This window comes from Peromyscus eremicus, chromosome 5 (genome assembly GCF_949786415.1).
Source record: "Peromyscus eremicus chromosome 5, PerEre_H2_v1, whole genome shotgun sequence".
NCBI classification, from domain to species: domain Eukaryota; kingdom Metazoa; phylum Chordata; class Mammalia; order Rodentia; family Cricetidae; genus Peromyscus; species Peromyscus eremicus.
Genome location: NC_081420.1, coordinates 64,401,752 through 64,545,930, shown reverse-complemented (window position 1 = coordinate 64,545,930; position 144,179 = coordinate 64,401,752). Strand labels below are relative to the sequence as shown.

At 38.5% G+C, this 144,179-nt stretch overlaps 1 protein-coding gene across 7 annotated transcripts; it reads left to right on the top strand.

Moving 5' to 3' along the window:
* Positions 1 to 69,400: 69,400 nt before the first annotated feature.
* On the top strand, positions 69,401 to 141,048 carry Mindy3 (MINDY lysine 48 deubiquitinase 3). 7 transcript variants are annotated; one of them, XR_009379382.1, is made up of 16 exons: positions 69,401 to 69,687; positions 78,798 to 78,877; positions 82,532 to 82,592; positions 84,347 to 84,517; positions 87,703 to 87,754; positions 88,591 to 88,705; positions 91,225 to 91,298; positions 92,454 to 92,533; positions 99,907 to 99,977; positions 105,278 to 105,358; positions 122,711 to 122,783; positions 131,874 to 131,946; positions 133,538 to 133,625; positions 137,352 to 137,423; positions 138,520 to 138,655; positions 140,104 to 140,218. XR_009379382.1 is itself a non-coding variant. In XM_059263597.1 (15 exons), the coding sequence occupies exons 1-15, from the start codon at positions 69,594 to 69,596 to the stop codon at positions 140,251 to 140,253; spliced, it is 1,335 nt and encodes a 444-aa protein (XP_059119580.1). In that variant the 5' UTR covers positions 69,401 to 69,593; the 3' UTR covers positions 140,254 to 141,048. The 7 variants fall into 7 exon arrangements, 6 of the variants coding, with proteins under 6 accessions (XP_059119580.1, XP_059119582.1, XP_059119583.1 ...); XM_059263597.1 differs by lacking the exon at positions 138,520 to 138,655 and having other exon boundaries at positions 140,104 to 141,048; XM_059263598.1 differs by lacking the exons at positions 69,401 to 69,687; positions 138,520 to 138,655 and adding an exon at positions 72,091 to 72,287 and having other exon boundaries at positions 140,104 to 141,048.
* The last annotated feature ends 3,131 nt before the right edge of the window (positions 141,049 to 144,179 follow it).

Here is a 144,179-nt window from a genome sequence, read left to right as displayed (position 1 = left end):
TTACACCATGCAAAAAAAAATGCATTAAATGCTCTTCAACTGGACTCATAGCAAAAATAAAGGTAATTTAAGAGCTTACACCATTTATATGCTAAATGCCAGCATTTGTTATTATTAGCAAGGAAATACTTTTACCTTTGCACTAATGGAAAAGATATCAATATGTTTCCACCATTAATTGGAAATAATGTAACTAATTGTGTAATCCAAACCTTCTAAAGTATTTCTATCCATCCTTTTATATCCTGAAATATTCACATGTCTCTTTTCAGTCATATTCACACAAGCATAATTTAGGTTTTACAGTATAATTCTTACTTCTTTGGTTCTGTGCTCTTTGGGAGTGGGTTTGCATATAAGCTAAATATTAAAACCTTTGAGGTTCAGGAACTAGATTTATAAATAAGTAGGAATAGTTTATCAGCCAACCCTCTCCCCATAGATGTAGTTAATATTGTATCATAATCATGATGAATCCAGCAAAACCTCTATCCAATTCTGGGTACTTTAAATTGTTCTGAAATTGTCTTCAATTCTTTTGCCTATTACCAAGCTAGATTTATGTAAAAATCAAAGGCACTGAAAATAAATATACAGATAATAAATTTTTAAAAGATTGTGGCCTGCTAAGTAAATGGAAAGCAGGGGGAAGAGTATTAGAATCCGATTCTCATAATTAAGGCAACATGCATATTCTGCAATAAGGACCAAGGGAAATGCACAGAGTCAACTTTCATGCTTCTCACATGTTACAAGACCCATATCGTCAGCTTTCCAAGTAAAAATAAACTTTGACTTCCCAATAAATATTTACCTGGGAAGAAGCCAAGCATATATTTAAAACATCTACCAAATGCAAGACAACATAGTGAGTCAGTTCAGCTCCTAAGACTTAGGAAGATGGGGATGCAGATAACAGCCTCTAAACCAAGTCAGAAAGCAAAGGGCAAAGCGGGAAGCCCTCAATCACATCTGTTTGTTGTTGGTAGAATGAGAAGCAAGGAAAGAGAAGGAAGCCCAGATATCTTGAGCGGGCAGTGACATCAGCAGGTCAGAACCACTAGTCCTACCTCAGAAAACAGAAGCCCCAGCAGGACACTGTAGAGGAGTTGTGAGAGTTGACAGAGTGTCTTAAAACAGCATGCAAATGTGAGGAGGAAATGTGATCTCCTTTTTCTCCAGGAAACCACTAAGGGCCTTTCCACATTCCTCCTCCTCAAACAATCCCAACTACATAAAAGCAAATGCCACCTCCCCACACAGGACCACCCACAGGAAACAAAGAAAATAACAAAGATACCAGGACATGCTGACATCGTGGATAGACTGTCAGCCCTGTGTACAGAGCTGTGAGCTGGTGTGTTAATATCTCCTCAACCATTTCCTTATTCATTCATGGGAAATAAACATCCACAGTTACGAAGTGAGAAGGGACTTTACAGTTGAACACTTACATATATAATGCCGAACTCTTACGTATATAATGAATAGGAAGATGCCTACCACAAGCATTTTAAAAATGAATATAGAATTAGAAATGGCTTTTATCAGCCTTTTTTTGTCTTAAGTTGGAGATCCAGGAAACACAAGGAACTAAACAGCATGTGCAGAGACTGTGAGATCACATTCTAGTCTTGATTCTGTCACATGTTAAAGCAGGATAAACACAAATGACTTAACTTTTCAATACCGTTTTCTCCTACTTTTTTTTTTTTTTTTTTTGGTTTTTCGAGAGACAGGGTTTCTCTGTGTAGCTTTGCGCCTTTCCTGGAACTCACTTGGTAGTCCAGGCTGGCCTCGAACTCACAGAGATCCGCCTGGCTCTGCCGCCCGAGTGCTGGGATTAAAGGCGTGCGCTACCACTGCCCCGTTTTCTCCTACTTTTAACACGTGAAAGTAAAACATACATTCCGTGTCTCATGACAAGAACATTAATCTTCCCAGATATCTTCTGTAGAAGTGATGGAAGTTCCATAACCAGAAAAACCCTGATGTACACACTAGGAACTAGGAAGGAGCACTTTCTGAATCCAAGAACAAAAACCCAGGATTCCTCACAGGTTTCAGAGCACATCAGTCTAGATTAATGAGAACTTTCCCAATGCATAAATAGAGCCCTCCGTCAACAGGGGACATTAGAACCCTGAGGAAAGGGCTTCCACAGGGAATCTCTGTAAGGACTTAAAGACCACTAGATTCAGACAAGGTTCCATCTTGTTATGATGGTAGTCCTGGGCACAGGTCTTACAACCAAGAATTGTCTAGGTAGCACAGGACCTCAGGGTATATAAGCAGCATGCTCAGTATTCATACCTGCCAGGGAAAGAACAATGCCAAGTGGTTTCTCACTTGCATAGTAGCATCATACATAACATTTGTGCTCAACGTTTTAAAGGAATATATATATATACACATATGTATGCATACACACACACACACACACACACACACACACACACACATAGATGTGTGTGTGTGTGGAGAGAGAGAGAGAGAGAGAGAGAGAGAGAGAGAGAGAGAGAGAGAGAGAGAGAGAGAGAATTTTTTCCTGGCTCCAATTTTTAGAGAAACGTGTTCATATATACTTATAAACAAAGGAGACAACAGAGATACACAAATCACATAGAAGAAAGATGAAGTAGAATAAAGAAAAGGATACTAGGCATTCACTAAGTTTAGTTCACTGTAGCAAAAGCTAAATCTGACTGCTTAAGAAAGGGAAAGGAGTTTCCAGAATGGTAGCTGAGAGCTCACAGGATGCAAGGAATGTCTGATGCACCTTGTGAAGACAGACAAGACCAGGTCATGGCAAAAGGTCTCAGAGACCAGCGCTGTCATTCCTACCTAGACCCTGCCTGAGAAGTCCAAGGAAGCTGCAGCATTGCTCCTCATCCCTGGAGTGAGCAGCACAGGTTCAAAAACCCCAAGTGAACACCTGACCTAAATAGAGAAAGTGTCTTCTGGCTGCACCCAGGGAACCCAGGCAGGACACATCTGAATCTGCTGGGTGAGCCGGTGCGTAAATGGAGCCTCATGGGAAGGCTGCATATCTCATGGTGAAAACATTTCTCAAGAGAAAACCCAGATACTAAGTGCAGAGAGAGCCCCTGAGTGCTCAAGAAAGGACAAAAGTCTATAGGAATTTCTAAGTATGAACAGAATATGAGGAGGTTAGGATATGGAGATGGACACAGATGACCATCCTGGGTAGTGTTTGTCAACTTGACACAAGCTGGAGTTATCTGGGAAGAGGAACCTTGATTGAGGAAATGCCTCCACCAGAACGGCCTGCAGGCAGGTCTATAAGGCTTGGTAAGCAGTCCGTAAGGGGTGGTGCTTCCCCTGGACAGGTGGTACTGGATCATATAAAAGCAGGTTGAGCATGCCATAGATGGTAAGCCAGTACGTGGCATGGATGTGGTGGTCAGAAGACAGCTTTCAGGAGGAGGGTCTTTCCTTCCACTGTTTATCAGGCTGCCAAGTGCTCACTAGCTGAGCCATCTGCTGGCCCAGTAAATATATCTTCTAGGAGTGATCTTAAGGAACTTCCAGTCTTCAGAGGGGAGACAAAACATGGCCTCTGCTTCAGTTCCTGAACCCAGGTTCCTGCATTGAGTCCCCACCTTGATCCCCCTCACTCATCCACTGTGATTTGACATGCAAGCAGAAGAAATCCTCTCCTCCTCGAGTTGCTTTTGGTCACAGTATTTATCACAGCAATACAAAGCAAACTAAGACGACAATATATCTGCATCTAGAGTCAAACTATAGGACATGATCAGGTGCTTGCATATATTCACAGACACTTAAGGGAAAATCAGTCGTTGTCAGCTCACGGCAATCATACAAGACTGGGGTCCCAAAGAAATTCCAAAGCTGGGTATGGTGGTGCACACTTTTAATCCAAGCACCCAGGAGGCAGAGACAGGTGGATCTCTGTGAGTTCAAGGCTTGCCTGGTCTACAGAGTGAGCAGCCAGAGCTACAAAGAGAGATCCTGTCCCAAAAAAGACAGGAAAGGAGAGGAGAGGAGAGGAGAGGAGAGGAGAGGAGAGGAGAGGAGAGGAGAGGAAAGGAAAGGAACAGAAATTCCAAAAGCATAAGACAACATTGCCAATCCAACTATAGCATGTGTAATCCAGCTATACCACTCTTGGGCATATACCCAAGGAATGCTCAACCACACCACAAGAGCACTTGTTCAGCTATGTTCATATCAGCGTTGTTTGTAATAGCCAGAACATGGAAACAACCTAGATGCCCTTCAACTGAAGAATGGATAAACAAAATGTGGTACATATACACAATGGAATACTACTCAGCAGAGAAAAACAATGACATCATGAGGTTTGCAGACAAATGGATGGATCTAGAAAAAATCATCCTGAGTGAGGTATCCCAGACTCAGAAAGACAAACATGGTATGTACTCACTCATAACAGGATACTAGATGTGGAACAAGGATGACTGGACTGCTACTCACATCACCAGGCAGGCTACCTGGAAAACAGGACCCCAAGAAAGACACAGGGATCGCCCAATGACAGAGAAATGGAATGAGATCTACATGAACAGCCTGGACAGGAGTGGGGGTAGTGAAGGGCGAGGGTCGAGGGAAAGAGAGCTTGGGTGAGTGGGAGATCCCAGCTGGATCAAAAACAGAGAGGGAGAACAAGGAATAGGAGACCATGGTAAATGAAGACCACATGAGAATAGGAAGAAACAAAGTGCTAGAGAGGCCCACAGAAATCCACAAAGATACCCCCACAACAGACTGCTGGCAATGGTCGAGCGACAATCCGAACTGACCTACTCTGGTGATGGGATGGCCAAACACCCTAATTGTCGTGCTAGAAACCTCATCCAACTACTGATGGACCTGGAGGCAGAGATCCATGACTAGGCCCCAGGTGGATCTCTGGGAGTCCAATTAGCGAGAATGAGGAGGGTTTATATGAGAGAGAATTGTTGAGACCAAGGTCGGATAAAGCACAGAGACAAATAGCCAAACAAACGGAAACACATGAAATATGAACCAATGGCTGAGGGGTCACCAACTGGATCAGGCCCTCTGAGTGGGTGAGACAGTTGATTGGCCTGATCTGTTTGGGAGGCATCCAGGCAGTGGGACCGGGTCCTGTGCTCATTGCATGAGTTGGCTGTTTGAAACCTGGGGCCTATGCAGGGTCCCTTGGCTCAGCATGGGAGGAGGGGACTGGACCTACCTGGACTGAGTCCACCAGGTTGATCTCAGTCTGTGGGGAAGGCTTTGCCCTGGAGGAGATTGGAATGGGGGGCGGGCTGGGGGGAAGGTGAGGGGGGCGTAAAAAATTAGAAAGAATAAAATTAAAAAAGAAGAAAAAAAAAAAAAAAAAAAAAAGAAAAACCTCAAGGTATTTTTAAAATGAGCTGTCTTGTGTATTCTGACAAAGTGTTGAAAGACAACAAATAATGTAGTACAGTATACAAAATAATCCATTTCTGTAAAATAACATACAAGAGGTAGATACAAAATACCCATCTACACAAATGTAGTCATTTTATCACTGGGATGAGAAAGGGTTTTGAAAGCTAGGAAAAAGATAAATGAACTTTTTCTTTGTCTCTTTTGGACTCCAATCTTTTAAATAAATATGTCTAATAGTTTTATGTAAAATTTGGTAATTAAAAAATGCTAACAGTTTTTCTAGTAATTATGCTTCTAAGAAATTATTGTAAAAAATATTGAGTTATAGGAAAATATATATATATTTAGTGATTTTGTCCCACTATTGTTGATAAAATACAGGATTTGGTTAAATTAAGTATAGATTATCTGTAAAATTGATCAGGTAAAATTGTCCCAAAAAACTGTAGCTATGAAAGCATTTAAAATTGCTTTGTAAAATTATACTCTCAAATATGAGAACGTAAAAACATTTTTTAAAGTACCCAGCAACATAGATGTGTACATGTTTAAACAAGATGCTCCAGCATGTTCACTTGCTGACAAGATTATGGGTGATTTTAATTTTCTCCTTCATACAATCTCATATTACCCAGATTTTCTACAAGGGAATGTATTACTTTGTCAAAAAAAAGAGTCACTTAAAAGGCCTACTAAAATATTAACTAGAAAATTATTTTTTAATGCATAGAATTTAAAACTTTTATTTTTACAACTCAATACTGAATTAAGTTATGATTTCTTTTATTGAATTTATTTGAAGGCTTAAATCTCTGCCAAAGAAACTTCCACCCTCCTTGCTGTTATTTTATATACTGACACTTAATATTTTAAAGAGGATCCGTATAAAAACCTAAGAAACCAAGGAACCTCTGGAAAATACAAGGATGGTTATTTTTAAGGCAAACAATAATAGCATGATCCAGATTTAAAACAAATTAGGCCAGTCAGAGAGTCTTGTTCCTGTGTCAAGTCGGAAATACAGATGGATTCAAAGAGTCATAAAGTGTGTGCCAGTTTGTTAGTTTAAAATGTAAAAGACATCTTGGGGTGGAATTCAATTCTTACATCCTGTTTCCTTTATTTAGTGATGTTTTACATGGTGTGGGACCAAAGCAATGAAAGAAAAAATAAATACAACAACACCAAAATGTAAAGCTTTTGTATTCCAGGGAACACCATCAAAATCATAAAAATATAACTGGCAGAACTAGGAAAAGTTTTAGATCTCATATATCTGAAAAGAAACTCAAAAGAGCCCACCATGAATCCTCATTGCACACCCAAAGAGTAGGAACCCACCACAGATTCTCACTGCACACCCAACTAAGTAAGAACCCACCACATATTCTCACTGCACATCCAATCAGTAAGAACCCACCATGGATTCTCACTGCACACCACCTGAGTAAGAACCCACCACAGATTCTCACTGCACATCCAATCAGTAAGAACCCACCACAGATTCACATCGCTCACCCAATCAATAAAAACCCATCATGGATTCTCACTGTACACCCAACTAAGTGGCTAAAATACAATTTTTAAGATAATAAGAAATCTCCATACTGATTTTTATAATGTCTATACTAGTTTGCATTTCCATGAAATGATGAAATCAGTTACTTTATATGCTCCCCCCAGGCAAAACAAAAACGAAAACAAAAATAACCTGAAAATACAATGAGAGTTGAATAGAACAACATATAAAGGGGTCAGAACTCTAACACTACTGATGGGGTCTCAAAGTGGTGCAGTAGCTTTGACAAATAGCCCAGGATTTTGTCAGAAAACTTTTCATGAAGATATTATATATTTCAGTAATTCAACTGCTGGGAATTAACCCAAGAAAAATTAAAAACTGCACACACAAAAACTATGAACACTCACCGTAGTGAAATTCCTAAAACCTAAATGTCCATCAGTTGATGAATGGATGTGGTATATCCAGACAACAGAATAATGGTAAGCAACAAAAAAGAAACAAATTACTGATATTGCTAAAACCTGGACGCATATGGAGACAATTATTCTAGTTGCATGATGTGTCTGGTGCCTCTAATTCTAGCACTCAAAAGGAAGAAGCAGGAAGATCAACTGTCAACTCAAGACTAGTGCATGTTTTAAAATGATAAAATCAAATTAATAAAAAATAAAACTAAGCAAAAAGTCTTGTGCTGAGTGAAAGAAGCCGGACAAAGGGCACATATATTATGGGATTGCATGCTTATGAAGTATCTACTAGATGAGTCTAGAGAAACAAAACATAGGGTAGTGATTTCCTGGAGTTGTCTGGATAGGCATACCATTTCAATTCAGTTAGGAGGAGAGATTTAAATAAATAGTGTTGATAAAAAAATCTTCACCTGACCTTTTTACAAGGCAGGAGTCCTACATATCTGTATTAAAACATGCAAGTTGATGAAATATCTAAAGATAAAGATATAAGGCCAATATGTAAATATTTCTGTAATTGTATAGCAACAAAAAAAAACTTTGCAAAAAAGAAACAGAACCTAAAATCCATAGAGAAAAAAAACATTGAAACAATTTATTACATAAAAATTTTTATGGCAAATAGAGCATAAACTCCTGCCAAGGTCAGATAACTGATGAAGAGAAGCAAGTTTTATACAGAATTAGCGGTAAATAGAGAAAGCACAATGACAACCCAGCCAGGCCTGATGGTGAACTCTTGTTATGTCCTGATAATAAGCTGAAGCAAGAGGATCCCAGACCTTCCCATGCTACAGAGTGAGCTCAACGTAGACCTGGGAAACTTCGTAAAACTCAAAATACCAAGTCTGAAAACAAAACCAAAAAGCCGAGTTCTCAGTGGTGGAATGCTCATCTAGCATGTGTGAGGTCCTGGGTTCAACTCCTAGGACTGGAAAACAGAGTGACAAGCTCTGGTAGGGTATTAAGCAAGAGAAAGAGACAGTCATGCAAAAATAAATGCAAAATTAAATGTAAAAGTTAAAAGACATAAATGAATAAACTTGGAAAGAGCAGATGGAAGCCAACAGAGCTAGTAAGAGTGACGTAGCTTCAACCCCTGAAGATGAAGCAGGGCTTTAAAGTCTCATTTATTTCTCCACTGTAGCAGGAATCTTAAAATTATTATTAATTTTATAGGTCTTATTAATAGAATCAAGCCTGAGGCCAGTTATTGGGGTGAATGCTGGAAGATCAGAGAAACAGAAGAAGTCATAGCTACCTCACCTCGCCAATTCCTCAGCTGATCCTGATTCCTCAGACTGGAAGCTTCTGTGTTCTCTTCCAAATGGATCTCAGCTGAACTGTGCTGCTCAGAGGCCTGAATGCTTAACCAGCCAAAAGCTTCTAGTTTCTGGTCCTCACGTCTTATATACCTTTCTGCTTTCTGCCATTACTCCCTGGGATTAAAGGCTCACTTCTTGGGATTAAAGGCATGTGTCACCATGCTTGGCTGTATCCTTGAACATACAGAGATCCGTAGATCTCCACCTCTGGAATGCTAGGATTAAAGGCGTGTGCTACCACTGCCTATCCTCTATGTTTAATATTGTGGCTGTTCTGTTCTGTGACCCCAGATAAGTTTATTAGCGTGCACAATATTTTAGGGAACACAATGCCACCACACTCCACAGTCTGTTCCAGCCCTGGAAATCCAGAGATCAAATTAAGGTTATCCCCAATATCAATGCCATATTTTTGAAACAAGATGCATAACAGATATAAATCTTTAACTTCAGAATAATATTAAACCCATTCCACATTGATGGTGGCTGCAAATAAGCAGATCTGGCTGGTATTTAAGATTTGCTAGCACCATGTTCAAATCAGACAATTGGAGTTTTTTAAGGTGTGTGTGTGTGTGTGTGTGTGTGTGTGTGTGTGTGTCTGTCTGTCTGTCTGTCTGTCTGTCTGTCTGTCTGTGTCTGTACCTATCTGTGTCTGTGTGTGTCAGTGTCTATGTCTACCTGTGTCTGTGTCTGTGTGCGGGTTATATGAACAAGATGCAATGCCTTTATAGGTCAGAAGAGGGCGGAACAGATCCCCTGGAGCTGGAGATATAGGCAGCTGTGAGCTACCAAGCATGGGTGCTGAGAACTGAACTCCAGTCCTCTGTAAAAGTGGGGATGGAGAGATGGCTCAGTGGTTAAGGCACCAACTGCTCTTCCAGAAGACCTGGGTTCAATTCCCAGCACCCACATGGCAGCTCACAACTGTTTGTAACTCTGGTTTCAGGGGGTCTGACATCCAAAACACCAATGCACATAAAATAAAAAGATAAGTTTTAAAAAAAGAGTGGTACACTCTCTTAATCACTGAACCATATCTCCAGTCCCAGTTGGGGATTTTGTTATTGGTTTAATGTACATGGCCTAATCAAAGAAACTTTTAAGAGGAAAATAATCTGTTTTGATGAAGTTACGTTTTAACAAATTTACTTAAGTAGGGATTGGAACTTAAAAGTGCTATGACACATGTGTAGACTTCAGAAGAATCTGTGGGAGTCACTTCTCTCCTTCATCATATGGGTACTGGGAATTGAACTTGGGCTGTCAGCTTGGTGGCAAGTGCCCTTATCCCTCTGAGTCACATTGTCTGCCTTAATATAAGTATTTCCTAACATTCTTGAGGCATCTGGAATTGGGTGGGAACTTCAGTGCTAAATTAGGCAATACTACTCGGCCCTATGGCGGAAGTAAGCTTAATAATTTCCAGTGATAAATAGAGGTCATTACTGTCCTAAAGACAAATTCAGATAGAAATTAGCCTATTGACTTTTAAGATAGCTTTAGTGGAATTTAAAACATCAAAGAATATGCCTTCTAGATACCTAATAAAAATAACACTGAGGATGTGGCTTTGTAGTTTACATGAAATTATTTTTTTTTAAAAAGGCTTTGTTAAAATACTTAATGTAAGAGTGTAATACAGATTAAATTGGAAGGATCACACAATTTCTATCAAATGTGTCACACTTAACATTAAAGTCTTATGTTCCCCTAATGTTATATTATTTTATATATCTAAAAAATTGGTGAAATAGTTAATGATATAGTTTGTTGGTTCATTGGTGGAGTGTTTACCTAGCATACAAAAAAATGGGCTTGATTCCCAGCACCAAAAATTAATTAATAAATACATACCAGTGAGGAAATAGCAGATATAAGGAGGATGGCCACAGAAGATCACTGCCTGAGGTGTTCACATATGCACACCTGCACACACATACACATACACACAGGTCATTTCACATAGCATTTTTTACTCTAAGGTCCTAACTGGGGCTCTTCGGGTTCCCTTTGACTTCCTTAGAATTCCCAATGTACTACTGAAGTCTCTGCTTAGGCAATGCCTGGGGTTCCAGACAGAGATCACCTGCCAAGCATGCTTATAGTTACAGGAAATTCAGCTACAGTTCAAGCACCTTGCAGAACTAGACACATTTCTCCAATTCTTCTGAGAGATGAAATTATGATTCCATCTCAGGCCAAGAAAATAATTTCTCACTTGTATGAAATAAAGTCTGGGCCTGTACATTCAATGAAGTGATGTTAGGAAAAACATCAGCCAATATGCTTAATAATAGAAATATGTACCATGGATGAAAAATCAGGGATCGATTTGAGAAGCTTAACATTTTAATCATGGGCTAGGAGAACAGAGTAGTGGGTAACACACTTGATGAATTCGGATCTACAGCACTCATGTAGAAGCCAGGTGGGTGTGGCTGCCAACCTGTATTCCCAGAGTTCAGGAGGTAGAGATGGGGGCAGGGGAGTGGGGGGGTGGGGACATGTCACAGGGCAAGCTGATGAGCTACATATGCTGAATGGGTATGCTCTGCTTTCAGTTTAGGATCCCTGCCTCAAGATATAAAACAGGAAGCAGAGTCATCAAGGAAGACAACAGATGTTGACCTCTGACCCTTCCACGCATACATACACGCACATTTACACTTAGGTACGCATGTGCCCAAACACAAGAGCACTCATATACAAGTTCACACACCACACACATAAACATGCAAACAAATTTTGGAGTCATGTATTTGTCTTTTTGTTGCAGGAAAAGGAACTTTTTTTTGAGACAGGCTTTCTCTGTGTGGCTTTGGAGCCTCTTCTGTAACTCACTCTGTAGACTAGGCTGGCCTCAAACTCATAGAGATCCACCTGCCTCTGCCTCCCAAGTGCTGGGATTAAAGGCCTGTGCCACCACTGCCCTGTGGGAAAGGACTTCCTTGAGAAGATTCACTGTCAAAATATCATCAAAAGACTGAAAACATAGGGCTTGGGTTTTGCAGCTGCTCCTGTGGAAGAGGTCACAGAGAGCGACAGAAACTTTTCATTTCCATTTTATTTATTTTATTTAATTTTTTAAAGTTCAATGCCATAAAAGAAATTTACTACCCAAGTGTCCTTTGGTCCTCTTTAATGAAATGCAATATAAATCTTATTTTTAGCTGTACTGAAATTGTTCTATATCCTTGTGGAAGATCGTTAAATCCTAATTAACTTTCAGGTTATTTTTTAAAGCACAGAATAAAGAAATAACATTTTAGTTATATAAACATACATTGAGTTCCCTACAACACTTTTAAAATCAAGTATATATACAATAAAACATACATCATTTATTCAGGAAAAAATTTATTCCATAAAATTAAGATATATATATATATATAAATATATATATATATGAAAGTTCAGAATTCACTCTATTTACAATAAAAATGATGGCAAGTTAGTTCCCTTAGAACACAATTAATCCCCTTTCAATCAGCAGAAAATACAATCTGTAAAGATAAGAAAATATCAGAATACAAACACAGGTAACTGCCCCCAAGTAAGCACTGGACATTAACATCGTGTATAATTTCAAAAATGATTTGTGTGGGCAGAGAAAATCTTTTCATTTAAATTAGCAGGGATAAAAATGATAAGACTCATTACTGGCAAACAAGTGAGGAATTCAAGACTTTTATGATCAACGGGTTGTTTAATCTTAATTTAATGTCACATCAAAACTATACCTACTTGGGAGGTACCATGTGACATTTCAATACATGTATAAATTATAGGATGTTCAAATCAAGGTAGGCATATCTGTCTCCTCAGACACTGATCACTTATTTGTAGTGAAAGTACTCAAAAATGTTTGCTGTTAGTTTTCACAGAATAACACCATTGCCTTTATCAACAATCACCTTACTGTGGAGAACATTTTTCTAAGTGTAATTCAGTGCCCAGTGACCAAATGTTCTAACAGGTTACCTTGAGCTATCAAAGCTAACTCTGCAGTTGGTGAGCACACTGGCTCTCAAACACATATGCTTCCCAAAAAATGTGAAATAGATTAACTGCATTTGTTCTGTGTGTTGTCTTCAAAAATTACTGTTGTCATTAGAGTTTTCTTCTGTTTCATCAAAACGATCTTGTCTTACCAAAATCATCTTTAAGAAGAGTTTAAATGTCTGGCATAGAAAGAACTGAAAATATTTGACAGACGGATGAGAGGGAAGGAAGACAAGAGGAGGGGTGAGAACGAGGCAGGAAAAGGAAAAGGAGGGAGAGGAGGAGGAGGAAGAGAAGGATGACTGGGAGGAAGAATGGGTGAGTAGATGACCATCTGGATAGATGAAAAGACAAAGGTGGAAAGATGAGCGGCTGATGGGTGGATAGATAAATAAATAATTGGATGAGATATATACAAATAACTGAATAGTCACATGTGGTTCTTTAAAATCACCACACTCATTTCCTCACGCAAAGTTAATGTCTTTTGATTCTGGAATCATAGATGAGGACAAATTCTGATTTTAAAAGGCAACACTAGAAGTTAGGGGTAAAATATTAACATAACTTTATTGTAGAAGCATTCTAACAGTTCCTTTATCTGAAAGTAGATAAAAAGATAATATTTTAAAAATAAAATTGGTAACAGCAGTACTTTGCTTTGCACATTAAAAAATCTTGCATGGTTGGAAAATTGCAAATATCTTCAACTTTTGGATTTTATTTATTTAAGTAGGATCCTAAGTGGATTTACATATTAATAAATATCTAAATCAATTTGTATCTCAGTTCACAATGTACTTAAACATAATAGGGCAGGTTTTGAGAATTCTGATGACTTTTCATATATTAAGAGAATTTCAAGTTTGCTCTAGAAGAAACAGTCAATAATCTCTAAAATAAACCATAAAAATGCAGTGAACCTTTGGATACTCATGGGCATACTTTATTTGACCTTGAAAAAATATAGCCAATGTACCTTTCAAGATGATTTATTAGATGTTATTGTTACAGTGTTCAATATTGTTCAGTACTGAGCTAGTCTGGCGATTACCACTCTCCACTCTGTTAGTTCTATCATGTGCTTTTATTTACCTCCTGAGGCAAAAACATTTTAATTGGTTTAGAGAAGCTTGAACTCTCTTTTATCAATGACAGATTTCCTCAAACTGAAGCTACCCCAGGAGCTGCAGTCCCAGAAGAGAAAAAAATCATGATCTGCTTGGGGTTTCTAAGATTTGAGACTTAGAAACCAACAGTATAAAAGGCAAATAAATCTCAATGAGCTGAGATTTTTATCTACATATATACACATTCACTATCTTAAAAGTCCCTAAAATGAATGTGTGGACACACACGTTCCATGTCTATATTTACACACTGTATCTGTATGAATACGCAGCTGTCCACCAGTAGAGTGGGTTATTGGCTCCAGGAACCCCATCATAACCAGTCTATAGAAACTTAACTTCCTTGTATAATGATTAGAGAGATAGTTCAGCAGTTAAGAGTGCAAACTGCTCTTGCAGAGGATCAGAGTTCAGCTCCTAAAACCACCATCAGAAAGCTCACAACAACTTCTAACTCTTGCTACAAGGATATAACTCCTTCTTCTGGTCTCTGTGGGCACTGCACTTACATGCTTTAACCTCCCCCCCATATATCTAAAAATGAAAATGAAAATAAAAATTTTAATGTACCCTGCCCTGATGTACTGGGGATGCAAATCCCTAGCTAACCAACTCATCTACCATCCAGGCTCAGATCTGGCACTTTGACTGGGTCCACCCCAACATCTACCCCACCTATGTAGGAGCTGATGGATCTCATGAAGTAATTGGTCCTATAGAACAAAAGCTGCAGGATCTCCATGACTCTGGGCAATAGCAAGATATCTGAGAGGAGTCTCAGTGATGGTCCAGTATTGATGGTGTGTCAGAGACCAGAAACCTTGAATGAGACCAAGGCCTTGTTGCAATGAACATTTGCATATAAAACTGTTTGGGCCAAAAAATGTACTGTGTGGCACACTCCAGCTTCTAATGCCACTATTACAAACTAGTATATAATGGAGAGGTGGGAAAGATGGAGGAACAGGCAAGTACATGCACAGTGGAGAGAGAACTAGAGACCTGGCAGCTATGACAGGTGTGAGAGAAGGCGGCAGTTGATGGAGGAATAGTCCTTACCCAGTAGGGTCGGCAGGGTGATGTGCAGAAGCCTGGAGCCTGGGCAGACTCAGCCCCTAAACAAGCTGCCCAGCCCCACAATCGCCGTGGCTCTGAGCAATGGCAGGATGCTCAAAATGAAGAATGGTTCATTTACTGGATTGGACCTCCACAAAACTCCTCCATGGTCCGTACTTCTCCCAGAGGCCATGCTGATCCATGGCTTGTGCTTCCACAGAGGGCCGTGTTGATGTCTTCCAAGTGATGCTGACACAGTAGACCAAGTGGAGGTCCTTGGCACATGCTGATACTGGAGACCATATGGATGTTCCCGGTCCACGCTGATGCCAGAAACCAAGCAGAAGACCAGGATTCATGCTCCCGCTGACAGTAAAGGGCAAGGAAGCTACTTTTGTAGTGGAACTGATGATTGTAGACACACAGTCGAGAAAGAGGAACATAAAAGGTTTCTGTGACAACTCCTCCTCCCACCCCAACCCCCACCCCAAAAGTAACAGCCACAAAAGGAAGCCAACAAAGAGAACTCTTAAAATTGTGATAAGGATGCTGAAGTATAGCTCTCCAGCTCTGTACAACTAATGGCCTCAGGCAGGGTGCAGGTGGGGAAGGACTTGGTTTTCTTTAGGGGGCTGGCCACTGGGAGTTTGATCGTACTCCAGCGACAACACAAATGGAACTGGTTTCTTGGTTGTTTATTCTTTTTTCTGTTTTCTTTCTTTCTTCTTTTTTTTTTTTGGCGGGGGGTGGGGGGCGGGTAGGTCACAAGGATTGGGGAAGGGACATGGGAGGACTTGAAAGTGAGTATGTTCTGGGTGCATGATGTGAAATTCCCAAATAATCAATGAAAATACTATGTTGGAAAAAAATTAGAGCATTTTCCTTTAACCTAGACACATATCCCCATATACTTTGAATATGCTGGAGCACATAAAATATCTATACAATTTAAATAAACTGTAAGTAGTAAATACTAAAACTTTTAAGAATAATGACAAGAAGGAAATATCTATATATGGTCAGTACAGAAGCAATTTAAAAAAATTTTTTTTCAATCCACATTTGTTAAATTTCTGTTTGTGCCACCAACACAGAAGGCCAACTATATACTCATATGCACCAAGTCCATAAAGATGTGTATAGAACTCAAATATAATTTTGAAGAAATGTTAATGTGTATGAAGTAGATCAGAAAGTGTAGAAAATGTGTAACATAGTTTAGCTATGTATTTTTTAATCCTAACTTAGGGAAAGTAAACAAATCTGCTCTGTATTTCTCTTGTTTTGCTAATAGGCTCCTTGCCCAATTATCCATACATTAAATTTATGGAACATTGAAGTCAATTTTGAAATGATTTACAGCTATGGCAAATCTTGCTAACTGCATAAACTTAGGCTAATGGTACATTATTTTAATGGGACTATATTTCTTTAAGTATTCATTTTACAGTGTTATATTATTTATGAATAATATACATGAAATAATTTACTATGTCACAGAAATTGTGTTTACTTAATATGTTTTAAGTTTCATACAGATATCACCATTTCAAAACTGGAACCTAAACTGTGTAGTCCTTTTTCCCCAAAAAGCCAAATATCCCTTGTCATATATATATATATATATATATATATATATATATATATATATATGTGTGTGTGTGTGTGTGTGTGTGTATGTATATACATATATATACATATATATTGACAGACACCCACTTTGTAAGTTTCTTTTTAAGTTTTATTTAATTAGACTAAGAATAACTGGCATGGGATCTACTCTCTCAACAAACATTCAGATGCACAAAGCAATATTATAAGAGAAATAGCAAGTGCTGTGGAGGGCGTTGAGAGCTATTGTGCGCTTGATGTTGGTGGGGTTGCCATGTGATTCAGATGCCATGAAAAACACTGTGGAGTTTCCTCAAGCACTTGAGAACAGGACTGCCATGTGACCCAGAAATCTCATCTTCTCATTGTCTAGAGGACTGAAACGGAGATCTTGAAACATTGAGCACTACTCACAATAGCCAAGACGTGAGAACAAGCTAAACGTCCCAGGACAGATGATTGGCTATCATTGCCAAGCAATCTGACACAAATTGTACCCACAAAAAGCAATACAGACAAAGCCACACTGCTCCAACAATCCTGCTTCAAAGGGACACAGCTTTCTCTTATTGTGAATTCAAATGAGACAAGCGATGTATAAATTTGGTGGGCATGTAGCACATAGAGAAGGTGAAGTGAGTTGTTAAAAGTGAATAGAAGTTACCCTCTTCCAATAAATCCTCAACCTAGGATCAGTGACAGTCCTTCACAGTCTTAAATTGTGGACAACATTTCATTGCTCTTTCCAATATGGGCTTGTTCTTATTTTAATCTCTTTTTTAAATCTCGAACTGAGCAAAAGCTCCCAAGAGCCACAGATGTTGACCTTCACATCTCTCCCCAAAAGGCAGAGGCCTTTTCAACACAGGAGGTTCATCCTAAAGACAAAAAAAGACATTTCATCTAGTCTTGTTACAAATAACACTGCATTTTGTTCAGTGAGTTGGTAAAAGAAATCATTCCCTTTCTAAACTGCATGTAGGTAGAAAGGTAAGGTCATTCCTGCAATCTAACATGAGTGATACAGGTAACGGACCCTCATAATAGTTACTGAGTATGTTCATATATCCATTGTATTCAGCTAGCACTCCAATGCATTAAATACATGTGTACATTTCACAAACACACACACACAGAGAGAGAGAGAGAGAGAGAGAGAGAGAGAGAGAGAGAGAGAGAGAGAGATCACCATATACGAAGATACATTTTTAGTTGCTAAACCAATCATATATTTACAAAATGCCTACTCTGTGCTCACCTGTGTACCCAGGCATTATGAAACATACATTTCTGCTCCTAAGCAGCACTAAGTAACACAGTTTAAAAGAAAAGATCAACCTGTGAAACTATACCAAAAAAAATAAAAAATGAAAAGAACATTTTTACTTGAAATCCTATCTCTCATAGTCACAACCAGGGAACCAGTATGGTTGTCCTTTCCCATTGCATCAAACCTGGACCTTGCATATGCTAAGCAAGAGCTTTGAAATTGAGCTACATCCCCAACATTTATGGTCAGCAAACCTTTTCTGCAAACGGGTAGATAATAAAGATTTTAGGTTTTGTATAATATAGAGTCCCTGCCAATGCTACTCAATTTTACTTCTGTGCAAAAGTAGCCTTAGATAATTCTAAATGAAAGAATACGTCTGCTTCAATGAAATTTTATTTATAAAAACAGGGCAGTGGGCTGGGAATGAGCTGAAAAGATAGTTGACAGTCATGAGGTCTATTTTGTATGTTTTCTCAATATTTTAATGATATTACTGGGCAAGAACTTGTCTGATTAAATTCTGCTATGGGTGGCAAGGTGACTCAGAAGGTAAAGGTGCCTGCAGCCAAGCCTAATAACCGGAGTTTGATGCCTGGGATCCAGGTGGCTTTTTAATTTCACAATGTCTCATTTGTTGATAAGTAGCTTTATTCCCTGAGCTACTAGAGTCCAACTCAGAAATTTCTTCCCTATGCTTCTATCCTGACATGTTTTCACTACCTTTTCATCTAGAATTTTCAGTTTTGGGTCTTACATTGAGGTTTTTGATCCATTTGGAGTTGGGTTTTGTGGAATGTGAGAGATAAAGATCTAGTTTCATTTTTTTACACGTGAATATCCCTGAGGAAATTTTCTTCTTTTTATCTATTCTTTGAGAATTTAATATGTGTGTAAAAGTATTTTGAGCATATCTATCTTTTCCTCCTGGATATCCAGTTTTACCAGGACCATCTATTACAAAAGCTATCTTTTCTCCAGTGAATGTTTTCAGCATCTTTATGAAAACCCAACTGCTAGTGCTGCATATGTTTATGTCTTGGTTTTCTGCTCTGGTTCCTGGATCTACATGCCTATTTTTGTGACTGTGACATACTGTTTTTAGTTACTGTGGCTCTGTAGTGTTACTTGAAATCAGGTATGGTGATAACTCCAGCATTACTCATTTGCTCAAGGTTTGGATAGCTAAGGTTTTCTGTGCTTCTAACAAATTTTAAAGATTGTTTCTTCGTCTTTCAAGAATGGTGTTAGAGCTTTGATAGGGACTGCATTGACTCTGCAGACTGCTGTTGGTAATATGGCCATTTTCACAAAATTGATTCCTCCAATCCAAGAATGAGAGAGGTCCTTCCATCTTGTAGTGTTTTAATTTAATTTAATTTCTCTCTTGAGTGTTTTAAAGTTTTCTTTATAGAGGCCACTTGCTTCCTTGTCTAAGTTATTCCGATATATTTTTAAGGCAATTTTGAATGATATTGTTTCCACGCCTTCTTCTGCAACATGTTTCTTCTCGGTATATAGGAAGGCTACAGAATTTTCTAAGTTAATTTTATATCCTCCTACTTTGTTGAAAAGGTTTAGTGAAGGCCTTTCTATTGGCAAAAGAAAAATGTGCTGTTTAAGAATAATGTAATGGCACGGTCACTGACTGTTCAGCAAAACATAGAACCAGTTAAAATTCCACGGCTCCATGATAATAATTTTTAAAAATGAAACATCTGGAGATAGCCTCAGCAACATCTTTAATGCTGAATTACCAACCAATTTTCATGGAAACTAGAGGAAAACTAAACACATGGATCTCTATCTGTCCATGGGAACTGCCTTTCACAGTAACCAAATGATGCCGGTTCATGATGGAATGCTTCCAGTTAATCCCAATGACAGGAAGAATTAATTAAAAAGGAATCATTATTTTGTAATAGCTAATGAAATTATATATTCAGGCAACAATTACAAATTGGTTTTAGGGCCATGACATGAGTGGTTGATTGGCAATTGTATACACGATGCCAAAGGATACCACATGTATCATCTCATGCTTGTAAAGGGAAATGTTAATGCACGGTGAGGGAAGAAGGCTATTTCTAACACTCAGGCCAATGTTTGAGTGCTTTTCATAGGGCAAATGGAACATTTCCTGATATTATGACTGTGGCATCCACATCATTTTTCATGCAGTCTACTACGGTGTTTATTTAGTATAATCAAGATTTTAGGACCAAATTCCAGGGAACAGAAAATGCAAGGCATTGAGTTATAAGTTAAAAGATGCTGTAAGAAAGAAATGTGACAATATCCTAGGAAGATGAATATTCCTCAAAACAATTACCTAAGCTTCTGTGTTATGAAGTGACTTTTGACCAAATGAGAGTTTTGTGAGCTATGACAACCAGATGAACTGTCTGACCCTGGGTTTGATAATGATAATTGTAGCCAGCTATATATAGGACGTGTAGTGAACAAGTGAGGGAAATTTAACTATGAAATTACCATTAGGTCCAATTTAAAATAACATAAAGTTCATTAAGCATGCTTCTAATAGACCTTTTAAAATAACTAGTCTTGGAAGTCATACTGCTGGGCAATATGTTGGCAGTTTCTCACTAGCTTTTCCGTAGAAGACATCTTTGAAGTCACCTAACAGGTTTAAAAAGCTGTGTAGTAAATGTTATGTCTCCCTATCTTCTAACAGAAATGGCCTGTTTTCTAAGTCTCCTGGTCCACCAAGGGAAAGTAGCAGTTTGCTATCTTCCAGTTCTCTGGAGAAAGGAGATGTTTTCTATCATTATAATTAAGTGAAGAGTTAATTATTCTCAATCAGTAACTTCTCATCCATATTTCTCTAGATTCACAAAATATAGAACATCTCAGTGAACTACAGATAAAAGGAGCCCGTGCCTCAGAAAGTCTGACTACAATACACATTTGTGACACCCTTGACGCCCACCTGAATGATTACATTTTCTTACAAATCCCTGCACAGCCTTTGTGTCCGTAACACCTGGGAAAGACGGGCTAATCCCAGCTGGTCTGTAGTCTTCAATTTGCTAGATTTCCAAACAAGTGTTCACTGCTGGCCCAGCTACTTGTCCTTGAATCATTGACTTTGAATGGGCAAGCAGTAAGCCTAGGGTCATGGTTTCAATCAATTTCGTTAAAACTCTTTACAATTATGAGACTTTTTAAAATACTGTATCTTCATTCCATGTAGCTCACACTTTGCCGTACTCCTATAATAATTCCATTCTTGAGTACGTTGTATTGTTTTCTCCAAGGCAGTTTTTAACTAACTGAAAATATTCAAATTGTTTGTTGCTGTGTTGTTCATTGGTTTCTCATCTTCCTCACTCAGGAATAGGATCGTTTGTCATGTTCACAAGTGTATTCTTATGCCTTGATAACATGCATTGTACAGAATAGATGCTTTGTAAAATGTTAATTTTCAAAATACATACACTTTCATATACATATATATGGTGATATTTTATTTGTATTAAAATGTTATTTGTATGTTAATAAATAAAGTTGCCCGGGGATCAGAGCTATTAGCAAGCCATAGGAAAGCAGGGCAGTGGTGGCGTACACTTGTAATCCCAGCACTTGGTAGGCAGAGCTAGGTAAGTCTCTGTGTGTTCAGGGATACAGCCAGTATTGGACACACATGCCTTTAATTTCAATACCAATCATAGAAAACCTGGAGGCCTATAAAGACAGGCCATGAAGAGGCAGTCATGTGGTTGGGTTTACAACCAATGAGAAGGCAGAACAGGAACTCTATATAAAGACTTTAACACAGGGGTAGCTCTGGTTCGGAGAGGTAGGACCACCAAAGGAGGAAGGGTAAGGTTTTAGCTCTTAGCTCTGACCTCTTGGCTTTCTTCTTTGCATTGGTTCTGTGTTTCTTATTTAATAAGAAGGTTGGTTACATCTACATATATACTTACACTAAACCACATTTCATATTGTATTCATGAAAATTTTGCATGGAAAAATCTGCTTTTCTTAGTTAGACATATGGCTTCCTGTGGAAATGTGTTGACAAAAATTGGGAAGGGGATGCTTTCCATTTTCCATATGAATGCAGCTTACATGGTGTACTGTCAGTTAACAACGAGGGGAAGAAAAGGGAGAAAGAAGGGACTCTAATTCACTGTGATTTAAAATCACATGTGAGCAGCCCGCTGTGCGCAGCTGGAAGACATCCCTGTGAAGTTCAGAGAGCTGAGTCCTACAGCACCTGTTTCTGAGCTATAACCTGTTTACACTTTTCATAATAAGATGAAACTCGATGTTTTCAGAAAGCCAGTACATGAACGTTCTAAACATATCCTGTTGGAATTAAATCTTCAGTCCTAAAAATAAAGCTTGCTGTGTTCCAATGAAAGAAAATTAAAACATTTTATTTTAAAAAATGTGACACTGGAAATCATAATCCAAAGGAGCTATACCAGCATGAATAAAAACATCTTCTCCATCTACAGGAGGCATATATTATATGAAGATCAGATTTAACTATGTAGACTACAGAGGCTCTGGTTCAAGGAATACAAGTAGCAGTTTTTTTGTCAAATATAGAGACTATATCCCCCAATTAATACAGTCATGTTTAGTATTTCATTAGTTGGCATTGAAATTTTCATCTTAAATAATAAAGGCCATTCAAAGAAGCCCCTAAGGTGATGTGACTAATAGCTGTGTGTCTTTTGGATCCTTCAATATTTCTTTTTTTTTCTTATAAAGATTTATTTATTTATTATGCATATAGTGTTGTGTTTGCATGCATCCCTGCAGGCCAGAAGAGGGAGCCAGATCTCATTACAGATGGTTGTGAGCCACCATATGGGTGCTGGGAATTGAACTCAGGACCTCTGGAAGAACAGCCAGTGTTCTTAACCTCTGAGCCATCTCTCCAGCCCCCCCAATATTTCTTTTCGTAGAGGCTGGGGTGGTGTCGGTTCACCAATATACACCAAAGCTGTGCTGTATGTATGGAGGAGGTCAGAGGACAACTGTATGCAGTCTGTGCTCTCCTTACACTTTCACATGGGTTGTAGGCAGCAAATTCATTTCAGTTGGCTAGGCAGCAAGCACTTTTATCCACTGTGCCATGTTGCCAACCAAGTACTTTCTATGCTGTTCAAAACATGAGGAATAAGGAGCAAGTAACAGGCTACCTGATACTAGGTAGTTATGCTGTGGACAAGGAGCCAATTTTCTACAACCAGAATTCTTCTCTATTTGGGTTTTACTTGTTGTTCTTAAGCCTAGTTGTCTAAGAAATATAGAATCATATTCAAGGGAAAACCTACCCACTATTAAAAGGGGAAAAAATCTATCTTTTACAGTAGCTGCATCTAATCAACAGATATAAAGTGAGAGTCAGTGAGATGACTCAAGGCTTAAGGTGCTTGCCAGCAAACCAATGCCATCACTTTGATCTCCAGGACCCACATGGTGGAATGAGAGAATCAGTATCAATTCCTGCAAATTGTCCTCTGAAAATCACACCCACAAGTACACAAGCACACACACATACACACACACACACAGAGAGAGAGAGAGAGAGAGAGAGAGAGAGAGAGAGAGAGAGAGAGAGAGAGAATAAATAAATAAATGAAATATATACAGAAAAATTTTACTAGCCATCCCATTTTAAAGTACTAAGAAGTTTGAAAGTAAGATGGTCTTTATCCTTCAAGGCTCTGGATTTGTGTGTGTGTGTGTGTGTGTGTGTGTGTGTGTGTGTGTGTATGTGTATGTGTGTGTGTTGGGCCTTTCCCTACTCCCAGGATATACCACAACAGAAGTTCCATGAGAGGAGCAAAATATATTACAATGTTATATTGAATATTAATATGTGTATTATTAATACTAATGAATACTATTTAATATTAATATAATTTAAGGAGCACAAGGTAATCTGTTAAATAACCCATTAAACTTTGCATTTTGCCTGGACACTTAAGTAGCAAGGTGAACAAAAGTATTTACTGAAATTATAGTTCCTAACAAAAGTAATAAAATATGACTAGAAAGAGTCACCATCCCATTCATTATTATCAATGTAATACACTGTTAGGGGCTGGAAAGATGGTCAGTGGTTAAGAGCACATGCTGTGCTTCTAAGAGACCTGAGTTTTGTTCCTAGCATCCAAGTCAGGTGACTCACAACCACCTGTAACTCCAGCTCCAGGGGATTACATGCCTTCTTCTGTTCTCTATTGGCACCTGCAGGCACATGATTCACACAAACACACACACGCACGCACGCACGCGCGCGCGCGCACACACACACACATCAAAATAAATCTTCAAAAGAATTGGACACTTTTGGAAAACTTACCTAAAATATGCAAATGGCACAAGGACAAATTCAAGCAATTAAAACACCAAAACTAAAGAAGATTTGTTTTAAGAATACAGGGAGACCTTAATTTAATGTATTATTTTCAGTTATATGTTTGTTGAGACCACATTACCCATTTGGCATAGAAATATATTTTCTTGACCTACTAAAGAACATAACGATGCAATACTAAAGTCTATGAATTTTCCCTATAATGTTTTCTACATGAACAACAGTACCTGTTTTCTAACTTTATCATGAAAATTAGATAAATTAATATTTACATGGTATGTATAATAGTTATTGTTATACTAAGTTCTTTTAATTTTTTAAACTTGAAAAAAGTATAAAAAATAAATATAAAAACATTCTTACTCTATTACAAACAAAAAAGAATTTTCATTAAAATTAGGACACAATTCTGAGAAGACTGAAGAGCAAGAAGCCCTAGAAACTGCCATCTCTATTAGATGACAATGGCAGGGGCAGACAGGTCTCACTGATGAGACCACTTTGAATCTCTGGAATCCACTGAAGGTGGCAACTTCTGGGAAACATCTTAGAGAATGAGCTGAGGTAAGTTTTGTCACGTCAGCTCTTGGCTCGGTAGTAGCTACTCTACCCCTAGCACCAAGAAAGAAACCTCTGCCTGCATTGCTAGAGCAATCTGTACCAAGCTTGTGGCTGCAAACATGGTCCCAATTGCAAATACAGGGGACCTGGGATTGCACTATCAATTACGCTTCTGATGACGGAGCAGACAAACGGGCAGGCAGGCGGCCACTGTGGTTAGAGCTCCCACGGTATTGTAAGCCACTTGTCTGACTATTGATTTCCAGGGGATTTAAAGGGCTGGCTCCCATCTCCCCCACCTTAACTGCTTTCTTCTTTTGCAGAAGCTATATATTAAACACAAGGACAGTCCAAGGCAACAATATATAAGGAGAAAATTAGAAAGCAACTACATATACCCACGGAAAGAGGATCGATTGATTTTACACAAGATTATATATCATTTCAAAGTTGCCAAGAACAGAATAATTGTCACTCCACAAAAAAATTAATCTGAGTTGAATCATAGATGTAAAATCTGAAACTATAAAGTCCTACTTTATATAATATTTTTGTATTTATAAAACAATATATTCACAGCCAATAATAGAAAATATTTTTGAAATATTAAAAGCATTAATGACAAAAATAACCTAAGTACAATTTAAAATTTAAAATATCTATTCATCAAAAGGCATTAAGAAATCAGGAAACTGTACATTAAAAAACTGAATAGAGAATCCTTTGGCTGTAAAACACAGTTTTAGTGCATATATCTGAATAAAACTGATAACCAGGAATTACTAAAGAATTCCAACAAATAAACTAGAAAAAAAAATGTGATCCATATGGATTTAAAAGGAACAAAAAATTTGAAAATGTCACAAAAATATGCCAATAATCAATAAGCAAAGAAAAGTTTCTGAGAATCATTAGTCATGAGTGAAAGGAATATTAAAAACAATGACATCCCCATTCTTAGCCTCAAAATGTAGAAGCTTTGAAGAAACAGCCAAAATTGAAGACTGCCAATACCCTATGGTATGAAGGAAAGTAAAATACATTATTCATAGGCAGGAGGACAGCTCAGCTGGAAAAATGCTTGCTTTCCTGGGTGCAGGAAGTTCACGGCATTATATACCTGTAATCCCAATGCTGCAGAGACGGAGATAGGTGTATCTTTGGGGCTGGAAGACGAGCTAGCTCAACCTACTTATTGAGCTCCAGGCTGGTGAGAGATTCTGTCTGGAGCTGGGGATTGGGAGAGTGCGGGGGTAGATAGCTCCGGAGGAACAACACCTGAAACTGTCCTCTGGCCCCCATAAGTGTGGCACCAGTAACCACACACACATCATACCGAAAAATAAAAGCTGACACTCATGCACTGGAAATGTAAGACAGAGCAACCCTTTGGCAATTTCACATAAAGTTAAACTTCCTTGCTACTTTTCAACCATTTTATCTTTGGGTATTTAAGCACAAAAATAGCAGTGGTAAAGTCAATCCTAAAAGCCCAAATCTAGAAGCAACAGCATGGGGGAACATATTATGGTATGTTAGTGTCAGGGGAAGCTATTCAACATTGAAAAAATAAACTACTTATAATGTAACCACATGGATGAAACTCAAACAATTGTGATTAAAGAGCAGACACTCATCATTCCATTGATGTTGGTGCTGGAACAGCTGCGTCAACTTTTGCAGGTAGGGATCAGAACAGCGGTTGCTTGCCAGGCTCTAGATCAGAGAAAAATAACCTGAGTTTTTATCTGGGCTAGCCCATTTTTGCTGCGATGAGAGAACAGACTGGGTAATGTATAAACAATAGAATTTTGTTTCTTACCCATCTGGAGGCATCAGCAGATACAGTGTTTGATGAAAGATGTTTCTTTCTGTCTTCAAATGCTGAATTCTCACATGAAAGAAGATACCAACACTGTGTTCACACTGGGAGCAAAGGCGCTCCCTTCAGCGCAGTTTAAAGGGGTGTTTACCCCACTCATGCAACAGAGTCACCATGACTTCATCTCTTCCCAGGGCCCCTCCTCGTAATAGCCAAACAGTGGCGTTTAGGAATCAATCAATGTTAGAGAGAAGTGTTCAGATCACAGCAAAGTCTGAAACTAAACCAAAAGCACTGGGCACGATCCCCTTCCTCCTCTGCTTGTGTGGATCTCAGCTCACTTGACGTTCATCACAGGGTTTGCAGAGATACCTAATCTATTCCCTGTGCTGGTTGCTCAATGGAGCAAGGGACATGGTTTACTGTTCCTTCAAGAGCTTCAGAATAATGCAAACCTTCTGCTTCCTTCAATGTGTAGGATCATCTTTCTGGGATCCCATGACCCGGTTTCCACAGGTGCTCTGGCTTCTTCAGGATCAGGAATTTGCCTTGCATGTCCCTTTCTTACTCTGTCCTCTTTGCTCCCCTCTGTCCTTCCTCCTCCTCCACCTGGGTTCCAAGCACACTTCTCCCCTGGAAAGAACAATGACTCTGTAATGGTCATGCGGAGGACAGACCATACCTGAACAGCCCAGCTGGACAAAGGGAGGAGGAGCAAGTACAGACAGACAGACTGGACAAAAGCACTTCAGTGGAAGGGAGTACTGGGGAGAAAGGACTTGCTTTTCTTTGGAACTTTTGTGTCAAGAGTAAGGGTGAGATGCAGACAGGAGGACCCTGCCAGGAAATCCAGCCTACCTTGAGAGTATGTTACACTCTGAAATTTGTCTGGAATGATCTCTGATGGCAGAGCTCCCAGAGAATGAGCAAAGCCCACCCAGAGCACTTTTGGGGGCTGGAGAGATGGCCAGGTAAATGAAAATGCCCACCACACAAGCCTGGTGACCTGAGTGTGATCTCCACATGAACATGTAGCACATGAATACCTGCACTACACACACACACACACACACACACACACACACACACACACACACTAATAATAATAATAACATCAAAAATAAATAAATAAATAAATAAATAAATAAATAAATAAATAAATAAATAAATAAGGCCCTCTATGGAGGAAGATGATATCTTATTCTCTATATTGTTTCTGAAAACAATCCTGTGATTTCTGATACCCAGCCACTAAATAATATCTAAGATCCAATGGAGGCATAGCACGTGCAAAAATGCAAGCAGAAGCTTACAGAACAAAAACAGGCCCCAAAGAGCTCCATATATTACTGTGAACAGACAAATAGTTTCAGTAAAAATAATCAAACAAGCAAATCTTATTTCCATTCATAAAACTGTGCATAAGAAGTTGACTAGAAGGGACCCTAATAAAAATGGGAAGTAAGGCAGTGACTTGGAGATGCCTTGTCTTCAGGTCCTGTTCTACCACTAAGGGGCTATCCCATCAAGAACTTGGTAAGGTCCAGTCATTTCAGAGGGAATAGAGAAGGAAGGACTGGCATGCAGAATCTCACATTGCCCACACTTTTTAGGTAACACATCTGTCATGTGCCCTGGTGCCTTTTGTTTTTCTCTACACAATTCAGAAATATTGACCCAGAGTTTTATACTTTATATGACTCTCTAAGAATAAGACAGGGCCAGGCGGTGGTGGCACACGCCTTTAATCCCAGCATTCGGGAGGCAGAGCCAGGCAGATCTCTGTGAGTTCGAGGCCAGCCTGGTCTACAGAGCGAGATTCAGGACAGGTGCCAAAACTACACAGAGAAACTCTGTCTCAAGAAAGAAAGAAAGAAAGAAAGAAAGAAAGAAAGAAAGAAAGAAAGAAAGAAAGAAAGAAAGAAAGAAAGAAAGAAAGAAGAAAAGAAAAAAAGAAAAAAAAAGAAAAAAGAAAAAGACAGGCATGATTAGCAATTTGGAAAGATATAAGACAGTCTTAGAGCTTGATTTGTTCATAGAGATTGACCATTTATGACATTCAAACCCAACTGTATTACCATAGAGCCTGCCTTGGAGGATCATCCTTGTCTGCCTGACCTAAAGCTTTACTGTAGCTGCTACGTGGTCTCTGTTTGTATGTTTCTTATCAATAGTTATCACAGTACTTAATATTGACTAGAGAGTCAATAAACAGTTATTGCACGAATATATTCATTAAACTTTCAGATTTAGGTGAAACACTGAACAAATTTTTGTGTTAAAAAATATTCTAGTATTAAATAAGCTACATAGTCACATAAGTCAGTAATATAGTGGCATCCAATTTAAATTAATAATAGATAATGGAGCATTACAACATACTACGTACTATTTAAGAGTATACAGATAGACTTTGAAAGTTCTATTTGACCTTGATTTGAAGTTATTTGAGAATATCCCTCCCACAAATAAGAGCACTGAAGCACAGGGATGCTTAGTGGTCTTTGGCTCCTGTGACCGACTACCCAGAATATAGAATTGGGATTCAGACATGCGAAACCAGAGGCCAGTTAGATGGCTCAGAGGCTAAAGACACCTGCCAACAAGCTTGATGACCTGACTTGGATCCCTGGAAGGCACATGGCAGAAGGAGAGAACTGATCCCACAGATGCAGGAGATCAGATTCCATAGCCCAAGATTTTGGCCTCCACCTCTAAGTGGGAAACTGTGGACGCAGTCTTTAACTTCCTCTTTTCAGAATGGTTCATTAGGACACAGTGCATTCTTAAACACACCCAACTGGTGTGCTGACTTGAATAAGTCTTACTCTCTCTCTGAAAAGGTCTACTCTTTTAATTTTTAAATTAGTTTCCATAACTACTTAGTTAAAACATTTAGTGTTCTGTTTACTTTTTTTAACATTACTTGGTTTTACTAATGAATTTATGGAAATCGCATAAAATAAGAATGATTAATTAGTACATTTAATAGTACAATTGTAAGACCCATTTTTTATTTTATTTTACAATACAATTCAGTTCTACATATCAGCCACGGATTCCCTTGTTCTCCCCCCTCCCGCCTCCTCCCCTTCCCCCTAAGCAACCCCCCTTTTTCCAAGTGACTTGCTCTGTTTACTTTTTAACCATATAAAAGTAGTGACGTTCTGAGTAAAGTATATTGATACTAAATGAGTTTCTTTTTAGTGAAATCTAGTCAGTCCTATCTGTAACAAAATTTCACCCACCAGTGGCACAAATGACTGAAATGACAATATGCTTTTTCACTGAAAGGTATTCATTTATTCACATAAAACACATATCATGCTAATATTTTCCATACAACTCTACATTTTCAAGTTTAATATTCTATACTATGTAAAGGTGTGACATGTTCATTAGGATACCATAATAGTTGAGCTGTATCATTTTTGTACATGGTCTGTTACATTTTAGGGTTTTTTTTTTTCATGTCTTATGAGTGTTTTGCCTGTGTATATGTGCACTGTGTGCATGCCTGGTTCGCTCACAGGCCAGCAGAGGGTGCTTGATCCCCCCAGAACTGGAATTGGAGTTACAGAGGATTATGAGCTGCCCTTTGTATGCTGGAAACAGAATCCCGGTCCCCTGGAAGAGCAGCCAGGGCTCTTAAACTGATGAGCCATCTCTTTAGCCTTGGGTCACCTGATTTTAAGCTATTGGTTTCAGTCAATGGCCCACTGACTAGACTTTCCTGTTTGATGGCTATGGTGTCTTTGTCAGAAAACAAAGCTATTTCTATTCTATACACACATATTTTTTACAGCATTCATTTGCTATGCCAGTGTGCCAATTTTAGGAATCAAAAGTATACTTCAAATCTGTGGTGTGATAACATCAATGTATATAAAATCTCCTATTCTCAGATTTATTTAGACATCAATATTCTCTTTAGCCAGAAATGTGAAAGTTGTTATCTACTTAAGTCCAATACGGACGATGAAGAGAATTTCCATAGAACTAAAGCACAATTTACTCAAATTTAAATTGAAGATGATAGACTAAGATGCTATAGCATTTGAAAAAGCATTGCACATTGCAGACAAGCAAGCCACAATGAACTCAGTTGGAGCGTTCTCTCCACATTATTAAAAAAAAAAACTGATGCAAGAAGATTTTACTGCATTGAGAAATGTATTCCCTTATAAGATGAACTATCCCTATCTCCACCCCTCCCAATGGCTCTGGGGTGATCAAATTCCTTCTATTATCGCCTCCTTCCCTTCCTCTCTCTCTCCCTCCCCCCTCCTACTATGAATATCTGTATTCCTTGGCACCATCTTTTATATGGTCCTTTATGAAATAGGGTTTCATATGGATTTCATTATGGGTTAATATGCCATCAGAATTGTTATAAAGCTGAAAGATACTCAGACCTGTCACAATTTAGATGGAGGGAGGGAGTTCCTAGAAGAGATGCTAATGTATAAAGTCAAACCAACATAAAGGTGTCAGGAAGATCATCTGATCACACCTATACCCTCAGAACTGGGGGTATGAGGCAGAGGGATTGGGAGTTCAGAGCCAACCTGAGCTACATATTGAGTCTGCTTCCTAAAAATTAAAGTGGCACAAACCAATTGTTTATCTTATATAAAAAATAAGGAATACCTTTTGTTTAGTTGGATTATGCATATAGAGTATTTTAAATTATTAAAATAAGTTCAGGGGCTGCAAGCCAGAAGGACTCCATCTCCACCTGAGGATTTATTATCACTCAGCCATCTGTGACCAGCAGTCCCTACAGAATTGTTCCCAATTTATTCTTCCAAGTTAAATCTATGAAAGAAGGAATCTGGCACCTTTTCAGCAGGTGAACATCTGGGTTCATTTTGAACAGGTAGAAACCAGATACCTGTTATTTTAAATATTTAATGATCACAAGGAATAATGTTGAAATACATTATCCTATTGTAATAAAGTACAAAGAATCAGTTACATAAATTGGAAGAACATGGAAAGTGTTGGAAGGCCCAAAGGTCTACAAAATTGCACATGTTTAAGAAAAAAAAATAGTAGCCATGGTGGGATGTTCAATTTTGGATCATTGTTCCTAATTTTGTTTACAGTGAAATTTTATTCATTTAAAATTACTTTCTTGAAAGTGCACATTTCAATATCTTTAAGTTAAATAATATACACAAGATATGGTTAAGAAATGGGTAGGATGGACCTCATTCTCTGAGAGCAAAATATATCTATTTTAAAAACTGTGGTAAGTCAGATGGTGGTGGTGCACCTTTAATCCCAGCACTCAGGAGGCAGAGGCAGATGGATCTCTGTGAGTTTGAGGCCAGCCTGTTCTACAGAGTGAGTTCCAGGACAGCCAGAAATCTTGTACAGAGAAGCCCTGTCTCGAAAAACAAAGAAGCAAACAAGAACAAACCTGAGGTAATTAACCTCCTCAGCCCATCCAAGTAGGAAGGGGGGATAACAGAAGCACTGTGTTGTCCCTGTCGTTTGTAGCCATTCTGAAGCCGTTGACATGCCTCACAGAGGCTCCTTTTCTCATGGGCCCTTAGTTCTTTCTCTGGATCCACCTCTAGGGGTGGTATAGACAGAAACGGTACTTTGTAGCCTCTAAACTTTCCATCTACCTCAGCTCTTACTTGGAAACAGGGTGGAGGAGAGGAGTCTTTCTTGCCAGGCTACACTCACACAATAAACACAGGCCTCCTCCTCAGAGGACTATGGGCCCATGAGACCATTTGCAGAAGAGGGCCAGGTATGGTGGAAGACACAGGTCTCAACCAGCTAAAACAACTGTCACCAAGGTATTTTCTAGAATGGGTGTGCCAATAGTCTATGAAGTACCACCAACATCAAGTAAGTTCCTTACAGTTTCCAATTTTTTTTATTTTTTTATTTTATAATTTAATTTAATTTTACATATCAGCCACGGATTCCCTTGTTCTCCCCCTTCCCGCCCGCTCTTGCCCCCAGCCCACCCCTCATTCCCATCTCCTCCAGGGCAAAGACTCCCCTGAGGATTGAGTTCAACCTGGTAGATTCAGTCCAGGCAGTTCCAGTCCCCTCCTCCCAGGCTGAGCCAAGTGTCCCTGTATAAGCCCCAGGTTCCAAACAGCCAGCTAATGCACTGAGGACAGGTCCCAGTCCCACTGCCTGGATGCCTCCCAAACAGATCAAGCTAATCAACTGTCTCACTTTTCCAGAGGGCCAAATTCATATCTAACTGAGGGAGAAAAAAAACCTACATATTGGTATAAATTGTATTTCTTTGTCAAAATTGAGGTCCATATTATCTTCCAATTAGAGTCACTTACAATTTTATGTGTGTGTTGTCCACTGTAGGCTGTTGTTCTTTTCTTTGTATTTATTTATTTTAATTGAAAAATTAGTGAGGGGGGAACACGTGTGATTATGGGTGCCTACAGAGGCAGAAGAGAACATCCCCCAGATTTGAAGTTACATGCAGTTACAAGCCATGTCCAGTGTGCTGAGAACCAAGCACCGGTCCTCTGGAATAGCAACAGGCACTCCTGACCACTGAGTTCCAGATATTTAAAAATAAGTACATGGGATGTGTTTATTCAAACGGGGCAGTACTTTGGCAATGTTTTCCTCTTACTTCCACTTGTGCCAAAGTAACAGAATAAACTCATTATTCTTAACAACAAATAGTATTGGTAGCGTCTTTTTATAATTTTTGTCTTAATTTCATACATGGCACATCTTTTAAAACCAAACTTTTTTTTCTTATAGAGGATTCGTAATCATTTTGCAAAAGAATTTTCTTAACTTGCATAATGTTTCTTAACAACTCAGAGAGATATTTCAAGGCACTTAAATATCTTTTGATGTTCCCTCCAATTTTTATATTTAAATCCTTAAATTTTTACTTGGTACACAATGCTTTCTTTCTTACAAGGATTTTCTTGTAAAAAAAAAAGGATTTTTAGAATAAATACAAATTCACTGCCAACACATTAATGCAATATTAATGCTAATGATTCAAAAGAGGATACTGCATTCAAAAATGACTTAGTCCCATGTCACAACTGGACCCTTGGATTTATTCAGCAACCACAATGAACTGACACAGCATTCTGTGATCACGAATATGAACAAGACAAGACTCCAAAGTCAACGTGCTTATAATCCATTATCAGGTTTATCAAAGATGCAAATGTCCAGTCAAATATGAATTCTAAGTAAACAAAAGTTCACATAAGCATGTCTCAAATATTTCAAGGTATATACCTGTACTAAAAAAGAATTGCTCAATTGGAATTCTATATTTCATCTGGAACTTCCGATGAAATATCTAATAGAATATTGAAATCCATTTATTCTTTCAATGAATGTATGATAGCAGTAGTGTTGAGCAACGAAACTAAGCATGCAGTATAGAAGGTCAGAAGAGCAGAGGATCTCAAGCAAACAAGGAGGATAACATTCAGACAGATGGTAGTAGTCACAGGTGATCTTAGAGAGGTGGACGGGTAAAGCAAAGGGAGAGGCCAGCAAAGGGCCACGCATAACCTGTAATGCAATCCATTGAGCTGGAGAAGTAACTCACACAATGAAGTTTAGAACAAAGAACATAGACCATTTATTAATCCTCAAGTTTAAATTATGAAAGAAAATACACAACATTACACTTCCTGTGTATTAATTACAAGTTCAACGGTATGATGGTGTTAGATGTGACGTTATTTCTGGTCGAAGAAAAGAGCTATTTATAGTCAGAGTTATTACTCCCTCTAGTGGTAAAAAGGAGGAAACACCTCCATTGATATGAAATGATAAAAAAGACTTAACATTTCATTATAAAACATTCCCTATTATTCCATTTTTCTGGGCATACATAATTTTAATCTGTATAAGTGTTAGTTTTCATGGGGGCTGTAATTCAGAAATTAATTAGTGAAAGAAAATACACGATCAATGGGAGGATACGTTTAAAGCCCTCACATGTTACCTGTCAAGTTGCCTAAAGGAAGCTCATTAGAGTCCAGGATTTCCTCGCCAAGGCTGGATCCTCCCCCCTCCCATATAATCCAACTGAAATTCCCCGGAGAGAAAGTGCAAAATCTGTTATTGAGTACATTTTCTAACTACCTAGAATAGAGCTATGTATACATAAATAAGACTCCTCCTGTGAGCTTGAAAAAAATAATAACGTTTCTGATCTCAAAGCAGGAAACCATAAGCACCACAAGAGGGGCTTCGCAATCTTCAGTTGCTGCAGTGGCCCCTGAGCGACTGTTATCAAGCCCACTGGGAGCTTCTCCAACGCAAGCCTCCTTAGTAAATTAAAACTTCTTAGCTGCCAACTTGTTGCTGAGCAGTTGATTGACTCCTAAGTACCCGCAATTCATTAGCACCACCTGTTTGACAAATGGAAACTGTTCCCCATTGTCTATTAGATCAACTCTAAAACCTCTCTCTGCTGGAATTTTATTCTCTCCACCAGATGGGCTTTTTTCTCAGATTACATCCCTACACAGGGTCCTGATTTCAAAATGCATCCCTCTCACTGCCGCCTTCTCTGTCACGTGTCTCCTTGCTGAAAAAAATATGATGTCATCTTTTCCAAGGTCTGCCTCATGTTTCAACACCTACCATACTAACTTCTCTGGCTGGCCACCACCATAACTTGCTAGATCCCACGTGTTCTTTGTGGTTTGGTCTTGTTCCTATAAGCTCTATAGTACTTACTTGATTCTAGTCCGTTTATAGACTGATGTGTGCACATAGCTGGAGGGCTTATTTTTGGCCACCCTTCTAATCATACTGGTTCACTGTTACTTCGACACCTATGGGTAAGACAGGTTGACAAAGTACAAAGGCCATAGAGCGAAGCCACTACTTCACAATTACTAAAACTTTCCTACTACATTCCCCCTGATGCCAACTCTACAATGTGGCATGTCCTGTAAAAAGCTCATCCTCCATTTCTGATCAATAAACTACATAAAACTGTTCATTGCAGCCATACAACATGCACACCCTTAGTAAAGTTGTAGTAAAAGTGTCTTCTTGGTCTTGCCTTTTGATTGATGTTTAGCTCAACCTATACCTGGTTACAGCACAGTTGTCTGTCTAGCCTACTTCATGGTCAGATCTCCACATATTAGTAGATCTTAGCTCTCACCTAGAATCCATACATATTCTAACCTTCAACACATCCCCTGGTCTCTCACAAGTCACTGTGCAACAAGGCTCTTGAGTACTTAGTGAGTTCACCACCATCACAAACAGCCACTGTCATAGTTTGCCTGTAAATCTAGTTTGTTGTAGTACATTAGTTAAAGATGTGTTACATTTGTTTCTGCTGTGGAACATTTGTTTAATGATGTGAAGATGCATTGCATTTTTTTTATATTGCATTTGTTTAACTCTGTGAAGCTGTGTTACTTTGTCTGTCTAGAACATTTGATTGGTCTAATAAAGAGCTGAATGGCCAATAGCAAGGCAGGAGAAAGGATAGGCGGGGCTGGCAGGCAGAGAGAATAAATAGGAGAAATTTGGGAGGGAGATTGAGGAGCAAGAAAAGATGGGGCCAGCCACACAGCCACACAGCCAGACACAGAATAAGAAAGAAAAGATACAAAGAAATAGAGAAAGGTAAAAACCCAGAGGCAAAAGATAGATGGGATAATTTAAATTAGGAAAAGCTAGCAAGAAACAAGCCAAGCTAAGGCTGGGCATTCATAAGTAATAATAAGCCTCCATGTATTTATTTGGGACCTGGGTGGCAGGCCCCCAAAAGAAACAAAAGAGTAAGAAAACAACCAACAACACTAGTTCAGAGGTTTTAAAAGTGATGTAGGCTCAGCCTTTTAATCACATTGCATTTAGGTTACCAACATGCTGGTATTTAATCCCTTTCAAAAACATATAATCACTTCAGTAAAAACATGCCTTATTAATGTTTTCTTAGAAAATCAGATGCTACAAAATTCATAATAGTTATATTTCTTATCTTATGATTGGCTAGTTAACCTAATAATCGAAGCATAAAGACATTAAAAAAGATAAATAAAAGTTAGCAAACATTCTTTCGAATGTAACAAATAGAATTTGTATGTACAGAAGAGAAAAAATTAAAAAGTTTTAAAAATTTGAAAGTTGGGACATATTTAATAAAAAATCAAGCAGAATATTAATTTAGAATGCACATACCTTCCCCTACAAATTTAGGGCATTCCAACTTTAAAGCTGTCATGTTCATCTTTAACATATATTCATTTCTGTCCCTATATCTCTGCTATTATAAGACACACCAAGGTCTGAATGTCAGCCTGGACCCAGCACAGAGTCTGAGACATGAACTGTAAACAGCAACAATTTGGAAATGACTAAATGTGCTAACCTGGTTAACAAGCATCAATCTGACTTAGGAGCAATTGTAAACTAAAGAGACAAGTAAATTGTCAAAAGGAGAGCAAGCCCTGTTCATGGAACTTATTTAACGCAATGGCAGAATGACTGTAGAAACGGCCCATTGTTGTAAAGCGAGTTACTACAAACTCAGCATCTTCAAACACTTTAAATGCTCATTTGTTTTGTCACAGATGGTGGGATCAAAAGTCTGGAGTGACAAGACTGAGGCGCTTCACGTCTCTGAAGACTGAAATCAAGGTGTCAGCAGCTCTGTTTGGTACTTGGAGGCTCTGGAAGGCTCCATGCTCGAATCTATGCAGGTGGGTGGAAAATCCCACTACAGGAGTTAACAGGGTTTGTTTTTCTGGTTGTCAAGGGACAATCCTGACTCTGGTGGCATCCTTACTAGGCAGAAAACCACCGGAGGAGCCTCCGCTCCCACCTCTTCGACTTTTCTTCTCGGACTGTTTCTCACCAGCTAGCCTTTGCTTACACAGTGCTTCTCTGCAAGGTCACACCCACCCAGGCAATTTTCCTTGTTAACACAAAATAACCTATAGTTATGACTTTATCCTTGAAATGGGGGTGACATCCATGTAGAGACTCCCCCATACTCAAAGAGAACCAAATGGCACAAAGATGAAAGTCAGTGAAATCTTCCATAGAATTTTACATGTTGCACACGTCAAGCAGATTATTTAGTTGGCAGTTATGGTTTGTTTTAAAGGCAGAGCATGCATTTATTAATTTAACAACTCCAGCTATGTACACATGCTATTTTTGGAAACACTGGCAAATCATAGTCACTCAGATGGGGATTGGTATAATACCTATACATAAACACAATAGTGGCATAAGGAGGGAGACACGTGTTTGAATCTTAACATAGGAGCTAGGTGAGCAGAAGCAAGAGACAGTGAGATCCAAATGGCAATGGCCTTGCATGCCATGCTGTGTTTTTACTTTACTCTGTAATTGATCACGCAGTGATCGTTCATTATTCAGCAAGAAAAAAGACACAAGATTTCTGCAAACATCAGAAAGCTAGATTTAGCATCGTGAGTAGCAACAAACAGTGCAATGCCACCTACAACGTTTGCAGACGATTAGGGGTCCTGTATCAGGAGGTGAGAATTTGATAAACCTTGTGGCCAAACATGTTAATACAATTTTACCTTCCCAAAGGCGCCAGGAAATCTGACTCAGCCTGGCATCTCTTCCATCAGTCCTCTGTGACAAATTTCTAATTTATCATAATCTACTGTGTCACACTTCCAAAAGTTTGAGCTTCCCACCCACCCTCTGCCAGACTTTTCAACTACTCACAAAGAATTTCCTTTATAGATCAGAGTCGAAGCTTTGCACACATTAAAAAAAATAAAATAAAAACCCTGCACCTTTTATGCCTGCTGTTGCTTCCTGAGAAAAGGTTACAGGAATCGCAAGTAAATTTTAATGAGTAAGTTTCTAAGGTCTCGGAACTGATTTATGTGAGGAAGCATTTGCAATTTTGTAGTAAGTGCATGGTTGACATGAATTATCATGTAGATGTACACCAGTCTACATACATAGTCCTCTTGCTTTAAAGAGTTAGCTCAGAATAATCTTTAAATGTCAATGCTGGATCTGTGCTAACTACCAGTGCTAAGCATTTAGAAAATCAAATCTATGTGTCCTAGAAGTGACTCATCATGAAGCCACTTTTTATCAGGGGAATATATTGTTTTAAAGTGTAAACATGTGGAGGAAGAATTATTTCCCAATTAAGGTGAGAAGATCAAATGACTCTTTCCATTCCTTTCTCTACGTTGTGTATCCATCCTGTTCCTTCTGCTCCCAGACTCATGAGTGACTCATGAGAGTCTATTTGAAGTTTTACCTCAACTCATCTCCTCACAGAATGGAGTTTTCTGTCAAAATCCATTAGAGAGGAAAAGAAGAAGTCTGAACTTTCAAAGTTCCTGACTGCTGAGAAGACAGGCCAATTTTTCTATATACGATGGAGCAATGATAAAAATATGGTTAATAACTTAAGATGCACAGCTTTACCCCTCTGAATGACACTGCCAGATAGTGGAAAATTTTACACCTATTGATTAATTCATAGAACATCTGAATTTCTCAAAAAGAACTTTGTTTTGAGTGCCTACTTACGACGTGTATAAACTGTAGTGGACCTGGGTGATAGGGTGGCGAGAAAGGCACCTTCATAGACCCCACTTCAAGCCTGGAGTGTGTTGGGAAGCCACACCTTCTCCAGTCTTCAAATACAACTCCAGTCCCCATGTGGGAACTTTAGTAATCTCCCAACCAGATGTTATGATGTCTTATGGTGAGTAATCAAATTTAGTTTTTGTCTCTTTTGAACCCATTTGCCCTTTTTTCTTTATATTCAAATTGTTTAGGGCAATTGTCCTTTTCTGTCACCACTGTTGTCCCAACACTGTTTACTACACCTTAACATTCCAACTTTACAGACTCGAAAGCCTTCCAGATAAAGACTGTTCCTGTAGCTTCTAGTGCACAGATGTTTTCAGACTTGTGAAAGGGTGCTTGTCAATCTGAAATGTTTCTGTCAATTACATTTGACTGTTTATAAGTCCTAAGTACAGTGAAGACCCCAAGTGCACGATGTGGGGGAAGAGGCAAGCTATCTAGGCACTTTGCTGAGTCTCACACACATACTCCCGCGATCTTGGAGAGTCACAGTGAATCTACTCCTTCCCCTTTTCCAAAATCACCTAAAAATATAAAGCCCATTGGATTGTATAAAAACAAAATGCTATTTTTCTGATATAATATTATAAAATGGATTTTCTACAATTTAAGGGCTAATTTACTTGTTCCAAGAATGCCTCTCAGTCAGTTGGCATTCACAAATGCCAAGCCAATTTCTGTGCAATAAAACCCTGTGTGCAAGTTTTCTAGTTGAAAAGTTGACTTCTTATCTTAAAAATACAATAATTAGATCATTTTGATCAACATGCATAAAATATTGAAGTCTAAATTTCCCAATAACAGCAAAGATTTTGGATCTGTTGGAAAATTAGGCTAATTAATCAATAAAATGCTTTCTGGAGCTTTGAAGAATTAAATAATAGTCTTCAAGATTAAAAATCAATTCATTTAGTCTACCAACAAAGTCCAAGTTTATACAGTTGACTTTGGTGGAGGCTCTACACTACAGGTCAAGCAGCTTCTGCTTTTTCTATGAGGAACCATGTGAGCTGGCTTGTGAATGCTTTTCTTGGTTATACGACCTGATCTTGCATTTTGCACATGAAATTTGGACATACTGAAAGTATCCTTTGTGTATATATTATGGATTCCAGTTTTGTATTCTTATGGGATTGCTGTATATATGAACATGTGTGTCTCTGCATCTGTATATGTTTCTTGTACTTTTTCATTGGCTCTTTTTCTTCTGTTTGTTTTGTCCTATTCTGTTTGTTTTTATCTTATCTTATTATTATTCTCTAGATAAATATTTATTTTCTACTAAGAGAGAGTAAAGATGTGGATTCTGATGGGAGGGGAGGGGGGAAGATTTCAGAGGAATTGGGGGAGGGGAAACTGTTATCAGAACATATTGCTAAAACATCTATTTTTAATAAAAAAAGAAAACACATATAAATTACCATGGCCAATCACACTATATCAGAGCTCTCATTAGGTCAATAAGTTTCTTAACCATGTTTTGTTTTTACTTCATTCCCTTATTTTAGAAGAAAAGTTACAGAGCACTCTCAAACAAAAACTTTATTCACTAATGCCTAGCAGCTGATGCTTTCTCATGGAAAAGAAGGTGAACTATATGTCCTAAAGCTCTAACAGGATGGTATCATAACAGCCAGCTAGAGTCAAGAGTAGAAAAATTAGAGCAAGGAAGATTGGCTCCATAATTAATGCACTTGCGCAAATTTGAGGACACGAGGCGTCCAGATTTCCAGAGCCTGCATAAAGGCAAGGTGAACATGGTAACTTACCTATAATTCTAAACAGAGACATGGAATCCCCAGAACAAGGTGGCTAATGAGGCTAGCCATGTTAGCAAGCTCTCCTTATACTGAGCCGCTGACTCCATGAATGCAGTCGGAAGAGTGAGAGAGGATGATCCCCCATATCAACCTCCAGCCTCCGCTTGCATGTTCACCCACACCCCTACATACAAAACATTCACACATGCACACATACACCCTAGACATGTGAATATGGAGGGAATAAAGTAGAAAAACTATTCTTGTATCTTAGTAGCCATTGTTTAACAACCTGACTCAAGGAAGAGTGAAGAACAGTTACTAGCTAAAATGAAGGGAAAGAAACAGGGGGTGGGGGTGGGGGTGGGTAAGCAACTGTCAAAGATGTTTCCTTGGAATGTGCCTAAGTCCTTCAATATTTCCTGCATCAGTTAGTGTACATGAAGTCTAAATAAAATAATAAGGTAAGCTTTTAACGATGTGTGTGTTCGAACCTCTGATATCGTAATGAGTAACAGAATCATCCACCTTGAAGAAAGGTTTATTTTGGATCACAGCTATTGAAAGTGTTAGTCTATGATCAATTCGCTCCTTTGCTTTTGGTCTGTGGCTAGACAGCACACCACAGCTAGAACAACTCTTAGTGCAAGACCACTTACCTCATGGCTACCAAGTTAGAGAGGGAGAGGTTGGAACCCCACTATCCCCAATAACAAGAATACCACCACTAGACCCAAGTTCTGAGAGTTCTGCCTCCAACCCAACAGCACCAAGCTAAGAACTAAGCTTTTGACAAATGTGCCTTTGGGGATGATTACAAGGAATATAACAGCAAGCAAGAGTCCACAAAGGTTTTTATTTCAATATTTTTTGTCACTCTAGTATTGTGTATCCTATATGTAGCACATATGCACTGTTTATGTGTAAGTATATGCATTTATATGTACATGTGTACACAGAAAGAGATGTATATGTGTAGATAAGCTTGTGTGTGTGTGTGTGTGTGTGTGTGTGTGTGTGTGTGTGTGTGTGTAGGTCAAAAATATATCATAGTTCTTACACTCTTATTCAACTCCTATTGATTGTTAGAATTTTATGCAATGATGGAATTACTTCCTGGTTGTAATAAGTTTCATGGACTGGAGAGACAATTCAGTGATGAAAAGAACATAGAACTCTTACAGAGGACCTGGGTTCGATTACTAGCTCCCACATTGGTTGGCTTACTACCACCTGTAACTTCAGCTCCAAAGGAAAATTAGATACCTCTGGCTTCCATGGGCACCTGCACTCATGTGCACATACCTCTCCCCCACCCTCAAAACCACACACACAATGGATATTTTTTAATTAAAAAGAAAAGAAACCAATTTCCTTTATCGATTACACTAGGCTTTTCTATAATTGAAAGAAATAATTAGCCTTGGTTGTATGACAATTAGAGGTCTTCCTGGTTTAGTAACATTCCATGTAATGTTACTAAAGTTACATTCCATGTAAACCACAATGTTAGCTTTTGTTTTATATATTCATGTGTTTTTGTGCTCTTCTGAATGTAATTATTTATAAACCACTATTGTATGTCAAGTACTTTGTTAAGACATCATAGAAAACGAATTTGTGGTTTAGAGGTTTTAATATGCTTAGGATGAAATAATATGTTATCAATATTAAAGATAATGACTTGCACAAGAAAAGTATTTGTTTGTTTGTTCTCTACATCACATATATTTTTAATTTAACAATACATGCAAACTTATTTTAATATAGGATAAATAATTTCTAGTGTTAAATTTACAGTAGTATGCCAAAAGATAATCCTGATGTACAATGTCCTTCAAAAAGGATGGAAGAAAGAAAAGATTTTTTTTTTAATGTGAGCAGATAGACATACTATCCACATGGGCTGAAAAAGAGCAAAGTGGAATGATATGTGTATATGAAGTATCACAACACAATCCTCTTCATTTTATCCAAACAAACTAATAATGTTAATAATGAAAAGAAAAAACACATGGTACCTATCAGTGTGTACAATTTTATGTGCCACTTGAGAAATAAGTAATTAATATGAAGTTTTCCAAAAGACTAATGAGAAGACAAAAACTAGGAAAAGCAAATGAGAAAAATATAGTCAATTTTAAAATGCTCCATGATTTCACCTTCTGTTAATAAGCAATATTAAAGTTTTGTTTTATATCTTTTCATCTTTTTCCACATAGGTGTAAGCAAATCATACATGGTTTGGACAAATACAACATCTGTAATTCCATGTCTATCTGCAAAATGTTTGGTGCTTACTGCACTGAATGTCAGTCTAAGAAATGGGAGTAAGGACAAATGTAGCTTGAATGGTTTACATAGGAAGGGACAATGAAAAAGAATAAAGTAGATCTGGGATATGGAGTAAAAATGGAAAACTGTAAGGAAAGTATAGATAATCTAGAGCAGTGGTTCTCAACTTATGAGTTGTGACCCCACTGGAGGTCACATATCAGATGCCCTGTATAGCAGATATTTGCATTATGAATCATAACAGTAGCTGAATTACAGTAATGAAGTAGCAACAAAATAATTTTATGGTTGGGAGTCACCAGAACATGAGAAACTGTATTAAAGGGTCGCAGCCTTAAGAAGATTGAGAAGCACTGATCATCTGAGGGACTATGGCCTGTGGCCATGTCTGTGAGAGACTACCTTAATGAGGTTTGTTATGGTGCCAGCCCACTGTGGGTGGCACCAACTCTAGGCATCTGGGCCTGAGCTGTATAAGATACAAGCTAAGCATGAACCTGAGAGTGAGTCAGCACGCAGCCCTTTTCTATCCTTTCTATCTCCAGGTTCCTGCCTTGATTTCCTTCTCTGACTTCCCTCCATAGTGGACTGTGACCAGGAAGTGTAAACTAAACAAACCCTTTCAGCCACAAGTTGCTTTTGGTCAATGTTTTAGCACAGCAAATGAATGAAACTAGGTTAGAGATAAAATAAGAGAGAGACAGAGAGAGACAAACAGACAGAGAGAGTGACAGACAGAGACAGAGAAAGACAGAAAGACAGACAGACAGAGAGAGTGACAGACAGAGACAGAGAAAGACAGAAAGAAAGAGACAGACAGACAGACAGAGGCAGAGACAAAGACAGAAGAATATTTTTCTGTAAGTTTTCTGTATAGTGACACATAACTTCAGTCCCAGCACTTGGAGACTAAGACTTGGTGTTTATCATAGCCATCGAAAGCAATCAAGGACTCCAGGTAAGTTACATAGTGTGTTTCCTGACCACCCTGAATACTACTAACCCCAGGAAATAAAAGATTAAGGAAACTTATGTCAAATACACCAAAATAAAGATTTCAATGTCACTCTTCATGTGAATGAAGACTACCAGTCAGCCCAACTGTATATTAATATGTTTACATGTGGGACCCGTGTCTTGCCATGCTCATCCTCCTCTTTACTAGTAACAGAGTGAACTTCCCAAATCTAATGGATGTTTAGCAGTCACGTTTGCAATGACAGAACTCTGTTCCTTAGGCCCTGACTTGGGACCTGAGGATAGGCATATATTTGTATGTCCTTGGCCCAGGTCTCTCCAGGGATTTAAAACTATAGTTTACAGAATGCCAAGTGGTTTCTGGATATAGCTCATTGTAATACATGAACCTACAATTCTTGTGTCAGTATAATCCACCACATGGATCATGGAATTAAACAGAGAGAGGAATGAAAGATGAAGAATGTTGACAATTATTTAATATCATGGGTTGGTCTTTGTTTTTAACATTTCTAGGTGGTATTGCAATCCTTGAGGTATCTCTTGATTTTTATAATAATCAACTGATTGGTTGGTTGGTTGGTTAGTTGGTTGGGTTTTTTGTTTTTGCTTTTGTTTTTCTTGGTTTGCCTCATCATTTATAAGCACACACAAGTCTCTGTTTCTGTCTCTGTCTCTGTCTCTCTGTCTCTGTCTCTCTGTCTCTCTCTCTCACACACACACACACACACATACACACACATACACATTCATGCATAGGGGGCAAGCATTCACATGTTTAGTAAACTGCATTTACTCATTCTATAATATATCAGAAATATTTTATATTAAAAAATGTATCTATATCATCTACATTAATTATTTCAATAATTAGTTCTACATTGATAAATGCTCCATAATTTACTTAAAGAATCCCCATTCTTATGCACTTCTTGCTCTCATAAACAATCTTTGCACATATATCTGAACACTTCTTCATAATTTTTCCTCAGGATAAATTTATAGCATCCCATATGCTGGATGAAAGAGTATGTACATTTTTTAAGGCCTTTGAGAAACATTGCCAATTTGCTCCCAAAATATACAACAAATTATGAAAAATAGCCACATATATTTAATAGCCCACTAGAAGTACAGATAAGTATCTTGGTTTAAGATTCAGCATTTTAGTCACTAGAACAGGACAATATTTATCCACACATGAGTTACTTCATTTCTTTTATAGTTGTAATTGCACATTTATATTCTGAACTTATTTTTTATGAGGATACATAGTTTGTATCATTATTGTAAATGTTATCATAAATATAAAAATGTCACTTGCTTGCTTAGCTTAGGTGTTACACATATACTTCCTGGTGTGTTATTTGATGTTCAGACTTTAGTAGGTTGCTTTAATGACGTTTGTTTTAAATTTTGTGTTGTCATAATGGAGCAATCTTTATGTATGTTTACGTTTTTGTCTCTGGTCATAGAATTAGAAATTCTTCTTGGCTGGGGAAATAGCTCAGTCCATAAAGTATTTGCCATGTAAACTTGAGGATACAAGGTTGTCCACAGAACCCACTTAAAAAGCCAAATACCAACACCGTAGCCCACTCTATAACCCTACTGCTGGGGATGCAGAGATGGAAGGCACCCTGTGACTTGCTGGCCAGCCAGAGAGGCCCAGTCAGCGGGTACCTGGTCCTAGTGAGAGATCCTGTCTCAAAGACAAAGTAAATGCTTCCTGATAAGCAACACCTATGTTTGACCTCTGACCTCAACACACATTCACGTACATGCATCTACACACACACACACACACACACACACACACACACACACACACACACACACGCACGCACAAATTCCCCTTGAGTTCTGAGAGTATACGACCATTCAGTGAATTCTCCTACTAGTCTTCTCGGGAAGATATTGTTTGACAGTCGGACCACACTGTTTATGACTATTCTGCCTGGGGTCATTTAATGTGAAATGGAAGGTTGAACTTTTCTTTAGTATCCCCAATAGCTTGGCCCACAGTGTGGCTCTACCCAGAGGTGGAGAAGCTTCAAGATGAGGGCCTTAGCAAAAAACGTTGGGTTATGGGGTTTGCCGTCCAAGTAGAGAAGGAACTCATCACCATCTCCCTATTTTCTTCTGATCCCTGATGTGAGTGGGTTTGATCAACCTCAAGGCCTCTGATGTGCTGCCTCACCAAGGCCCCTCCACCCAAAGCAACAGGGCCATTCTACTACAGACTCAAGAACTGTGAGTCCAACCCAGCCTTTGCCTTTTTCAAGATGACTAGCACAATCTTGTTCAAGTGCCTTTCAACAGCTCTAGAGTTCCCTTCTTCTCCTTCTCCTTCTCCCTCTCCCTCTCCTTCTCCTTCTCCTTTTCCTCCTCCTCCTCCTCCTCCTCCTCCTCCTCCTTCTTCTTCTTCGATCTACTGATGAGGTAAATTTTATTAATCGATTTCCTGATATTGCATCATTGTCAAAATATAGTGATAAATCTAATATTTATTATCATTTTTAAAACACTAAGATCTATATTATAAATGATATTGTGCTACAATTCATGGTTTGCTATGGCGGTTTTTTGGCTTATGGATATGCTAGCTACATGGAATGAATTCTCTCACATATAATTTCCTAATTTGATAACACAAGTGGAAGGCTGTTCTACTAGTCATCCACTCTCTAGTGATAGAAACTGCCTCTCTTGTGTCCATAACCTTGTTGTTTTTATTGTGGGTAGAGTTTTACTTTTTCATACTGGAAGTCTTCAAACATATAAAAAAAAGTTGAGTGAATTCTAAACACAGGGAACCCCTAATTTAGTTGAAACTTTGAAAATGATTGTCCATCCCATTTTATTGAAAATAAATTCTTTTCTTGTTTAATGTATCCTGATTACACTGTCCACTCCTTCTGCTCCACCCAGCTCCTCCCCACCTCCCCTCCCATCCAGATCCACCCCCTTTCTGTCTCTCATTAGAAAAGAACAGGTTTCTAACAAAACAAAATATAATAAAACAAAAACCATCGCATCAAAGTTGAGCAAGGCAAACCAACAAAAGGAAAAGAACCCCAACAACAGGCACAAGAATATTAGAGACCCACTCATTCTCACACTCGAGTCCCTTAAAAACACTGAGCTAAAAGCCATACTATATACGCAGAGGACCTGGTGCTGACGGCTGCATGCCCTGTGCTGCTGTTGTAGTCTGGGTGAGCTCATATGTGCCTTGTTTGATTTAGAGGGCCCTGGTGTCCTCCTTCCCTCTGACTCCTGCACTCTTTCTACCTTCTCTTCCATGGGGTTCCCTGAGCTCTGGGGGGTAGCGATTTGATGGAGACATCCCACTTAGAGCTGAGTGTGCCAAGTTGTCTCTCTCTCTCTCTCTCTCTCTCTCTCTCTCTCTCTCTCTCTCTCTCTCTCTCTCTCTCTTTCTCGTGTGTGTGTGGGGTGTCTGGCTGTGGGTCTCTGCCTTTGTTCCCATCTGCTGGAGGAGAAAGCTTCTCTGATGATAGCTGAATAAGTCACTGATCAATGAGTACAGCAGAATATCATTAGGAGTCATTTGTCACACTTTTTTTTAAGACCAGTAATGTTCGATTTTACCCTAGGTTTCTGAGCTATCCAGTGTTGTTTGTTTTTTACTCTTTTAGGGGACCCATCACCCAGCTTCCAAATAAATCACTCACAGAGGCTTATTCTTAATTATCAATGTCCAACCTTAGCTTGGCTTGTTTCTTGCCAGCTTTCCTTAACTTTAAATTATCCCATCTTTTCCTGTTCTCTTACTTCTGTAAATCTTACTCTTACTCCAGGGCTTACTGCAGAGCTGGGTGGCTGGCCCCTGATGTCCTCCTTCTTCTCTGGCTGCTAGATCTCCTCTCCTCCCAGAGTTCTCCTATTATGCTCTCTGCCTACCAACCCTACCTGTCCTTTCTCCTACCTTGCTCTTGGCTGTTCAGCTCTTTATTAGACCATCAAGTGTTTTAGACAGTTTCACAGAGTTAAACAAATGCAGCATAAACAAAGTAACACACCTTAAAATAATATTCTACAACAACTTAGTCTCCTGTTCATGGTCACTAAAGTGGTGTCAGATATGGATTCCATCTCATGGAGTGTGCCTTAAGTCAGATATTGGTTGGTTACTCCCACAAGCTTTGTGCCTCCATTGCCCTAGCATAGTTTGCAGGCAGGACAGTGTTGTAGATGAAAGGTTTTTCTACAATCTAATTTTCAATGTATCACCTCTCTTTTTTTTTTGTATGAATGTACTGCTTCTTTTGCTTTATTTCACTTTAGTCTACTCTTTTACATAATTTTTTGCTCAAAATAATGGGATATCAGTTATCTTTGTTTTTACTGATTTTTTTTAGAGAAAATTAAATACAAGGTATATCATTAACTATGACATTTTAGGAAACATCTCTAAATAATCCAATAAGATACAGGTGTGATATTTATGCTTAGAGAGTTCCTTCAAGAATAGCACATTACCTGATATAGAGTCTATGGCCACACCAGTGCCCTGAATGCACACGATTGTGCTGTACTGATATAGATGGACCAGTCTGTGCTAGAACACTTGGCAGAACTTGCTCATACATCTTTTAGTCAAACGCATCTGAGAACACTACTCCAACACACTTTCCCTCTTTCTCTTTTGGCCACCAATCTGTTAGAGTTCCTACCACATGCTTGATATGTTCCTTCAAAACAAATCAGTGTTTCTCCTGAGCTTTTAGTTCTCTTCTTTCCACTTTTAGCTCTATAACTTTCCCCATAGCTCTTGGGTATATCTAATTATATGAGTTTATTAGCACTTCTTGAATGCTATTTTTAGTTGGCTTCTGCTTGTAACTTTTCATTTAATAATAAATACCAAAGTCAATATTCCCTGATGCTAGTGTTTGTAATTTATCTTAGAAGTTATAGAAAAAGTATTCTAAGCAGTTAGTTTTTATTAACATGTTGTTATTAGTCTCTATTTTATGCCGTAGTTAAAAATATATTTTGTATAGTCTGGAAAGATGGCTTAGTCAGTTGAGTGCTTAGTGTGGAAACATGACAGCATGAGTTCATATTCTTGCACCCATCTTTTTAAATAAAAGTCAGTCATGTGACATGAGCCCGTATTCTAAGAGCTGGGGAAGTGCAAACAGGATCTGTGGAGACAGGGCATCCCCAGAGCAAGCTGGCTACACCACAAAGAGACATATGAAAAAAAATCCCTGAAAGAAAAGCAAAGAAAGCCCTACACCCTAAATCAGTATCAAAGCCTGCTTCCCAGAAAACAACTCCAAACAGCAGTGGTATCAGAACTAGTCTCTGGAAGAAGTGGGTAAGGAATTGAGGAGCTGGCACTTACCAGTGACCAGCACTGAGAACCTCCTGACTAATGGCAAGAAGAACACAGATGATCCAGGAAATTTCATGAATGGTAAACTGAGATGACAAATCCACATGCCAGGTATAACAAGAAATCCACTGGAGTATGCTTAAAGAGTAAAGGAATTCATTAGGAAAGAAAACTCACTGAACAGAATAGGAGAATTGTTGCAGGGTCCTGGAAGGCTAAGGTGCTGTCCTCCCCTGCTCCAGCTGCCTGAGTCAATCTGCATCATCCAAGCCCACAAGGGAAAGAAGAGAGTGGCATGCATGCATCTTAGATTTTAATAGTAGCCCCCAGGCCACACACTAGGGGCATGTACTGCAAGGTCATAGGTAGATAGTACAGGTATCCACTACATCTCCCCCTTCTAACCTAATGTAAAACTATATACAAAAGAAATGATTGCCAAATATTGTCCAGGAGAGGGGAAAGGTAATAACATTGAAAAAATAGAAATACAACCAGCAAGAACAACATCAAACAAGAAACATATACTAAATTCCAGAAATGTCCAGATCATAGGTAAATGGCATGTTACAGAGATTATTCCAATAGCTGTCCTATTCTAAAGAACATAACTTTAGTATCTAAAATGTTCTTAGCTAAGATATAAGAAGATATAGCTGTAACTATCTAGTCTTCAACCCCATCAAAGACCTGAGAAGGAACATAATAATACTGAGAAAACAGGAAATACAAGCAAGCAATTTTCAAAAAATTGGGAGAATAGACAGAGACAGCTGGCAGTCTGGACAGTCACCTAAAGTTTTTCACCACTGTGGGGGCATCCATTTTTGGCTACAGGACTAGAAAAATCTGACAGACCATTATCAGAAGCAGGAATTTTGAAAGACCATATTACCCTGTCTTGGCAAGGTTTAGTAGTCGCTTTTCCTTGTGTCCTGCTTGCCTAGAAAGGACAGCATGCATACTGTCAGCAGTTGAGACAAGGGCAGTTCTTTGCCCAGCAGGCCATTTTATGCCAAGAAGACAAACTTCTAAACGTAGTGCTGCCACGAGCAATCATGTCTCATGTCAACAGAATTCTAAGTTATCAAAACATTTTAAATGCCATATTCTCTAGGTCTATGAAGTATTTGAAAATTACCTATCCATTTGACATATGTTTCTGTAATTCTGGAAAACCTAATTAACATGACTATAGATATGACAAGCATGGTTGACTATTAATCTGTAAGTCTTATCTACATAAATAAGCTAAAGAGTAAGGCTTTACATTAACAAGGTAAACAATCAGTAAACAGATGTACAGTATAAGGACAATGACCTCAAAATTGTGACAATATACAAAATATCTTAAACGGAGGTAAAAATGTACAATGCAATATAACAACAATATCCTTAATATGTATCAATATACAAAATATCCTAAACAGAGGTAGAACATAGAGCTAGTATGACAAACATAATTTTACATTTGTGTCAATATACAAAATATTTCAGATAGGAGTAGGAACATGTGTACAATATGACAATTATAGTTTTGAATTTGTATCAAAATATAAATTATCTTTTATAGAAAAGATAGCTCACATTTATATCAATATGCAAAAATCCATTAGTGCAAATTATCTAAGGCTGATAGTTTGCTAAATTAGTTTACTAGCAGATACAATAATCTACCTTAATATCCTATGCCTATCTATTCCCCTTTTTTCTTTCTTAAGAGAATCCTGAGTCTAAATTTTACTATTCCACCCCTAGCCCTATAACAATTTATCCATAAGCCTAAGAAAAATAAAACCTTTGGGAGAGGGAGCAGTTTTTTTCTTAAAATTGCTTCCTGTTGTTTAGGGGATGACGGTATATCTGTGGGGTCCTGTAAGAAAGCTAAATGGTTAAATCTCAATAGGACTAGCTTTAGAGTCTGTAGCCAGTCTCAGAGTAAAGATTATCTGAGATTCTGGCTAGAGGTGTAATATGATGGACCATCTCATCTTGGACCTGTCCTGAAGAGTTTGCAGTTCAAAGCTGATTGTTGAGTGGTGTTTTTTGGTTCAATGGCACCATTATGGACAAGGTAGAATCATTGTTGTGGGGCCCCATCTTTTTTCTGGAGGCTTCAGAGACCACGGTTGGGGGATTTATTGTTCCCTGTGAAAAGCTTAAACATTATTAATACCAAAATGGAAATTTTGGATGTTAGAATGATGTGACATGTGAGGAAGGATTCCAAAGAATCAAGAATAAGCATGGAAAGAAATAGAATCTTGACAACAATGGTCCCTAGATTATTGGCTTTCTTCTGTCCCACACCAGGAAGCTCTTCTGATATGAGATAGAATCTCTTATTTTTTTCTTTTAGCAACATGCTTGAGTTTAGAGAATGAGAGAGCCATATTCCAACTCCAAAGCCACAACTTTTCTAGAGTTAAAAAGATATTGATGTTAGGCAGTGAGACATTACCCCGTATATTGGTACCAACAGGTCTTTCCCTTCTGCTGTAGACCTCTGAGTGTCCAAGGTCTTTTGATTTCTTGAAGACTGGTATTTCTATTATCCTGTGAAGATAAAAATCACAACCTTGCCCTGACCCTTGTTTGTTGATTTTTCCTTACAACTTGTAGGATTGTCACATTGGTGGATGAGCTATCACTCCTCGTCAAGAGGTTTCTCCTGTTTTAATCGAATTTTTGTTAATTTTGTTGGTATCCATAGCTTTTCCTCTACTGCAGAAACAAGCAAATAGTACACATAAACTCATACAGGCACACACACACACACACACACACACACACACACACACACACGGAAATAGTTAATTAATCAATTAGTTAACTTTAAAATTGAAGCTAGGCTCTGAGAGAGCTGCTGTGTGCCATACAGCCTCACAGCCAAGCAGACAGGCAGTTATGGAGGTTAAAACTGTGTAATTGGTATTACCTCTCTCTTGTGTGTGTTCAAACCTTTCTTCAGAAGAATATCTAAAATTATGCCCTTGTAAAGTTAAAACTACCCCTCATTATAAAAGCTCTGAAAAAAAAAAAAAAACAAGAGAAGGAACACATCTCCACATGACTATCCATTATAAACTTATGCCAACATTTAAAAATACCATGTCGTTGCAGTATTAGTTGTCTCAAAACTGTACTTGATGAACTGTATTGGGACAGCGATTGTCTTCCCAAAACCAAGTCTGCCACCATTTGTGGGGCATACATGAGCTACAAAGATGGCGCCAAAAAGAAGTTAGCTGAAGTTGTTTACACAACTCATAAACAAAACAAAAAAAAATGAGTATAGGGTGACTTTAAAATGATTGGTTGGTTCCTTCACCCCCTCCTAGGGTTCTGAGGTTTTTTGCTATAAAAGAGGCTTACTGCCTAACAATAAACGAGTTCTTGCTTGACTTGACTTGCCACTGCATCTGATTGTCTCCTGGTAAGAGGAAGGCTGGGAAACCAGCCAGCGGTGCACTTCCCTTTCCTCAGTTCCCGGCCCCCTCTTCAGAGGTCACCTAAGTTCCTGGTGGGGCAGGACCCCACAACCGTTCTGTAGCAGCACCATGTTTGAATCAACTGGGCTGGGCTCCAGGTAGTTTCTCATTTATACACCTCAGTTGTCACAATCACAGATCTCTTCTGACATACTGGTTCTTAGTCTCAAGCCTAAGCCAATCACAGCATAGAGAATCTCTGGCAAGAGTTAAAACTGGGTATCTAAACTAAATTACCCAAATTAAAAGGAAGGATATTTGTTCACAAGCTGAGGGGGTGGTGTTCTCTTCACCACACTGGATCTGAAGGAGGAAGTGTCCATCATTCTGTGATAAGAAATAGCTACTGAACATATGTTATACACACCAGATCGCGGAGTGGTAGAATAGAGCTCAGGGCACAGTAGCTCATGTCTGTAATCTCCGCACTCAGAAGACCTGAAGAAGGAGGATCATCGCCAGGATAGTGAGGCCTTGGCTACATTGTGAGTTCCAAGTCATTCTCAGATTCAGTGTGAAACCCTGTTTTAAAACACTTACCTCTGGGACTGGAGGGACAGCCCAGTGGTTAGGAGCACTTGCTGCTTTTGTGCATGATACAGGGTTGGCTACCAACACCAACATGGCATCACATAATCATTAATAACTACAGTTCTAGTTGAATCTAATGATCTCTCTTGGCTTCTAAGGGCAAAAGGCCCCATGTGGTATAGATACATACATTTAGGTGAACATTCATATACACACCCAAAAAAAATGATCTTTAAAACATGCATCCCCCAAAAGAGGAAAGGGGACATTCATTTTTTAATTATGTTTTTGAGTCACTGGATTAACTCATCCTGATCTAATCAATTATTTCTTGCTTTACAAACAAACCATGTTCTTAGTAGTTTAAGCCACTTCACATTGATGTTTTCCTATGACTTGCAGATAAAATCATTGATGCAGCCAATTGTTTAAATAAATTTTTTGATAATACATGATATATTAAGTACTTAATACTAAATACATAAGAACATTAAGTACATAAGTACTTAGTATGACTATACTGCCTATAATGAGCCAACAAGAAATCATTTCTGTACTTTTCTAGATCTTTTAAGAAACGTTACTGAAAATAATTTTTCATGCATATATTCTGATCATGGTTTCCTTCCCCAGTCTCTTCCCAGATCCTCCACACCTCCCACTCATCCAACTCCACGCCTTCTTTTTCTCTCTTTAGAAAGCTTACTCTAGTCAATTACCTTTATTTCATTCTTTATTCTTTGTCTACACATCTAACACTGTTTTATTCATCGTTTGAATCTTTCATCTGCATTCTAGAAGGATGGTTTCAATTGGCCCACTCCAATGCTGTGTTCACTGTCTACACCTCTTTCTCACTTCTATTGCATACGTTTCTTCTTGTAATATTTTTCACTTATTTGTAACCCTCACCCTGCATACACCTCTTGTGTGTCATGCCCTGCCTTATTTTTTCCTACCTGGAGAAAATTCACTCTATCCTTTAAAAGGTATTTCCTATTCTTATAACTTTTTTCCTAAACAAAGCAATCCTGACAATGCCCTGAGATTTATTTCCTAGATTACTTTCTGGTGCAATCAAATTGTCATCCTTATAGATCCATAATCCTTCTATGACCTTCAACCACAACATGTGAAGCTCCCTCTTTCCATCTCTTGCTTACGTTACATAAACTCCAGTTATTAAATGTAATGTGTGCATAATATCTATGAGCACTTTGCTCAATTGTTTTGTGTAAAAGAAAAAAAATGAGCCAAATTTTTTCACAAATAAAAAAAGATGCTTTCTACTACCAAGAAAAAAAAACTTAAAAGTTTGACCCAATTTAAAATAATTACAGGAATAGATAGATAGATAGATAGATAGATAGAGAGAGAGAGAGAGAGTTGCAAATAAGTGTGTGGCTGCATGTGCCTGAGTGTGCACATACAGAGGCCAGAGTGGGATATTGACTGTCTTCCTCTATCACTCTGCCTTGTTGCCTTGAGGCAGAGTCTCTTGCTGAAGCAGAAGCTCACTGTTCCCCCCTAGGATGGCTCAACCTGCCTCAGCCCCACATGCAGGGGTTACAGGTGCATGCAGCCATGTCTGGCATTTTATATGGTTTCTAACTCAGATCCCTATGTTTTCAGAGTGAGTAGTCTTACCCAGTGAGCCTTCTCTCCAGTCCCGGGTAGATGATTCTATCACCCCATGCAGGATGGACTAGGAACTGCCAATTAAGAGTACAATGATGCATAAGAATTGAATGTTAACAAGTTTTCTGGAATTTTCTTTCATTCTCTTTATGTTGAACAAAAGTGTATTTCACACCCCTTACATACCAAATCTATTAGAAAAAAATTCCAGATCTGAAAGCCAAAGAGATTCTGCTCCTGTATTTCATTCCAGTGAAGACAGAGCAGTACTGTGGCATGGTTCATAGAGAGAAAAACATAATCGCCATTGGCACTGTGATAATCCAAATGACATTTGAAGCCAGGCAGGCATGGTAGTGCATAACTTTAATCGTAGCACTTGGGAGGCAGAGGCAGGCAGACCTCTGTGAGTTTGAGGCCAGTCTTGTATATAAAGCAAGTTCCAGGACTGTTACACAGAGAAAACCTCTCTCAAAAAAAAATCTTACTTAATGTCAGAAAGTAAGCATAGTGAGTCATAGTTAAAATTTAATCTGCTCATGCATACTGTCTAACAAGAAGAGTACGTGACTTAGAAAGACCTTTAGTAAGTGCTCTAATGTTTCCTGTGAGTGTAACTTATGAAAATCCAACTGTGAAACAAGGATTTTCAAACAGTTCAGTAATAAGAAAATTTGAAAATAAATTCTCACACAGCAAAGTTGAAGACAGTGATTTTAAGAATATCACACATTTTATTAATAGAAGGTGTCCAATGTGTTGATAAATGCATTATTGAATGTATGGCCCATAACTCGGGTTTCTGATCCTAAATGCATTTTGCCCAACTGTTTGGGGACTGAATTTTTCATATGCTGATTTGTTCATCTAATTGATCCAAATGCTTCGAAAATCATTTGGGTTCACGCCTTGGTATTTGTACTGTTGACAGTTCTGGGCTTGCTAAATAACTATATTGTTTTTAGTGACGATTTTTCAGATCATCCAAATCAACAGCACAGTACTAATTAGTGTGGAAGAGCTAGTGGTTTCTGAAATTCCCAAGAATAATAATCACAAGAGCCTCAACATAATCTCCCTACTGGCGACTTGTGCAACTCCTTACCACCTTCTGTGATCACACTGTGGCTTTGAAAACCATCCTTGAACAAACATCATCTCCAGTTTATATAGGGATGGAGCACAGAGCTCTGAGCAGGATAGAGCTGGTGTACTTTTTTCTGTGTTCTCTTTATGACAGGGTAGATGGGGTCAAAAGTATGTTGATCCCTGTATGACTTGCAGCAACATGAAATCCTTCTCCACGGTGTAGCTCCAAAAAGTTGTCAGGCAGATCTAAGATCAATATTATACTTAATAGCATTTGTAAAAGAAGAAATGTAAATATGCATTGGGAAGATCGTTATTTCCTCAGAATGGAAAAAAAAAAAACTAGAATTTTTTTCTAATACACAGCGATATTTTAAAAATCATAAGAAAAAATGAGAATTATCATGACCTAAAACATTAAAGCAAATATCAGATTATTTAACAGCTACTAAAATGCATTTTGGGGCTATTAATTTTTCTTTAGACAAAATAACATTTATATGTCCTACAGTTTCTAGAATTATGTATTGGAAAAACACAATTATTTCACAATATAATTTAACCACATACATTTTCAAAACTCTAAAATCAAATCTTGTTACAATGGTAATAACTGAACCCTCTTTAAAAGGTTAAGTGTTATAAAGACGACTGCTCCATTTTTCCCCTTCACAGAATTCAAATTATAATCCAATGGCACCACCTGTTGTTGGGATGGCAGAATTGACCTAAATGACAAGACCACATGCTACTGAAATTAAATGTCTAAAGATAGAGTGTAGGTCTTTGACAGCTGGGCAGATGACATAATGAAGTAGTTACCCAGTCATTGATTCGCTCAGATGCCACTTTGACCCTGACCTTCTGTAGAACTGCACAGGATATTTTGAGGACCCATCATTGTATGAGCACAAGATAATATATAATTATTAGTCTCCTCTCATGCTTTTAAATGTAAGCCATGGAAGAAAATCATTGGTGATATTGATGTGTATTTGTAGTGTGTGTGTGTGTGTGTGTGTGTGTGTGTGTGTGTGTGTGTAGAAGTCAAGAGACAATATCAGGAGTCATTATCTATCACTCTCCACCTTATCTTTTGAGACCAGATCCAGCAAGCTCTAGAATCCCTGTCTCTTCGCCCCCATGCACTGTGCTGGGGTTATAGGCATTTGAGTTCTGGGGATCCAACTCAGGTTCTCATTTTTTGTGGCAAGTACTTTAATGACTAATCTATCTCCTCAACACCAACACTGATTTTAAAAAATAATACAACATATAATAAGGTTGGATTAAACATTAAAGTTCTGCAGATCACATTTTTGAAGCATTTATTTGTTTATTTATTGGAAACATGATGGACTGAGTAAATAACCAGTAAATACATTTTTAATTAACTTTTATAAAATAATGAATATACTCTTGTATACTTATACTTTAAAAAACTAAAGAATATCTTCATAGGCAAAGTCATGGAAGGACTTCAGAAGCAGAGCAATAAGGCTGGAGAGGTAAATCAGTCCTAAAGTGTTTGCCACTCAAGCATGAGGATCCAAGTTTAACCCAAGCTGGGTATTGTGACATAGTCTCGAGACCCCAGTATTGAGGAGACACAGACAGGATGATTCCTGTGTCTTGCTGGCCAGCCAGCCTGGTCAAATTGGTGACCCCAAGTTCCAGTCTCAGAAAACAAGAGGGATGGGTATCACAGAGAAAGGACACTTGAGGTTGACTGTAGGACTCCATGTGTGCCTATACACATAGAAACACACACACGCACACACACACACACACACACACACACACACACACACACACACGCACGCGCACGCACACGCACGCACATGCACGTGCATGCATACGTATGCACGCATACACACACCACAGAGACACACTAAAAACAAAAGGCAAAGCAATAAATCGGTATGTTGAATTTTCCTCAGCTGTCCTGGGAACGTACAGGATGTTGCCTTTTGAAACTGAACCATACAGCGATGACAGAATCCTGAAGAAAGTTCCATTGAAGAGGAGTTTCTATCTAAAAATGTTTGCAAAGCTAACAAGAACACATTTCATCATGAGTAAGTCAGAAAACATCATAAATTCTCAGGCACAGTCAGAAAACAATTAGATAAAACTTGTGTCACCTAAACATTTATTGAGATTTGAAATTCTGTGTATTGGTTAAAAGTGGGAATAAAAGAACCTAGCAGAGACTTAAAGAAAGACTCTAGAAACAACATAGACAAAGAAATAGAAACTATGAATGAGATTGATACATGGAAGATGAAATGAATAAATGCAATAAATCTTATTCTTATTCCTAAAAAATGAACATGATTGAGGGAAATACTAAAATTGAAATGGCTGATTTTCCCATAAATTGTTTGAAAATCATGAACTTTGTCATTGAAAATGTGAAAATGCCCTCTTCTTTACCTCCCTCCCTCTTCCTCCTTCCTACCTCCCTCCTTCCCTTACTGCCTCTCTCTCTCTCTCTCTCTCTCTCTCTCTCTCTCTCTCTCTCTCTCTCTCTCTCCTTTCTGCTGCCATGAGGTTAACACCTTTGTCCTACTGGGTGTTTCCACTATGGCATTCTGCCTCACTACAGGCCTCGAATAATGCAGCTAAGTGATCCTGGACGGAAACTTCTGAACTGGGAAACATAAATCTTCCCCTATTTATAAGTTTTTTACTTCACAGATTTCATCAGGTGGTAGAAAGCTAGCAAAAATAACATATTTCCAACCTAAACACACGAAAGGACAGCAGTAGCCTTTGTGCCTTACTATTGCTGGCTTATGATGACACTAAAGTGAGCCAGGCCTATATCCATCTGTCCAGGCTCCAATCCCAACTAGAGCTTCTCCATAATGCTGCAGAGTTTGTGGCAGAGAAGGTACAAGTGCAGAGGGCATTCATTCATCCTTTGGCAAACATGGCATTCTTTGAACAAAGGTCATGGTCAATTCATTGAACCAGGGAGTTATTGATCACATACCTCTAGTTTTTCATGCAGTAGTCCAGCGCCAACTTTGAGCCAAGAAAATTTGGACAGTCCTGTGTTAGCTTTTCACTGCAACAAACAAATAAATGTGAAATCAAGTTAAAAAGACAAATTGTTTTAGCTGGATGTTTAAGAGATTTTCATGTGTGTTGGCTGGTCTATTGCCCGTGACAGAATAACATATCATGATGGAATCCAGAGAAAAACCACTCACTTTACACAGGAAGGAGGGGAGGGAGGGAGGGTCTGGGGTCCTACAATCCTCAAGAACACACATTGTCATGATGACCTAAGAATGTCCAACTAAGCCTATTTCCTAAAGGCTCCACTAAATCCCCAAAGCAACATAGGATCACCAAATACATCTGACATGTTGGCCATTGGGACATTTAAAGTCCAAACTGTAGTAAGTTCCTACTCGATAGAACTAAGACACGAGCAGAGCTGGGGAAAGACTCTCAATTAGAAAGCTGGTATTTGTTCCCATGTGAACTGTTGCTGACTTAGCTCAAAGCTTGAAGAACATTATCATCTAGCTGTCCAAGTCCATTCAGGTTCAGAGACTGTGCCTATCTGAAATCAGTATTCCTATACTAAACCTCGGAAGGCTGTGTTAGTATGCATCTCAGTTCCACATATATTTAATGCATCCCTAACCTGCCCAGAGAGCATGAGATGTGAGGGACTTATAAAGAGACAATTCCCAGAAGAAAGCATGAAAAATAGTGGGAGATGAAGACCCTGAACACTGAAGGCTAATGAACTATAGAAACTCAGCGGCTTAGTGGTGAAGAGCATGTACTGCAGAAGGCCAGTTTGATTCCAATCACCCACATCAGGTAGCTAACAACCACTTATAACTCTAGATTCAGGAGTTGTCTCTTGTCTACAGGTACCTGCACTCACTCACATTCATGTACCCACATACACACGTGCACAACTACCAATAATTAAAAATAAATCTTAGAAGGAGTACAGAAGAGGTGCTAACGTAGTCAAGCTATGGTGTAATTTTAATTATATTGTAATCATATCAAGAGTCCTTAGGAATGCAGTGGACAACATCAGGAAAGGCTAGAAGAATGTAAGCTTAAAGGGCCTCAGCTCCCTTTTCTAGCTATCTTTGTGCTATAACAAAATACCTAAACTGAGTGGCTTATAAACAACAGGAACCTATTGCACCTGGCTGTGGAGACTGGACAGAACAAGATCAAGGCACTGACAAATGTGGTCTAATTATTAAGGCCTGTTTCTGATTCATATGTGGCAGTAGTGCATGATTGCATGAAAAGGAAGAGCAAGTTCTTGGGTCCTCTTTCACGAGGATGCCAATCCCAAGCAGGAGAGTGCTACCCTCATTACTAAATCAATTTCCCCAAACCCCATATTCTACCATCAACATTGTGTGGGGTAGAATGTCATCAGATACATTTGGAGTAGGGAACAAATGAACACTGAGGTCGCTGAACTAGCAGAGGAGAAGGTGAGAAGCCAAGAGCTGCAGGAAGCCTTTTGAGGCTGGAAAAGAAAAGGAAACTAATCTGTCTTTTAAAAAGTATAATAATAATATTTTAAATTTTTTGAAATTATGATATCATTTCCCACCTTCCTTTTTCTCCCTCTAACACCTCTCATGTATACCTCCCTTGCGCTCTCTCTCTCTCTCTCTCTCTCTCTCTCTCTCTCTCTCTCTCTCTCTCAGATTCATGGCCTATTAGCACACCCTTACATGTATGTACATATTCGTATACACATATATACATATTCCTCAAGACATTAATACAACCCTCTCAGTCCATATGATGTTATTTCTCAGGGCTGACCATTGGTATTGAATTGCAGAGCTTTTCCCTGGGGGAGACTCTTCCTCCTACCCTCAGCATTTCTTAGTTCTTTGTCTAGGGTTGTGGCCTTGTGAACTTTCACTGTCTTCATTTCATCCTGTCTGGTAGTGTTATAAAATATAAATATGGCCTTCTCCTGTCATGGATCAGAGCTCTTCTCAAGCTCTTGTGATTTTTTTTAAATAAAGTTTATGTTGACAAATAAGCATTGCTAGCATGTCTACTGGCTGTCTTCCTTGTTCCAGGCTGGTTTATGCAGGGGATCATGGGGGATATGTGAGGAACAATAGGGAAGAAATAACATGGTACAATGATGGGGGAGGGGGGATTTGACGCCTTAACTATGGAGTGGGGAAGGAGATGAATCAGGAGGGAGGAGTGTAAAACAACACTAAGGATGTCCGAAAACGTCATAAGGGATCATTAGCTACCTAAGATTACATATAATACATAGAAGTCTGTGCATAAAAGACATATATAGTTTAGATGAAATTCTCACACTTGACCTGGCAATACTCCCCCAAAGATTCAGACTAATGAGTAGTCCACCTGCAGGCTTGAGCCTTTCCAATCTGTATGTCATAAAGCCTGCAGAAATCAGCATGCACAGCTCTGCGGCAACACCAACTCCATACCTCTTCAGCCCTCTATTTTCCTTTACTTTCTCTAGTATTACTAAAGTAATAGCTTCATGCTGTGCTCATAGCTCCCCTAGCTAACTTGCAGGGCAAAGAAGCCCATTGTAAACCCCAGCTTTTGCATTATGGTTTCAGCAATACTGGATTTTTAGATGTCAAAGACCTAGTTGCTCAGTCCTCTTTCCCCACAGAAAATCAGGCAGACTCGTCACTTCCATCCCCATTTGCAGTTCAACTCCACTTCGGTCAACAGAGATGCTAGTAGTATGTTCAGGTAGAGTTATGTCTCAACTTGTTAGTTAATCTACCAAGTTCACCCATTCTGCTTCCAGAATGCTGCCTATGGGATTTGCTACTACCTAAACTCAGCACTGATATGGCTCTAACTCAAAGCTTTTCTCCCAGACCACTGCGGTCGCTTCCCGAGTGGTGTAGCAATCAATGTCCAGACTCTTCTCCTAATTCACTGTCTGCACTCCTCCCTGCCAGGCAGCATTATAAAATACAAATATGGTCTTCTCAGCTGTTACTCAAGACTCTTCCCAAGCTCCTGGTGCTTTTTAAATAAAGTTTATATTAAGAACTAAGCAATATTAAGGAAGAAGATTAAGGGGATAGGCTCTGAAATCAAACCTCTGTCTTAAAACATTTCATGCTCTGTCCTGGGTTTATATCCTGATTTTTTTTCATTTATTGAGTGACCCAGGGCAAAGTACTTATCCTTGCAAGAGATCTAGTAACCTACATCACAGGGTGTGAGAGTTATGTATTGTAATATATATAAGAGCTCAGTACTGACCTGCATAGTCCTAAAGCAATAAATATTAGCTGCTGCTATTTTTATTTAAGACAGTGCCCTATATTTTTTTTAAGATCCTAACCCCTGTAGTGACCAGCTAGTGATGCCCTAATGAAATATTTCAGGCTAGATGGCTTATGCAGACATTATTTTCTTTTTCCAGTTCTGGAAGCCAGATTTCTAACATTTTTGTTGCTACTTCATAACTGTAATTTGCTACTTTTATGAATCATAATGTAATGTCTATGTTTTCTGATGATCTTAGGTGACTCCCATAAAAGGGTCATTTGACCCACAAATCAGTCATGACCCACAGCTTGAGAACCACTGGCTCACAGTGAGACTTCCCTTTTGGATCATTGGTAGCTGACTGCATCATGTAGTTACATGGCTTTCTCTCTGTGAATGGAGAAAGGGGAGGGGGAAGAAAGGGGAGGAAGGATAAAGAGAGAATAAGTAAATAAATATATGTATCCTGGTGTTTACTTACAGCAAATAGGATGCTTGCCCTATTGAATAAAGGCTCAATCCTATGACCTCATTGAACCTGAATTATCTACTGCAATGTCTCTTCTTCCAGTGCCTTCATGGTTAGGCTTTAGATACATAGAATTCAGAGAGAGAGAGACAGTTCGGTTCCTAACTTGTGCCTTTCTAGTTACAGAAAAAAATAGAATTTTTCCATAATAATATTTCATACCTAAAAGGCACATATACTATCTCATTATAGATATATGCACATATATGCATATACATATATATATAAAACCCTTCCTTTTAAAATATTATTGTATACATGCATGATGTGTGTAGAGGTGTGCATGCTACAACTTATATGTGAAGTCAGTTCTGTCCTTCGCATGAGACCCACGGTTCATCATGGTTGCAGGCAAGCATTTTTACTGCTAAAACATCTTGGCAGCTGTTTCCCATTCTTTAGTCAAAACTCTCTCCAGCTTGAGTTTTTCTGGTTTCCTCTGATTGAAATGAAGAAATAATTCTTATTTCACCTTTGGTCCTTTATGTTGTTTTTCTAAATCAATAGGTTGTATAAGAAGGGTATTTTCAATTTTTATTTTTACATCCAATGTTCACTATTACATATCACAACAATTTATCCCACATTATTTCTCAACATTCTTTTTCCATATGCTTTAAGTTGAAGGCAAATAATTTTTAGAATGATATAAGTTGTAAGATCTTGATTGGATGAGAACTTGAGATATTATCTAAACGTAGTCTTTAACTTACAGGTGAAGAAAGCAGGGGACAGGCAGTGAACTGACATAACCAATACCACAGCTGGTGGGATTAGAGTTTCTACTTCCACTCTAAAGTTTATTCTGTTACCCCCTGATTCCTTAACAGTCTTTTCCAGAACATAAACTGTTCTAGAAAGATAGTGACTCAAATGTGTTCCTTTAATGCTGAGCACACTTGCTATTCCTGGAGCATTGCAATTAAACAACTTGTTTAAATTCACTGGTTAGCAGCTAATGGTAACATTTCTTTTCTACTATGTAATCACGTTGGTAGGAAATGCTGGCGTAATGATGCCATACTTGAATGTGACCAGGGAGGATGTGAAGGGGTCTCATGTACTCAGTATAAAAATAGAGCTGAGCAGAGGTTAGGGTGATGCAAAGTAAAATTCATTACTTTGTTAAGATTTCTGGTTTTACTGGAAGGCAGAGAGTGTATGAGGAAGCTTCATCAGTGATATGGGGATGAGACCTGTATAGGATTTATTATTGTATTGCAGTGTAGGTTTTTGAAATTTTCCCTTTTATTTTAGTGTAACGAAATGTACTAACTTAGGAGATAAGGACTCCCGTTGGAAAATTGTTCTTCTCATGGTCACTAGGAGCAAACAGAAAGTGAAACTGCTCCTTTCATTTGAAAGAAACTTGGGAGAAAGAAGAGGAGAGCAATTAAACAGGGTTAGAGAGTTACAATGAGCAATAGCCTTGCCACGAGATGGTCCATATTTATTAGTATAAAATTATTGAATGTGAAAATTTTGAATAAATAAAAATTTGTATTTCTATTGTAAAAAAATACACAATTTAAATGTTGTAGTTAAAGAATAATTAAGCCAATACATAAATTAACATTAATTCAACATTACTTGCTAAAATATGCACTGCTAATTAAAAAATGTAGAACACTGAAAATACTAGACACAGAATAAAAGAAGTGACAAGGACATTAATCAGTGTCTGGTGAGATCTGCCTCCTTTAGTATAGATGAAAAAAATCACAGTTCAAGGTATTTTCCTTTTCTCAAAACACACTTTTTACACAAAAACTGCTAGAGAAAAATTAGGCAGCACTTTACAAGATATAGGGGTGTGTGCATGTGTGTGTGTGTTAAAAGAAGCTATCACACAGGGTGACAATGCTCCCACAAGAGCCATGGATGACTTAACAAAAACCCAAAGGCCAGGCATGGGAAACCCTCTTTTGCTACTCACTGGAGTCCAAGAGACTCCTCAAACAATATTGGCTTTTGTTATTGCTCTGGGTTTACCTCCTGAAAGTAAGACCATACTGCTGAAAACACCACACACTTCAGTTGCTGGCCCGAGAAGAACTGAACTGGAACTGACCTGCAAACCTCCTCCCTGAAGACTAGCTCTCAGAGTATCAGAAGGTGCTATGCAAGTATCCAAGGAAGAAATGCAACCAATAGCCCTATAAATAGTCCTTTAAAGCCTACACATGATAACAATGACTCGCCTTGACAAGATATCCCTAATGGTGCAATAGTGGCACTTTTATCTTGAGTGTAAACAACAGCTGAAGAATTAGATTTAAGGCTCACTCAATAGGAGGGAATTCACACCTGGAACTGTAAACATAGCCAACTATCCATCGTTGGAGAGGTCATAGACTCTAGAAGAGAATCTATTACTGCCATTTTTGTAAAATAATTTCTAACTATATTTTAAATACTTATCCTTATACTCATAGATAAGTGTAGTTCTTCTCATCAAAGAAGCTTCTTTTCCAATAGATGAAAATTAATACACAGATCCATAACTGGTCACAACAAGAAGAATAAGTGACCGTAGAGTGCCCAACTTCAATAGATACATCTGCAACCAGACATGTATTCCTCATGCTTAAGGAAAGGGGGTGGGTGGACTGGGGTGGGGGTGGGGACAGAAGGACTATAAGGGACAGATCAGGCTGCCTGATGTTAGATGGCATTTTATAGACACAGTGGGGAAGTTCTACCCATGCAATCACAGTGATATAGTTGGCTACAAAAGATCTGCATAATGGCCAGCTGACGTGATGATGGGGACCTGGGAAGTTTCACACGGTCCCACTCCTACATGAAGAGCTTTAGGCAAATAAATGACTCTTGAGAGAGGGAGAATCAGTTTTCTTCAGGGACAAGTTATCCAATTCCAAGTAGTCAATTCTAAATACATGCGTTGTGGAATAATCTTTTTGTACACTGTGAAGATGTGTCACTCTAATTGGTTTAGTAAGCTGAATGGCCAATAGCTAGGCAGGATTTCCAGGCACAGAGGATGCTGGGAAGAAGGGTGGAGAGCAAGCAAGATGAGCAGTACAGAGATGAGATAATAAAGTTCCTAGGCAAAAAGTAAATTAATAAAAATACATTAATTTAACTTAAGAGCTAGTTAGAAACAAGCCTAAACAATTGGCTGAGCTTTCATAATTAATAATAAGTCTCCATGTCATTATTGAGGAGTTGATGGTCCTAACGAAAAAGTCCAACTGCACACATGTATTTAAATATAACACTAAATAGATTCATTAGGGTGTGTATATTACAGTAATAAAGGAGTCATGAATTTGAAAGGAAGTCAAGAGGCCATGGGAGGAGCTTGAAGGGGAGAGGGAGTGGTGAAAATCATTTAAATATGCTGTATATTTTGTATGAGAATGGTTCCCATAGGGACCTGTGTTTGAATACTTAGTGCTCAATTGGTGAAAATGCATGGGAAGGATCAGGAAGTCTGGCCTTTTTAGAAGAAGTGTGTTACAGGGGAAGGTCTTTGAAGTTTCAAAGGACAAACATCATTCCCAGTGTGCTCTCTGCTTCCTGCTTGCAGTTTGAGATGAGCTGTCTCAGCTGTTCCTGCTGCCATTCCTTCATTCCACCATCACAGACACTGACCCTCTGCAAGTGTAAACCCAATTAAACACATTCTTTTTCAAGTTGCCTTGGTCATCATGCTTTATCACAGTAATAGATAAGCAACTAAATCACAGCACTAGATAAGCAACTAAGACATACAGTATTCATGTATGAAATTAAATATATATTGTTATTTATTTTTGCTCTTTTGGGGCCCCACCACCCAGCTCCCAAATAAGTCACTCATGGAGGCTTATTCTTAATTATAAACGTCTGGTCTTAGCTTGTCTTGTTTCTTTCCAGCTTTCTTAACTTACTCCATCTACCTTTTGCCTCTGGGCTTTTTCCTTTTCTTACTTCTGTATCTCTTATTTTCACTCTTACTCCATGACTGGCTATATGGCTAGGTGGCTGGCCCCTAGCATCCTCCTCTCCTTGTTCTCTTGCTCTTTCTTCTTTTCCTCCCTGATTTCTCCTTCTATTTATTCTCTCTGCCTGACAGCCCCACCTATCCTTTCTCCTGCCTTGTTATTGGCCATTCAGCTCTTTATTAGACCATCAGGTGTTTTAAAGAGGCACAGTAACACAGCTTCACAGAGTTAAACAAATGCAACATAAAAGAATGCAACACATCTTTGTATCATTAAACAAATGTTACACAGCATAAACAAATGTAACACATCTTAAAATACTAATCTATAACAATATACATATTTAAATTAAACAAAAACATGCTTTTAAAATATAGCTTTTCTCTGTATTGGTACAGAGGTGACCAAATCTATAACAACCATTTTTGTGTTATTGGAAAAAATATGGCATTGAATTATATATATTATATATTAAAAATGTATAGTTTTTAAAGAGAAATTTGGATTTAAGTTACACCTTTCCTTTGAGATATGCTATGTCTTAAGAATTGGTAAAGTTAGAATGTTGGCTTATTACAGGAAGTAAATTTAAGTTCTAACTTCCAGTATAAATAAATTTCATTCTTTTGATTGATGCTTATCTTATTATAAGACTTTATGCATCTGTACTTTAAGAAAAAAATAAATAATTCTCTGTAATTGTAAGGATAACAATCACGATCATAGGGAGTTATAGATGAATGTACTGTGAAATTTCACAAGTTATTGTTAGTTTAGACTGTAATAACTGAAGAAAGTTTTATACAAAATAACAAGAATATTCCACTTTACAAAATAGCTAAAATTCAATATATAAGAATAGGATAAAGGGAACTCTAGGGCCAACAAGACAACACAGTGGATTAATGAGTTTGCTGTCAAGCCTGAAACCTTCAACACATGGCTGAATGAGAGAACCTATTACTACAAGTTTTCCTCTTCCCCCTCCATGTGTGTCATAGTGTGCATGAACCCATGAGTTCACGTGTGTGTACATGCATACACATACAAGTAAATGAATGTAATTTTTCTTAAAAAGAGGATAAAAGGAATCCAAAAGACTATTTTTTAAAAGTTATGAAGGCCATGGCCACAACAGGCCTTTTTAGTCATCCCCTGGTACTACAGGGAAGAATGCTTAAGTAAGGAAAAAATAAATTAGAAAGCCTTTTTTTCAAACTGGGTGATTTTAAATAAGAGTTTATCTTAACTAGTTAATACAAGAGCAATGTTCTAAAAGAACTACATATTTTGAAATCAGTGAGCTATGCAACTTTTATCATTAAAGAGCAAATTGCCTAAAATTTGAGTCAAAAGTACATAAACATCAGCGTTGCATCAAATTCCCACAAAATGTTTTAAATAATAAAATATCCCTTGTTTTCTGTCCCGTTCCATGTGCCAGAAAGTATCTGAATCCTTTACACACTTTTTTCTTTTATATCTTACAGTATGTGAACTGTATGGTAATTCCTAGTTTAGGGAAAACAAGCCAAAGTGGAGTGAAGCTAATTTGATAATCATCACAGAAGAGTTCCGGGTTTTCATGACTTAGAATCCAACCTTCAAATAACTATGAAATACTTCATCCCCGAAACAAACAAAAAAAGAACCCAAACCGCACAAACTTTTAAAATGCACGATTTGCCCTTTCCATTTATACGGCAAAGCCAACCAATGAAAATAATCTTTTTTTAAATGTCACAAATAATTTATACTAAATGTCAGGGAACGCTAATCCTTTAATGAAACCCTGGTCTTTAATCTCAAGAGCTGCCAACATATGTGTCTCAAAACATGGGAGATGAAATCTGTGCCACTTACAGTCAGCTTACTTTAGGTCAGCTTACTTCCAGCTAGCTCTGTGATGTGCGTTACACCGGTAGTTATTTTTAATACACGAATGCACTTACAGGTGTAACCAGGTAATGAGGTGGTTGGATTTTACATGGTTTATCAAGGGACAGTGGAAGGCAGCGTCCAACTCAAGAACATCGCTCTCATGTTATAATTCTAGTTTTGTGAAGTATTCTAGATTTTAAGGGACAGGTAGAGTAGAGCGACGACCTCAAAGCCTGCCACAAAAAGTAGAGCAGAGCCCAGGAGAGGAGGGGCTCTCTCAGTCCCTTGGCAGGGCAGGGCAAAGCCAACAGTCCAACCACCCCAATCCGTACAGTTCCCAAAGTTGGCCGAAGACTCCCGGCTCTTCCGAAGTTCTACCCAGTCCTGCTTCCGGGGAAGAGATTCCCCGGTGCTCCGCGGGGGGCGGAGCTAAAGGAAGTCGGAAGTCCGGCCACTTCCGGCACGGGAAACTCTAGGTTGCGGCTCCGCCGGGCTTGACAGGCGCGGTCTGTGCCGGCGGCGTGAGTCCCTCATCTCGCCCTGCCTCCGGGTCGCCGTTCCGCCGCCCCTTTCTCGACTCTCCCCTTCCCTATGTTCCGGGGCCGGAGTCCGGGAAGCAAAGACCCTCTTGCCCAGTCCCCATCATGTCCGAAGTGACCAAAGAGCTGCTGGAGCTGGTTTGGGGCACCAAGAGCAGCCCCGGGCTGTCGGACACCATCTTCTGCCGCTGGACGCAAGGTACCGGGACAGGGCTCACCGTTCCAGCCGCTCCGCCAGGGCTCTGGAAGTCGGCCCGAGACGCCCCGCTCGCCCCCAGTACCCCCGCTCCACCGCCTCGGGTACCTGGCGCTTGGCCCCAGTGCTCTTTTCTACCAGTACCCGTGCTTGGTCCCAGTACCCCCGCTCTAGGCACTTGGGCACCCACGTTCTGTCCCGGCTTGGTCTCAGTACCTCAGCTCCAGCTCTTCTGGTACCCTCACTCCTTCCCTGTATTCTGGCTTGGTACCCCAGCTTCAGTCCCTCTAGTATCCGCGCTCTTTCCTTACGCCAGCCCTTGGTCCCAGGACCCCAGCCTCGACCCCTCCGCTCCCCGCACTCTGTCCCTGTACCGGCGTTTGGTCCTAGCACCACAGCTCCAGTCCCTGGGGCACTCTTTCCCTGTACCCCTGGTCTGGCCCCGTCGGGACTCCGCACTCAGTTCTGGTACCCGGACTTGGTTATGGTAACCTGGCTCCTGCACCTCAAGTACCCCCTCACCCCCCGTTAGGCCCGGTTGCCTCAGCTCTGGCCTGTCGGATACCCCGAGCTCAGTTCTAGTACCCATGCCCTTCCTAATGCGCGATCCTTCAATATAGTTCTTCATGATGGGATGATCCCCAACCATAAAATTATTTCGTTGCTACTTCATAACTAGTTTTTTACTGCTATGAATCGTAATGTAAATATGCGCTTTGCAGGATATCTGATATGCAAGCCCCACCTCCACCCCCACCCCACCCACCGGGGCCCGGGGGTCGAGACCCACAGGTTGAGAACAGCTACTCTAAATGACTGTTAATGGGGAAAATTTGGATAGGAGGGTGTTTACCAAAGAGCCCAAGTGTCTCTGCAGCTCTGGGCTGACTTGCTGCAGGGGTGGAGAGGTGAGGGGCCCTGGTGGACTGCAATGTGTGACACCTAAAGGGTGCCACCTGTCAGGATCTTTACACCTCCCATCTCCGAGTCAGTTTTATGTTATCAGTGTTTGTTTTTTTTTTTTTTTGGGGGGGGGGTGGAGCGGGGTGAGGTGAGGTAGTGATCCAAGTGACTAATGCCAGAAAGCAGTTCTATGTTGTAATTTTGTAGTCAGGTGTGGTGCTCTGAATGGAAACAGTGTTGCTCGCTACAAATTGTTACTTGGCCTCAAGCATCCCTGGTTTTGAGACGGTGTCTGATACTGTTTGTGGTATTTTAAAAGGAATATGGATCACAGCACTTCCTCTGGCAGTCTAATGGTGCTCAGAATTAATTACTCTTAGAGGCCATTGCTAAATGTTGCTGTGGTGGTCATTTGGGATTATGGAAGTAGGCACAAGGCACATTAGTAAGGCGGCTTGATTTTTGTGGTCGATAACTGCATTGAATTGACAACTGCAACCTCAGCCTTCTGAAAATAAGATACAAGTGTAAAATGGTTAGTATAAAACAAAGTTATATCTAGAGAGATTCCATTTACGAAATTACTTTTGTCAACTTACTTTGCTTGTTAAAATAAGCCAATAGAGTAGTACATAGTTGTTCAGTTTTTGTTGATACGACTGTTTTAGTTAATTCTTTGGAAATCCCTTTCACTTCAAGAAGTATATGTTTTGAGGTTTTTTTGTTTTTTAGCAATCCTTATATAAAGATTTATTTGATTTTTTTTTTTTACTTAAACATATATGTGTATGAATGCTTTGCTTCCATGTATGTTCATGCACACATTCATGCTTTGTGCCCGAAGAGGCCCGCAGAGGGCATTAGATTCCCTGGAACCAAAGTTATGGATGGCTGTGAGCCTGAATATGGATGCTGAGAATTGAACCCAGGTGTACTTCACAAGCAATTAGTGCTTTTAGCCACTGTGCCTTCTCTCCAATTTTGTTTAAAGGCAATAAGCCTTTTACTAAAATATTTGGATTTCATTTTGTTTTTGAAACAAGGCCTCACCATGTAGTTTGTCTGGCCCTGAACTCAATGAGATCCACCTGCCTTGACCTCCTGGGTGCTGGAATAAAAAACATGCCATATCTTGTCAGTCCAGGCTTGAAAACTTGTTTTCTGTTTTGGTTTTCTCCTGTTCATTTGCCTACCTTTTAAAAAACGTTTTTCTTTCCCCCTTTTTCTAGTTCCTTAGTACCACTTACTCTTTTTTCTTCCTGTAAACCACACTGGTATCCCTAGCCCTTGCAGCTGAAGCCTGGGCTAGTAGAGCAAATATCAGGTGCCTGCAGTGGTTATTAGGTGAAGGGACAGAGAGTTCCGGAAACACTTGCAGTCCCTGGAACCAGTCTTGCAGGCATCTGAAGAAAGTGTTCCGGACAGAGGGTACCACCCCTGTAAAAGTCTTAGTGCCAAATGTTCTCCGCCTGTTAATCGGGGAACAGGAAGGAGATCAGTGTGGCTGCAGAGGGGCAGTACGAAGGGGAGGGGAGTAAACGCTTTCAAAGGAATATCGTCATATAAGGCTTTCTAGCCATTATAAGGACATTGGCCCTCATGCTGAATGAAACAGAAGTCCCTGGAAGTTTTGGAGCAAGAAGATACAGGTTCTGTTTTTAGAAGGTTGATTCGATTGCTGTGGTTGAGGGGAGACAATGGTGAGACTGATTAAGATCAGATGGTCTCTGTAGTCTGGGAAGAGAAGTGGTGCAGATCAGGATAGTAGCATTGGAGACAATAGGAAGCCAGCAGATTGACCATGTCCCATCAGAACCCAAATTGGCGTCTTCTCTGTCTGACAGAAGTAGTATTGATCGTGGGAACATTTGACGAGCTAGGAGTCCAATTTTCAGTGTTGATTTCATAACGCAGTGTTTGGCAGACTCCCTGCAAAGGACCAGTGCCTTTTCTCATTCTCAGTGTTCCTCATGGGTAGTGTAGCTTTCCAAAACATCTCTTGTGAAGCATTTGGGCCCTGTGTTTTCCTGCACTCAGTTTAGATCTCAGGAGCTCAGGAGCTGCTCTGTCCCTTCCTCCAAACATCACGTTGTTTAGTCGTTTCACCTGAAGGTGTACTGGAAAAAGAGATACTCACTATAGCAGCTTAATGTGGGTTTTGTCTTTTTGTAATATGGCACGGCTGTATTTGATTAAAATTAGATTTGGGGGTTTTTCAGGAATAATGGACAGTCCCTATTAAATAATATAGAAAGTGAGATTTTTAACTTATGAAAAGTAAAGGATCATTTAAAAATGTAGAATGGACTAACAAGATAGCTCAGTAAGGAAAGGTACTTGCCACCTAAGCGTGACCACCTGAGTTTGATCCTCAGAACCTACCTGCTTGGAGAGAGTCAACTTCTGCAAATTGTCCTCTCACAGCTGCACACACACACACACACACACACACACACACACACACACACTACACACTACACACAAATAATTCATTACCTGATCATTTGGGTCAAAGTTTGAACTTAGGTTTTCCTTTCTGTAGCATAACTAAATTATAACTTAACTAATAGGTAATTTAAAAAAATCATAATTTGCAAACACATAAGAAGGTTAATTACTTGGTACTTTAAGTATATAATGTAGTTTCTTTAATTCAAAAGTTTGAAATATCTCTACTATGGTGTCATCTTGTAGAGGTTTTTGAAACCTTATTTAACTGTTGCTACAGCCCTGCAAGATAGCAGAGGATAAACATCTCTATTCTAACATTATTAGCTAAGGAAAAATAGGCTCAATTCAGATATTTGACTTAGCCCAGACCAGCTATAGTAATCTAACCAAGTTTGTGCCCTTGGTTTTACACTGGTTAAGATTTTAGAGGCCTTGCTTATCCAGTTGGTTGGAGGGATGTGAATGTGTACAGACAAGACTTGAGAATAGAAACCTGGAAATTTGCAAAAAGGGTCATGGCTCACATTTAAATTAGGCCCTATAAAACATGAAGCTGAGTATGTCTTCACTGTGAAATATGTTACAAAACTGTAGCTATCAAATTAGTTATTAGATGAGTAATTTTAGGTTTAATCAGAAAAATTGTCCTTTTGTGATAAATTTCTTTTAAATCTAGGAAATAATTTGAATGGAAAACACTTGACAATAAAAGTAGCTGTGTATTAACAAACTCATATTCAAGGAGAGAAGAAAGAACAACTCACTGATGTGATTGTAACTGTAAGCACCACCCATGGATCTTGATAGTTGTATTATATCGATAGGATTTTTAATAGTGTTTTTACTTCTTCTTTGAATATTGGTGGAATTTTTAAGGAAGGCTAAAATCCATTCCTAATTCATTATTATAAGAGCTGAAAGATTGGTAGAACTTTGTTGCTTCTCTGCACTTGCATGCAGTACCAGAGTTCCTTCCTTATTCTCCTTGGGCAAACAGGAGGTGTCTTAGCGTCACCTCTCTTATCAAAGTACTGACAAGGCCCGACCCTGCTTATTAGAAGAGAGGGTGGAGGACTGGTGGATTCTGGATGGTATGGCTACTGACTCTTGGCACAGACTCTTGGCTTCGCTTCTCATTCCTAGTTTAAAGCTGAACTTTGCTTGTCTTAATGCGATAACCAGCACTCTTAGGTGTCACTTTCCTCATTAAGTTTTTTCCATCCATCTTAACCACTTCCAGATCTCCATGTTTGTTATCATAGACTCCAGTGTGTTGTGTGCTGGATAAACCTATGTCTGCCATCAGCACAGTCATTACACCTTAGCTGAGTCCTCACTTCTACTCTTCATCCTTGTCAGCTAACCTTGTGCTTTTCAGAACTAGCATCCAGATTTCCTCAGTTCTCACCTTTCTTCATTCCCTTGACTCCAGTCAGTGGCTTCACTTTCTTTTGTTGTTTAGAAATCTTCTAAGATTTATATCTCTTAGGTCACCAGCTTTCATGTTTTCTGAGCTCAGGATCCTGTTATACTCTTAAAAATTAAGGAACTCAACATGAAAGCATACAGCATTATCAAGACTGTGGCAGATTGTGTCTTGGCAGATTGTGAAAACTATTTTAACTTCAGGCGGGTCCTTTGCACCGGTTTCTAGTCCTATAAAAAGTCTGTGGGGCGGGGACATATGTGAGAACCTGTCTGGTTGGTAGTCACTATTGCCACGCTATGCTTTCTCAGCTCTCTTGTATGACTTGTAGGTCTTGAATTTCTTTTTTCCCTGTACCAGTCATTGACTCAACCCCCATTTATTTATTTAGTTAGTTTGTTGGTTTGTTTTGAGACAGGGTCTCACCATGTAGCCCTGGCTGCCTGGAACTCACTGAGTAGACCCAGGTTGGGCTCAAACTCAGAGTTCACCTGCCTCTGCTTCCCAAGTGCTGGGATTAAAAGCATGTGCCATTTTCTAGTTCATGGCCTTCATTCTTTTGGCTAACATCAAGTGTCAAAATAATTCTTCATGTTGTCATCTTTTTTCCTTCTGTGAAACTTGTGCAACAAATAGTTTTCATTTGCTGTTTCTCCCTCTGTCACTTAAAGTCTTGTTCTCTCACTGGCTCTGAGTTTTCTTTTGTAGTACTTTCAGTGGCATGCTTGATCCAGCATTTTATGGCTTAGCATTTGGCACAGCTGACTACTCTTGTATCTAATTGTTCTTTTCTAGAACCTCAGCTGGCTGCATTTCTGTCTTGCCTGTTTTTCTAAGCTGTTATCCTGCATTGCTGACACAGCCTCTACCCAAGTTTCAGTGTTCTCAGCTTTATTATCTTTGCAGTACATGTTGGCATTCGCTTAAACTGACCTGTTTCAGATGATTGCATTTGCTATCTATAGTCCCAAATCATGCCCTAAGGTCCGGTATCTCCCACTTCTAGATGGTAGTAATGGCTATTTTACATCTTTCCAAACACCCCGTATTGTCTTCCCTTTCAGAAATTCAGCAAGGGGTTAATAAGTAGTGGCTATACAGCATTTGGTGAAAAACAGCCACTAATTAAAGACATGATACCTGTATAACAAATTAACATGTAGATTATAATGAATGCTGCTTCTGCTCAGGGATGGTAGACTGCTTAGACAGGTTTGCCAGGAAGTCTCTATGGAGTTAACATCTAAATTGAACCCTGAAAAATATGAAGCGCAGAGTAGAAGGAAGCATTTCATCTGGAGAGAAGAGCAAGCATTAATAAGGACACTGTAGCTAAGCAAAGTAAATGTAAAATAGAGGTCCATTGAATTGATCGATCCTCCCATGTCTGTAGACCAGAAAAAGGAGTTAAGGTTTTATTCTACTTGCAATGGGAGACCATAGAAAGTATTTTAAGCATTGTGAGCAAACTTTGTTTCCGTTTCTGAAATATTCTCTGGGCAATCCTGGGTTAAGCAGATGAAGAGCTGGAAGATGTGGTTGGGAACTTTTTATCAGTATGCCAGATGCGGGGGGGTGGGGGGGTGGGGGGTTGTAGGAGGTGAATAGCAGTTTGAAACATAAGACAGACTAGATACAGGGTAGAAATGGACACATCCAAGGTATGTTTTGGAGCCTTGAGCCCAAAGGAAGGAGGAAGCATAAAAAAAAGTCACTTCCTTTAGAAAGGGCTAGCACGTGTTTCAGACAGAATGTGCATTATGCACAAAGGCATGGTGGAAGAGGTGGAGGCAGGGATGTTTGAAGACCTGGAAGAATCTCAACAGAGAGACACAAGTCCACTGTGTAGGACCACATAAGGACTTTAGATTCTGCATGTCTGGTTTATATTTGTGGATTATAATCAGTAATGGAAGTTGAGAAAGTAGATGAAATTGTTAGGGGCAGATAAAATTCTGCATATTATCAGGGAGCACAATAGAAAGGAAAATGCATAGTTGCGAGGCCAGGCCTTGGGGATCATCGGCATTTAAGAGGTGCTCCAGTAAGACTGAGAATAAACAAGAGGGACCAAATGCAAGAGACCAAGTTTCTTCAGAGTTGATGCTCATGATTTCAGGTGACTCTGGAGAATTAGACCAAGTTTCTTCAGAGTTGATGCTCATGATTTTAGGTGACTCTGGAAAATTAGATGAGTCTTTAAGAGTAGCTTGGAGGAATCAACAGTGGATGTGGGAGAGAGTGAGCTGGGTGCAGCCAGGAATTGAAAGTGAGCACATACTGTGAGCTGAGGAGACTGAGGTGAGAAAGGTAGGTGTTGCACAGAGATGGCTGGTGTGGGGCTGAGAGGTCAAGAACAAGAGGGTGTGGGGTGGACTCTTGCTGGGATCACTTACGTTTTTAAAAACTCTGAAATCCACATTAAATGCTGTTTGGAAGAGAGGCTAAAGGAGAAGCTGCTGAGGCAGCTCCAGGTCCTCAGCTTGTTTTGTTATGTTATGTTTTCTGTAGAAACTTCAGAGGCAACTCTCATGTCTCTGTATCTATATCTATTCTCTATGTCAGGCACACTCCATTTATATATAGTAATCAAACTTTCATTTCACTTGAGAAGTACCATCTGAAAATAGCTCTTCTTCTCCATAGGAAAGTAGCTTTTATTAGGTCAGTTCCATCTCTACTGGGCTCTTGAAAGAGCTTTTTTATTTCCATCCTCCAAAAACGAAGAAAACTGTGTAGTCCCGTAAGCACAGTGCTTCCTCAAGCTCATGCAGGTCTCTCTGGTGTGCTCCTCTTCTGTCCCTTCTGCCTGTTTGCCGCTTCTGCCTGCCCTACCCTGCCCTCGGCTGCATTCAATTTCCCTTTGCTCTATCACCTTTCCCTGCCCTTACAGCTCTTTGCCTTGTAATACTGATGTCTCCTTTGCCTGAATATCATTTGCCTATCCTTGCTCCCAGGCACACCCCCAATTCATCTGTTAAGATTTGACTCAGGCTGAGTAAGTTGTTCCTTTCTACACCCAGGACACCCACAGTGTCCTTCATTCTTCTGTTAAATTAGCATGGTCTTTTAGTATTACCTATTTATATGTCTCTTCAGCTGGATTATCAGAGATTGTAGCAGTCTCGCATATATTCTGAATTGCAGGTATAAGATCTAGTGTGTATGAAATATAAACAAACCCAGTGTGTTTGCTGGGCTACTGAATTTAGCCATTAGTAAAATTCACTAGATCTGTAGCACACTGAAGTTGAAAGTGAACATTTTAAAAATAAGACCACTGAGGCTCAAGGAGATGAAATGATTTTTTTCCAGAGTTTCTAGTGGATTCTCCTGACTTCTGTCTCAGGGCCCTCTGCATAACTTTAGCTGCTATCAGTTAATGCTGATTAGAAATATTTAAAATAAGGTAGAGCCAAGGCGGGGTGGGGGTGGAGCACCTTTAATCCTAGTACTCAGGAGGCAGAGCCAGGTGGATATCTGTGAGTTAGGGGCCAGCTTGGGCTACAGAGTGAGTTCCAGGAAAGGCACAAAGCTACACAGAGAAACCCTGTCTTGAAAAACCAAAATAAATAAAAATAAATAAATAAATAAATAAAAGGTAGAGCCAGTGTGTGAACACTTGCTATCTATTATGCCACTTAGTTTTTAAATTACAGAATGTGACCCAAAGATGGAAATGAAGTAGGCAAATGCTGCCTAGCCTACTGCTATTATTAACTACATTATTTTTAACAAACAAACAAAAAGATTGAAATGAACAACAACAAAAATACTGTCTGGAAAAGTGTTTGGATTTCTAGTCTTCCTTCAAGCAAATTAAATGATCTAAAAGTAAGATTTAGAGGTTGGAGGTATAGCTTAGTGTTGAGTATGTGCTTGGCATGCATGAGCTAATTTTCGTCTTCAGACCAAGAGATAAATAAAAATAAATTTAATGCCCTTCTATTCAAGTCCACTTTGCCTTTGTAGAGTGGTCCCTGGGTGTGAAATTGTGTGTGTGTGTGGTGTGTGTGTGTGTGTGTGTGTGTGTGTGTGTGTGTGTGTGTGAGAGAGAGAGAGAGAGAGAGAGAGAGAGAGAGAGAGAGAGAGAGAGAGAGAGAGAGAGAGAGAAGCAAGCCAGGGTTGGAGGGGATATTTTGGAGGAGAGGTAGTAGTTGTATAACGTTTTCCAAAGAGTCCTCTTGGTCTCTTAAAAGAAGAGTCATTCTCTCCGATAACTGTAGATATTTTACTGTTGTAAACCATGATCTCAAAGCTAAGTACCCGAACAATTCTTTTATAGATGCTACTGGAATTATTTTTAATCCTTGCTACTTGCTTTCATTTTTAGGGTTTGTGTTTAGTGAATCAGAGGGATCTGCATTAGAACAGTTTGAAGGTGGCCCCTGTGCTGTTATTGCACCTGTTCAGGTAACATAGACTACTTTACCAACTCCTTAGATAAGGGTCATGTTCAAAAGCTTAGCACTTGCGTTTGTTTTCTGATGTCTGTACTCTGTAGGACAACTCAATACGGCCGTCTAACCACTCTAACGCATGGAGCTGTAACTATCCAAAATAACAGTGAGTTCAGAGAATGAGTGAATCTTTACAAGAGTAGCATTTTGACTGTTTTCAAGGAAAAAGAAGAGGTATACCCTGATTTTCAGAAGATTAGGAATTACAGATGGAAGCCCATTTTGTAGTATTAAATTAGTGTTAAATGTTAATGTTTTTGAATTTCAGAACCGACTAGTGCTCTAAACTGTTAAATTGCTAGAATCAACAATCAGTGTAACCTCATAGCTGTTTATATTGCTGTTCATACTTGAAAATGTTTGTTTAATAAGAAATGATACAACTTGCCCACTGGACATGAAGGAGACATTTCTAAACTCTTGGTTACATAACACATCAGTCGCCAACTTTATCCTCCATATGCTAACATCACTCAATTAAAAATGTGTTCCTCTAAAAGAAAAGCCATCTCAGGAATGGAGAGATGGCTCAACGGTTTAAAACACTGGTTGCTCTTGCGGAGGACCCAGGTACATACATGGTGCACATACAAAAATGCAGACAAAACATTCATACACATAAAATAAAGCTCAAAAAAGTTAAAAAAAAAAAAGAAAAGCAGTCTCCACTGAGTTATTCCAACATCTTTATAAACCATCTTGTTTTTATTTCTTCAAAGAATAAAGCTTTTTTTTTTCACATTTGAATCTTGCTTCAGAATTGCTAAATATATAGAGTGGAAATTTAAGTATAACAATAGCTATAGTACATTTATATATTCTGTGTGATTAGATATACTATTTATATAATACTATATGATATACTACTACTAGTTATTATTATATCTATTTTTCTGAGTAGCTGAGGCAAATTTCAGGTAGCAGTAGGAATCTTGTTTAAATTTGAAGATCCTAGGCTCTTCATGTGTGTTAGATTTGGAAATAGTCTCTGGTCAGTAATAGTACTATAAGATTGAAGGTCCACAAATATAGTTAGGTAGAAGATAGGCTACAGCATTTAAAAGTCAATGTATATAAAAAAATAAACAAGGGATAACTTTAACATTAAGATCCTGACCGCCTTGTTACAGACCTTTGGGGCATTGATTTAGTGTGAGAAAGATAACAATATTTTCAACCAATACAATTATTTTATTTATATTGGTGTTTCAGCTTAAATATCAAAATTAAATTGTTAAGAGTAAGTCAAAATATTAACAGTTACCTTTTTGAACTATTAAGTTTAGAACATGATTCTTCTAAAAAATGTACATAAGAATAGCATTAAACAGATAATTCATTTATTAAATAAGAATTTACCAAGAGTTTATCACATACTGTCATAAAGGAACTGTCATAGACGGTGAAATAAAATGAATTGCATAAATACCACCAATATGACAATTTGAGGGACAAATGATTTTAGATCATCTCCTACCATATGCCAAATATATCCTTGAACCATAAGAAATCCAAATATTAATGTAATACTCTAAGAAAAGGTTTACTTTACGCTCAGAAAAAAATAGTTTCAGTAAACATTATTAGCAAGGATATTGTCTGTCTTACATGGGGAATTAGTATAAACTGGATAAGAAAAACACTCCATCCCCAGTGGTAAGATGACATCATGGAGTAGTTAACAGGTAGAGTGATGCTAGACATTAAGAGGATAAAGGCATTTGCTGAGTGTGGGCCAGTGAAGATCAAACTGGAGCTTGATTCTACTTCCTTTTCTATTTTTGAAACTCTCTAGATATAATATTGTCAAGCCATGTATGGGTGGGATGTGCTGGCACTCTCGCATATAGATGTCTAGTACAGATTTCACTAAAGCTTCTGCAAAGGTGTGTAGGCGATGGCTAGAGCCATGATAATATAGAGTCTTGATGTAATAGTATACTTCCGTGAGTTTCTCTTTAAAAATAACCCTTCATATGGAAAACATTGTTTTCATGAAGAAACTCATTTATAGTAGCAAAAGTTGCAACCAACCTAATATATTGTAATAAAATTTAAATGAGGAAATAACAGGTAAATCTTAGGAGCTTTATAGAAGTAGTAATTATGGCTATTAATTTCTTTGAAAAACAGAAAGTGGGGCTGGAGAGATGGCTCAGTGGTTAAGAGCACTGACTGCTCTTCCAGAGGTCCTGAGTTCAATTCCCAGCAACCACATGGTGGCTCACAACCATCTATGATGAGATCTGGTGCCCTCTTCTGTATACATAATAAATAAGTAAATCTAAAAAAAATTAATAAAAAAAAAAATTTAAAAAAAAAAAAAAAAAAAAAAAAAAACAGAAAGTGAACATCTTAATATAAGCATTATAATTCCTTCTTACAAAGCCAATTATGAGGAAAGAATGAAGGAAATATTATATGCCAACAGCAGTAGTATTAGTGGTGGGATAAGTGTCCTGCTTTACCTCCAAAGTTTGTACTGAAGATAATGACATGAGGTAGTTAATTTATGTTGATTTTGGATGACAGTATATATTTGATGATAGTGTTTGCTTTATTTCTATTTAAGTACAGTAGAACTTTAGTGTTGTGGGTGGTAAAATTCTTTGAATTGATGGCTTGTTAAGTGCCAGGTAGTATGCTGAATCCATTGCATACATTTTCTTATATAATTCTTACTGAAATCTTTCAAAGTTTGTCCTAGCACTTTTGATTAATAGGGTAGTTAATCAAGACTCAAGCTTAGGTCCTTCTGACTAAAAGCAGTCTCCATTCTGCTTTCTCCTAGCTTATGAAGAGTCCTATAATACCCGTGTTTCTTAGACTTGCCCTACACAGATTCATATTCAACAGGTGGAGCCCAAGAGCCTGCATTTAAACAAGTCAACTGCACTGTACCTGAAGGAGGCACTGTCCTATATCCCACAGCTTTCTATGACAGAAAAGATTAGGGACCAATTCGCTTTTCTTTCGAATTATATAACTTGATGACTCAAATCATGAAACTGAGTTCTTGTGAGAAGTGATTGATAGTTGGGTTATCCCTTCCCTCCTCTCACTCTTTCTTTCTTTCTTTCCATAGTCTTGGGCATCTAACTCATAATCTCACCATGGTATACAAGTGCTCTACTACTGAGCCTCATCCACAGTGCTTTTGTATTTTAGCTTGAGATAGGGTCTTGCTAATTTCCCAAGATGGCCTGTAGTGGTATTCTTTCTATAACAGATCAGAGCTAAGAGGAAACAACCATTGTTGTATTTAGATGTCTCCTACCCCAGAAATCCAAGAGAACTGTAGACATGTTCCTGTAACCCTTCACTATGTGAACAGAACACTAACTTGCTATTTATTTATGTAAATTAATTCTCTGGTTATTAGAAAGTATGTATCTGAGGTGGGTAACTGTGACTCTGGGGTAAAGTTTATATTAAGTGAATAGCTATATATACTGACTTTTGAATATGGGGGAAGACTATTTGAAGTTTTAATTAAACTGCTCAAAAGAACAGAAAGGTGGTGTTAACGTTTTCCATTTTGAAAAGTAAGAGAGCAGCATGAGATGTGACTACAATGAATTCTAACCACTGCTTTAATTGTGTAAAGGCATTTCTTTTGAAGAAGCTTCTGTTTTCCTCTGAGAAGTCGTCCTGGCGGGATTGCTCAGGTATGATAGCTGGCTTTCAAGTTTTTCCTTCATCTTCTCTTCTAAACCTGGGCTACGCAGCATTTTTTGTTAGTAATTCAATTTAAAAAAAGATTGTCTTCAGTAGGAAACAATTGGTGGGGTAGCATTTCTTGAATGTTTCAGGAAGTTTCATAAACAGTGACTTTGTTTTAGTGTGTGTTTCAGATTTTTAATAGGAGAAGGAAGATGGTATTATAAGTAAGGGAAAACACTTGGCCTCTTGCTAAAATGGCTGTTTCTCTTAACTTTTAGATGATAATATACCCATAAAGAATAGCCATATGCTCTGGTGTTTGTTTGTTTGATGGGATCTTGATAAATAACAAGGCTAGCCTGGAACTTGCTGTGTAGGCCGGGCTATCTTCAGACTCAAGAGCCTTCTACTTTAACTGCTTATTGCCAGGATTACATTCTTCCTCCACCATGCCTGTTTGTTATTGGTCTTCCTCCCTGTCTCTCTTATTTCTTTTTTTTTTTTTCTTTTCTTTTTTGCCTTATTGGGCTCTGACTAGGAACTCAACATTCTCTTTTTACTCCTATATCTTTTATTATAGTGGGAACACTTAAAGTAATTATATTGCGATAAAGCTATCATAGTGTTGCAGCTTGTGTTAGATAGGTACAGGATAGTGCCTGATAATAAACATTTTCATTCCACTTGACAATTTACAAAGATTTTCCTTAGTTACAGAGTTTCTTGTGAGCCTCATAGTCACTTCTAGAAGAAGGAAGGATATTACAGTGCCAGTATTGTGTATAAGAACATAATAGCTTCCATTCTAACTCATGACCATAGAGTCTCCTCATAATTTTGAACTGAAGAGTTAAAGGTGTCCCGGTCATATATACTTAGTGTCAATATGAAATGCACAAGTTTAGTAAGGAAACTTTCTGAGAGTCAGTTATTAACCTGACTTTTAATTGCAGAAAACATTTCTTCCTCAAAAATACAGTCACTTTGACAAATTTGGAAAGCATTGCCTTAATGTCATGAAGGCTGTGATGCAAAGTGCATGGGACCGTTACTGACTATAAAGAACTTTGCGTTAGAAAAGACGGAAGCCTCTTTTATCATAAAATGTGATAGAGGATTTTGTCATACAGCCTTCATTTGGAAGTTGGAGTGTGATAGTGCATCTGGAGAGGGGCACCACTGGAGAGAAGGAGGGCTACTCAGGTTCTGGAGGAGATGGCCTTGCTTGTGCCATCCAAGGCACCAGTGCTCAGCTTGCTATGGAATGGTGTAGTGGCTTCTGGTTTGTTCAGCATAACAGTGGTTGCTTCTGCTATCGTAATGGATTGTGGTTTTTGTGTGCTAATGGTGTCTTATAACCTTGCTCTTATTCCTGTAAATTGATCAGACATTAGATTCAGAAGATGAAGAGAACAAAGGTCTCCAGGGACCCTGTTGTTCATTATACTTGATTCTGCAGTAAAGGGAACCTGAGCACTCAGGTGCTCAAGACAGAGATAATTAGCATATTATTTCTCATAATGTTAAATTCTGCGTTTTTTAGTATTCTTCTAACTCATACCAGTATTTAAAGTGATAATATTTTAATCTTTAGGCACATTGTTTTTCTAACTTATAGTCTCCTGGTTATATATGGGTTTTCCTCATTCTTATAAAACACTTGATTTTTATTATTAAGCCAGGGCATTCTTACTATTTTTCATGACTGGATTTTCTTTTTCAGACAAACCATTATAACTTATACTTTGATTATTTTTAGAGGAAGAGCAGAAGGAGCTCCTCTGTCATACCTTATGTGATATTTTAGAAAGTGCTTGTGACAGCCCTGGATCCTACTGCTTGGTTTCATGGTTCAGAGGAAGGACAACCGAGGAAACGGCTAGTGTTGCTGGGAGTCCTGCACAGTCTAGCTGCCAAGTGGAGCGCTCTTGTAAGATACGTTTTATTTTGTGAAGTCATTTCTGGTCCTTCTGTTTTAGTAAAACTACTGAGAAGTTTGAAGAGAAAATAGTTTAAGTTTTTATAACTTTTTCTATCCTAAGTTTAATTAGTAATCTTTAATAGTTTGTTTCCTTTTCCACTATTTTAAATACTATAAGACAATGCATTTTTAAAAAAGGAGTTACATTTATCTTTTAAGCATTTTAAAAATAATTCTAGTTAACTTTTACTTGATGAAATCTCCTTTGAGCATTAAAACTTTGATATTAAAAATCTAAAGAATTTACATCTGTATGCCATAGATTTAGGTCTGCATTATTCTTCTTTAGATGAGAAGGCTTTTTGTGCCATTAAATGTTTAGATATACTTAGTTGCTTTCTGGAACAAAGATGGAGACGTTTTCTTATTTATACACTGTTTCTTTGCTCCTGAACTTTTTAGATATTGTTATATATATCTAGACCAAGGTAATTTTAGTTTTGTTTTATTTATGTCTTAAGTTTTCTATATCTTGACTGTAGTTTCTTTCTTTTAAATAATCTAAATAATGTCTATTCTTGTTCATAAAAAATTGTGCACCCCTTCAGTCCCAGCACTTGGGAGGCAGAGGCAGGCAGATCTCTGTGAGTTTGAGGCCAGCCTGGTCTACAGAGCTAGTTCCAAGACAGCCAGGGCTACACAAAGAAACCCTGTCTTGGAAAAACAAAACAAAACAAAACAACAAAAAATTACACACTTGGACATTCTTAAAGTGTCTTAAATATTGCCAAAATGAGCTAGTAAATTAGAGCCTTCTCGTGGTAGGGAAAATAGATACGAGTTGTTTGTCTGATTTGCTTTTGAGGAATAATGTTGCTAGAAAGTATTTTTTGATAATTAGCAGTCCCAAATCCATAGACTGAATAAGTGACTGATTCCATCCATACTGCAGTGTACTCACTGCCTTCTGTATAACATGGGTTTGCAAAACTTAGCTGCCTCATGCTACAAGGTAAACACTTGAATGTGTGTGATGTGTACCACTCTCCATAGAGAATCGTGGGTGAGGCAGTGTTGCCTTCCCAGAGCTGAACTATCCCAGTATTTTCACTGTCATTTTTCCCTACCTCTGCAATTAGAATGGCTTGTGGTTGGCAAATTTTAATAACACATTTGTGAGGAATAATTTTAAAAACTTAAAACAGTTATGTAATGTTTCTTTTCAGGCCTTTAGAACATTGCCTTTCAAAAAATTTATTTTGGAGCTCATTATGACATTTAAAAACAAATGGAAACTACTCAAAAGGATGACAATAAAACATCATTTAAGACTAATTTTTAAATGTTTTGTAAATTTTACTGCATGGCATGTAAGCATGTTAATAATTCCATGTGGGATACTGAATTTTGAGAGAGAGATACTTAAACTATTCAAAGAGTTTAAGCTCATTGATAGCATTTTCATTTGGATTTTAGTGCATCCATGTGCTTACTGTGAAGGAAGTGGTGCATGGCCGTACTAATGGGTTAGAAAGCTCTAGAGTGAAGGGCCTCATTGCAATCAGCCTAAATTACTTAGATGAGTGTGTTATATTGACTCCCCCTCCAAAAAGACATGCTGTAGAATTTTGTAGTTTACTTAATACTTCACTGTAAAAATAAACACGACATAAAACATATTTGAAATATACTTTTAATTTCAGATAGATTTAAAACATTTTATTAGCTGAAAATTTGAGAATTTATCTTAGATACTGACAGGTGAACTGAACTTACATTGAAATATTTATTCCATATAACAATCTGTTTTCCCTGTTTTTCTTTATTCCCAGTTATGTTCATCCTCTTATGTCTTATTTTCCATCGTTTCTGCAACTAAGCATTATTTATTTTGGCTTGCCTTTTTAAAGTACTCTCTTTATGTCAACTTTCCAGTGCAGCATAAGCAGGCATTATAAAATAGTATAATTTGAAAGAGGCTAAATAGAATTATTTACCTTCATAATTTAAAAGTGAAGTATTTCCCCCTCATTGATTTTACATTGTGTACAAGCATTAATTCCATTGGCTTCTGTGGTGTGTATATTTTTTGCTTTTTAATAATGCATATTTGTTTGTAGTAGTATATTCTTGGGTTCAATTTCAGTTTGTTTCCCACATAAACCAAAAGGTAAATTAATCCATTTGGACTTCTAAAGATTTTAGAAAGTCATTTGAAACATTGGAAAGTTAAAATTAGGCTATATAAAACTAGTATAATGTGCAATTTTAAATTGTAAGTAAAAATTTTTAATTCTGACTTCATAATCCGTTTCCTTAAACAGTAGTAAAAATTTGTGTGAGATGTACTACTATTTGCTTCATGAAATTGCTCATTGCAAGAAAGTGGGATTTTGATTGTCTTTTAAAGACTTTATCTTCTGGAAGCCAAGACCGAGTCTACCTTCCAGTGCTGGTTAGAGCTTGGTGCTCTTAGGGTTCTTGTGTGGACCTCAGCTTCCTTCTACAACCAGAGATGAAGAGGCCGTGGCCACTAGTGAGATCAGGCCTGTGCTCACAAGCACGTCCGCCACTTAGTGAAGCCTCAGTAAATGTCATCTTTGGTTTAAAGGCTTTCTTTGATTTCTTTAAAAAATGTTAAAACTTGTACTTTATTAATATAATCTTAACAGTTATTGAAAACTTGTATATGATTGTGTGACTAAAGGAGGAAACAAACTTAAATCTGTCCTTGAACCTGTGGTTTCAGTGCTGTGCCTTTTATACACATTTGTTTAATAAGTGAGCAGTGAGCCTAAGGATTTTATACTGAAAAAGGTCAGTGCTGATAGTTACTTCCCTTGTAAACTGCGAGATTATTTTAAAGTTCGGGACACATGACAATGTGTGACAAACAGGCAGTAGTTCCTGTTTTGCATTGCATGTTCTCCTGGCGGTAACTGAATTGTACAGAGATGTTGGTTACTTAGTAACCCTTCTATATTCTCAGTACTGTATCCAGTTCAGCTATAACCATAGTAACTAAGATGATGAACTGTAAATTCATGTTACTGTAAAGTTGAGAGTAAACTAAGAATTGTAAGGGAGTAGAAATAGGGAATGTTTTGATTGCGTGAAGTGTTTACAGCCTGCTGTGTGTATCTTGTGTCATTTATTTGCCATGTGTAGTGCTGAAAAGTGTCTTTTATGTATAGCTGCCTTGGCTGTCGAAGAGCTTGGCTTTGAGCGATTTCATGCATTAATTCAGTAAGTAACATTGAAACATTTAAAATACTTACCTTGTGAACCCATTGCCATTTTAAGTCTGTTCATACTGTGGAAAGGGCCTTAGACTTACATAGTACTTCTCTACTGAAACATGAGCTTAAAATACCTGGTTTGAGCATTAATTTGCTTTCAAATTTAAAAACAATTTATACATGTATGTAATTCTAAGTACTAAAGTAACTAACTATCCAAGTATACTTTTAAAAAAAAACTAAATTAAATACCTCTTCATCATTATCAGTGAAAAAATCATTTTATCATGTTTTTTTGTTCTGGATGAATGTAAAACCATTTGCAGTGAGACAAATACTAGGATTATTTATCTGCCAAAATATGCTTCCTGTAATTTTCATTAAAACTGCCCATATTTTATCAGAACATTTAAAGATTTTATCATAAAATCAAAGGAAGGCTGCTGTGTTAACAGAATTACAGGTGGCATTTTGAAATTTAACTTTAATTTCTTTTAAAAGAAGTCACAAATGTGGCCCTCGGATGTTTGTTGAAGAAACTTCCAGGCTTTAAATGATAGTGTTCTTATTGCTGACCCCTCTTTGAAAAGGGCCAGTCCATGGTCTAAATAATTGCATAGACTGAGGAGGTGGTGCCAGACTCGGGCTGTCTGAGTGGACTGCTTATAAATGGTAGGAGTTGTCAGCATAGGTTTTGCTTTCCTGGGCTAAATTTCTTTTTAGAACTCAAAGATACTTCCTAAATATCTCCTGTGTGTATGTTGTAATGAATAAGAATTTAAAATTTTTCCATTTATGAATGGAGTAATCAGGATACTAATACTTAATTCTTCTTCCCCCCAGAAAAAGATCATTCAGAACTGTATCAGAATTAAAAGATGCTGTCTTGGACCAGTATTCAATGTGGGGAAACAAATTTGGAGTCTTGCTTTTTCTCTATTCTGTGTTACTGACAAAGGTTTGTTTAAGACGATTTACTGTCTTAGCTTAGTGCTGTTTTTCCTGCTGTTAGATGCTGTGTGGCCGCTGTTTGTACATCCATGGTTAAGAATCTTGCTGCCAACTTGGAGGTTGATCCTGCCTCCATTCATTCTTTAACCATGTTCACACTTTTCTCCCCTCTGCCCTTGTGGACCTCGGAGGTGATTGACACTGTTCTAATCATGAGATATCAGTTCTTCTTAATTTGAGTTTTCTTTGATCTTAGCAATATCTAGCACTTGACCTTTAGCCCCTGTAGAAACTCTTTCTGACCCCTCTTTTCTGGATTTAGTTGTTAATCCTTGTGCTAGTTTTTTTTTTTTTCATATAATGTCTCTTATTTAATTTTTTTTTTCTTTAATAGCTTCTTCCTTCTTTCTGTGTTCTCTCACGCTTCTCCCCTTCTGAATTTTAGAATTCCAGAAGAATCATTTCCTGGGTTCTGTGTAATTTTTCTTGTTTTTCTTTCATGGGTAGCCTTTTCTCTTAGTACACCTCTCTGAAACTAACAGCATGCATGCTTCAGGTCCTGTCTTCTTTTTGCAAATGCCAATCTTGAATTGCTTGTAGCCTTTCAGGCTCCCTTGAATATCTCCTGATTATACATTATCTGAAATCAGGTTTATTTGCTTTTCTTTTTTTTTTTTTTTTTCATTTTACTAATTTTTTTTTTATCACTCTGATAGGTATGTGGCATCCTTTTTTTAAGGTTTTCTGTTTTTATTATAAAAATGATATATTAATTTTATTAGGGTCAGTCATGTTTTGGGGTGTTAGTTTTAATATTTATTTTATTTTTTACACGCAAAAAGTATTTTGCATAGAAATAAGATATGACTTAAGTTTGTTGAAAGGACTCAAGGACAGACAGACTGTAGCAAGGACCATTTGGTGGATGTATGGATGAGAGGAGTTTTACATGTGGAAAAGTTGTAATTTACCAAAGAGTAGAAGCAGCAAGTCTAAAGAGGAAAGGGGTGCTGGGGTATAACACAGCTTGAGGGATCATAAATACTTCAGTCCTACTGCAGTGTGCTATACCTAGGAGCCACTGTGAAAGATGATATCCACACCTTTATCTAAGAGGTTTCTTGTGAATACAAAAATAATACTTTAGGCTTCATATCAGAATTGGAACACAATACAGTTTTTTAATATAGAAATGACAAGGTTTTCTTGTGTGTGTGTGTGAATGAAAGATGCCGAAATTGGAATAAGAATTTGTGATGAAGAGATTTGGAAAATGGAATACTAGAGTCAAGGAAGCTAGGAAAATAGTATTGTAGTAGAAGGATGGTGGCCATAGAATAGAAGAGAAAGAGAACAAATAAAATAGTTAGAAGAAAGAAAAAACAATAAGAGACGTCGACCAAATATTAAACAAGTTACTGTATTAAGTAAAGTGAGGTACCAAAGGTGCTTGGAGGTCAGGTGATGGGGCAGTGGTAGTGGAGAAGGTGCTGCACCCTCAGGAACTTTCTTGACCATTCACTCTGACTCAGTGTTTTTGCCTCACGTTCTGATATCGTCTGTAGCCTCAGCTGTTTTAGCCATTGTGTTAGCTGTTCCCTTTGAACACCTTTGAGCTGTTGCTCTCTGAGGTAATTCCTTCGGCCCACTGACTGTGCCACCTGCTCCCACCATGCATTTTGACTTGGTTGTAACCTGCTTTGTTTTGTTGTTCCCTGGGATGACAAGTCAAGATCACATAACCCTTTGTTTTCCTAGGGTGTGTAGACAGCCTTTTAATACTTTGATTGTTGGTTGTCTGTTGTATCCTTAGGTGTGGCCTACAGTATAACAGAATCAGTGGTTCTGGTTAGCTTTATAGTGCTGTGGATGTCACTTCGTGCTATTTTGGAGTTGATGAGGTTAAGGTCCCTCACTCTTCCTGTGATTCTCCAGCCTCCTGTTTGTAAGATTGAAAATGTGTCAGGAGATTGTTTTTAAGAAGGAGAAACTTCCTGTCCTCAACTGATATTTTGTTACTGTATATTTGAATTACCAATTTGGGGGAGAAAGTATGGTCATATATGTAAGCTTTCCGTTTTCTTTACCTATTATATCTTTTATGTATTTAACTTTATATCTCTATCTAAACTCAGAAGTCTATTAATTTACTATACTAAGTTTTTTGAAATGATCTAAAGTAGAATTAGTTTTCTTAGTAGGTATATTAGGTTTTAATTTAGTTTAGCCTGAAGTTAAATAAATATTAACTTTCATATTAAATAATTTCTTCTTCTCTCTTGAAAATTGTTCTCTCTGTCCCTTTAACCAACATTAGACTTACTACCTATGAGTCCCTTACTGCCCTTTATAGAGCCCATGAAAGATGTAAAGTAATCTTTGGGGAGCTACTTCTTACCATGTCAAATGCATCCCCACTTCAAGTCTGGGTAATTTGAATAGTATTTTATGAACATATACCCCAAACTGATCATACTTTGTTACTTTAGTTTTAAAATGAGGTTAATGAAATCTTGGTTTCTTTAGGGCATTGAAAATATAAAGAACTCCATTGAAGATGCAAATGAGCCTTTGATAGACCCTGTGTACGGGCATGGCAGGTAAAGGCTTCAGTCTGCTGTCTCTTACTGAACTCTAGACTTCGGGAGTGGGAGAGTTTCTGAAAAGTGTCTTGGCAACACAAGTCTGGGCTTGACTAGCCCTGTGCTGCACACATTGCACAGCTTTAGCCAGTGTTTGCTGTGTGTGGCCAGTGTTGACATCTGTTTTCCAGTTGTTTACAGATGACTGTTCTTATGACAAATATCTTGTCAAGATATTTCAGCAAAACCTCCATTATATCCACTTAAGTATTCTTTAAAAAGGGTAAACTTACATTAACTTAGAAATAAATATTTTCTTACCTATCTGTGCTAGTTTCTTTTTGAGTTAAAACAATCCTTTTCTATTTTTTAGCTTATTTTACTATATGAATAGAATGGTGAAAATTAATCTATTCTCATACAAGTCCTTTTTAGATATGTCTGCTTTAGTTGTTAACATCCACCTATCCTCTATCAGAGTGCGTATTAAATGTAATTGTGATGTTCTCCATCTATTACAAAGTGAAGTTTCTTTGTGGGGGTGAGAATTGTATGTATAAGAATAAATATTTTAAATGTAGTTAAGGATTATGCTGATTTAGTAAAGTGAGCTTTTGTAAGTTCTTCTCCAAGACCCATGACTTCACTAGCCAGGTAGTAAGGTTTCCAGTCCCAGTGGGTTCTCCATACCAAGTAGTCAGCCCTAAAATCATGCACATGCTTATGTAAGTGTGTGTGTGTGTGTGTGTGTAAATATGTGACAACAATTTATTAAAAAGAGGCAATTAATTTGAGAGCAAAGGGGTATATGGGAGAGGTTGAAAGAAGGAAAGGGAAGGGGGGAAATGATTATTTTTTTTAATGATTATAATTCCAAAATTATTATATATAAAAATAAATGTAAACACTGAATAAACAGACTAATTTTTATCCACTTAAAGTTGTGCCATCTTAAAGTTGCTAGGTTTCTGTGATTATGGAATAGATGCCATTGTAGTGCAGCACTAAGGCCCTCACCAAGGCCAGACAGAAAAGGGAAATGAAGGTTTCCTCTCATTTTGTGTTTTAACCGATTGAATGGAAAAAGTCATTAAGAAAACTGTTGTAGGAATTACTTGATTTGAAGAACTAGTTTTATGCCTATTTTAACTGATATTTAATTTTTATTGATAGCCAAAGCTTAATTAACCTCCTACTGACGGGACATGCAGTTTCTAATGTATGGGATGGTGATAGAGAGTGCTCAGGAATGCGTAAGTATGTTCTTTGCTATGGTCTCAAATGATTAATATTTTAGTGAAATATGGGAGATTGATATTCATCTATTTAATGGCTCTACATTATGTGGATGTTAAGGTAAGTGCTTTCTGTTAGAAGAACCCTTTATGGTTTCCAAGACACCATAACATTAAAGTGTAGATTTTTGGAAGCAGGCCATCTTGGGTACCAAATTTATGAGCTTGGTCAGGCTTCTATCCTCAAGGCTTTGGTTTTCTTTGGTTTGTTATTGGGACTGTGGTGCTAACTTTAGAAATGGTAATCTGTCTCTTAGTAGATGTAACATAGGAGTATTTATCCAGGGACAGTACTGAATTCAGTGCTGGAAGTTATGGGAAGTTATAAAGTAATTGAATTACTTGCTTTGACAGTATCCTGAGTTTTTCTATATTACTTTTAATATACACTGTAATATGCTGAACAGATTTTGTTTTCTATGGCTTTATATTTACTTACCCTTCCAACAACATTTCCATTTCTGGTTTCAGTTGTTTTGTTTCAGTAGCTTCTTATGTTGTCACAAACATCAAATGAAGCACACTAGCCAGTCCATTCACTTAAGCAGAACTGATGCACATTTATGAATTAAATCCCCTTCAGTTTCTTACTGGACAGTCAGAATTCATTTGTGTAGTCATTTCACTTTTATGGAATAATTGCAATAAACCTTTTACTGAAATGTCTGTCATAGGACATGAAGCTTCATAGTTCCTGTTCATAGGCAAATTTATGTTTTCGCCCTAATTTGGTGTTTGACAGAATGGTTACCAAATGACAGAGAATATATTACATTTGAGAAGATGTTACTACTTTTCATTTATATGAATGATTCTTAACTTTTACTTTGAATTTTCCTCAAATTTTAGAAATTTATATAGCTAATTCATAAAAAAAAGAAAATACAATGTTAAAAAAAATTTGAGTAAAAATTACAGAACTCCAGAATTCACAGAACACAATACAACCTTCCACTGTGCTGTTTGGAAATGAAGAGCCTGACTTTGTACACTAGGTGATGTGTGCATGTAACTCACTTCGTGGGGAAGTCTGAAGAAGAGCCCAGCCTTGCTAACTGCATGGATGCACAATCCACAGTGCTTGGTCTTGTTCTGCTCTCTGTTCAAGCACATCCTAAGGACTTGCCATTCTGGTTTTGATCGAGAAGCATGTGATCCTGCTGGCTAAAGTGCCAGTCTCTCTTGTGTAATGTGCACTTTCCTTGATTTCTCCCTCCCTGCAAAGGGTTCTGGTCTCTGACGTATCTGCTGCAGTGTCAAATAACTAGAGAAGGAACTGGGGCTTATGTACTTCTTCTCGCCTATCCCCCCTCCGGCCCTCATCATTGCTACTTACTACTGACTGCTGTGGCCATAACTATTAGTTTTAGTTCATTACTAAGTTATCCTGGTTCAATTTCCTGTGCATTCTGCTCTCTCTCTCAGGTTATCATACTACAAAACCCAGATCCTCCTCTAGGTTCATAGGCTCTTAACATTTTGAGTTTTACCTCATTTACAGAATTTGTTCATCAATACCTTGGTTCCTGGTATATGCAAATGCATTCTTTTCTGATTCTTGAAGTACTGCTGTTCAGGACTGTTGTTTTACTATGGATACTTTAAAGTACAGTTTAAGGATCAAAACTAAGCCATGGTTAGAAGATAGGGTTATTTCAGAAAAAAAATTGCCCAAGTGTACTTAAATTTTCCCCTCAGTCTTTAGGAATGTTGACTTGAACTCAGTTCTGCTTTCATATGTTTAAACATAAAATAAAAATCCATACATTTATTCAGCATTTACTGTGTGTATTTCAGACTTAGACAACATGGTAGGAAGTATGGAACATAAATGAGAAATTATGTAGTAGTTTTCAAACACTCAGACAAATTATTTCCCTTACTTAATTTCCTTTTATGTGGAAGTAATACATTCTTCAGATGGCTATTGTAAATACTAACAGTTCTGTAATGTCTTCATGGGCTCATAGGAAAACTCAATTTTCTGTCAAATGCTTATCCACATAGTTTAGGTGGATGAGGACATGTACATAGATGATTTGATGTGTGGTGAAAGGAGACATGTTGAAATAAGAACTATACAAATGCTGAGGAAGGAGGAAGCTTTTCTCCTTGTGTTTATGTTGGCGTAGAGACACTGGAATTTTAATGGGGACAGAGAGCATGAGCAAGAGGGTGTTTGGGGAAGCATACACATTTTATTGTTTAGACAGGGAGACAGACAGAAAGACTGAATAAAGCATAAAGCAGTATACATCATTTGGAGAGGTGTTGGGACATGGACATAAAACTTAAGATTTCTCCTCGGTGATTCTGCTGTGCAGCCGGGTTTGAGAACCAGTACATTGTGATGAACACTGGTAAAAGGAAAGACTATCAGCATAGGCTTGAGTGAGAACACAGAGGCTACTAAATACCATATTTACTCCTAGTTGGTAAGTATTAGAAAAGGAATCATTGCAAGCATTGAGCAGAGAAATAACAGTAAAACCTAGAAGAAAACAATGCTGTCAGTTGGTAGAATTATTGGAATAGAGTCACGAGTGAAAGCTATGGCACACAGCTTCAACAGTGGGAAAGGTACACGACACTGATAGACAGTGGCACAGGATAGAGAAAAGAACAGTTTTTATTTCCTTCCTACAAGCAGTATGTTTTGGATATATCTTTTTAACCTCAGTATGGCTAAAGAAACTGAGGCTTGGGTGATTATTAATTTGTCCAAAGTGAAACAGCAGAGATTAAACCAACAGGACTTCTAACCATGCCAAGGCCTCTGCTTGTTTTCTGTAGAACATCCTCCTCCTAAATCAGCCCACCTTGTGCTCACTTTGGCAGCACTTATACTAAAATTTGGAATGATGAATCAGTCTACCTCTGTGGTAGAGTCTACAGGAGATTGAACTTGTAGGACTCCTCATATTAGAGGTAAGGGTGAAGTGCAGGTAATTATCAAAATTTTAAATCAAACATACTGTATTAATCAACACATAAAACATGGGAAAGCCCTTAAAGGCATGTGTATTTTTACACTATGCTTGATCCTTGTCATATACTGCCATTCTTACTACATTTCAGTGCTAGTCACCCTCAAAGATAGATGTTTGCCCACATAGAGAGAAGTTAATCCAGAGGTCCTTGTCCACAGTATAGAGTTGGAAAATAAGCTGTGAAGTATATCTCATTCCGGGAGAATGGGGCTAAGAGTAAGGTCTTTCTTTAGTAAGGTAGTTGAGATACAAATCACCTGATAAGGGACTTGCTCTTCAGCAGTTTGGGCAAAGATTTTGCTGGTGAGCTGATAGAAGTGAGGCCTCTGATGGGCTGCATGGTTTTTGTTTTAATTATTAGAGGTTGCCTCTGCTGTACATAGGGAAAAGAGACAGTTTTTAAAGAGCAGCTGGAAACAGGAATATGGGCGTGACGTAGTCTTGGGAGATGCACGTTCTTTTAAAGAAATGACATGCAACAAGGAAAAGAAACAGGCTTCATTCAACTTAGGAAATTCAAGATATGGAAGGGAAGTTTACTGAGGGTCTAAGTGAACATAGAAAAATGTACAAAAACAAAAAAGGTGTGAATTAACTGCTCTAAGGAGTAAAGAGCTGTTATGAGTTTAGATTAGAAGAAGGCAAGTGGGATTGTCTTAAGTGGCTCTCACTGATAAGGCTACTAGGTTTTTGGGTTCTTTCTTGTGATTTTGTTTTGTTTTGTTTCCCTAGCAGTAATCACTCCTCTGTTAGTAGAAGAGAAAGTAGATATTAGGTGTGACCTGGGAATATTCAGTGAAGGGTAAACAAGGCATTTTCCACCTTTATTTACTAAGGTTATTAGTGTTTGAATTGTCATGTGTGTCTTGCCTTGAGTAGTTTATCTTGGGTGAGCATGTAGATGGTTTCCAGTTTGACTACTGCAAAACAAATCGGTAAGAAGCACTGTTCGTGAGTCAGTCCTATTCAATGTTCCTGAAGGATTGATTTCTTAAATTAGATGTGTATTAAAGATTTAGTCAACTATTGACTTGTTCTTAGTAATAACTTTATTGAAATCTAATCTATGTACTATGCATGCCACCTAGTCAAAATGTAAAATAAATCAAATCTGAAATAGCTTCCTTGCTTTATAAAGAAATCCTGGTCCCATCAGCACTAGATCCCCATAGCTCCATTTACTCCAGGTTGACAACCACTAAGCTGCTTTCTGTTTCTATAAATTTTCATGTCCTGGGCATTTAACATAAATAGAATTGTACGATGTCTGGTGTTTGTGACAATTTTCTTTTACTTTGAGCAGTATTTCCCTAGACTGATGCTTGATTTTTATCAGTGATCAAGCAATATTGCAGTATGTGGGTGAGCCATGCATAGTCATCCATCATCAATTGCTGGACATTTGAAATGGCCACCTGTCTGTTATGAATAATGCTGTTAGGGACACCTGTGTGCAAGTCTTTGTGAAAGCATGTGCTTTTATCTTTCTTTGCTATATACCTAGAAATTCAAATCCTGGATAATACATTAACTCAGATGATTTACTCTTTGGGGGAATATCTATTAAACTGTTAATTAATAGCAACTTTATTTCTAAAATATGCCTTACAACTAATAATGTATCAACATATCTTTCTGCCTGTAGAGTTCTGTTTTTTTCCGTATCCTGGATGATAACTGAACTTTGTCCATCTTTAATATTTGGCCAGTTTTTGACAAATGATTATGTATTTTAATTGACATGTGTTCTACTTCCTAATGAATCTGAGCTCAGTTGTTTATTCACATGTAAGCATTTTAACTATTTTGCCCTCTGGGAATTGTCTCTTCTCATCATCTGCCATTTTAGGGGGAGGGGTTGCTTTATTACAATTTATGGGGCGCTATAAGTTCTTTTTTAGTTTTTTTATACTTGCAGGCAATCTCTCCCAACCTTTTCTTATACATTTTTCTTAGTGATGTCTTTTGTTCCCAAGGCTTTCACTTCCATAATGTAGAGTCATTTGATATTTTCTGTTTCAGTTAGGCTTGGGTGGCTCTTTCCCCTGTACCAATTCTGTATTTCTATCATCCCCAGATTAAACTAATATTCTTTAATATTTTCTTAAAATGTTTTACTTTATTATGTCTTATCCATTCATCATTTTTATACATTTATTTAATGGTTAATTGTAAGGAATAATTGATGCTAATGAACTTAATGATACATGGAGATATAGAAATGTAAACTCTAAGGAATATGATCATTTCAGAACTCTATAATTAAGAATATGATTTATAATTATGATTTATCAGAATTAATAGATCAGAGTGCTATCCTGAAATTGTGTTACTTTCAACAACATGTTTTATTGGCTAGAGCCAGATTGCTAGATGAAGTTAGATCTAGTTAATCTACATTTGAGATCATCAGTCATTTTATAATGTAAATATATATGTATTTTTTTAATGTGAATAGGATTATATATTTCAAACAGTGTTAGGAATGTAAATGTAAATGGTGTGCTGGTTAGTTTTTGTTGTTAGCTAGACACAACCTAGAGTCACTTAGGAAGAAAGAACTTCAGGTAATTAAGGAATGGTACAAATCAAGTTGGCTCCTGATATGGTTTGAATGAGAATGGCCCCCATAGGCGCATAGATTTGCATGCTTAGCCACCAGTGGGTGAACTGTTTGAAAAGGTCTAGAGGATTAGAAGGATTAGGAGGTATGGCCTTGTTGAAGTAGGTGTGGCCTTGAAGGAAGCAAGTCACTGGGGGTGGACTTTGAGATCTCAAAAGTCCACACTAGTATCCATCTGTTTCCCCCCTAACCCTCCACTGCCTCCTGCCTGTTGATCAGGATGTAAAGCTCTCAGCTACTGCCAAGCACCATGCCTGTCTGCTTCCTGCCATGAAGTTTTGGTTACCCTCTAGAACTATAGGCAAGCCTCCAATTAAATGCTTTTTTTAAATAGGAGTTGCCTTGGTTGTGGTGTCTCCTCACAGCAATAGAACCACGACTACGACAGCCTGTGTCTATGTCTGTGAGTGACTCTCCTGACTGATGGTTGGTATAGGAGGGCCCAGGCTACTGTGAACTGACTGCACCATCTCTAGACAGGAGGGCTTGGGCAGTGTGTATAAGAAAGCTAGCTGGGTATGAGCCTGGGAGTTCAAGAGAGTGAGGCAGTATGCAACTTTGCTCCCTGGTTTCTGCTTGAGTTCCTGCCCTAACTTCCCACAACAATGGATTGTGACCTTGAAGTATAAACCAACTAACCCTTTTTCCTCCCCTAAATTGCTTTTTGGCAGAATGCTTTAGCATACCAACAGAAATGCAAAATGGGCATCCTGGGTTTTGTTGTTGTTGTTGTTGTTGTTGTTGTTGTTGTTAAATCTATTATCCAAGTGTCTCTGCATGCTAGTCATAGTAGCATATTCCTATATCCCAGAACTTGGAAGGTAGAGACAGGACAATCAGGAATTCAAGGCTATCCTCAGCTACAAAGTACATTGAGGCACTTTGAGTATGTGAGACTCAAAAAAAAAAAAAAAAAATCAGAAGAGGAAAAAAAAAAAGGATCATTTAAACCAGATACTTGAGCATATGATTCTTGACCAAATCTGAATACTTTATCACCAAGATTTATAAAGGCCTAATTTTCTGTATTTAGTAGCTTGATATTTTAAATGTACCATTGTAGACATTTAGCTAAACCCAAGGAAGTAGATCATGTAGTATCTAGTTGTGACACTAGGTGGTAGTAATTGATTTTAGAAATAAAATTGTAGAACCTGGTTCTCGACACGTTTGTCTTTGAATAGGAAGATTTTGTTACTGCTTACATTTCGGAGGAAAGGAGACGGATGTTTGCTGTCTATAGAGTATCATTTCTACCCGTCTCTGCATTTGCTGTACTCCTACCCCCAGAGTTGAGCTGCAGTCCAAAGACTAAAATATTTTATTTTATACTCTTAATATCCCTAAAATTTATTGAAGATTCCAAAGAGATTTTACTTGTAGATAGTAATACTTTTCATGTTAGAAATTGTACCTGAGAAAACGTTTTTTAATCTATGTTTATGGTCCTAATGTATTATAGTTCTACTTAGTGTACATTAGCTATGAAAAGCCTTTGCTACCACGTCAGGGCCATCTATATGTGAGTAGTGTTTTATACCAGTTTATTAATAAATATGTACAAAGCTTTAAAGATAGTTGTAGGTGAAAGAAAGCATTTTGGCATGGTTTGAATATAAATATATTTATACACACATACACATGCATACACACTACTCAGACTCATATATACTAATGCAGTGTTAAATCTGGTTTTTTTGTTTGTTTGTTTTTTGCAGAACTTCTTGGTATCCATGAACAAGCAGCTGTAGGATTCTTAACATTAATGGAAGCGTTACGATATTGTAAGGTAAATGTCTTCAAGGACTTGAGTATGTTCATCCTGTGGACAGTATTTTCATTCTTAGGTAACAAACTTCAACTTCCATCTGTTAACCACTCATCACTGTCTTACTTCCTTGCTGAACTCCCAACCTAAACTGACAAAGTGTTAAGAAATTAAGCCAGCTAATCATTCTCATTTTCCTGTGAAGGGAATGGATGACAGAGCACAGAACAAAATAATATAAAAAATAGAAATATATATGTTTGACTATAAATATATTTTTAAGCTGTTTTAACATGTGTGCTAGAATTAGGAACTGTCTTGAACCTTCATTTTTGATTTGAGGCACCTTCCTGTGCAGCCCTCAATAACCATTAAATGTTGCAAGTGGTTTTAAATGAAGTTTACTCTAGTGTTCTCACTTAAAAGAGGTCATATTCTTAGACAAAGAATGATGTAGATTTGTGTTTTTTATTTTAAATGTTTATTTCATACAGTGTTTCTGATGGTGATGATTATTAGTAAGATAAATTTTGTCGTTCCCCCCCCCCGTGTGTGTGTGTGTGTGTGTGTGTGTGTGTGTGTGTGTGAGAGAGAGAGAGAGAGAGAGAGAGAGAGAGAGAGAGAGAGAGAGAGAGAAAGGAGAAAAGAGAAAGAGCACTCATTACTGTTCCTGTTACTGTTTGTCAAGATATCATTCCTCCCTCATGACAACACATAAACAGAGATGATGTAGGTGTGTAAGAACTATGCAGGATCTATTCCGACCTTACTTGTAAGTAATAACTGTAAGCAATACTGACGCCTTCATTTCAGTCATTTTAATTATACAAATTAACATCATTCTAAGACAGCCTGGCAATCAGAGTTTCAAACTGTGTTTCCCTATACCCAATCCATACACATACTCATTTTCCTGGAGGAAAGTGTGTACCTATGATCACCACCCCCTTCACACACACTTATTTTACATGTGACCAAATTATGGTGATTTTATATTCTGAAATATTTAAATTTTTTGTTTAGTTTTTTTGTTGCTGTGATAAAATATCATGAACCCAAAAGTATCTAAGGAAAAAGGATTTATTTTGACTTACAGTTCCAGAGAGAGTCCATCATGTTAGGGAAACATGTCATTGTTAGAGGAGCTAGAAGCAGAGAGATCATTACCCACAGGAAGAGAGAGAATAGAAAGTGGGCCAAGACTATAAACTCTAAAACTGGCTTCCAGTGATATACATCCTTCAGCAAGGTTCTACCTCCTGAAACTTTGACAAACTCCCAAACAGCACTACCATTTGGGGGCAAAGTGTTCAAATACACACACTTAAGGGGAACATTTCTCAGTTAAACCCCATAACTGTGTAGCCTGTGAAGTCTTCATCAGGATCCTGTCGTTATGGTCAGTGTTGCCCTCTCCATTGCTGTGTTCCAGCCACACTGGTGGCCTGTCATTTGCCAGACACATTCAGCCCTTTCCTGCCTGATAGACCTTAGTACTCTCTATTTCTGTGTGGAATGCCCCAGCTCTTTAAATGAATGACTGACTCTTCCCTTGGGTTGGTTTGAAGTTGTATCAGGAAATGTATTTCCGGACGTTCCCTCAGTTACTCTTACAGTGTTGGTTGTGAGTCTAGCCTTTAACAGCTGAGCCATCTTTCCAGCCCACCCTCGGTTACTCTCACATTATTTCCTAGGAAATGACTGACTACTCTGGTGACTATATACTTTTTTTTTAATCTTGAATTTGTTTTCTCTTCTTTTCCCTGATGGTGTTAGACTCTTACAGGTTTCTTCTAATGCCCCAATGCACTGTTGCTTATAAATAAGAGGTAAAGAGAGCTGACAACTGAGCCACCAGTGGCTTCCACCCTAGGGACAAGGTAGCAGCAAGCTGGAGCTGCAGGCACAGATTATACATGGCAAGTGGGATGGAGTTAGCTGGGTTCCCTAGGCTTTTATGATGTGCTGATTTGAATAACTCCAGGGGGCTCTATGCTATAAGGCTGTAACTGTTTGTCTGGGTCCTGACATATAGACAAATAGGCTGATCCTGCAGTGTGAGGGCCATGAAAAGAATGGTGCGGTATGCATTTAATCAGCTGTCCTTAAAGCAGACTGACTGGTTTATAATAACTAGAGCATCAAAACTGAGCTGTCAGTTTCTAAAATGCTGTATATAAGTTCATCAGTATGTAAGTTCTCAGTCAACTATATATATACATATATATATACATTATACACACACACACACACACACACACACACATATATATATATATATATATATCATGTCACCAGATAGTTAGGGAAATGGCCGAAGTGTTATGAATCTAAACATTTCTTCATTTGACAGTGTAGCAGATTGCTTTCTAATAATGAAATTACCATTTTACTTATTTTGAACACATATAGGAACATAAATGAAGTGGTACCTATTTATAACCCTCCTACACACACACAGAAAGAACTGTGTTTTTAACTACATTTAAAGATAAGAGCCAGCTGTGGTAGCACACGCCTTTAGCACTGAGGAGGTAGTGGCAAGGGGATCTCTGTGAGTTCAAGGCCAGCTTGGTCTACAGAGTTCCAGGACAGCCAGAGCTGCTATACGGAGAAACCCTGTCTCGGGAGGAAAAAAAAAAAAAAAGAGCCAGGTGGGTGGTGGCACACGCCTTTAATCCCAGCACTCAGAAGGCAGAGGCAGGCGGATCTCTGAGTTCGAGCCAGCCTGTTCTACAGAGTGAGTTCCAGGACAGGCAGAGCTGTTATACAGAGAAATCCTCATCTTAAAACACCAATAAATAAGAAATAACATACTATCATAAATATCACCGTGTTGATGTATGTATACAGTTCGTGATTTTGCTGTGTTTGTAAGGCTGGACAACCATCATCCTTATCAAATTCTGGAAGGTTTTCCTCACCCCCAAAAGAAACTGACCAAGCAGTCACTTCCTTCTTCCCTCACTCTAGACATTACAGCTCTGCTTTCTGGCTTCATGGGCTCCTCCACCCATTTACTATTACCACAGCCGAGGTGGAAAACAGGAACTCTTCCTTCCTTTTTGTGGTGGAATTACTCTGTTTTATAATGTGTCAATTTTTTTTCTAGCCATCAACTGATGGATGTTTAAAATTATACATTTTAAAGAACCCCTTAATATTGTAAGACTTTAAATTTAGCTTCTGTCATGAAGAATTGATTAACAGGAGTCTTCTCTATTCTTAATGGTTCAGATTTAATACTTTAGAGTGATAATTACCAATTTAGCTACTGTGAACATTTGTACATTTTTTATAGGCATATGTTTTTATATTACTGTGTACTTAGGAGTGAAATTACATGGCCACATCGTAATTCTCTGTTCAACTATTGGAGGACTGTCAGGTTGATTTCCAAAATAAGGATAAAATTATGTTCTCTAGTGATTAATTTTTTTTAATATAAAATACACCAAAATAATTGCTGGAGAGATGACTCAGAGGTTAAGAGCACTGGCTGTTCTTACAGAGGTCTTGAGTTCAATTCCCAGCAACCACATGGTGGCTCACAACCATCTATAATGAGATCTGGTGCCCTCTTCTGGCCTCTGAATACATGCAGGCAGAATGCTGTATACTTAATAAATAAATAAATAAATTTAAAAAAAAAAACTGTTAGTTCAGCATTCATTTATCCTTTGTTCCTACTATAAATTTTCACCTTTTTTTTTAAAATCTCTGCCTTAAGTGAAATGCACATGCTTTTTCTAAGGGAAACGAAGCAGTGTCTAGACTCTCCACTGTGTGGTAGAGTCTTAGTCTAGAGTCAGGACACCCCTGTCTGTGATTCCAGCTCTGTAGTGGGTGCTTAAGTTCAGGCCAGGGCCTGCCACTGTGCACCTCTCTGCTCCAGTTAGAGTGAAATCTCTGTTGCTCATCTCTCCAGCCCCATTTGACATGAACTGAGCACTAGCTATGACTTTCTTCGCTCATTTCCTTCTCTGCTGTCCTCAAAGAAGTCTTCCTACTTGACCAGTTTTCTGTTTCATGTTAGCACATCAACTTGTCCCTGCTTTCACAGGACAAAGGAACTGAGTCTTCTGCCCATAGATACAAGAGTTCCTGTCTTCCCCTCTCTTGTGATAGTAAATTCCCCAGGGCTGTGGTGGTGCGGAAGCAAGGCTGCTGAATGAATAGGGAAGAATAATGGCCCGAGTACTGCAAGTCGCTTCTTCGTTTCCCGGTTATAGTCAGTCTGAGTGAGACAGGAAAGCAAACTAGATTGGTTGTTTTTAAGATTCACTTCTTAGTTTCCCGGTTATAGTCAGTCTGAGTGAGACAGGAAAGCAAACTAGATTGGTTGTTTTTAAGATTCACTTCTTAGTTTCCCGGTTATAGTCAGTCTGAGTGAGACAGGAAAGCAAACTAGATTGGTTGTTTTTAAGGGAAGTGTCCTCGTGGAAGTATGGAATAATTGATTAGGGTAAACATGATGGATTGTGTGAATTTGTTTTACTTGTTCAAAATGCACTTTTTAATCTCAGTTACAAATAAAATGCGAGTTTTTTGGCACAGTCTTATATAGAGACTTAAAACCTTTTAGGGGGCACATACTTGTATATATATGACCTTGCAGGGAAACTGTAAGTATAGCTTTTTATTTTAAAGATACTATGTATGGCCTGGGCAGTGGTGGTACACACCTTTAACCCCAGCACCTGGGTGGCAGAGATGGGCAGATCTCTGTGAGTTCAAGGCCAACCTGGTCTACAGATCAAGTTGCAGGACAGGCTCCAAAGCTACAGAGAGACCTTGTCTCAAAAAACAAAAACAAAATAAAACAAAAAACAAAAACTACTATGTATGTTGTAGAACCTTGAACTTTTCATGCAGGAGTCCTTTAGAGTCTAAACTTTTTCTTAGGGGAGGTTATTGTATTAGCCTAAACTCTTTAAGAAAAAGAGTGCCCTTACCTTGGACATTGATTTACAATTATTACCTTATAAAGTAATTCTAAATTTATGACTCTAACTTTGTGCCGAGTTGAAATTCCTAAGGTAACCATTCTATCTGGGAAATGTAGCAAAATCCGAGACTGAGTTCTTGAGCTAAAGTCCTCACGATGCATGTGTATCCACTAAGATCTACATTGCTATGTTCTGGTTTAAAGATGCAATGTAAGTTTAGGAATAGTTCCCTTCTGTACTCAGCATTTAACTTCTGTGGATAAGAAATGTTAATTAGATACCTTTGTTATGTTTCACATAATTCTGAACAAATATTTAAGGGGCAGCATAAATTTTTCATTTATTTGTTTTACTTTGCTGAATTTATTCTAGGTTGGTTCTTACTTGAAATCTCCAAAATTCCCTATTTGGATTGTTGGCAGCGAAACTCACCTCACCGTGTTTTTTGCCAAGGTAGGCTTGTAGGGACTTTGTTTTCTTCAGAATGATACTAGGCAACAGGTAATACTGTAAGTCCATATTTAGTTTGATCTTTCTTCAGATGATAGTCCAACCAGTGATAAATGCAATGTGTCCAAAATATCTTATCACTTCCCATTACAGACAACACTGTTACTTTGCTCTGAACTTAGAGTAATCTCAGTAAACTTCTTCATGTCTTTATCTCTGCTAACTTCAGAGCTCTGGGTTTTTTATTTTGTCCAGAAATCACTGAGATATAGAAGAAAGAACTTTGGTTTTTAGATTCTTATATAGAACTATTTCTAAATCTTACTTCTTAAGAAGCCATAATATTTTCCACAGTCGGGAAATTTTGCCATCAGATACCTTCATTTAAACCCTAGCCATGCTTCTTCCCAACATCCCCTGGCCACTTTTCCTCTGTGTTCAAAGTAGGACTTTATAGTAGTACCTAGTTCTTAGAAGTGCTGTCAGCCTTGAATCTAAAATACTGAGCAGTGCCCAGCACAAGATGAGCGCTCAGTAAATCTGAGCACTTGTTACCACGGTGGGCACATTCATTATTCAGCAAACAGTTATTAGACATCTCTGATGCTATTAAGAACAAACTGTCAAATGTTGGACTAATGGGGGGGGATATATAAAAGTATATACTCAAGGTCTCTTTGCTCCAAGTGCACTTTTCTAATTATTCCAGGAGACTTTGTAGCATGCTTTTTCTAGTGTAAGATTGCTTCTATAAGAATTGTTTAAATTTCACTGAACTGATACTCTCAAGTTTTATTTATTTTCTTCCTGCTTTTATTGTGTTGGCCAAAGTCCAGCTTACAGATCTAGATGAAGGTATATGTTGCTTTAACCCGGACAGGCCATAAGTGTACCTGTGTGAAAATACAGGCCATCCTGATACATTGAGTCTGAAACTTGCTGTTCATTTCCCTCTCAAAATAGGGAGGATGAAGTCAAACTTAAAAACAGAAAACTGTGATTCTGGATACACATTTCCTCAGTATATACTTCTGGAAAAGAAAAGCAGACTAGATTTACATTAAATGTGTTTTTAAAACAATTATTTCATCTCTACCCCTATTCTTTAGGAAAACTGACATAAACCTATGCAAGTGAGTTTGTGGAGATGGGGCACTTGGGGTCTCACTTTATAGCCAAGGCTAATGCTATACAGACTGAGGCTTCCTGCCCCAGTGGAAAATTTCATAAATAGTAAAAGAAGCTATTAACATTTATTGGCTCAATTTTAGATATTTTAAAATATGAAGCATTTGTATATTCTTTGCTACATAAAAATGCTGGAAGTTTTGCTGTTCTTGGAATTATAAAAGGAAACATTCACTTTTTGGTTTGATCTTTTAAAAAATACTTCTATATTTTAAACTATCATTTTTGGCCATATTTTGGCTACTATTTTGTTTTGTTTTGGATTTTTGTCTATTATTTTGTGGTTAATTTATTCACTCTATAATTGACCCCAAAGAATCAAAAGAACATAAGTTTTTTTCCCAAGAGTTTATTAGAAATAAACTGTAAAGTTATAGAAATAATTTCATAGGACAGTTTTATATAAAACTGGCTCTGTGTCTCGTGTTCTGGGTTTTTACTGGTTGGAGTTAGACCCGTTTGCTCTTTGCTCGTAGATGTCAGCAGCCTATAAGGAAGCATTGTTTTTTGTCTGCAAACACTTGGATTCCTCATGCACTATACGTGGGCTGCAGATGTGTTCATTTCTTCCTGGGCTCAGTTATCCGATGTCTTCCAGGGATAGTTTGTGCCTAGAGTTATGCCAGCTGCTGTGAGAGCAGTGTTAAACAAATAGATATTGTTCTTGCTTTTGTGAGGTATGTATCCTAATGCAGGAGGCTATGGCTAAAGTTTCCACACTCAGAAATTTTCAAGAGGGATGAGTCTTGACAAAGCTCAGGTCCATAATACCATGGGAATTTATCTGAGTTTTGAAAAGCTGAGATGTTTAAAAATTCTCTCTTTAGAATATCCTGAGTCTTAAGGAGCTTCCTTTCTAAGATGGAAATTTGTATTTCAGAAAATTGCTACAGGACACCTGAGGCCTCTAATCTTCCCAGCCATGGATTCTTGGTCAGATTTACTATATATAGCAGGCATCCATTTCTGCTCATGGAGCAGGCCTTAAATGTAATCAGAATGCAACTGGTTACTTCTGACATTTGTGCCACAATTGCACTTATGAGCATATCTTTCCAAGCTGGTCATCATGGTAGCTCACAGTATTTACAGCTGCATAAGATCATTAATGACTTTTCTCTCCAGAAGCCGACTTAGATTCTCCCAGTAAGTACTATGAAAGCTATCCTTCGGGGAAGAAACTTCTTTCTCGGTACCAGCTTGATTTCTCCATGCCCTGTGACCAAAGTATGTAGTATGTTCAGCAATGGGCTATCGTCATCAAGTTCTGGTGAGCAACCTAGAACACTGCCAGTAGTCTATATTGTTCCTCTGGGAACCCTCTGACCAACAACTTGAGGGGAGGCACCCCTCATTTGGCATTAGGCTTGTTATTTGGCAATCTAGAGCTTGGAACATTATCCCCTGTGTAGGATAATGTGAATTTAACCCCTTTGGCATTTATGCATGTTTGTGCGTGTGTGTTTAAGAAGCTTATAAAATGGGTTTTCATATGAGTTCTAGTTATCCCCCCATACCCTCCTCTGCCCTACTCTCCATTCCATTCCCTACTCAAACTCTTTCCCATCATTGCTCTTCATATACCCTGTTTTCTTTACCCCTGCCTTTAAAACATGTCTTCCCCAAGTGGGCCCTTTCTGCCTCGTTTCAGATAATAGTATAGAGTGGAGTCAAGTACCTGAATGAGAGATTTGCATCCTGAGGTAAAGTGACAGGACTGGTGATGCTTTTGGTTTGGTAGACAAGCTATAGAAATGTCTAAGGAGACACGTGTGTCTGATGATTCGTCCTCAAAGATGTGTACTTGACAGCTATGCTATTCTTTTTAAAATGTTTATTATTTATAATTTTAAATTTGAATATATTTTGATCATATTCTTCCCCTCCCCCAAGTCATTCTCGATCCTTTCCCCCTCCCTACACACTCAACTCTAAGTTCTTTTTCAAAAAACAAACAAAAACCCAGTACAACAAAACCAAGAAAACAAAACATCAAACTCTAACCAAATAAAAGCATACAAAAAAAAAAAAAAAAAAAAAAAAAAAAACCCTATGGAGTCCATTATATATTGATCAGCTACTCCTGAAAATAAGGCCCTCCCTGGAGTGGTTGATAAACCCAGTGTCACTGTTAGAAAAACTGACTTTCTCTCTCCCAACACGTGTAAATGACAGTTTAGTTGTTAACCTTTACCCTAGTGGTTAGATTGTCTTTCATTCTTTTTTTTTTTTTTTAAATATAACAAAATAAAATATAACAAAACAAAACTGTCACATTAGAGTTGCATAGGACAAACCAACACAAGGAGCCCAACAGAAGGCACAAGAATCAGAGACCCACCTATTTGCATACTCAGGAATCCCATAAAAAACACTAAGCTGGAAGCCATAATGTATACACAGAGGACCTGGTGCAGGCCGTGGGCTGCTTCATTCCCTGAGTTTATATGAGCTTTGCCTGTATTGATTTAGAAGGCCTTGTTTCCCTGGTGTTCGCCAACCCCTCTGGCTTTTATACTCTTTTCTGCCTCTTCCACTTCCATGGAGTCCCTGAATTCTGAGGGAAGGGATTTGATGGAGACATCCTGTTTAGGACTGAGTATCCCAAGGCCTCTCTCTGCATAATGTCTGTGGGGCTCTGTATTTGTTCCCATCTGCTGCAGGAGGAAGCTTCTCTGATGATGGCTGAACAAGGCACTGATCTATTGAGTATAGCAGGATGGCATTAAGAGTCATTTTATCACTATGTTTGTTGTTTTTGTTTTTTCTTTCATAAGACCAGTGTTACTTGGTTTTACCCTAGGTAATTATCTAGTCTCTGGTTCTTGGCAACCCAAGTAATGCTGGGTATAGGTTCTATCTCATGGATTGGGCCTTAAGTCAAATCAGTTATTTGTTGGTTACTCACACAAGCTTTGTGCCACCATTGCCCCACCATATCTTGCAGGCAAGGCACCATTGTAGATCAGAGGGTTTGTGGCTGGGTTGGTGTTTGCATTTCCCTTTTGGAAGTGTACAGTATACCATCCTTTACCAAAGATGCTAGAACATAAGGACAAAGGCTCTATATAGGCACCAGCTTCTCATATCCATGTTTAATGAGTTGTGTAGGTGTTATATAGTTTTGTTATTCTTAATGTACTCACTATGATTGAAAGAGTTCACTTGGCATTTGCAAGGCAGGTGACCTTGAGATTGAGGCAATGAAAGATAAATATGTAGAGAACTAAGCTCATAGCTGCTCAGATATCACTTCCATATTGAATTTTCTTCCAAGGGTACTGGTAGGAAACAGTCTATTATAGATAATACATGCTGCAAATATTGTTCATTTGTAATTTATATTTAGCACAAAAAATAACTGTTAGAACATTTGACCTAAGCCCCATTTTTATTCTAAAAGAAATATTTTTAAGAGAGAAAGATCAATTCTAATTTTGCATGCCTGAGAAAGCAAAAATAGTCAAGTTTACATAAATTACCTGAATACCAAATAATAGCCTATTAAACTTAGCCTTCTCTATGGTGTGAAAGGATATGTATCAAGCTAGTTAATAATGTAAAAGGTATTGGTAATAACATTGAAAACACAAATGACTCAGAATTTTGTAAAAATTATGCAAGACTGAAATCTGTAGAACTAAATTTTGCTTTAGTAAAAATAATTGCCATTACAGATGTAGTTTGAAAGCCTGGTTTAAAGATCTAATTAGAGGCTTATTTTAATTTCTAGATTGTCTTATATGTTCTGTATACATGTCATTAAATTATTGGAAAAATGTAAGCTTTATTTATTAGACTCTTTGTAAACAGAAATGGCAGCTATGTGTTTCACTCTGAAAATTAAGACAGAAATTGTAACTACATGCTAGAAGTAAGCTAAAGGGCAAACTAACATTTCATTCAGTAATAACACTAGTTTTCTATGTGTTTTGTGATTTAAAGTATTTTTGTCAATGATATTCCAATGTGTATATATTGAATCTTTGTAGTAATTTATGTTTTAAAAAATTCCAAAATTTTCACAAAAACAGTTTTATGAATGGCACTGAAAATATACCAGTGTCAAGTAATTGATGCCTTTGGCTGTTTGTTATATATTTTTTAAATAAGCATTTACATATTTACATATAAGATACGAAAAGGTCTTGACCCATACATTTAGTGAGTCATAGACTGACCCACTTTTCCATCCCTTTTCTAGGAAAAAAAGAAAAAACTCCTTGACACTGAGACTTCTGTTTTATTGCAAATTACAGTTTGTGTTTATGCATTTTATTATGTTCTCTATCCTTATTTCTAACCTAACTTAGACACCTTTTTATATGTCTTATCAAAATAATGGGCTTATATTTTTGATTGTGAGCCTAGCCTTTAACAGCTGAGCCATCTCGAAAAAAAAAAATAATAATAATAATAATGGGCTTAGCTTGAAATTAAAGCTTAGTATTTTATTTTTATAATAGTACGTCTTTATTTTCTGATTTCAAAACAGGTATAGTTATATTGGTAAATTTTGCAGTGCAGTGAAATGTGGTGCAAACTGAAGAATCCAGCCTAATCTCACCATGTAAATAATAATAAACTTGCTGAGCAACCCCAGAAAGTGGTTTCTTTTTTTTTTTTTTTTTTTTGTAGCTTTTAATTCCAAACAAGAATCCAGTTAAGCTTTGTACGTTGTAGTTGATATCTATTTATCTGTTTTAAATTAGAACTTTGGTTTCTTGATTCTGGTCTTTTAAATTGAATTTACTGTATTTTATATTATAGAAAACATGTTGCACTAATGATAGTTATCACTTACTTTGAACTAGTATTTATCCAAGAATTATCAAAATGTTCTTGGCTTCATGTAATACTTTGTTGCGCATAGTGGAAAAACTATAAATTTGAAGTAAATGGGATGAGGGAATACGATAATGATTGACTCGAATAAATCGTTAGCAGTTTGAAGAGGGCCAGAAAGATGGTTCGGCAGCTTAGAGCACTGGCTGGTCTTTTCCCAGCACCCACGTGTCAGCTCACAGCTGTCAAACTCCAGCTCCTGGGGATCAGCATCCTCTTCTGACCTCAGCAGGCATCAAGCACACATGAGATACGCTAATATACATGCAGACCCTAATATACACAAAATTAAAATAAATAGAAATTCCTTTTTTTAAAAAAGGTCACCTTACAACACTGTTGTTACTTAGGTCAGATCATCATTCACTTTTTAACGGAAGCACGGAAGACATGAGAGGTGTAGACTAGACACTGTGGCAGTGTTGTGAGCTACCCAGCCTAGTTTTAAGCCTTGGGCCATTTTAAAGCAAGTGCTGTTTGTGAAATGTTTATGTTTTCCCTAAATTTGTTGTGGTATCTTGTAAATATCAATTCTAATACTTGTAAGTAACAGTTTATTGAGCTTAAGAGTCCAATATTACTGAATGATATTTGAAGAGTAGTTATAAATAAGCAGCATCAAAATACATATCATCCTTCAGATTGCTGTTGTGATTTGAGGGTGGATAGGGAAGCTGCTCTCTCAGAAGTAACCCATCATCTGACTGGCTGGGGTTATCCTTTGATAAGAACGACTGACTGTTGAGTTGACTGAAACTTTTAACACCATGTCGTGTATCAGCTGCCCGGTGACCTAGGACTTACCTTTGCAGTGCTGTTGGTATCTGTTTCTGACCCACAAGAGAGAAATGTTTATAAGATTGAAAGAAATTTTTATCACAAGTTGGTTTTATTGAGTCAATAGTAAAATGAATTTAATCATTTTAAATGAACACATTAGATAACCATATTAAAAATTTATTACACGTTTTATGGAATTTTCTCTGATTTTTAAATTCGAACTTTCCATTGTGTTTTAGAACTCATCTTTTCTGATACACTAGTGATCTTTTTAAAAGTCTAACTAAACATGAGCCTGTGTTAAGAGCGAAGGTGATACTGCTTTCACTGACACAGTATCTCAGGGAGTCTGCTAGAGAAACTCACTAAAACCGCCTTATGTGGATTGGAGATTGATTCTTGTCTTAGGGAAATGTCATCGAATCTCCCTGCAGAAGCCTTATGGGAACTGCAGAGTAGGCAGGCAGCAGAGTTCCCACAGGCCTAAGACTGATGTAGGCAGGAGAGATGCAGTAAGTAAATGGACCCTTTCAAGAAAGAAACTTAACTCCTGTTAAGTTGAATGGAGAATTTTTCATGCTAGCTATCTGAGCTTTGACAGAACAAAACCTTTAGATCTGCCAAAGGGAATATGCCCTGTGGGCATGGGTCTCCAGACATCCCTCTGTGGTGCCTCTGACGGTGTTGAGAACTTGCAAACTCACTACACAAGAGCAAGTCCTACGAAACTGTGTTCAGACTTCCTTTGTCCTTTTGAATTGTTTCCCTCTAATATCAGAACATGAAGCTAGTTCTGTTCGACAAGGCTGCCTGATGAATAATAACGGCTGTTCAGTAGTTTCTTTGTGGAACTTACTGCACCATGCTTTCCTAATCAGTGCAGTTCTCTCAAAATCACAGTGCCTGCCTGGAGTCAAGAGCCGGTCTCCTTGTGACACGTTTGCACACTGCAGAAAGGCTGCAGTGTTACAGGCTGAGCATGTGGGCACTTGCCCTTAGCTTGCTCTTTTCCAACCATTTTCACCTGTGATTCTTTACCTCTTTCATAATTGGGTTTAAGAATGAGTTACTTGGAGCATTTTCTTAATTTCTTATTTGAGAACTAATTATGAAGTTAATTTGCATTGTTAACAGAACTTTACATTTTAAAATAAATTACTTTAGATATTATTAGATGATCTTTTTATTGTGCATTTTAACCTAAATGTGAGCTAATCATTGCTAATTCAATATTTTTAAAAAATGGTAGGAGCAAGCCTATGTACTCAGAAGTTTTGTCTTCAAAGAAACAGGGACTAAATTCTTTTTAAAGTCATTTTAAATTTCCTTTCAAGGTTGGGGTGATTTTTATAGCTTTGATTTTGTTCTGGTTTGGGGTTATAAAATCTCTCTCTCTCTCTCTCTCTCTCTCTCTCTCTCTCTCTCTCTCTCTCTCTCTCTCTCTGGGTAGTCTCATCTTTGACTTTTCCTATAAGAAAGTACTTTTTCTCTCAGGTAAGAGCATAAGTACACATTACCATTTCAACAGAAAATACACATAACAGGAGTGTAATGCAAAGGAGAAACACAGCTTGTAACCGTTCCTTCCCCAGCCCTCTTCCTTATGTCTGGGGTTGGGATGCACAGGGCCTGGCATCTGTGTGATGCTCTGTGTAGCATTAGAAAGACCACTGCCGCCTTTAATCCCAGCACTCGGGAGGCAGAGCCAGGCGGATCTCTGTGAGTTCGAGGCCAGCCTGGGCTACCAAGTGAGTCCCAGGAAAGGCGCAAAGCTATACAGAGAAACCCTGTCTCAAAAAAAAAAAAGAAAGACCACTGCACGTAAGTGCGAGAGAGATCCATTTTTTGGGGTGTTTTAAATTTGTCCAATTCTGTTTGAATTTAAATTTAAAAATAAGTAAAATGCTTTATAGTGTTAATGTTTAGTGTTGTGAGGAAAATTCACTTTTATATATCTTTAATTATTAGATAAAACCATGAAGATTAATTCGTGGGCATTTTGTAATAATTTACTTCTGTATTTTGACCAAGTTTAGTCATCCCATCCATTTGTCTTAGATTTTACTATTTCTGCTGTTTACATTTCATAACTTACCCACTACAGGAAAGGAATAGATTTAAAACATGTATTTATTTTTTAGATTAAATCATAATTTGTGTGTCTTAACATCTGTCTTCCGAAATAAACTTAACAAATAATTTTGAAAATATTGAAATTCCTTGAAAGTTTGATGAGAAGTCTATACAAATTAACCATTTTCAATTATTTTGGCATTAAAAACATGAAGTATTAACCATAAGCCTCCCTAACTGCTTGGCGTATTTTAGGCCAATTCCCATTAGCAATTTAAGATTCTGCTGGTGGTGTGTATCACCACAAAACAAGGAAGACTGTTTTGATGACTTTGACTAGGAATCTGGAGTACAGTAGCGGTGTTTTTCCTGGAGGGCAGCATCACTTGTACGGCTCTACTCTCTGCTCTACTCTGACTGGGGGTCAGGGGTTGTTTGTTGTAGATAACTACAACACTTCTCAGTCTCAGTCTACCTGCTTCCTAGGACCAGTGCCTGCCTCCCTTATCTGTTGTCATAAGAGAGTCCAAATGATTGCCTAAAGAATCATGAGGCGCCGGGCGGTGGTGGCGCACGCCTTTAATCCCAGCACTCGGGAGGCAGAGCCAGGCGGATCTCTGTGAGTTCGAGGCCAGCCTGGGCTACCAAGTGAGTTCCAGGAAAGGCGCAAAGCTACACAGAGAAACCCTGTCTCAAAAAACCAAAAAAAAAAAAAAAAAAAAAAAAGAATCATGAGGCATCCTGGGTAGACAGGCCTTAAAGCTGTCCATCCTGATCAGTCTGTTTCTCTTCTTGTCAGCAGTTGAATCCACAGCTCTGACTATTTAATTGAGGGAAAAGAGTGTAGTCAGTAGAGCTTATTACAGGAAATAGACTTTATGTACCTATAAGATATGTAAGGAAAAATCTTACATATCTAATGTATGACAATTCCTAAATGTGCTTATTGAAATCTTGGCCAACATTTTTGGTCTAGCCTTGCTATCTTTGGCAATGTGACTGGATATTCTTGTCTTGTTTTGTTTTTTAATTCTTAACTGTATTATTCATGTTAAGTGGGGTAACTTGAAAGATTATTTTCTAAATTCCCCTAAAGGCAGTCCAAATATAGTAGCAGTCTTGGCACACAGGAGAGCCATTACAAAGTAGGCACCTTAGGCATTAGAAGTGCAACTTCTGACTGGACTGAAAAGAGAGAGGTTCAAGTGGGTTGCAGGTGCACAGTAATGAGAAAAGGCTACTTGTCACTGTTGGTGACTTTATAGTACTGGAGTTCCTCATCCCTCAGACGGCTCCTCCCTTTGCTGGGTGTGCTTCCACTTGTACATGTACAGCTTAGAGCTGTATGGAAGAGGAACCCCTAAAGGCTATTTCTAGCCTGGCAACTTTGACTTTGCTGATGAGGTACAACAGGATGGGGTACCACACAGCAATGGGCTGTTACAGAGATAGCCTGGGGCTTTTGTATGTTATTAAGAAAATGAAAACTAAAACAAAAAGACCTCTAGCTTCAAATGATAATGTGTGTTTTGAGAACATTTAATGATTAATTAAAATCTGTTTCTTGATAGTTCCCAAATCATTTTAAGTATAGTTAACAAGACAGAGTCAGTATAAAATAGATTATAAAGTGGCTCTAAATTTTACTTCAAACTGAAAGGTCAGTTATATATTTGTATTTCTTTTATTGTTTGGAGGGACCTAAATGGCAATATAAAATGTCTGCAAGCTAAAATAGCATTTTTTATGGGTCCAGTCATTGCATTGGGTAACCTTCTGGAAGTTCTTTGATTACAGCAGCAGATTCTTCCTGATAATGAAAAAAGGTGTGATGAGTAAATTGTTAAAGATCTCCTCAGTTAATTTTGATAGTAACTATACCTGAATTTATTCGATTCTTGTGTTTATGATGTTTTCCTCCTGAGAGAATTTAGAGTTACAGATGCTTCTGATATTGAAGCTTTTTCCTAAATGGTTAAATTAGAGGTGAAGAAAATACAAGTAGCTAATAACTTGAGTGACATAGAATTCCATCATTACAATCCCTTTAATTAGAACTCACTGTTGAAATGAGAGATTTGAGGGTTAGTGCTGTATATTTGGTCCTCATTTTAGAAGGTAATTTTAAGATAATTAAGTATTTATGAAACTGTTTTAAGTAACATATTTTTCTCTTTCATCTATTAGACTGTGACCTGAAGTGCAAAGACTAAGTCTTTCTCTACCAACTAATAGATGAGCCAAAGTAAGAAATAGGGAAGAAAAACTAGAAACTATGGGTGTGTAGATCGTGAGATTGGAATCTGCTAAATGTAAAGCCCAAGGGCTCTTACTATAATAAAATGTTAGAAGTAGAAAATCTGAGGGATGGAGTCCTCCTCAGACTTAGAGAATTATTCATGAAAGTTCTAGTTTAGTGCCTCGATGTAAAACATGAAACTTGAGAATTATGATACCCTCCCTGAAGTATTTTCCTTTAGGATTACAAAACACTCGAAATGAAGTAAGGTTCTCTATTTCTGTTCAAATTTGGTGCACAAATACATTGAATATTAGCATGCAGCCCAGTTTCCTGTGCGGATCCCTCAGCCGTGGGTCTTTGTGCTAGGGTCTTTGTTTCTCCACGGCATCCTTACGGAAAAAGGTTGCCAGCGGGACCGAGAGAACACAGTGTGTGCTCTTTTGTTCAAGTCTAATACCTTGCTGGCTTAGCATGGAATATGCTTGTGTTTATTGATGCTTAGAATTTAGACACAAGACATCAGGTAATTTTCTTTAAGTTGTTTCTTATAATGCTGGGGAGTTAATGTAACCCTCTTGTACCAGTAAAACTTTAGTGTTCCTTCCCTCAACTTTACAAACAATAAGAATACATTTCTCAGATTTCACTTAAGAGGAGTGTTAACATAATGCTTTACTTATATTTTCCACCAGCTCATTCCCCTAAATTGAGTATTCTGCTTGTGTTTTTACTTGAAGTACTATTTTACTATGTCATTATAAATTGTTAATTTATAGGTATATAAATTCGTGGAATGCAAAGTAATGTTATAATATGTAAACACACTGTGGAATAATTTAGATCAAGTTAGTTAGTGTCCATGACCTCCAGTCCTTATCATATTTTGGGGAGAATATTTAAGGTTTACCGTCTTAACAGTTTTGCAGTGTACAGTTGTCTACTGTCTGTACTCATCATAGTATGTACTAGAACTGAAAGGGAAACCTTCCTTCAGTCTGATTCTTCCTCCTTGGATCTCAGGTCTGTCCAGTCCTCCTAACCCCCAGATTCTATAATCAACTTTCTGCTATATACTTCTGAATTCAGGTGTTTTAGAATTCACATATTAATGAGAAGAAATATTTGCCCTTCTGTGCCTGACTTATGTAGTATAATAGTTTCCAGTTCTGTGTATAGTGATGGAAATGACCGTATTTCTTTTTGTAAAGACTGAGTAGTATTCCATTGTGTGCTACAATTTTCATTCGTTTATCTTTTGCGAGACATTTGGCTTTTTTCTCTAACATGTATCTATACTGCACATGACAGTATAGATAACTCTTTGACCTTGAACCTTTAGGGTTATCCCAGAGTGGGATTGCTGGATTGTAAGTAGTTCTTTCAAGGAACTTCTGCACAGTTTTCCATAATGGCATGGCTGTTTTGCATTAACTCCTAACTACCATGGTAAGAGCTTATTTTTACTTCCTTGCTGACACTTGCCTTTTTCTCATAGTGGTGAGATGATTTCCCAGTCTGGCTGTAAATTGCATTTCCCTGAGTTATAATATTGAGCTTTTTTTTTTTCTTTTCTCGTAAATTTCATGGCCTTTTGTATGTCTTGAGAGATGTCTATTTGTGTACTTTCCTACTTTTTAAGTTGAGTTTTTGTTTTCTTACTACTAAGTTGGGATCCTTATATATTTGGGGTAGTAATCCTTTATGAAATGCAGGGCTTGCAAATGTATCCTATTCGTGGGTTTTAAATTTGATGTGATCCAATTTGACTATTGTTGGTTTTGGTTCCTGGGGGTTTGAGTGAGATTATAGAATCACTGCCATGGCCAGTGTCATTTAGTTTTTCTATATTGTCTTCTACTAGTAGTTTTACAGTTCTCGTTTTTTACATTTATGTCTTATCCATTTTTATGTAATGTTCATATATGATGTGAGCTAACAGTCCAATTTCCTTCTTTTACTGGTGGAAATCCAGTCTTCTCTACACTGTTAAAGAGACCTTTCTCTGCCTATTTTTTAAAATTATTACTTTGTACGCATACACACACACACACACACACACACACACACACACACACACACACACACACACGGAAGTCAGAGAAAAACTTTCAGGAGTTGGTTTTCTCCTCCCACCATGTAGTTCCTGAGATTGAATTCAGGTTCTCAGCCTTGGCGGTAAGCGCCTCACTCCCTGAACTATCTAGATGGTGTTCTTTCAAATCAGTTCGCATGCCAGGATTAATTCTGGGCTCTCTGTTCTGTATGACTGTCTTATGCCACACTGTTTTACCAGTACCATACTGTTGTCCTCGCTTGTTCTTTGTGGTCATGATTGCTTGGCTATTTAGGACTTTTTGTGGCTCTTTTGTGGGAATTTTAAAATTGTTTTTTCTCTTTCTATGAACAATGATGTTAGAGTTTTAATAGATATTGTATTGAATCTACAAAGCACCCCAGGCAGTATGAACATTTTAATACTTTAGTTCTTCTGCTTCATGGTTATAAGGGATTACAATGAATAATTACATACCAAAAATTAAGTAACCTAGAAAAAATTAATTTCCTTGACAAGTACAACTATCTAGTTTTCATGAAAAAGTAAAAACCCAAAGATCAGAGGAGGGAATACTTCCAATTCTATGAATCCAGCACTGCCCTGACTTCGAAAGTAGACAACGACAGCTTAAGAAAAGTCAGGCAAGGTTGGTACATACCTGTGAGCCCAGCACACAGGAGGCTGGGGGAAGAGGAGCCTGTTCCAGACCAGGAAGGCAATAGAAGGAAAGGAGGGAAGGCAGGAAGCCAGTGTTCTTGACGACGTACATAGACTTCCTCAACAAACGTGAGCACGTGCAATTCGGCAGCACATAAAACAGAGCATCCACAATGACCAAGTGCATTGTGTTACTGGCATACAAGAGTGTTTCAAAATATACTAATCAATAAATGTGACATATCACATCAAAAGAATGAAGGATACAAACTATATGATTCTTATTAGATGTGGGGGGAGGGGCAAAAGTATATGACAGAATTCAGTATGTTTAGATAATTAAAAATTCTCACCAAGATTTCTATAGAAGGAACTCACCTCAGCACAGTAAAGGCCATATACAAGGAGCCCATGTATTCTCAACAGTGAAATGCTGAAAACTTGTCCCCTTAGCTGTAGAAGAGAACAAAGACTTCTACTATGTTTACCATAGTGTGGAATGTCCTTGCCAGAGCAATCAGGCTTGAGAAGAGACACCCAAAGAGGAGTAGACAAAGCAAAGTCACTGTGGTGTTGGTATGATCTTACATAGAAAACTCTACAGACTTCAGGGAAACACTGTTGAAACTAGCAAACAAATACAGTGAAGTTCAGAAAGGAGTGTTGCTGTACATTAGCAAGGGAACTGCCTGAAAGAACAAGGGAACAGCCTCAATTTATAATAGCTACCAAAAAGTACCCAGGAATAATTAAAACAAGGAGTTGTAAGATCGGTACACTGGAAACTGAAACATCAATGACAGAAATTAAAGGAACAAATACATGGGAAGATACCCCTTAGTCATGAATTTGGAAAATTAAGAGTTTTGTTTTTTAGACAAAAGCCTGATTTTTTTTCTTCCTCTATTTAGATCATAGTTTTATGTAATAGTTAGAAATTCTATGGAATATGTTGAAGTACATCAAACTCATCTTCTCATCACTAGTTGATACTACAAAAGATTAAATGGAGCAGGTGAATAGGAACACAACTGGTTCCAGTGCTGTTGAGCTGCTCGTAGCCAGGACGGCACTTGTGTTTATCCACTGGTTCACACAGACTCCCATAGAGGAGAACTGAAGAAAGATGGCTAGGAATAGTTCAAGGAGCTAATGATTATACTAGAATAAATGTAGAATAGAGACAGCTAAGGAATAGTATTTCCAGTGTTAACAGTTGCTCTCTGAACCTTTTCTTTTTCTTTTTTGGGGGGTGGGGTGGGGTGGGGGTGGGAGTTTCAAGACAGGGTTTCTCTGTGTAGTTTTGGTGCCCGTCCTAGATCTTGCACTGTAGACAAGGCTGGCCTCGAACTCACAGAGATCCGCCTGTCTCTGCCTCCCAAGTGCTGGGATTAAAGGCACGCGCCGCCACCACCCGGCACTCCCTGAATCTTGAAAGCTGGGATACAATCCTAGCTTTAGCCAAGAGCAAGGACTGTATTGGTGATGTGAGTTTTAAGAAATCTTGTTTGAGAGGCTGGTGACATGACTCAGTGAGCAGAATGCTTACCTAGCATGCAGGAAGCTCTGGATTCAATCCCAGCACGTTATAACCAGGAGAGAGGTGCATGCATACCTGTTATTCCAACATTCAGGAGGAGGGTGCCAAAGGACCAGAAGTTCAAGATCATCCTCACCTTCATAATGAATTTGTGACTCTGTCCAAAAATAAAACACTGTTTCAAATAAGTAAGCAAACATAATCCACAGGTCTCTACTCTACCAAAATTACACATGCATTCTTTCTGTGACCCAGTAACCTACTGTAGATCTCTTTTACAAATATAATTAAGCCCACATAAAATTATACCTTCACATTTGCTTGATGCATTGCTTTTGATAGCAAAAGATTAGACATAGCCCATTTATCCAGCAAGTAAGGAACTAAATCATGAATTCAGAACAGCATTGAAAGTTAAACCCCGGGCAGTGGTGGCGCACCGCCTTTAATCCCAGCACTCGGGAGGCAGAGGCAGGCAGATCTCTGAGTTCGAGGCCAACCTGGGCTACAGAGTGAGTTCCAGGAAAGGCACAAAGCTACACAGAGAAACCCTGACTCGAAAAACCAAAAAAAGAAAGTTAAAGCCAAGAAGACATTGCTTGGCATGTGCATATGTTCAGAAGAGCAGAAAATGCAGACAAGGCCCCTGTCTCGGACGGAAAGCAGGAAACATATTCTGTATTACCGAATCATTCAAAATACCAAGTCCTCTTTTCATTTTTTTTTCTTGGAATACATAAAAATACATCAGGTCTTGTGGGGTTGCTTTGTTTTGACTCCCATTCTTGACTTTTCATAAAACCGGAACATGCTGTCCAATCCTGAGGAGGTTAGACCTCAGGGTCAGGTAAGAATTTCGCTTACTGCTTCTTTAGTTCTTCTGCCATAAATGAGATAAGCATGGGTGAGGATAGAAGTTAAGAGTGTCTTTCTTTGAAAATTTGTCCATAAAACATTTTCAATATTAATATTTATACCTCATGACTGTTGGGTTTTGTTTTCTGGTTTGGTTTGGTTTGAGATGGTCTTGCTTTGTAGCTCTGACTGAGGATTTGAAATGTGTGAAGGAATGCCTTTTCTCTGATGAGGTGACGCACTGAACACAAATTTTTGTAAAAGCTTAGACAGAAGCTATGACTAGACATCAACTACAGGGCCTCAATTCTGCATTCTTGTCCGTCAGAAATCGGATTTCACAATGGCTTAGACGTGAGCAGTGATGCCCACTGTGATGGAGAAACTGCAGCAAGAGAGCGTGGGGCTTCTGTGCTGCAGTTCTTAGGAGCAGTGATGCCCACTGTGATGGAGAAACTGCAGCAAGAGAGCGCGGGGCTTCTGTGCTGCAGTTCTCAGGAGCAGTGATGCCCACTGTGATGGAGAAACTTGATTTATGAGTGAAGAGGAGGAACTCTGTCATAGAATGTCTCCTTGGAAGTTAATTAGACATGCAGAACCTGATGCGTATGTTACAATCCACTTATAAAGTGGTATCTGCCATTACAATACTCTGTGTGAGTGTCTGTTTCAGTCTTTGCTGTTAGAACAGTCTCATAGTTATAATCTCATAGTTTTGATTCCTTGAAAACTAGAGTATGTTCTGTTATATTTTCTGTCTTAGTTTTGACTTGTTGACAATTAGAAGATATTTGAAGTTATATATTTATGTACATATACAGTAATATACAATACACTTACAAATCACAGGTTCTTTGCATACTGTATTTTATATTCATTGCTTTTATGATGTTGGCATGGCATCCTCTCAATTTTCTGTGGTTAGTGTCATTTCCATCCTTCAGAAGTAAAATTAAGCACCTGAAAGAGTTGGTGGTTTCTCTGGCCACTCACCTGTGCTACATTTGGAACTCAAAGACTTCTGACTCCAAATGCCATCATTTCTCCACCTCACCCCTAATGTTTATTGGTAATGTCATGATGTTGCAGCTGATTGACAGTATTCGTTTTATTTTTTAGGATATGGCTTTAGTTGCCCCCGAGGCGCCTTCTGAGCAAGCCAGAAGAGTTTTTCAAACCTATGATCCAGAAGGTAAAACATCCTATATTGATACTCAGGTTTTGTTCAAAAGGTGATTGGATTACTAAATGGAAGATGACTGTCAGTTCTTATTAAACAACAAAAAAACAAAAAAACAAAAAAAAACAACAACAACTTAGGGAAAGTGATAAAAATGGAAAACAGAACAAGAAAGATAGCAGACTGTGGTGGCTCCCATCAAATTCTGCCACTGAGCAATTGTGTTTCTTGGTATCCTGAGTTAAAGGTGATTTTCTCTTTGATAGGAGATGTCAAAAGCCAGGACTCACTGAAGTAATATTCTTCCTTATTTAACTGATCCAGATGATCACTGAATAAGCAGATGAGGGCCTAGAGAGATGGCTCAGCACTACAGCACTGTCTGTTCTTGCAGAAGATACAAGTGTGGTTTCCATTACCCCTGTAACTCAGCTCCAGAGGATCTGACACCTCTGGCCTACACACACGCACGCACGCACGCACGCACGCACGCAATAAAAAAATAATTGAAAAAAATCTTCATGTGGAAGAATATCATCCTGATCATTCACCTTCTGAGCCTGTGTTTATTCTACCAAAAATTTCACAGATGTATCATTTAACTGCTACAGTTACTGTCACCTGAGGAGTCTCAATGGCCTTTTGTTTCTGTGCTGAGGAAAACAGTGCCTTAACCCTGCATCTCCCTCCCTTAAAGACAACTTCTCTGTGAACACCTTAAGTTCTGTTGTAAATTACCACATAGAAACCTAAGCTGTTAGATCAAGGTTTCCTTCAGAGCTCTGAAGAGCTTCAGTTGTCTTTGGGTTCTTTCTCTGTCTTCTCCTTTAAGCTCTTTATTCTTGAGAATCTGCCTTTTCCTCTTACAGTGCTCCTTTCTCATGCCTCTGCTGGTACTGCCTCACCAGGGAGCAGATTGGTTCGGGAATGACTGAAAAGACTGAAACCGACAATTCCTTTCAGTGCTTAATCCTTCAGCTTAGTTAACCAAGAGCAGTGATGAGAAAAGAAAATTCATCTTCATTAAGGTCAATCCTATAGTCTCTGCATAGACAGCAGTATCTACTAGAGGAAGAAGAACCCATTTTGCTTGCTTACTTCTTATTTAATACTTGAGTTTAGATAGCCTTGCCAAGCTAACACACATACAAATGTGGAGATGAAAACCTTTTGACTTAGTAAGTTTCTCCCTCTAGTAGAACTTGGAACTATATTACTTGATATGGATTGCATTCCATCCCTCACAATCATAACCCAGTAAATGGGTGAACTCGGTACTGGCAGGCCAGCCACCACGGTTAGCACATCTTTTGTGAGACCACATCCTGCACCTGCTTTCTTTTTTTAAGATTTATTTTTATTTTGTATATGTGTGTCTGTGTGTATGCCCCCTGTATGTGAGAATACCACATGCATACAGGTATTCTCTGAGGCCAAAAGAGGGTTTCCGATGCCCTGTAGCTGAAATTACAAATACTCATGAGTCTCCCAATAGGAGTCCTGGCCTTTTCTGCAAAAGCAGCAAGTATTCTTAACTACTGAGCTGTCTCTCCAGCCCCTACATATTCCATCTTCTAAACATAATGGACACTGGTATTTGTGAGTAACATTACAACTTAGAAAACATTTTACCTCCATGAAGATGTTAAAACAAACCGTGCCATGCATGTGACTGGTGTTCAGTTAGGGAAGTATTTGCTATGCTGGCATAAGGAACTCAACTCAGCTTCCCAGCACCCACATAAAAAGCTAACCATGGTGGTGTGTGCTCTTGATCCCACTGCTGGGGATGCAGAGACAGGAAGATCCCTGAACCTAAAAGACTGCCAGCCAGTCAAGCTGATTCATCGAGCTCTGGGTTCAGTGAGAGACCCTGCCTCAAAACTAAGGTGGAGAGGGAGTGAGGAAAACACCCAACATCCACCTCTGACCTACACACACCTTCATGAATACATGTACACGCCCACACCAACACACACAAAAACTTTGCTATGAACCTAGAAGATAATTCTCATTTTTTGCAAAGTTGCTAAACTAACTCTGTGTGCATCACTTTCAAAGCTACATATGTACTTCTAAGAACCAAGAGTAGGTTCTAGATGATCTAGACCAACAAGTCTGGACCCCTCTATACATTACCAATGTCTTTTTTACAGCTAAAGTCATGGAAATACTCACGCCATTCTAAAGTTGTTGACATTAGACTGCTGCTAATAATTTGGTATTGATTTTCCTTTTGCTTGAACAATTACAGTAATCTGTATTTTAGATTCTTCAGGATTTTAGAAACCTACTTACTTTGATGTCAAACAAAATTATAAGATCAAAAGTATATTTTTGAATTGCTAATTTCTCATTTGGAATGCTGTCAAATTTTAATCTTAGCAATGCTTTATTATACCACTTTAATTACTTGGCAGGGTTTCATGATTAAGTCACAAATTAAGAAATGACAATAATAAAAACTGCTCAGAACATAATGAGACAATTTATTAGGCAGCAAACCATTAAGCACGAACTTTTAAGGAAGTCCACAGTTTTATCTGTTGATCATTTTGTGGAGAAAAGTATTTAGATCTGGGCTTTGCTCTCAGGTATTTGCTATCCTGGGATAGTAAAATAACAATAAAATTAAGAGAATGGAGCTAGACTGGTGAAAGTGTCCAGACAGGGACAGCAGAGAATTTTATATTGTACTTCCTAAGATACTGAATATTAAGTAGAGATCTGTGGTAGCCAATAAGCACAGGGACTTTTCCAGATTACTGTTCCTGTCTGCTGGTGGCCAAATAAAATCTGTTTCACATTTAGAGATTGTGGGCTTGTAGCTGTGTAGGTGGAATTTTCCTGTGCCAGCAGCTGCTCCCAAATAAATACTCAGAAACTTAATATTAATTGTAAATGCCCAGCCAATAGCTCAAACTTGTTACTAGCTAACTCTTACATTTATTTATGTTAACCCATATTTTTTATCTTTGCTTTGCCATGTGACTTGGTACCTTTTCTCAGTACAGTATACTCATCTTGCTTATCTCTGCGGCTGCTGGTGACTTGCCAGCTCTGCCCCTCTTCCTCCCAGCAGTCTCAATTTGGCTCTTCCGCCTAACTTTATCCTATTCAGCTATTGGCCAGTCAACTTCTTTATTAAACCAGTCACAGTGACATATATTCATAGAATGTAAAGGAATATTCCATATAGCTGTGACTTAACTAAACAAAATAATTTTTTTCTCTATCTTTCTAATTAATCAAAGCAAGCTTACAGGCTTAAATGTCTTTAAAAGTGTTTTCAAACAAGTTACTTTATTCTTTTTTTATTATTAAAAAAAAAAACTTTTATTCATTTTACATACCAACCACAGATCTCCTACTCCTCCCACCCCCGCCTAACCCCCTCGCCCCAACCCACCCCTCATTCCCTCCTCCAAAAGGGTGAGTTCTCCCATGGGGAGACAGTAAAGCCTGATACATTCAATTGAGACAGGACCCAGCCCCTCCACCTGCCTCAAGGGTGAACAAGGTATCCCACCATAGGTAATGGGATCCAGAAAGCTAGCTCATGTATCAGGGGTAGATCCTGATCACACTGCCAGGGGCCCCTCAAACAGACTCAGCTACACAACTGTCTCCCATGTGCAGAGGGTTTTGTCCGGTTCCATGCAGGTTCCACAGCTGTCAATCTAAAGTTCATGAATTCCTATGAGCTTGGTTCAGTTGTCTCTGTAGATTTCCCTATCATGATTTTAACCCATCCCCCCTCCCTTGCTCATATACTCCCTCTTTCCTCTCTTCAACTGGACTCTTGGAGCTCAGTCTGGTGCTTAGTTATAGATCTCTGCATCCGTTTCCATCAGTTACTGGATGAAGGCTTTATGATGACAGTTAGGGTATTCACCAATCTGATTACCAGGGCAGGCCAGTTCAGGCACCCTCTCCACTATTGCTAGTTGTCTAATCTGGGGTCGTCCTTGTAGATTCCTTGGAATTTCCATAGCACCAGGTTTCTCCCTTACCCCATAATGTCTCTCTCTATCAAGATATCTCTTTCATTGCTTTCCTACTCCATCCCTCCCCCCAGCTAGACCATCCTATTCCCTCATGTTCTCATCCCCCATCACCTCCCCTCTCCCCCCCCCCCAATCTCCAGTTTACTCATGGAGATCTCCTCTGTTTCTCCTTCTCAGGTGATCCATCAGTCCCTCTTAGGGTCCTCCTTGTTTCCTAGCTTCTCTGGAGCTGTAGGTTATAGTCTGATTATCCTTTACTTTACCTCTAGTATCCACTTATGAGTGAGTACATACCATGTTTGTCTTTCTGAGTCTGGGTTACCTCACTCAGATTGATCTTTTCTAGTTCCATCCATTTGCCTGCAGATTTCATGCCACCATTGTTTTTTACAGCTGAGTAATACTCCATTGTATATATGCACCATTTTCTTTTTCCATTCTTCAGTTGAGGGGCATCTAGGTGGCTCTCAGGTTCTGGCTATTACAAATAATGCTGTTCTGAACATAGTTGAGCAAGTGTCCTTGTGGTATGATTGAGTATCCCATGGGTATATGCCTAAGAGTGGTATCATTGGGCCTTAAGGTAGATTGATTCCCAATTTTCTGAGAAGTCGCCATACTGATTTCCAGAGTGGCTGTATCTGTACAGTGGAAAAAAGAAAGCATCTTCAACAAATGGTGCTGGCATAACTGGATGTCAACATGTAGAAGGTTGCAAAATAGATTAATATCTACCACTATGCACAAAACTCAGATCCAAGTGGATCAAAGACCTCAACATAAATCCAGCTACTCTGAACTTGATAGAGGAGAAAGTAGAAAGTAGCCTAGAATGCATTGGCACAGGAGATCACTTCCTAAATATAACGTCAGTAGCACAGACACTGACAGCAGCAATTAATAAACGGAACCTGCCGGGCGGTGGTGGCGCACGCCTTTAATCCCAGCACTCGGGAGGCAGAGCCAGGCGGATCTCTGTGAGTTCGAGGCTGGCCTGGGCTACCAAGTGAGTTCCAGGAAAGGCGCAAAGCTACACAGAGAAACCCTGTCTCGAAAAACCAAAAAAATAAAAATAAAAAAAAAAAATAAACGGAACCTCCTGAAACTGAGAAGCTTCTGTAAGGCAAAGGACACAGGAAATAAGACAAAACAACAGCCTACAGAATGGGAAAAAATATTCACCAACACCACATCTGACAGAGGGCTGATCTCCAAAATATTTAAAGAACTCAAGAAACTAGATAGCAAAATAACAAACAAACCAATTAAAAATGGGCTACAGTCTAAACAGAATTCTCAACAGAAGGATCCCAAATGACTGAAAGATATTTAAGGGATTGCTCAACATCCTTAGTCACCAGGGAAATGCAAATCAAAACAACTCTGAGATACCATCTTACACCTGTCAGAATGGCTAAGATCAGAAACACTGATGATAGCTTATGTTAGAGAGGATGTGGAACAAGGGGAACACTCCTCCACTATTGATGGGAGTGCAAACTTGTACAGCCACTTTATTCTTTAGACCTCCAGTTAGTTGTAGCTGGACAGGTTGTAGTTACACTAGCCCTTCACATTAAAATCTATGCATTTTTAATTTTCACAAATGACCTGAAGCATTTTAGTCAAGGTCAATCTATCTTGAAAAGGGTAAACTTCTGTTCAAGATGATTACAAATACAAAAGGCCTTTGTATAGTTCTAGCCTCTCTCCTGCCTACTAGACTAAAATTAGGCATCCAGAGTGAGCAACTGCTCACACTATCTGTAATTTGTTACAGGAGTAGGACTTTTAGACAAAGTTGTTTTCTTTTTTTTTTTTTAAATTCTCTAATCGCTGAAAAAGACATTATGCTGGCTGCTAATTTAAAGTAGAGGCAATCTTTGGGAATGAGTAGTCGCGAACTGAGCATTGAAGGGAACAAGCAACTGACTTGTTCAGAACTGCTGTCATTTCTAACTGCCCTACAGGGGTTTCGCTTGTGTCATTAATTTTGGCATCAGTAGAGTCAGAGTCACTTTCTATACTATTCTGTGTATATACACACCACCATTTTAGTTGTTGACGCTTAACTTCTTTAAATTTTGTTGAATTCCATCAATTATTTCAATATTTCTGTACTTGTTAAGATTTGTGTCCCAGGTTTAGGTCTATTTTAGAGAAGTTGTCTCTGAGCTGCTGAGTAGAAGTGTGTATTCTTTGCTTTTTGGTGGAATATCTGTAGGTATCTGTTAAGACTATTTGATCTATGATGTTGTTTGATTCTGATGTTTCTCTGTTTATTTTTTCATCGATGGCCTATCTCTTGGAGAAAGTGGGGTATTGAAACCACATACTATTAATGGATTGATGATGATCTCTCTTTAAGTCTAGAGGTGTACTTTATGAAATTGGCTGCCCCAGAGTTGGTGCATTTATGTTTAGCATAGTAATGTCTGTCTTCTTGGTTAATTGTCCCCTTTGTTATTCTCAAGTATCTTTCTTTATCCTGTCTGATTAGCTTTAGTGTGGTGTCTGTTTTGTCAGATAGTAGAATAGCAGTGTCTGCTTGCCTGGTCTCATTGATCGGGGTACTTTTGTCCATCCTGTCACTCTAAGGTGGCACCTATTTTAACATTAAGTTTTCTTGTAGACAACAGGTAGATGGATTTTTGTCTCTTGATCCATTTAACCAGGTTGTGTCTTTTGATTGGAACTTTGAGGCTGTTGATATTTTAAATTATTAATGAGGCTGTTAGTATTTAAGGTGTGTATAGAATACAGACATTGTGTTGTGTTTTGTATTTTTGTTGTTGATTGTGTTCTCTGTAGTAATTTGTTTTTTAGAAATTGTTAGTTTTCTTTTTAGTCTCTTGGCTCTGCTTATTCCTCTCTTCAGTCCAAAGTATTTCCTGTATTTTGCTTAGACTTGGTCTGCTGGATATAAAATATTTTTATGTTTTTATTTCTTCAACTCTGACAGATAGTTTTGCTGGGTACAGTAGTTTAGGTTGATAATCCTGGTCCATTAGAACTTGGATTGCATTGCTCCAGGCTCTTCTGGCTTTCCAAATTTCCTCTGAGAAATCAGCTGTTGTTCTAATAGGTTTTCCTTTTTATGTGATTGGCGGTTTTTCAATACTCTCTAAGTATGATATGCCCTAGGGATTTTCTTTTCTCATCTTGTCCATTTGGTGTTCTGTGTGCTTCTTGTATCTGTATGGGTTTGTCTTTCCTTAGTTTGGAGATGTTTTCTTCTATAATCTCATTGAAGATCCTGTCTATGCAATTGACCTGGGATTCATCACCCTGCTCTATTCTTATGATTCAAAGGTTTAGTCTTTTTGTAGTATCCCACATTTCCTGCCTGTTACTTGTGTGTGTGTGTGTGTGTGTGTGTGTGTGTGTGTGTGTGTGTGTCTGTCTGTCTGTCTGTCTGTCTGTCTGTCTTGTTTTGTTTTATAATCTTTGCTTGTTTTGTTCTGGTTTCTCTACTCTATCTTCGAGTCCTGATATTCTATCTTCTGCTGCATTCATTCTATTTAAAGGTTCTCCCTTGAGTTTTCTAGTTAGATTATTGAGCTTTTCAATTCCATCTTCACTTCAGTTTTTCTTTTTGATGTTTTCATCTCTTTATTAAATTCAGTTTTCAAATCCAATATTGTCTTCATTATTTCCATAAGCTTTATATATTTGGTTTTGAGGGATGGGGCATTAGTCAGGTGTTTATTTTTTGAATTTCATTGTCTTCAAGTTCATTGAGATGGGTTTGGTATTTTTGTTGCTGTTTTGGGTTTTTTTGCTGGGGGTTGTTTGTTTTGGGTTTTATCTTCTTAAAACTTCTTGAATTCTTTAATGAAGTTTATGATTCTTCTTTGAAATACTGTGTCCTGAAGTTCATGTAGTTATTTCTCATTGGAGAACATCTCTATAGGACTTCTGGACTTAGGAGATTAAGTACTACATTGATCTTTCATAATTGTATTTTTGCAAATGAGATCTTGGTATGTGGACTTCTTTTGTTAATTTTGTATCTGCTATGGACACAGTAGATTAGGATAGAGCACAGGATGTGTGAGCCAGATTGGGCCTGAAGGTCGGATTTGGCTTAGGTAGACTGAAGTCAGGTGAACTCCTGGGAGCTGAGCTAGCACACAAGATGTGAGTTCTAGTCTTAGTCTTGAGTTGGGAGGCAGATCTGGGGTAGGGAGAGGTGCATGGAACAGGCCATGAGGTAAACTCACCTGACTAGACCCTGGTTCAAGATGAATAGGACCTGCCTAGGTGGAATATGGAATACAAGGAGCCTACAGTTCGTGGACAGGTGGCATGCTCCTATATAGAGCCTGGGGTTTGGGAGCAGCATAACCAAGGGTGTCCAGATGAGGCCTGGGCATTAGATATGGGTTCCGGCCTAGACCTATGAGGTGTGGAGGTTGAGGCAGACTAACCTTGCTAGACCCTGCCACATGATGTAGAGTACTCTGGCAGGGCAAAAAAATTTCTAGACTATTTTATTTAAGCCATAAAATGTTTTATGTGAAATTGTCATTGTCAACATTTGCCTCCACTGTGCATTCTAGCTTTTCCGAGTGGGTGTTTAGTTTGAACTTTTTTTTAAATTGAATTTTATAGCTATTAGTACCAGTCCTGTTTTAAGATTTTCCTTTTTCTTGTTTTTACACCATCAGTTATCTAAATATGACCAGATTACTACATGTTAATAAAATGAGACTGGAACAAACAATTTGTTGTAAAGAATTCTTTTCACTAGATTTCTTCCTGACAATTTAAAGATTTATGTAATTGCTGAATTGTTATTTTAAGTGGAAAGAATTTTTACCCATTTGCAGGTTTGTGAAACTGCTTTAAAAGAAAATAATTTAACTTTAAGGTTTAATTGTAGTTCTTAAGTAGATTTTTTTTTTATTTCCCTTAAAGGTAAGTCTTTGTGTGCCTAAGAAATTTTATCTGAGCAAGTACCTAGGCATAATAACCTCTACAGCAAAAACATATATAGTTCCTCAACTCCTTGGACTCCTGTAATGTGATCCTCTCCTCCCTAGAACCTGATCAGAAATGTTCTTATTCCTACTTCTCTTTAATATTTTTCCAGATAATGGATTCATAGCTGACTCCCTTCTAGAAGATTTGATGAAAGCCTTGGACCTTGTTTCAGATCCCGAGTAGTGAGTGGAATTGGAAGTGTTACTTTGATCACTCAAAAAAGATTCCATCAAGTTGAAACATTACATACATTTTTACCTTTTTTTTTTAAAAAAAAAAAAAAAAGCGCTAAACCTATATAACAAAACAATAACAATTGAGGGGAAAAGCCCAGTCCAATCTGAAAACAGATAAACATATCTATCATGGTCTTGCTTCTTCACTCACCATTGATGTCTCACTTGTTAAAATAAGTCTTTCAGATCACAGTCTAATGGCCTTTGTTTCAGATCACAGTCTAATGGCCTTCCTCAGATCCCCTGAAACTCAGATCTTTTCATAGGGCACTCAGATGACACCAGGGCTGGAGAGGCTATGTGATCATGCTCCAGCATCTTCTGGAGCTGAGGCTGTGTGTCACTGAACCTGGCTAGAGACTTCACACAGCTGTAGCTTTCATGAAACCTTTAAAGAAAAAAACAAAACAAAAACAGTTTTACCCCTGAACACATTGCTCAGATTTCATTTCTAATAGACAAACAAAAACTCTGTAACTGATCTAGTCTAAACACAGGTAGAGGAAAGGGAGAGACACACAGACACCCACCAAACTCTGAGAATGATCTCCTAACAGAGGCCTTCCCAGAAAGGCAGTCCTTGTACCCCTGGCCTGACCCTGCTCCAGCTGTCCATCCCTGAAGAGCTTGGGCCACAGAGACTGCACCCTGAGTACTGGGGAAGTGTACTGGGGAGGTTGATCAGCCAAAATGCCCCATAGCTCCCAAACATGGTGCTTTGCTGGTTACATAATAGGCTAAGTTTAACTTGGCATTTGAGACAGCATTGGAGGAAAAAAAAACCCTAAAAAAACACTGACAGTTTTGAAACCCTTTAAATTGCACTCCCCTTTTCCCTGCCTTCTTGATCTACTCATACATGACACTCTCCACCAGCCTCAGTTACACCCAAATAGCAAGCGTGGTACAGAGCTTGTTCGCTTCCGATTGCTGCTGGACCAGCAAGGGCCGGGCCACTCGCTGTAATTCCCGAACTAAAGCTCTTATGTCTGTAGCCTGCAAGTCAGATTGTCCAAGAATGTTAAATGTCTATCTCATTTAGTTCTTCAAAGTAACACTCTGAAAAATGGTTTTTATTATCTGATGTCCCAGTGCCTCTTGGCTTGTTTCTTTCTAACTCCTAGGGCCTGAAATAGTCTTAGAAAAGTAAATGCTCCATTTGCTTGTTGAGTTCATGCATACCTAGGGAGCAGAGAGAATCTGCCTTTGGGAGGTTACAGGCTGAGTTTATAAGCCTTGGTTTTTAAATTACTTTACCTAATAAGGAACAATGTTCTAAAGTCATCATCATAATTTAAATTTTAAATAGTAACAGATTACTCTGATTTAAAAATAGCCAAGTTTTGGCAAATTGAATGTCATTCCTGTGTATTTGTCCTTAAAGTTCTAAAAAGAACAGCTTTTAGGATTTTGACATCTAAATGTGTTATAGTACCAGCAATTTAATCACAAAAGAATGAAATAGTTTTGTGGAACTTTGTCTCCTTTGGTATTCACTGGTTTTCTTTTTCTTTTTCTTTTTTTTTTCTTTTTATAGTATAAATCTCATAAAGAACAAATTAGATCCAGAAGGATTAGGAATCATATTATTGGGTCCATTTCTTCAAGAATTTTTTCCTGAGCAGGTAACATATCCAAGAGAATATTCATTTGTTATGTTGAGATGATTGTCTGTGAACAGGACTTATTTTTTCTTTTTCCTAAAATGCAGATGTGAGACTATGAAAACACTGTTTACTAAAGGCTTCTCACACAGAGGTCAGAAAGGACATGTATGAGCCCATATGGCAGTGTGGTTAGAAAACATGCATGTGTCAGTACAGTGATACAGTGCCCAGAGTGTGTGTATGTGAACTGATGTAGCTACGTGCCCTCTCATTGGGTGTGTGCTGTGTTAGTGTACCAGTACACTAATGCAGTACTCTGAATCCTGATGGGTGGCAGAGGAGAGTGTCATCCTTAAAAAGGGATAAAATTAGAACTACATGAAATAGAGACAACACTCTTATCTCTGCGCTCATTCTCTCAGAAACCTGTTGATTAGTGTGTCTTAGGATACTGCCACAAAGGGAAAGGGGAGGAGCTCCTAGTGATGAGCCTAAGTTCCAGAAGCAAAGGATGAAGAGGACAGTTGTTCTCAGTGGAGTGGCACGTGTCTCCTATTGGGCTTTGCCTCGGTTAACAGGGCTCTGCTAGTTCTTACACTTGAATTGTGCCTGCATTGGTGGCAAGCCATTTCTGTATCCTGCACTGTCTTTTCTTTAATCGAAGTGAAGCATTTAACCACTGAACTGAATTATTCAGCTTAATAATCATATTCATGTCATCAAATATCAGCAGTATCAATTGTTCCAATAGAAATGCCAATTTTGTTAAACTATTATAGAAAAAATGTAGTTATTTAATTTTGATATGCTTGTTAATTTGATATCTTGGGCACAAATCTGACTTGAGCAGAGTAATCAGTATTCCTGGCACTCAATCTTAGTAGGTAATGCAGGTTTAGAAAACAGGTTCCTTTTGGTTATTCTGAATAAATGAGGTGAGTGGTAAAATTCAGGAAGCAACCAATGCTATCACAGTATAGTAAATTGAACTTTTTAAAACTTTGACAAATAATTTATGAAAAAAACAACAAAAAGAAATAAAACCCAAACTTCTGACATTGGAAAGGCACTGTTGGACTGTAGTGTCCAGTATGTTAGCATTCCAACTATTGGGCTTTTCTAAAAGTTCCTTTAGATATGTCAGTAGGTGATTGATTAGAGCATCATAAAGTTTTGAAGCAGTATTTGAGGCTGTGGTATATTTCAAGAAGATGCTGCCAGGACATTCCTAGAAATACTGCTTGTTAGTTTTCAATATGAAGACACTCACATTAGGGTGGGGATTGAAAACTGGGCAGTTTAAGACAGTTGCCAGTTCTTTTGGCTGCATGTGTGTTAATTACAAGATGATGCTTAATATTAGTATAATTTATTAGCTCGAGGATTTAATGTGGTTTTCATAATTTTTTTAATTCTTTGAGGATTTCATACAGTGTGTTTTGATCATATTCACCCCACCTCCTCTCCTTAACTCCTCCTAGATCACCCAATTGTGTGTCCTCTTTTTGTGATTTGATTTAATGACCCATTGACTCCAGTAAGAGGTACTGTCTTTGTGATAGTATTCCTTTAGATGGTAGAAGAATGTTCTAGTTCCCTTCTATTCTACAATAAACAGACCTTTCTCTCTAATTAGTTGTACTGCCCTCTGAGTCCATCTTACTATTTGCTTACTTCCCTGTTACTCTGAGCAAAGTCCATCTACTCCTGGTTTTCTCATTGCCCCTGTGGAATTCATATTCTTTCCTTACCCAACATATGTGACCCTGCTGTCATCTTCCTTTCGAGCAGAAGGTTCTGGAGATGTAGTATGTAAGAGTAGTTAGAAATGCAAGCCATCAAGTCTCCCTTTAGATCTAGGGAATCGGGAGCTTTGGAGACAGAACACAGCAATGTTGACGCACCTCTAGGTGACTCTAGTGATGGTCTAACTTAGAACAGCTGCCCCACAGGAGACCTTTCCCACATCATGTGAGAACTCAGACCCCTGTGCCACCTTCACCTCCCTGTGTGACCTGTGTCACTGGTGCCCTCTGTACTCAGTGCATACCAGCACGGCTGCTCATTTTGCTACCATCCCTAGTCTGCTCTGTACCTAACAAATGAATACAAGGGTAGTTCAGTAAAACATGTGTTCAGTTAATGTAAGAGTATATGAAATAGTTACAGAAACAAGTTAGGAAGAAAATGTTGAAGGCAGCCCTCTTCGTGCTGACTTAGCACGCCCAGTGGAAGGGCACTGCACTGTGAGGAGGTAGAAGCTAAGCAGGGCAGCTGTCTGCAGTGAGCAGAACCTGTATGCCTTGTAATGAGTGCAGTTACCACCACCACCACCACCACCATCACCCCCATTTTTGGTAGTGAAGATTAGAAAATTGGAGAAACGTGCTTGGTGTTATTCACCCGTTATATGACTGACCCAAGAGCGCAGCTCAGCCAGAGTCCTTCCTGCTTTGCACTGCCTTTGTAGTGTTGCTGTGTGCCAGGGAGTTATTCCGCCCTGAGAATACACACAGGATTCAAGTAAGGAGAGTGTATGTTGTTAAGTTAAAGTAAATTGTGAAAATCAAGAACAAACGACTCACCTAAGTAACCAGAGTGACTCAGGTGCACCATCAAGGAAATGATCACCTAAGTTCAGTTTGTGAGAGCTTAAATTTTAGTTGGGAAATGCTAAAAGCAAATGCAAAATATATAAAAAATGTAGTCTTCCAGAATAACAAGCCAATGATATTAAGTCACATGAGGTTTAGTTTCAAAATGTCAGCTTTTTCTTAAAGCTCCCAGAGTAGTAAGAAACCAGGCTGGTGTGCTCAGAGGAAACTTCACAGATTTGGGTCAGGTCTTAGAAAGGGGCATTTTAGAAAGAAATGTGTCATACTTGTTTGAAGCAGAACTCAGAACTTAGGGGCAGACTGAAGGGCAGATTGAGGCCTATGTTGTTTTGGAGATCTTTACTTGCTCTTGGCATAAGTGGAAAACACTCAGAGGGGAAGGCATAGCTCCCAGGAACTGGAAAGTGAGCTTGGGGAAGGGGAGCTGCTCTTAGCCTACAGCAGAGCCCACTCCTTACCTCCCACAGTAAAGCTGCATCCTCTCAGCCGTCTTTTGCCAGCAGCTCCCTTCCCACCAGGTAGAAAAGATCCTGTGGAGGGACTCTGGCCTGCTTGGTTCCTGTCCATCATTATATCAAGAATGGCCAGGAAGACAAGCTGTAGGAATACAAAAATTGCCTGCTGAGAATCAGCAAGGAGCCCAGGCACTTTGAGTGGGAATAATGTCTTATTAGATATAATATGTTTTGATTTCTGTGAAATGGTTTTTTTAATGGAAACTTCTGATTCAGTACTGTGGACCAGACTGAAGATCTGGTGCATGTTTATTTGTGGTTTAAGGAGAGGTAGTGTTCGTTGCTTTGTGCTTTGTTCCACACTGAGAAGCAAATGTCTCACAGTGATGTAGTTGAGGAGATACTTGTTAGGAGCTTGTCCTTTTTTAATGCAATGCATACAGCTACGTAGAGACATAAGCAAGTGAAAAGGAGCTTGTGCAGGTCGGGGCTTCCTTCTTCCAGAAGCTGCTGTTCCTTTCTCAGCTTTCCTGGCACCTAACTATACAAGCTGTCTTTATCAAGTGAGTCCCCAATAACCATCAAGACTTAAGAGATTTTCATTTTTACATTCATTGCTCATTAGAAATTGCTTCATGAAAAGAGATAACTTAATAGTCCTTTATTTATAATAGGGCTCCAGTGGTCCAGAATCTTTTACTGTCTACCACTACAATGGATTGAAGCAGTCAAATTATAATGAAAAGGTATGAGAATTCACATAGTAAGTTGTCTTCAGCTGGGTGTGCATGACTATGTCTGAGTCCCCTGCATTTGCTACTTAAGGAGAGTGTTCCAGAAGTCTCTCTAATGCCACACATGTGTCAAAATTGGCTGTATTCATTTTGACTTGTACATAATCTGCCTTCAAGCTGTACACTGAACTATGGGGCAAGAATTTCACTGGGACAAAATAACTGTGTCTACTGTGTACACGGTGTTACTCTATACTGTGGAGGTATTTTCGAATGAGCAGTTCTGCTTAATCCACAGAAGATTGTTACTCATTCATTTAAATGCAGAAGTAGATAACACTGAGATCTTTTAATTGAGAATTTTTTTAAATTTACCAAAATGGCTTTATTGAACGTTTACTGGTGTATTTAGTGTTTAGTTTCGCACGACCTTCTGAAGTCAGTATTGTCTGTATGTGTCTGCTTTGCAGAGGGGCCTAAGCACAGAGAAGCAGCTTGTCCGGAGCCAGGAAATGGCAGAGCCGGGATTGAAACTTGCCGAGTGTAGCCCAAGCCCAGAGCCTGTGCTTTGTGCCTCTCCTTTCTAAGCATGGACAAAGAAAGGCACTCAGATGCCTGAGTCTGAGTATACTAGCCTCATTCAAGGCAAAAGTTTTGTCTGAGCACTTCACTCTTGGAATGAAATGCCAGTGTTGTGTGTCTTTGTGGCAAGTCTGCATTTACTGGAGAAACACCACAGTGGGTATTGCCAGTAGTGGGGGAATGATGCCTTTCCAGTTTGATCTCATGCTGCCTTGTGAGATCTAAACTAGAGGGTGGCTACAGAAAGTAGAGGATACATTACTTTAGTAAAACCAAACTAAAAAGCTAAAATTACTTTTATTTTCATAATAAAATATAAGTCAAAACCTTTCAGATATCCAAAAATCTTTTCACCAATTTATTGCTATCTCTAACAGTATAATCAGTAAGAAACCCCAGATGATTTATTGTGTGTTAATGAGTACTTCATCTAGTTGTGGAAGTTTTGCCTAGCTTCGTCATCACTAAATATTAATTCACTGCCACAATCCCTGCCAGGTAGTCAAATATTATCCATATTTTACAGATGAGGCCTCTGAGACAGGGAGATTAAGTGACTCACCCAGAGTCACACAGCAAGTCATTGACAGAGCAGGGATTGGAACTGAGTTCCTGATTCCCAATCCTGTCCTTGGTCTGCTTGGCCACGCTACCTGTATATAGTAAGTTTTCAAATCATGCTTGTGACAAGCGTCTGACATACTAACACAAGATCAGAAATCAAGACATACAAAGTATTAACATGACATACTAAGTAACAACCGTAAAGCAGCGCATGCATGTCATTTTACAGAAGTGGAAAGTCCTGAAGTTATGCAGGGGCTGGAAGCAGGGCCGAGTACTCAGTCAGGTACCACTCAAGATAGCAGGGAAAATGGAACAACACTAGCCTGCAGCCACCAGCAAGGCATCAGACACTAGTGGAGACCACAGAGGAGATCACAGTGTTCCTGTTCTGATGTGAGCAACTGGAGAAACAGGTCCTCTACTGAGGTATAGTCCTTTCGGACAACTTTCTAGAAAGTGGCACTTTTGCTTTGAGGTTGAGAAATATGAGTTGTAATTTTAATATGAAAAGTGTGTTTCACCTTAATGCCTTTGGACTTCCCTAAAGAGTAAAGTTTATAAACCAAATTATGTGACCTATAATAGAACATCTTATTTCTATATCAGTTGTGTTTTTAAGGGAACTATTGTTGAAGGCTAATAAAAACTTGTTTCTTTTGGCTCCTTGGTCACATAGCTTATGGCTTTTATGTTAGAAGAACATAATTACAATCATGTGTATCATCCACTGAATGGGTAAAAATATATGTACTCTGGAAGAGAGCAGTCCATAGCCACTCCTTTTAATAACATAGCATTTAATGTACACATTGAATCCTTGATAGTGAATTAGGGTTCTACTGGTATGTCAAATAATTTTAAGTATTTTCTTTTTAAAAAAAAAAGCAGAATAAATGTTTTCTGGTGTCTTCCCACTAAATTATAGTTAATGTGATCACTGCCACAGTTACTTTGCTCTGTCATCCTTCCATGACTTGTGTGTCTGTTCTCATATCTTTTGTGATTTTTTTTTCTCCATGATTTTCATAAAATATACTCAAGACATTCAAATCCAAAGCCAGCAGATTCCATTAACAAGCATGCCAGTCATCTTTAGATCTGAACATGCAGTCCTTACATTGAAAGTGGAAGGTGGGATCCTCAGAGTGCATAGCTCTGTTGAGAAGCAGGAACAGCTGACTGCCTCAGTAGCCCAGCCAGAGGCAACACAGTATGCCATATGGACTCCAGGGGAAGAAACCCTGCTGTCTGTCATTTGAAAAATGAGTTTTTCTTTACCTAGAGTATATGGCTTGTGATTTTCTTTTTAGTCTTGATTTTGAATTCTAAATTTTACCAGTTAACTAACAATTAAAATTTGTGTCACCATCTTACAGATTTATTTTGCAGATGCTATAGTTGAGTATAATTCCTATCAAAACAGTTAGAAGTAAATCTCCATGTAATGAGGTCTCAGAAACATACTTGCCTGTGAAGCTGTCTGTATCCACATGAGAATTTGCTACAAATATTAACTGACCTTGCTGGCTTTTCCTCTTAACAGGTAATGTATGTGGAAGGGACCGCCGTGGTGATGGGTTTTGAAGACCCCATGCTCCAAACAGATGACACTCCTATTAAACGCTGTCTCCAAACCAAATGGCCATACATAGAGTTACTGTGGACCACAGAGCGCTCTCCTTCACTCAATTGAGTTGCATGAGTATTTAGAAGGAAGATTGTAAAAACAGGTGTTGAAAGGGGGATTCACGACTGGCAACATTAAGCTAAACACTGGTATTGTTGATTAACTGTAAATAACAATTAAAAACACACTTTCAGTGTTTAAGATATGTTTAAATTATTTGTTCTAAAGCTTTATGTTAAAGGTTATCCTATTTTAATCCTTTCTATGAAATTTACTAGCAAAATTAAGCTTTAATTAAAGTTCATCACTTCTTCAGTCAGGTAATTGGTTGTTACTTACCAGATTATAAACACAATATTATATAGCATTTTTATAATGAGCCTCAGTCACAAAAACCTGCCTGGAATCTCATTTCATTCAGATTCATTTTATTGTATTCTTTTTAGTAGCTTCCACACCAAATGTGCAGAAGTTAATTTTTGTTTTCATTGCTAAACTCTGTTTTCCATGAGAAATACTAATAAATAACAAATTATCAGCCCTGGTCCTTTGGTAACTAATTTAACTCTAGCATGTTTACAAAAAAAGGAAAATATATGGGAACTTCCCATTTGTTCACAGGTGCATAGGGATGTATTTTTACAATGATAGGGGAGAGAATGTTTGCTAGGAGCTCTTAACACTGTAACTTTCACTGTATTGCTAAGTACACTTCTCCACCTTTGGTCCTTCAAGCCAGCTTTCTTGTATATTTATAAGCATGGTAAATGCATGAGAACAGCTGTTGTTACATTAGCATATGGCATTATTTATTATGATCCCAGTTAATACCATAAATAAAGACTTTTTTCTTTAACTACATCCTTGCACTTTTACATTAGTGGCTCACAGTCAACAAGTGCTTGTAAACCCTTCTGCCTTCAAGCCTTCAAACCACATGTTCCTCACAGAGTCAGAGAGCAATGTGAATAGAAGCATAAGGTTGGCTTACCTGAGAGCCCTGTGAACTCGGCTGTCAACACAAGGGCTGGGTGGCAGCCATCTGGGCCAGTAGCGAAACTACATCAGCCTCATCCTGTCTACTCTAAAGTGACTCTCTTCCTTCCCGCGTGAGTGAGACCATGACTTAGTGTCCTCGTGCATTTCAGGAGTGAGCTTTACCTTAAATGCTGTATTTTCCATGAGAGCATCTAAGTCAAGTTGGATTTTGGTATAAACAATTACAATATTTTAGCATAGGAAAAACCTGGCACAAGATTTTATATATAACTTTAGTGGCATTCTCTTCCAGGAGTAAAATACTGCTAAGATTTCAGGACATGGCACAGAAATCATCTACCCCTCAACAATCTTCTTACTGATGCTGCGTGAAATGGCACAGCATAACACTGTGTATGAATTTTACAAATTATCACTCAAAACTTGAAATGAGGGCTAAGGATGTAGCTTAGTTGGTAGGGTACCTATCATACTGGAAGCCCTGTGTTCAGTCTCTAGTAGAGCATAAAATTGGACATGGTGTTGCACACTGGTAACCTCAGCACTTCAGAGTTGGAAGTAAAAATCAAAAGCTCACAGTGAGATGGAGACCAGCCTAGGTTACATGAAACCCTGTCTTTAGAAGAAACAATGCACAGTACAGCGATAGCTTGCCTGCTGCTCTTTTACACTGACTGGCTCAGCGTGTGCCTACCCTACGCCGGCAGGCGCGGGTAACCCGTTGAACCCCATTCGTGATGGGGATCGGGGATTGCAATTATTCCCCATGAACGAGGAATTCCCAGTAAGTGCGGGTCATAAGCTTGCGTTGATTAAGTCCCTGCCCTTTGTACACACCGCCCGTCGCTACTACCGATTGGATGGTTTAGTGAGGCCCTCGGATCGGCCCCGCCGGGGTCGGCCCACGGCCCTGGCGGAGCGCTGAGAAGACGGTCGAACTTGACTATCTAGAGGAAGTAAAAGTCGTAACAAGGTTTCCGTAGGTGAACCTGCGGAAGGATCATTAACGAGAGAAAGGGAAGACCCGGCCGCCCCGTCGGTCGTCGGTCTCGCCCGAGAGCGAGAGACAACACGCTTCTCGCCGGGAGGCGCGCCCCGGGTCGCCGTGTGGTCGTCGTGCGGTCCGGAGTTGGAGGAGGAGGAGGAGGGGGCGGCCGCGTTTTTTTTTTTTTTTTTTTTTTTTCTGGTTTTTCGAGACAGGGTTTCTCTGTGTAGCTTTGCGCCTTTCCTGGAACTCACTTGGTAGCCCAGGCTGGCCTCGAACTCACAGAGATCCGCCTGGCTCTGCCTCCCGAGTGCTGGGATTAAAGGCGTGCGCCACCACCGCCCGGCGCCTGCTGCTCTATCTGGAAGCTCGGCTGAGGTGCCCAGAAGCCATGATCATCTCTAGCTGTGTTGATGCAGTGACAGATGCGACTGAGCTAAGGAAGGGACGGCCCAGTTACATCACTGGAAGTATCTGCAGTAATTTTTTTTATGTAGTGTCTATATGCAAATCACCAAAATGAATGTATGATGGGAGATAAAGCTAATCTAGAAAAATCCCAAAAAATTGAGAAATTAAGCCACGTGCTTTTAAGTAATCCAAAACCAAAAAGAATTACAGTGAATATTATAGGATTTCCTAAATGATAATGGAAATATGTCACTTCATAAACTAATGTCATGCTTAGAAGGAAATATCAGTTTTCAATAAATACAGAAAAGAAAGTTTGTAATTAGAAACCTAAAGGAAGTATCAGGAGGTAAAAAATTAAAATAGGCAAAAGACTGAATTTGGACCTTACCTTACACCTATGCAAATTAACTTTATGTGATCATACGTGCAAGTGTTACAGCTCTAGAGTGAAAAGTACCCTGTCGAAAGTCAGGCTATACCTACAGCTGTGAAGGGAAGCTATCCTGGATACCTACAGCTGTAAGGAGAAAGGTATACTGACTTGTGAGAATTCAGGCTAAACCTGAAGCTGGATTCTGGTGGGGGATGGTCTCCCTGCAGGATGTGGCCATCCTTCTCCTCTCCTAGAGAGCTGAGCTCTGAGAGAGTGTCTTTACAGCTGAGCCCTGCTCCACTCTGCAAAGAGAATCTCCCAGCAAAGATGCTCCTTGCTTCTCTACTCTGCTCCAGTATGGAGCTTCCCAGCAGCGATGTCTGTTTCTTCTCAGGTCTGACCCAAGTTGTTACTTCTCTGCTTCACTCTAAGGGGGAAAGCCCTGTAGAAATGTAGCAGTCTGCTCCACACCAGTGAAAAGTTGTTACTTCTGCCCGGCTCGCTCCCAGCAGAGGTGTAGGATGTTTCTCTGCTCCACTCTACTAGGGAGTTTCCCAGCAGAGATTGTGCTCCCCTTCAGGGAAAGAAGATCTTCACCCAAAACTCTTTCAAGAGATTTATGGGGCACGGGGGAAGAATCCAGGAGAGTGCCTGCCTCTGCCAGGGTGGAGAAGGGCAGCCGTCAATTGAACAGGCACAGGGCTAATAATATAAGGCTTCTTACGGGCGGAGTTTTTCCAGGGAGAAGATTTCCAGGGTGGGAATTGGTCAAACTTCAATCCCCTGAACTTCAACAAACTCAGAGATTGCTCAGGAACTGGTTGGTTTCATGTTCAGTTCGTCAAGGGCAGATTGTTTCTTTGGCTCTGGTTTTAGGGCCAAAGTGTGTTTCTTTTGCTGGTCCTTTTCAACCTTTAGCTTTATTTCAGGCTTAGGGTATGTGTGTGTGTGTGTGTGTGTGTGTGTGTGTGTGTGTGTGTGTGTGTGTGTGTGTGTGTGTTATTGTTTGTTTGTTTCCATTGGCTCTGGTTCCAGGGCCAAAGTGTGTTTCTTTGGCTCTGGTTTCAGGGTCAGAGTGGGTTTCTTTCACTGGGTCTGGTTTCAGGGTCAGGGTGGGTTTCTTTCACTGGGTCTGGTTTCAGGGTCAGGGTGGGCTTCTTTTACTGGCTCTGGTTGGTTTCAGGGTTAAGGTGGGTTTCTTTGACTGGCCCTTTTGCCCTA

Coding starts and splice junctions, on each gene's coding strand:
- Mindy3 (XM_059263597.1), top strand. CDS start 69,594: ATGTCCGAAGTGACCAAAGAGCTGCTGGAGCTGGTTTGGGGCACCAAG. Junction 87,755..88,590: donor CGATTTCATGCATTAATTCA/GTAAGTAACATT, acceptor TCTTCCCCCCAG/AAAAAGATCATTCAGAACTG. Junction 99,978..105,277: donor AAGCGTTACGATATTGTAAG/GTAAATGTCTTC, acceptor AATTTATTCTAG/GTTGGTTCTTACTTGAAATC.